Source organism: Lepidochelys kempii, chromosome 20 (genome assembly GCF_965140265.1).
Source record: "Lepidochelys kempii isolate rLepKem1 chromosome 20, rLepKem1.hap2, whole genome shotgun sequence".
Classification (NCBI taxonomy): domain Eukaryota; kingdom Metazoa; phylum Chordata; order Testudines; family Cheloniidae; genus Lepidochelys; species Lepidochelys kempii.
This window is the reverse complement of record NC_133275.1, coordinates 18,564,350-18,693,016: the sequence shown is the minus strand read 5'-3', so window position 1 is coordinate 18,693,016 and position 128,667 is coordinate 18,564,350. Positions and strand designations below refer to the sequence as shown.

The following is a 128,667-nucleotide window of genomic DNA, read 5'->3' as shown; positions in this document are numbered from 1 at the left end:
GGTGGGAGGTGCTGGTGAGCTTCAGGAAATAACATCTGAGGTTCTGACCATCTATGGTCAAGTTCCCAGGCTACTTTCCCACTAGAATCGGGGTGTCTAATCCTTGTGTCCTGGCCAAATTCCAGCTCTAGTCTTTCTTCAGGCTGACTCCCTTGTAATGGCACTTGGACACAGCAATCCCTTCAGTCCCAGGCACCTCCCCCCACCCCGCAGTCCAGAACAATCAGCATCAACAAAGATGTTCATTATTCTTGCTAAGAAGTGCCCATTAGGGAAGGAAGGGCATTCCCAGACTCTGGCCCCTCACAACACTTGGGCTCTGAAAGCCAAGCTGGGTTTTCTCTTCCTCTGACGACATAGTGGATAAGAAAGGATCCACAGTGAGAATGGCGGGGCGAGGGTGATGCTGCTCTGAATCTGTGCATGCTCCTGATGCCAATAGGTGCCAGTCTGTGGAAACCTAGTGAAATACCTCGGTCTAGGGAAGGGTCTCCATAACTGGTGCAGAGAGGCCTTTGCCTAAAACACCCCTGGCAAGAATGGAATACAAAGCAGGGATGCTAGGAATTGCAGGTGCTCTAGCTCAGGTGCTCCAGTTCTACCATAAGCTACTGGGTTCAGTGCAGAACTCCCTGGGCTATGTTCTGTGTCATGAGGCTCCCTCTGTCTCTGGGGTCTTCGCAGCACCTAAATGTTGGGGAAAGGCAACTCAGCCTCTTAACCTGCTTCAAAGAAGCAGCCACTCTGCTATGAACTGAAATGGAATCCATCTGCATGGCCACAGGGACTGTCTGACAGCATAAGCCCAGGGCTATAGCCTTGGGGACACTCAAAGCTTGAATCAAGTTAGCTGTAGAGAGGGTGTATTCAAAATGCCTAGCCAGAGGGCACTGGCATAACTCATTGGCTGTGCTGTGATAGTCCACCCTGGGGCACTGGAATGCTTAAGGTTATGTCTACACTGGCAATTGAATGACAAAACTTTTGTCTTTCAGTGGTGTTAACCCTTTTCCCCCCAACCCACCCCCCAAAAGACAAAAGTTTTGCCACAACAAGTGCCAGTGTGAAGAGATATCAGAGTGGTAGCCGTGTTAGTCTGTATCAGCAGAAAGAACGAGGAGTCCTTGTGGCACCTCAGACACGAACAAATTTATTTGAGCATAAGCTTTTGTGGGCTAAAGCTTCATCCGATGAAGTGAGCTGTAGCTCACGAAAGCTTATGCTCAAATAAATTTGTTCGTCTCTAAGGTGCCACAAGTACTCCTTGTTCTTTCAATGTGAACAGAACGTTGTTGGCAGGGGAGCGCTGTCAAACGCTGCTCGTTGGGGGTAGAAGTTTTTTGTCAGCAGGTGAGCTGACAAACAGGGCTACGATGGGTGACTTTTAGCAGCACAGCGGTGGTGACACAGGCGTGTCGCTAAAAGCTGTGTAGTGCAGTCATAGCCAAAGACTGGGCATCAGGCAGAGTTGGGGATGAACCCTGGCCCCAAACTTGATGCTTTCCAAACACACACACATAAGCAAGCTTTCTGTCTCTGAAGAGCTTGTCTTGATGTGACACAAAGCAGCAAACAGGACAAGATCGGTCCAAAAATCCACAGCGAAGGAGTATCTATGGGAGGCTGTTCCCACTGTGGGAGCTGCAGTGAAGTAGGTAGGAGAGTATCTGGGGTGATGTCAGACAGCAAAAGAAGACCGTGAGACTAGTCTTTCCTGGGCCCTGTGTGGGGAGCTATGCCTGGCTGCTGCCTGCCATCATACAGCTGGAGCTATGGATCTGCTCAGGGATAATCCAGTGCTGTGCTAGTAGGAGGAAAATGAGTCGGGGGAGCTAGCAGAGGAGCTGGGAGAGTCTTGCCTCCCATTTAGCCCCTGTCCAGGCTCGTTTAGGTTATAAATGGGAAGGGCAGCTTCCCAAGGTGTGTTCGCTGGGCAAATCCAGGCTCTGAGTTCAGCAGTCCAAATACTTCCAGGGTGGTTGGCAGCTGCTGAGACAATTCCAGCTGGAACCAGCCTAGCTGCACATTCCTTCGTGGCTGCCTTGTGCAGTCTGCGCTGGTCAGTCTTCAACCAGCAGCGTGGGAGGGAGACAAGTTGGAAGCAAGAGGATTTGCTAGCCCTCAAAGGTAGGGGCCTACCTCCCCAGAACCGAGTCAGTAATTTAGTGAATTAGCTATGCAGTGCCAATCCTGTGCTAGCTGCTAATGACACCTTGTACTTAGAACCCTGCCTGGGAAGCATCTCCCCCTCTCCCTGTGGCAGATAATGTGCTACACTTGCACTGTAGTGGGGAAAGTGAGGCAAAGAGTGGAAGAGACGTGCCCTGAGGTCTCCAAGGGAGGAGAAGCCAGGTCTCCTGCCTTGTGGGCCTGTGTCTCAACCTTCCCCCTGGCAGCAGGCTGGTGCCCTCTATGAGTCTGTGCAGGACGTGGTCTCAGTCGGTACATGAATGCCTCTGTCACACAAGCTGCCCTACTCACTGGCTTCCTCGCTGATGGGATCAGTGTGACTTGAATGAACCACAGGGCCGGTTTGCCCCTCACATAGACCCCCACCCCAGTGCACCCCCAATACAGGCTTGAGGCACGTTGGCTGGGTGCTGAGAAGCCGCCTACTGCCTCAGATGCACCTAGTGGGGATGGGGAACCCAGGCCCCCGCTGTGCTAAGCAGGCATCTTTCATCATCCCTCTGTCTTGTCTTTGCCAGTGGCTGATGCTTTGAAGGCCGCTCTGGGCATGCTATTTAGGTGTCAGTATTGTGTTAATTTGCACCTGGTCAGTGCTGATGTTGGAGGGGAAGGACGGCTGCACTTTGACCTCACTCTGCTTGGAGCACCCGCAGCTCAAAGGGAAATGGCCATTGCAACAAAGCTGTGGCCACCTTGACTTGGCATGGCTCATCATGGTACATGCAACAGCCACTGGAAACTTCGCAGCTAGTGCAGGCAAGGGGCAGTCTGTCTTTCAATTCTGTTTGTACACTGCTTAGCACAGAGGGGTCGTGGTCCAGGATTGGGGGTGCTAAGGCACTATAGTAATACAAATAACTCAGAGGTGGCCTTGACCAGGAACCACTTGTGAACCACTGTTAGTAGTGCAGGGCCTGTGACACACAGGCAAGTACAGGTGATTCCTCTCAAAGGCCGTGGGGCATATGTAAGTCAGGATTTTAGAACTGATCATGCCTGCTGCACTCTGAACCCATTTCTCCTCCCTGCTACTGACTTGTCTTACATCTACCTGCCTGATTTTTATCTAGGTATTTACACAGCCCTCACTGCTGTGGTATCTGATCAATGGGTTTTTCCTCACTACCAATGCTGTGAGGTAGTAAAGAATTAGCTCCATTAAACAGATGGGGAACTGAGGCACAGGGTAGATTAAGTGATTTACCCAAGATCACACCAGGCATAGGGAACAGAAGCCAGGTGTCCTCAGTCCTAGCGCAGTACCCTTTCTGTTGGGCCATCCTCCCTACTCATCCCTGCCTCAACACAGAATCATAGATATTAGGGTTGGAAGAGACCTCAGGAGGTCATCTAGTCTAATCTCCTGCTCAAAGCAGGACCAACACCAACCAATCATCTCAGCCAGGGCTTTGTCAAGCTGGGCCTTAAAAACCTCTATGGATGGAGATTCCACCACCTCCCTAGGTAACCTATTCCAGTGCTTCACCAGCCTCCTAGTGAAAGAGAGTTTCCTAATATCCAACCTAGACCTCCCTCACTGCAACTTGAGACTATTGCTTCTTGTTCTGTCATCTGCCACCACTGAGAACAGTTGAGCTCCATCCTCTTTGGAACCCCCCTTCAGGTAGTTGAAGGCTGCTATCAAATCCCCCCCTCACTCTTCTCTTCTGCAGAGTAAATAACCCCAGTTCCCTCAACCTCTCCTTGTAAGTCATGTGCCCCAGCCCCCTGATCATTTTCGTTGCCCTCCGCTGGACTCTCTCCAATTTGCCTACATCCCTTCTGTAGTGGGGGGGACCATAACTGGACACATACTCCAGATGTGGCCTCACCAGTGCCAAATAGAGGGGAATAACCACTTCCCTTGATCTGCTGGCAATGCTCCTGCTAATACAGCCCAATATGCCATTGGCCTTCTTGGCACCAAGGGCACACTGCTGACTCATATCCAGCTTCTCATCCACTGTAATCCCCAGATCCTTTTCTGCAGAACTGCTGCTTAGCCAGTCAGTCCCCAGCTTGTAATGGTGCATGGGATTCTTCCTTCCTAAGTGCAGGACCCTGCGCTTATCCTTGTTGAACCTCATCAGATTTCTTTTGGCCCAATCCTCCAATTTGTCTAGGTCACTCTGGATGCAATCCCTACCCTACAGCTTTCTACAGCAGGAGTAAACTGAGCTAAGATACCTCTTACACACACCCGGGCTGCAATTAGAGCCGCAGGGAGTACCTCCTGCTGTTGTAAACCCCACAGCTGGTCCTGAAAGCCTGGTGTTGATGTTGCTAGGGAACCAGGCTGCCTGGGTGTTTATGACAGCTTTGCCTGTGTTTTGGAAACCCACCCTCGATACTGAAGCAAGCCAGCCCAGCGGTTGATAAAACCCCAGGCAAGAGGTGTTAAATGACTTAGCAAATGCTAAGTAGTTTGTATCTGTGCTGCATGGACGTCAAGGCTGAGCAAGTACTTCTTTCATCAACAGGGCCCAGAAGGGCCAAGGCCTGGAAAAGAGACAATTAGTGCTGGTAAGTCCCCGGAGGGGAGCCATCAGCTTGGTATAAATATACTCCATGGATTAGAGAGAGGTGTATCACACAGATAAAATACAAGCTGACAGCTGGAGTCTCTTACAGCAGGTGGGGTCAATACATACAAATTGAGATTAAACTTCCATTATCATTCCCTTCCCTGCTCAGGTTACTTTATAACTTTCGGAACCAGATTCCTTTGGGGATAAATTTTTCCAGGCTTTGGCTCAGCCCAGCTGTGATTGTTGGATTTTTTTAAGTTTGAGCAAGATTTGTTCGGCCATTTGGAGTTCTTTCTGCATGTGAAAAAGAGAACAAGGCAGGAAAATCCTCTTTCTCTTGTGTTCTGATCAGAAATGTCCTTGCAAAAGTTCAAAAGGCCTGACTAAATTTTGTTCCACCATGGCTTACTTTGTAGATCTTGGTGAGACCTAAGGAATAAGTCAAGTTTGAAAGTGATCACTGGTGTTGAGAAAGTATTTTTTTTTAACAACAAAAATACATGTAGAATTTGTTGGGAGGTCTTTTAAAGTGCTGTCTGTCTAATGGGGTAACGTTGCCATAGTATCCAATCACCTCACCTTCTTCAATACCCTACTTCCCCCACATACATATCCTGTGAGGTAGGGTAGTGCTATTATTCCCATTTTACAGATGAGGGAGCTGGGGCCCAGAGAGACCAAGTTACTTGTCCAAGGGCCTAGACTCTCTAATCTATAGAGTGGATTTATCATAAGGCTGCAGCAAAGCAGGGAACTGAATGCAGGTCTTCCAAGTCTGAGCCCTGGTCTATACCAGTGGTTCTCATCCAGGGGTTCAGGGCCCCCTGGGGGGCTGCCAGCAGGTTTCAGGGAGTCCTCCAAGCAGGGACAGCGTTAGACTTGCTGGGGCCCAGGGCAGAAAGCCAAAGCCCCAAGGCATGGGGCTGAAGCCCAGGGCCCTGAGCCCTGTCTCCTGGGGCTGAAGCCAAAGCCTGACCAACTTAGCTTCGCAGGGGCCCCTGTGGCCGACCCTGGCTTTTATATGCAGAAAACCAGTTATTATGGCATGGGGGGGCATGGAGTTTTTATATCATGTTGTGGGGGCCTCAGAAAGAAAAAAGTTGAGGACCCCAGTCTACACTACAGAGTTAGGTCAAAGTAAAGCAGCTTACGTTGACCTAATTATGTCAGTGTACTACTCCAGGAGAGGAGTAGGGCTTATGTTGGTCTAGTTAGGGCTATCATCTGTGTCAATTTCATGGCTCCATGCTGGATCCATTTTCCCCCTTCCTGACTCTTGTATTGCTAAGTGGGATTTAAATTTCTCTCAGTGCAGGTCAGAGAAGTGACATTTGGGCTCTGTCACTTTGCAGACCTCCCATTTGCTTGAGGGATCATTTTGTCTTCACAGGCCTTGTAGAAATAAACTCATATGGGGGTTCCATGTTTATTCCCTGTCAGCTCTGTTATCAGTCTCTCCTGAAACATTGATGCCTCTCACAACACTTGGGCTCTGAAAGCCAAGCCAGGTTTTCTCTGCCTCTGACATCACAGTGGATAAGAAAGGGTCCACAGTGAGAATTCACCTGGATGATACTGTTGACCCCCCCCCCGCCCCCGACAAAAGGGAGAAGTGCCAGAGACTTCATAACATCCCCTAGGGAATGGAGCGGGGGGGGGGGGGGGGGAATCCCTCAGGGAATTCTGACATCTCAGAATTTGTTTTCCTTCTAAATCAGAATGAAAAGTCAAAAACATTTCTATTCGGAATCTAAACATTCTGTTTCAATAATGTAAAAAGATTAGAATAAAAAAAGATTAAATAACTATATATTATATATAATATAGATATGTTCAAATTAATATTTTAATGTACAAGTAGAAACAAAATTCATAAAAATATAAAGTTGAAAGAAAACATTTTTACTTTATCAAAATGAAACTTTAACATTATTGAAACTAAATGAGAAAGTTAAAATTGTTTTGACTTTTTCCCCAGTGAAAAATTTCACTGAAATTTACACATTCCTGTAAAGCTTGTCAAATTTGATGAAACTGCATATCCATCTGTTGTCTCTTGACTTAAACTCAAATTTGGAAGCTCTTTGGGGCGGGAACCATCTTGTGTTCTGTGTTTGTACTGCACCTAACACAATGGGGTCCTGGTCCAGGCCAGAGACTCCTAAGCACTATCACTATACAAATAATTTTGTATAACTGAACAACAACTGAAAACTGTTCCATCTACAACATTTTTAACTAGTTCTACTACAGATTTTGCTATCACTAAGGATTTTATGTGGAAAGTGCCCAGATATTGTAGTGATGGGCAGCAGGACACAATCTCCAGATCTGATAGATCCACAAGGCTCCAGTGTGCTGCCCCATAGCTGAGCTGGCTCTGCAGGGCCAAACACTTGGTTTTGTCAGTAAAATGAGTGCTATGGAATTAAAGGCTGTATAAACAAACACTGTAATTTAAGCAGATCTGACACACAGGGAGCCTCCCTGCTGAGTAACAAGGGGCTTTCTTTACACAGCAAACTTCTTTGGCTCTACCCTAAGCCTCCAGGCCATCTCCAGCTGCAATTAGAGAGGAGCTGGGCGAAACTATTGTAGGAAATTCTTAGTATTTTGAAACGTGTTTTTGTCTCCAATCAGGACAAAATGACAAAATATTGGCCTTTTTGCAGAACAGAAAGTTCTGAAAACTTTTGATTTGGAAATGTCAAAGTGGTCGGGGGGGGGTTGGGGGGAGGGGGGAAAGGCAGTCAGTCTGATATTAATCTGTGTCTGTCTCAACTGCCGCAATGCATCCTGGGAGCTGTAGTTCAGGTCCCCCTCTATGGTCTGGGCTCCCTGGCTGGACTACATCTCTCATGATGCACCATGGTTTCCCCTCTGGTTAACCAGCCACAGTACATTATGGGAGTCACATGATCACAGTGCTTCATGGGAGATGTAGTCCAGCCATAAAAATAGTGGCATGAAGCATCCGAACTACAGCACCCAGGAGGTACCAAGGCAGCTCGGGCATACATAGATTATGGTTGAACAGACTCAGAATACAACATTTTGATTTGGTTTGACGAACTGAAATATTTTGATTTGTCTTGACCCAAAATGAAATATTTTGATTAGATTTTCCAGGCAGAATATCAAAACATTTGAGGAAAAACACAATTTTCCCACAGAAAATTTTGATATTTGTTGAAAAAATAGATGGAAAGTTCCTGACCTCCCATAAATTAGAACAAATCCTCCTTAAGCATTTGCTCAGAGGAATGACATGTCCTAAACAGAGTTCCACTCAGATCTCAGTTATCCATTCATTTGTATAACCCTTAAAAATAGCTGCCTGGCACAAAGGAAGGGTCTTGAGTAACTCCATTAATCCGAGTTTATCTGCTCAAAAACTTAAATTAATGTGAGAGGCAAAGATGTTGAGGTTTTTGGCCTGGAGCATGGAGCTCTCGCTAGAGTCATCTGGGTATATCTCACCAAATCAATTCCATACCTTTTCAGGGGTCTAGGACATTGGTACACCTTGCTCCCTCCTATTCTCTGCCTGTCACACACCAGTTCAGTCTGCAGAGGGCTGTAATACAGTCTAATCCAGGTTATTTGGGCTCTACACAGCAGTAACTGGGTGGGGTTTTGATGCCTGTGATGTGCAGCAGTCTAGACTAGGTGATCCGCTGTGGTCCCTTCTGACCTTCGAGGCTGGGATTCTACGACAATAGAAAGAATCTTGTGCATGGTCTTAGGGCTTTGACCTGGAAGATTTGGAGCACTCTAGCTTGATCCAACAAAGACACAGAAGTACCATTGCAGGACACCTCACTAACTACCTGACCTCCGCTCTGTAGTGGTCAATAGTGGCCATGCTCAGACATGTACCAGCCTGTATGAAGCAAGTTCACGATTTTCAGCCTAGTGGACCGGTGGTCACAACACACAAACACCACAACCGCTGACTGCTGTTCTAAGCACCTTGCCAATGGGTTAATCCCCACCGTGAGACAGGTCCGCATTACTGCCCCTACTTTACAGATGGGGAAACTCAGGCACAGAGAGATTGAAATGACTGGCCCACACCTTGTGGCAAATTGACGTCAGAGCCCAGATTAGAACCCAATTCCCTTTCACTGGACCCATCCACGTGTATAGCTTCATATTTAATCCGGAGAGTTCTTGCTCTGATTATTAAAGCAGGTTAGATTCAGGGGAGGCAGTATGATCTAGCACATGGGGCATGTCACTGGCAGTCAGTACACTGGGTTCTAATCTTGGCTCTGCTGTGTGACTCTGGACAAGTCACGTCCCTTCTCTGTGCCTCAGTTTCCCTTCCCACCCTTTATTTCTTTAGACTGTGAACTCTTTGAGATAGGGATTGTCCCTCACTCTGTGCCTGGGCAGTGCCCAGCACATTGGGGCCCCAATAATTAAATAATGGACTCAGATAATTAATTATAATTTATTTGTATTGCAGTAGCACCTGGGAGCCCCAATTATGGATCAGGATGCCATTGCTCTAGGCGCTGTACAAACACAGGACAAAAAGACAGTTCCTGCCCCAAAGACCTTACAATCTAAATGTACCCCTGGCCATAGGAATGGCACCACTTTCCAATAAGATGGGGGCTGTCAGCCAAGAACATGTCCATACTTAACCTTAGGGTGCTCAGATAGCAAGTGTGAAAAATCGGGACACTTTTTTTTGGGGGGGAGGGGTATAAGTTGCGTATATAAGACAAGGCCCTAATATCACCCTAGTTAACCTTAAGCATCCAAAGACAATTTCCCAATCCATCTGTTCCCTCCCTTGTTACTAGAGCCTGGGGAAGGCTGTATTGAGCCCAAAGGGCGTGCTGCTGCTTTCCCTTGGAGCACACAGAAAGCAGGCACATAATTTAAATAGCGGCATGGCTCATTAATTTAATTAATGGAAAGGATAGCAAGTAGCATTTAGCCCACTTACCTATCATTTGCTTAATCTTCCTCAATTTGGAGCCTATTATTCCTGATGACACTTTCTATTGTTAACAAGGCAATTACTGCTTTATAGTCAGTGCAGCTCATACCCAGGGCTCCTGCTCAGGTTAGGTATCCCTTTGCTTCCCCCCCTCTTGTAATTACCTGACACCAAATCCCAGTGCCCTCAGGAAGCTCTGGGCTATGATCAATTGCAGCTTGAAGCAGGGGACTGTGAGAGAAAAGAGGAGCAAATCTTTCACGTTTCCAATGGGTAAACAGGCTGCTTTGGCAAAAGATCTGATGTTTGGGAAGCAAAGAAAGGCCCTTTGTTTTTTCTGGGCTGGACACAGAGCATGTAGAGTTGTTTGGTTTGGCAAGTCCTCCCCACTTTAAAGGACTCCCCTCTTCTCCTGTATCTCTCTGAGGCACTTTTGCTTTGCTTTTTTTTGTTTCGCTTCCCCCTTCTCTCCTTCATTTTAGCATCTGCTTGACCACATCAGGATATGAAATACCCAGTGTTATTTCAAAACCACCCTCCCAGAGGCTTGCAATCATTAAAGAACCCATGGCACTTACGCAAACATCAGGGCATCCTGGATAAATTCCAGGCCAGGTTATTCCATTCTGGCTCCCCCAAGGTATCAGCTGAGTAAATCAGACTGTACCTTCCTGCCCCAAACTGTTGTGCTGAATGGCTGGTGCTAAATCATATGGTAACATTTCCCCTCAGAAATTTTCTTTCTTAGAAAGCTGTAGTGGTAAAAGTTTGGCTGGCATAGTGGTATTAAGCCATGCCTCTGAGGGGGTTTTGGACAATGGAGATTGAACCTGGGCCCTCGCCTGTTTGAGCTAAAAGATCCAGCTCTGAAGGGCCAAGACGGTAGCAGGCTAATCAACCTCTGCATGTGGCTCAGGCACCGCTAAAGGGGGGACAGAGTGGCGCACTGAGTTGCTCTGGATTACAGTGACCCCAGAAAACTATTTCAGTGAAGACCATTTGTATTTGGCTGCTTGTGACAGCATTTTCTGTCCATAGGGCACCAAGCTGTAATGGTGAAAGGCACGGTGCACTGTGGGTAGGCATCCCACTGTCCTCTGTGAGGCCTTCAGACACACCCCTTGTGGAAACTGTCCCTCTGCATTGGAGGATACCCAGGCGCGTCTCAGAGAATTGTGGGGATCCGGTACCAAATGCCCACAATTCCCTCTGCTCCATCCCATAATTAGCCACTCGTGTGTACCATTTTCCAACTCGCAGCTGCAAACATGGATGTGGCAAAGGCACCGCAGTGCTCTTCTGCACTCTAAGGTCAGGGCATACAATTTCTCTTGTGTTTACAAGCACACAGCGCTCAGACAAAGCCAACTGAGGACAATTGGTCAGGGATTGCAGAGGAATTTGTTTAACTCATAAGGGGTTTTATAGTCAGCATGGATTGTTCCTTCCTGCTGGATTCTCTCCTGCCTTTCATCTGAACAAAATATTCCCTCAGTTGTTAGTTTACTCCAGTAACTGCTCAGTTAAGTCAAATCAGTGTAAAACATAGGACTAGTCTGGAAGGGACCTCCTGGATCACAGAGTGCAGTCCCTTGCTATTGCAAGCAACCCCTTCATATCATCCTATTCAGACATTCATCAAGCTCCATCTTAAAACTAGTCAACTGGTTTGCTCCCCCTGCTCCTCCTGGGAAACTGTTCCAGAACATCACTCCTCTGACAGTTACAAACCTTCTATTTTCCAGCCCTGTGAGAGAAACTCTGCACAATTCTCCATTGGCAATTTGCACTGCGGTAGTTACATTGATGCATATTTCTCTAATGCACACAGGGTAAGAAGGGTGCTCTGGTAAAAAAGACACTGGATCTGGGTTAAATTCCCAATTTAGTCACAGATGTCCTGCATGGCCTTAGGCAAGTCATTTAACCACTGTAAGCTTCAGTTTTCCCGGCTGTAGAATGGGAATAATACTTCCTTACCCTGACAGGGCTCCTGTGAGGATCAAAGCCATTAATGGCTGCCCAGATGTTACAGTGAGAGGGCCACACAATTACCTTGATAATCCCTTATTGCTCTATATTTTGTACACTTGTTTACAACAGTGGAAAACATCACCACTCTGATCTGCTAGCATTTTACCCCCATTTTGTATTAAGTCAGGAGAACAGTGAATCAGACCCTAATAGAATATTAACCCACTCTTGGGAGCTAACCATTTATCTCTTTTCTCCTGGTGTGGGTGTGTTCTAGGTGGGACAAAACTGTTAGCTCCACCTCTGATGCTTCCCTGTATAAATGGAGTTTTAAAGTAGACTTGTCTGAGGTTACTTAGGATTCCCAGATTTATTCTGCCCCAAAGACAGGCCTAATTTTCTGGTTCTGCTTAGAACAAGATTTTCCCTTGTCTCAGATAAGCAATTTCTGGTAGCTCCTGACATGCAGTAAGATATCCCATCTACATTCAGGGGTGCCCAACCTACGGCCTGCGGGTCATGCGTGGCCCACCAAAGCATTTCATAAGGCCCACAGCCTGCTTCAACACAATATACTAACAGGCAATTCATTAGTGTTTTGTCATCATGTTTACATCATTTTAGTTTACACAAGTGTGTAAATAGACAATACTGTACATAGAAACAACCTATCTAAATACATACAAAACAAGCTGAACTTAAAATATAAATCAATACAGGTGACTTTAAATCTTATTAAAATATAGAATCTGTTTGGCCCACACAAGGTTGTGCTTAGGTTTATGTGGCCCTCCAATATAATAAAGTTAGGCACCACCTGATTAAACGACTGAGTTTCACAGTATGCAGTGTTGTAGCCGTGTAGGTACCACAATATTAAAGAAGAGCTCAGTGTAAGCTTGAAAGCTTGTCTCTCTCACCAACAGAAGTTGCTCCAATAAAAGATATTACCTCACCCATCTTCTCTGTCTGAGTTTCACTGGTGTGTTTGAGAAATGTGTGGTTTAATTGATCAGTCCAAATTAGGCCTACCTGGGTCAGAATTTAGCTCTTGTCAAGGTAAACTTGTGGTCTTCTCTTTTGTTGTACCTATCTTTAATATTTTTAATTTTAAAAGGCAGTGGAGTGATCCTGGGAATTTCAGTACTAGGTTAAAATTGGCTGAACCAATGATTACAAGTAGAATCATAAAACCTCTAGGACAATGTGATATGTTGGGAATTAGTGTGTGGCTTCTGCAAAGGAAAATCATGGCTCTGTAATCTGTTAGAATTGTTTGAGCATGTCAGTACCGTATTAGATAAAAGGCAACTGGTTGCTCAATCTTTGTTTGGCCTTTGACAAAGTCCCTTGCAAGAGGCTATTTTAAGGAATCTTGAGATGCAAACTACAATCATGGATCAGAAACTGTCTAAGGCTGTGTCTACACTACAGAAGTCTGCCATGCAGATGCTCTATGCCAGTGGGAGAGAGCTCTCCTATTGACATAAAGAAACCACCCCCAACAAGCAGCAGTAGCTATATTGGCAGGAGAGTGTCTTCTGACATAGCACTGTCTACACCGGCACGTATGTCAGTCAGGGGGGTATTTTTTTCACACCCTGACTGACAAAAGTTTTACCAACAAAAGTGCTAGTGTAGACATAGCCTAAGAGACAGAAAACAGAGAAGGAATAAACAGCTTTCAAGGTGGCAAAAAGTTAAAAGCTGGGTGCCACAAGGTTCTGTACTAGCATTGGTCTGTATCTGCCTGTTTGTCTCGTCTTACACTGAGACAGCCAGCTCTTGGGGGTAGAGACTGTCTTCTTGTTTCTGTGTTTGTACAGCACCTAGCACTATGGGGGTCTGAGTCCATGAGTGGGGCTCCCAGGCACTTCTACAATACAAATAATAATATATTAGTTCTTTACAACAAAACCTACACTAAAAGAACCTAGTTAAAGTTGCAACATCAAACATTGAGAAGTTGCCCACACAGCATAATGTTGCTCCCTTGGGTATATGCATTAGGACAGTCTTTCTTTACACGATCACCTATCTTTTTCCACAGGACCCCTGCCATATACACTGCATGGGACAGATTTGTAACTGAGGAATTCAGAAGAAAGTGCATCCTGTGTGCTGGTTATTCCCCAAGTGTCCATCATGGGATTTCTTGCATGTAAATCTTCTAAAGCAGCTTGTACTGGCAACTGATACTGGGGCCATGTCTACACTACGAGGATTACAGTGGCATAGCTACAGAAGTGTAGCTATGTTTCTGTAGTGTAAATGCTTCCTACATTGATGGAAGGGGGTTTTCCATCGATGTAGGTAATACTCTACCTGAGTGGCAGCAGCTAGGTTGACAGAACAATTCTTTCACTGACCTAGCTGGGCCTACGTTGGTGCTTACGTTGGTTTAACTATCAGGTGCTCAGGGGAGTTCATAATCTAATTAGACAAAACAAAGGGTGGGAGGGGAAACAGAGTCATGGAGGGGAAGTTATTTGACCAAAGTCACCCAGCAGGTCAGAGACAGAACCAAGAAAAGAACCCATGTCTCCTGATTCCCAGTCTAATACCTGATCCACTGGATCATGCTGCTTCTCAAGAGGTCCCAGTGCTCAGCTTTCACACTGCAAGTTCCTAAAATGCTGAGATTATTATTTATTTGTATAGCAGTAGTGCCTAGGAGCCCCAGTCAGGGACCAGGATCCCATTGTGCTCGGCACTGTACAAACACAGACCAATAAAACTGTCCCTGGCCCAAAATGCATATCTGCTACATCATTGCCTTTTCCATGTTTTATGGTGGAAGGTGTTAATGGCTGCCATCAAGAGGGTCCTTCATATACAGACAATCACAGACCTGGTCAAAGCCAGTGGGTATGCAAAGCACTCTTCATTCAGTTTAAATGGAAGGAGCAATTAAGTCCCTTTATGTAGTGATATCTATCTAGAAACAATACCAGGCTACTGCCCAAGACACTGGGTCACAGAGTTGAGTTACTGGTTGGTGGGGGGCCCGGAGTTCCCTGGTTACATATCCAGGAGCAACTGGCAAGCTGTGTGCGAGGCAAAAAGCCTTGGGGCACAGGACTGTCTGGAGAGTCAAGCTTGGAAACTGCCTGCTGTTATTTATTGCTACTCTGTTCAGCAAAGAAGGACTTAGTTCAAACCTGTTTAGTTACAAAGAATATACACAGAGAATAGACCTGACTCACTTTATTCATTTGTCCTCCTAATGGGAGCAACCTGGCAAAATCCCAAATGGTGGTAACTACTCAGGGGCAAACATACATTTATGCATCTTGGGTGGCTTAGTTTTCAAATATCTCTTTTGCAAGGAGGGGTTGCTTTGAATAACCAGCAAGTTACATGGTGCTGTATTGTTATTATTGGTATCCAAAGGAATTAGAGTAATTGGCAAAGAACAAATCTTCTCAAAGCAAGCATTGTAACAAACCTAAGACTTCATGGATATCAGGTTTGGTGCTCACCATGGACACTGTAGCAAGGGGAACAGAATCCAGATCTTCATACTCCAAAAACACAAGCCTCTACCACTTCTGCCAAGAGCGAATCAATAGTAGCAGTATAGGGCTGATGACACACAGCTAAACAGGTTGATTTCCAGCTAGTAGAGAGTGGAGGTAGTTCAAAAAAACATGTACGCTAGCTAGCTCTTTATAGTTGGACAAAGGAAACGTAGTCATTATCTCTAAAAGTATCTACAAAGTGGGGTGTGTGAAGGGTGCTGGTGTGAAGACACACACTGTGCATGTACTGGGAGTTTGCTGTCCTCTCTTTGAAATCTGGGGGAGAGAGAGCAGTGGGGTCACCTGCCATCCCGCTGTGGGAGTTGGGGGTCGGTAGGTTGCCTCCATGAGAAGAATGTGGCCTTGGAGGGTTTGAGAACTGGTTGTTCCCCTTTGTGGGAGGCAGGATGATCATCTGCCCTCTATGGGGTATGGAAGGGGGGTGTCAGTGGCTTTTCCCATCCCACAGAGAGGTGCATGCCGCCCACTCACCATGGGGTGGCGGTGAGGGGGGCTATCTCATTGTCCCTTTGTGGGGGGTTGTTGATGGGGGTCTCTTACTGTCCCTCAGTGGTGGGGGGTGACAGCACTGTCATCCTCTGTCAATGTCCCCTCTGGAGGGCAGGTGTCGGGGGGCTCTGTCAATGTCCCCTCAGTGGTGGGGGGTGGTGGGGGTCTCTCTCAAAGTCCCCTCAGTGGTGGGGGGTGGTGGGGGTCTCTGTCAATGTCCCCTCTGGAGGGCAGGTGTCAGGGGGGCTCTGTCAATGTCCCCTCAGTGGTGGGGGGTGGTGGGGGTCTCTGTCAATGTCCCCTCAGTGGTGGGGGGTGGTGGGGGTCTCTCTCAAAGTCCCCTCAGTGGTGGGGGGTGGTGGGGGTCTCTGTCAATGTCCCCTCAGTGGTGGGGGGTGGTGGGGGTCTCTGTCAATGTCCCCTCTGGAAGGCAGGTGTCAGGGGGGCTCTGTCAATGTCCCCTCAGTGGTGGGGGGTGGTGGGGGTCTCTGTCAATGTCCCCTCAGTGGTGGGGGGTGGTGGGGGTCTCTCTCAAAGTCCCCTCAGTGGTGGGGGGTGGTGGGGGTCTCTGTCAATGTCCCCTCAGTGGTGGGGGGTGGTGGGGGTCTCTCTCAAAGTCCCCTCAGTGGTGGGGGGTGGTGGGGGTCTCTGTCAATGTCCCCTCAGTGGTGGGGGGTGGGGGGGTCTCTGTCAATGTCCCCTCTGGAGGGCAGGTGTCAGGGGGGCTCTGTCAATGTCCCCTCAGTGGTGGGGGGTGGTGGGGGTCTCTCTCAAAGTCCCCTCAGTGGTGGGGGGTGGGGGGGTCTCTGTCAATGTCCCCTCTGGAGGGCAGGTGTCAGGGGGGCTCTGTCAATGTCCCCTCAGTGGTGGGGGGTGGTGGGGGTCTCTCTCAAAGTCCCCTCAGTGGTGGGGGGCGGGGGGGTCTCTGTCAATGTCCCCTCTGGAGGGCAGGTGTCAGGGGGGCTCTGTCAATGTCCCCTCAGTGGTGGGGGGTGGTGGGGGTCTCTGTCAATGTCCCCTCAGTGGTGGGGGGTGGGGGGGTCTCTGTCAATGTCCCCTCTGGAGGGCAGGTGTCAGGGGGGCTCTGTCAATGTCCCCTCAGTGGTGGGGGGTGGTGGGGGTCTCTCTCAAAGTCCCCTCAGTGGTGGGGGGTGGGGGGGTCTCTGTCAATGTCCCCTCAGTGGTGGGGGGTGGTGGGGGTCTCTGTCAATGTCCCCTCTGGAGGGCAGGTGTCAGGGGGGCTCTGTCAATGTCCCCTCAGTGGTGGGGGGTGGTGGGGGTCTCTGTCAATGTCCCCTCAGTGGTGGGGGGTGGGGGGGTCTCTGTCAATGTCCCCTCTGGAGGGCAGGTGTCAGGGGGGCTCTGTCAATGTCCCCTCAGTGGTGGGGGGTGGTGGGGGTCTCTGTCAATGTCCCCTCAGTGGTGGGGGGTGGTGGGGGTCTCTCTCAAAGTCCCCTCAGTGGTGGGGGGTGGTGGGGGTCTCTGTCAATGTCCCCTCAGTGGTGGGGGGTGGTGGGGGTCTCTCTCAAAGTCCCCTCAGTGGTGGGGGGTGGTGGGGGTCTCTGTCAATGTCCCCTCAGTGGTGGGGGGTGGTGGGGGTCTCTGTCAATGTCCCCTCTGGAGGGCAGGTGTCAGGGGGGCTCTGTCAATGTCCCCTCAGTGGTGGGGGGTGGTGGGGGTCTCTGTCAATGTCCCCTCAGTGGTGGGGGGTGGTGGGGGTCTCTCTCAAAGTCCCCTCAGTGGTGGGGGGTGGTGGGGGTCTCTGTCAATGTCCCCTCAGTGGTGGGGGGTGGGGGGGTCTCTGTCAATGTCCCCTCTGGAGGGCAGGTGTCAGGGAGGCTCTGTCAATGTCCCCTCAGTGGTGGGGGGTGGTGGGGGTCTCTCTCAAAGTCCCCTCAGTGGTGGGGGGTGGTGGGGGTCTCTGTCAATGTCCCCTCAGTGGTGGGGGGTGGTGGGGGTCTCTGTCAATGTCCCCTCTGGAGGGCAGGTGTCAGGGGGGCTCTGTCAATGTCCCCTCAGTGGTGGGGGGTGGTGGGGGTCTCTGTCAATGTCCCCTCAGTGGTGGGGGGTGGTGGGGGTCTCTCTCAAAGTCCCCTCAGTGGTGGGGGGTGGTGGGGGTCTCTGTCAATGTCCCCTCAGTGGTGGGGGGTGGGGGGGTCTCTGTCAATGTCCCCTCTGGAGGGCAGGTGTCAGGGGGGCTCTGTCAATGTCCCCTCAGTGGTGGGGGGTGGTGGGGGGTCTCTCTCAAAGTCCCCTCAGTGGTGGGGGGTGGGGGGGTCTCTGTCAATGTCCCCTCTGGAGGGCAGGTGTCAGGGGGGCTCTGTCAATGTCCCCTCAGTGGTGGGGGGTGGTGGGGGTCTCTCTCAAAGTCCCCTCAGTGGTGGGGGGCGGGGGGGTCTCTGTCAATGTCCCCTCTGGAGGGCAGGTGTCAGGGGGGCTCTGTCAATGTCCCCTCAGTGGTGGGGGGTGGTGGGGGTCTCTGTCAATGTCCCCTCAGTGGTGGGGGGTGGGGGGGTCTCTGTCAATGTCCCCTCTGGAGGGCAGGTGTCAGGGGGGCTCTGTCAATGTCCCCTCAGTGGTGGGGGGTGGTGGGGGTCTCTCTCAAAGTCCCCTCAGTGGTGGGGGGTGGGGGGGTCTCTGTCAATGTCCCCTCAGTGGTGGGGGGTGGTGGGGGTCTCTGTCAATGTCCCCTCTGGAGGGCAGGTGTCAGGGGGGCTCTGTCAATGTCCCCTCAGTGGTGGGGGGTGGTGGGGGTCTCTGTCAATGTCCCCTCAGTGGTGGGGGGTGGGGGGGTCTCTGTCAATGTCCCCTCTGGAGGGCAGGTGTCAGGGGGGCTCTGTCAATGTCCCCTCAGTGGTGGGGGGTGGTGGGGGTCTCTGTCAATGTCCCCTCAGTGGTGGGGGGTGGTGGGGGTCTCTCTCAAAGTCCCCTCAGTGGTGGGGGGTGGTGGGGGTCTCTGTCAATGTCCCCTCAGTGGTGGTGGGTGGTGGGGGTCTCTCTCAAAGTCCCCTCAGTGGTGGGGGGTGGTGGGGGTCTCTGTCAATGTCCCCTCTGGAGGGCAGGTGTCAGGGGGGCTCTGTCAATGTCCCCTCAGTGGTGGGGGGTGGTGGGGGTCTCTGTCAATGTCCCCTCAGTGGTGGGGGGTGGTGGGGGTCTCTCTCAAAGTCCCCTCAGTGGTGGGGGGTGGTGGGGGTCTCTGTCAATGTCCCCTCAGTGGTGGGGGGTGGTGGGGGTCTCTCTCAAAGTCCCCTCAGTGGTGGGGGGGGGTGGGGGTCTCTGTCAATGTCCCCTCAGTGGTGGGGGGTGGGGGGGTCTCTGTCAATGTCCCCTCTGGAGGGCAGGTGTCAGGGGGTCTCTGTCAATGTCCCCTCAGTGGTGGGGGGTGGTGGGGGTCTCTGTCAATGTCCCCTCAGTGGTGGGGGGTGGGGGTCTCTGTCAATGTCCCCTCTGGAGGGCAGGTGTCAGGGGGGCTCTGTCAATGTCCCCTCAGTGGTGGGGGGTGGGGGGGTCTCTGTCAATGTCCCCTCAGTGGTGGGGGTCTCTGTCAATGTCCCCTCAGTGGTGGGGGGTGGGGGGGTCTCTGTCAATGTCCCCTCTGGAGGGCAGGTGTCAGGGGGGCTCTGTCAATGTCCCCTCAGTGGTGGGGGGTGGTGGGGGTCTCTCTCAAAGTCCCCTCAGTGGTGGGGGGTGGTGGGGGTCTCTGTCAATGTCCCCTCTGGAGGGCAGGTGTCAGGGGGGCTCTGTCAATGTCCCCTCAGTGGTGGGGGGTGGTGGGGGTCTCTGTCAATGTCCCCTCAGTGGTGGGGGGTGGTGGGGGTCTCTGTCAATGTCCCCTCAGTGGTGGGGGGTGGTGGGGGTCTCTCTCAAAGTCCCCTCAGTGGTGGGGGGTGGTGGGGGTCTCTGTCAATGTCCCCTCAGTGGTGGGGGGTGGTGGGGGTCTCTCTCAAAGTCCCCTCAGTGGTGGGGGGGGGTGGGGGTCTCTGTCAATGTCCCCTCAGTGGTGGGGGGTGGGGGGGTCTCTGTCAATGTCCCCTCTGGAGGGCAGGTGTCAGGGGGTCTCTGTCAATGTCCCCTCAGTGGTGGGGGGTGGTGGGGGTCTCTGTCAATGTCCCCTCAGTGGTGGGGGGTGGGGGTCTCTGTCAATGTCCCCTCTGGAGGGCAGGTGTCAGGGGGGCTCTGTCAATGTCCCCTCAGTGGTGGGGGTCTCTGTCAATGTCCCCTCAGTGGTGGGGGGTGGGGGGGTCTCTGTCAATGTCCCCTCTGGAGGGCAGGTGTCAGGGGGGCTCTGTCAATGTCCCCTCAGTGGTGGGGGGTGGTGGGGGTCTCTCTCAAAGTCCCCTCAGTGGTGGGGGGTGGGGGGGTCTCTGTCAATGTCCCCTCAGTGGTGGGGGGTGGGGGGGTCTCTCTCAAAGTCCCCTCTGGAGGGCAGGTGTCGGGGGACTCTGTCACTGTCCCCTCAGTGATGGGAATGGGAGACTGTCGCTGCCTTTTCTGTGGGGGATCCCACCTAGAGGACCCCGACCAGTAACGCCCCCTCATCTGAGGAAGGCAGACAGGGCGTGCACCCTCCACCCACTGCCTCTTGCGGGCAACGCCCACCCCTCCGCTTTGGCCCCCATCCCGGGCTGATGATTGGTTCTCCCTGATCCATGCCCCGCCCTTCTGGACGTCTCGCGAGAATCTCGCGCGTAGGGAGGGAGGGGGCACCCAGCGCGAGACCCAGGGACAGCTCGAGAGGGACGGAGTCAGTGCGAGATTCCGTGGCCAGCGCGAGGCAGAGGTGCGGACCTGAGGCAACCCAAGTGTTCCCCCCGGTCTCGAGGTGAGCGAGGCCCCCCGCTGTCCCACCAGAGTAGGCTATGGGCCCCCCCTCACCTCCCCGAGTTTTCGTGAGAGTACCGGCCCCTTCCGTGAGTGACAAGCCTCGTCGGCCAATCGGTACACCGGGCATCTTGGAGTGATGGGCGCCGCAACCAACAGCGTCCGGGAATGGTGTGGTCACACCCCTTTAGGGATGGGCGGGGCTCAGGGTTGCTGGAGGCTCCGAGGGGCCCGGGCGGTGGCTGGTTGGGGGGGCCCGGCCACGGACAGCTGGTTGGGGGCGTGCAAATGTCTGCTCGTGAGGGGTCCTGGGCTCCTTAGTGGCGGGCTCTGAGTGCTTTGGTTTGGGGGGTTATGAGGGGACCCGTGATGAGAAGGGGTTCTGGGCTGTGCCGTTGGGGGTTCTGGGGGTCCCTATGCAGCAGGGCTGTTCTGGGTCAGCAGGTGGCTATGGGGCGGGTCCTCGTGCAGTAGGGAGATCCTGGCCTGCGTAAGGGCTTGGGGCTCTCTAGTGAAAATGAGTGAGTTAGGGAGATGGCAGGCTTGGGGGTAGAGGGGGCTCATGGGATTGGTAGATTGGGGGTGTCAGAAAAGCAACTTGATGGGGTTCTAGGATAATGCTGAGACTAGATATAGTGGGAATAACCCTTTAGCAGCCCCCCTCTTGGGAAGTGTATTGGAAGGGGTTGACTTCCCCCATCCCCAGGCAAGTTACATCAGTTACTCTAAATATCAGTAGGGTAAAAACTTAATATTTAAATTGCACAATCTTTGTGTGTGTGTGTGTGTATATATAACTACAGTTATTTAAGAAAATATATATATATTGTGCAATTTAAACATTAAGTTTTTACCCTACTGATATTTAGAATAACTGATGTAACTTGCCTGGGGATGGGAGGAGTCAACCCCTTCCAGTACACTTCCCAGGAGGGGGGAGTGTGTGTGTGTGTGTGTATGTATGTATGTATCTATCTCACTGTTAAAGTTTGGGCTTCCAAAGTCTATGAGAACTTGTTGAAGCAATGAGTGTTTAATCCATTACTGCACAATTGCTTCTCTTTCACTTACATACTGTGGTAGACTAGGTGACAGTTTCTAGTAAATTAGAACTATTAAACAAACTGGCTCATTTGTCAAAAGGGTTTCATCTTTATTGCTAAAATTAATTGGGCCCCATTTTCTTTCCTTACCCTAAAAGAAAAAGACCAACAGGTTAGACTTTTCTTACATGAAATATTACATGAAAATAAAAATACTTGTTGATGCATAGAAAATCAGCATAGATTAATCAAATAAACTTGATTTTTTAAGACCAGACTCTGCTGTAATTTACACACTTCCACTGCGATCCTTCATAACCTCTTTCCATTCTCCTATCTGTACCTTTTTCTATGCTGCTTTCTATGCATGGAATGCCATCTCTATCCCGGTTCTGCAGGTAGTTACTGTCTCCATATTCAGGTCCCTTCTAAATACTAAATTTTTCTACGAATGAATTAATAAAATTACATGCATACTTTCTCTTGGCTCTTCAGCATGTCTTGTTTCATCATTGTGTTTTGTGGGGTAGGGACTTTTTTCAGTTTGTCTGGTACAGCATCAAGCACATTGTTAACCATAACCAATAGCACTATGCAAAGGGATTGTATGGTGCTTTACAAACTATATTTTAGTGAACGGGCAATAATTATATTTATATAGTCACTTGTGGTGTGGAATGCAGCAGCTATTCTGAATCACAAATTCTATAAAACAGTTATTTGACACAAATTAAGAATAACTTCACTGGAACAAAGGGGATTTTATGGGGGTAGAATATAATTGCCCAAGTTGGAATCTTGTTATTAGCAGGGTTAACATCCCTTCTTTTAAAAAAAAAAAAAAAAATTGTATTTGGCTGCTTTCATATGAATACATATTAACCGTTTATCATTCTGGCCAACCATAATCAGTTTCATGGCTGTAGTTTAACCATCACTGAAGTAAAAGAAGGTTGAACTGATGGAAGTTACAGGCCATAAATGTAGATGTAAAGTTTGTTGAAGTATGGTTAACTGTACTTGTATCTGCAGTAGCCTCTTTAGAGAGAGGGTTCTTCATTTGGACCAATTATTTCTAATCCCAGAATCTGATTGGGAGTAGAGAGGTGGAAAACCAGTCTTTCTGTTTCAGAACTGTGAACAAACAGGTATTGGATGAAGCTATCTTGTTCACAGAATCCTAGTTTACAAAACCTGAAGGGCCATTGAATTATACAAATTTGTTCCATTTTCACAGTTGTACTCAAGCAAAGACATTTGGGAAATGTCAAATTTTCTCTATATTTCAGGTGATAAATTTAGAGCGAGAAAATGTATGTTGTTTAATCATAGCGTTAGAGCAGGAAAATACCTTTCAGGATATCTGGTCCATCTCACTGGCCAGTGCAGGATTAATCCATTCTATATTTTCTTGAGACAATCCAGTTGTAAATGTCTCAAGCAAGAGGGTTTCTTTGTGGAGACTATTCCTGCATCTAACAGATTTAACTTTTGACAACTTTATTTGTACTTAGCCAAGTTTTGCGTTAAATTTATGCCATTATTCTTGGTTATACTTGTACAATGCTCCTTCTCCCTCACTGGCATTCACTCTTCAAATAATTGTAGACAGTTTGTGTCCATCTTAGTTGTCATTAGCCAAATTACACATGTAGCTACTTTAATGTTTCTTCATAAATCAGTCCCTTAAGTGACTTTATTGCTCCCCCCCCCCAATGTCCTCCAGTTTGTCAGTAGTAAGTGCTGATATTGGGTTGCTTAGAGCTGAATAAAGTTCACATCAGAGGTTTAGAGATGAGGACATAACCTTTTTGCTCTGGGTCACATTTTTTCCCCTTCCTTATCACATTACAAACTCCTGTCTAATTTACTGTCCACTATCACCTCAAGTATCTTCTTCCTTCCACCTATGATCTAGCTTACATTTCCCAGAGTATTAAATGCATTTATTTCAAGTTGAATTTCTTTTTGTGCATGCCCTTATTTCTAATGTTTCTAGATTTCTTACTGTTTCTTAGTTCTCCCTGGTGTTTGCAACACCTCCCAGTTTAGGGGTATCTGAATTTCTCTAATGCTCTGATTTTTCTCTTCTTGCCCCATCATCCACAGTCTACATAGTGTACAAAGATGTCAAATGAAAATGAACTTCATCTTGACTCAGCAGTGCTCTTCCTGGTGCTGCATCCAGCTTGGTAAATTGCAATTATCATTAACCTTTTTAAAATCTGGTTGAAGGACTGCAGTTAGTCTGTGTGACAATGTTCTTATGAAGCTAATTTGGAAGTGCTGTAAAATCCATGTGGCGTGACTCCTACTGTGATGGGGATTGCAAAGGTATGCAGTGCACAAAGTATTGGATAGCAACATATTGAACTGATTTGTATTGTCAATTTAATTATAGTGGTTTACAGTGAACTTAGTTCTTGTGACACATGGTTATAAATTCAAAAATGTAAGCATGATATGGGAGGGAGTGTTTAGCAGTTGGGATTCCTGGGTTCTCTTTACTGGCTTTGTCACTCTAGCCATGTGATACTGGGCAATTCACTTAAGCTCCCTGTGCCTCAGTTTTCCATAGGTAAATTAGTTCTAATACTCATCTTTGTAAAGTGCCTTGTGAGCCTTTTGTCGGGTGAAAGGTGCAATAAGTGCAGATTTGACATTGGAAATGTTGCTTTTAAAAGTTTTTAAATGGAAAAATAAAACAATCTCATTTAAAAATCAAACTTTTTTGATTGGATTTCTTTATTTTCAGATCTCTTCTTAATAAGGGTCATAGTGGTGGTTGGGAAGGCTGAGGAGGATAACCCCAGAATGGGCAAAGTGAGTTGACTAGAGTCTGAGGTTCTCAGACTGATGTATAGGGAAGTTATTAACTCTCCCCCTACTTGTTGCTCAACTTAAGAGATGAAGTGCTAACGGATATCAGGGAACAGTTGTGTGAAGGAAACTAGATCTCTGTTCCCAACCTCCTTTGGGATGTAGAAGGTAGGTTGTGAATCTTACCTGTTGTGGGTGATGGGGGTAGGGGATACGAGCAATCAACAGTAGAGTTCTTATGGAAATATGTAGAAGTGATTGGAGTTTGCTACCATTTGGGACATTTCCTTGTTCACATTCAGTAGTTGGCTCTTCATGGTAAAAAGTTTTAAAATTCCTCAGTAAAACTTCTTAGAGAGTATCATTCTACAGGTCTCCTGGTGTGGCAGGTATGTGCAGCATGTTCATCTGAGGACTGCAGTATTTGGATTCCATATTGGAATGATGTGTAGAATCGTATTTCTATGTGATATTTTGCTTTACGTGCTACTTAGCACTTGAACTTTTCCAGGGCAAGACACTTAAGGCCATATTTTCAGAACTGCTCCTATCCCATTTAGGCACTTAAATGAAATGGACATATTTTCAAGCGTGACTCCCAGTGGGAGCTGCTGGGTGGTGAGTTCTTTTGACAGTCTGGCCTCATGAACCTAATTTTTCAAAGATGTTGCGTCCCTTCTGCTCTCACTGACTTTTTAAACGTAGAGCAATTCCTTTTCTTGTTTTTTTGCTTTGAAGAAACTCCTAATATGGTGAGTCGACTAATTTTTCAACATTTTAAACTTCAATTAATAGTCTCATTTCCTTTTGAATTAATTGCTAACCTCAACTTCCAGCATTTTATGTTTGTTGCTGAAATGTTAGATCATAACATCTGTGTTGAACTTTTGTCTTGCTGACATATTTCCCATGATGTGTCAGTTAAACAATTGCCAGTGAATCAGTGGCCCCTTTGTTCTGCTCTTCCCCATTTCCCTTGATATAGCAAACTAGGTCTGAAATAATTAAGGCTAGTCTATGCACAGAATTGCTCTGGTTTAATAAAGACGTTCTTATTTATTGATTTTATTTTATTTTTTTTAACAGATTTAGTTAAACCAGTACAAAGGCTGTGTGGACAGCATAAATTGCTTCAGAACAGGTTGAACTAAACAGAAATAAGGTTAAGTCCACACTGTGGCAGCACAACTGCTGCTGTGTTGCTGCAGCACCGCAATATAGGTGCTTCTTATATTCATGGAAGAGGTTTTTTTTTTTTTTTTTTTCCCCACTGATGTAGTTAACCCACCTCTCCAAGAGGTATTAGCTAAGTCGACGCAAGAATGATTCCTTTGACCTAGCTGCGCCTACAGTGGGGATTAGGTTGACTGCACATGAGAGACAGGTTTTCACACCCCTAAGCAACGTAGCTAGGTGGATTAAAGTTTTAGGTATAGACCAGGCCTAAATGTCTATGTAGAGGATTGTGCCAGTTTAACAAAAGAGGTGCAAACGTGTGTGGGGCCAACCCCTTAGCAGCAGCATTTTTGCAGAGGGGAAATAATTCACTCTAGAAGACAATGTGTTTTACAGGTGCTAGCTTCACAACTATTAGAGCTTCTGGCATCAAAGTCTCATCTCTAAAGTAGTGGATTAAAGTTCATGCCCTAGGGTGACTCCTCATTTTTAAATGCATGGAGATGGGATGGTTCTTAAATGTTAATAGGTAACAATTTGCTTTTGCTGTAGTTCTTTTGAGAGAGAAATTTAGCTTAATTCTTTCTACAAGTTCATATTTTTCCCTGTTCCGTAACTGTTCATCATGGAGTTTCTTGCATTGTTCTCTGAAGCATGTATTCTGTCTGTCTGCACTGCAGTCCCAAATGGGCTGTCATAAGCTAGAGAAGGAGCAACACGGAATTGAACCCCCAGTATGTAGTGAAGTTCCCTAAAGAAGGCAACGTGGTATGATTACGGATTGCAGATAGCAAGTAGTGCTTCAGCTCATGTTTCATAAAGGGAGATGCAGCTCTGTTAGGAAAGCGCTGCAGTAGTCTGGAATGTAACTCTCTGCTGTCCCACCCTTATGTGAAAGAATAAACTGGTGGCAAAGTACTGCTGCCAGCCATTACAAGCTGATTCATGAGAGTAAACAAAGTCTCTCTACCAGTTACAGGCCACATTAGCCACTGGTATTACCTTCTTATTCATGATAAACTTACAGTGCATCTCTTCCAGATATTTTCTGTGTACTTTTTGTGAGGCAAGAGAGGTATTATAGTATTGAACTGTGCTGAAGAAAAGTTTTTAGGTTCCTTTTATCTGAAATGCCAGTTATGAATGGAGCGTCAAGAAGTGTTGTCGTGAGGCTCCCACTTTCAGTGCATTGTGAGGGTGTGCTCCCACAGAACCAGGATTTGCTATGTCATTGAAAGTTAGTTCCTCGGATTTTGCTAGCCTGCCATGCTCACAAAGAATATTTTTCAGCTCTGTGTTGGCAAGGGTAAGGAGAGGAAATGATTCTGTTCTGAATACCACTGTTACTTTTTTTTTTTAAAAGCTGCTTAAGGCCTAGTCTGCACTTAAAACTTATAATGGCATGGCTATGTTGATCAGGGATGTGAATAAAAACACAACCCCTGGTGACAGAGCTAAGCCGACAAAACCCCCAGTGTAGGCGCAGCTATGCTGACAGAAGAGGACTTCTGTTGGCATAGCTAATATCATTTAGGGTGATGGTGTTCCTACACTGGCAGAAAAACTCCTCCTGTTGGTGTACGCGGCATCTGTACTAGAGAGTATGGTGGAATAGACTCTGTAGTGTAGACATAGTTTAAGGTGGAACATAAGCTTTTTGTCTGATAGCAAAAGCTTTCACTTATGGTGGCAAAAAATAAAAACCTACCACAGTACAACCTTAATTATCTTACTATACTGGGGGATATTGAATAATTTCAGATAACTGAGGCATTGAATATTTGGGAGGATTTCCACTATAGTTGATGAGACATAATTCTGTTTTGGGTATTTGAGGGTCAGATAATCAGGGTTACACTGTAGAAGTACTTAATGGTACTGTTTTGGGGATTCTCTTCAGGGGTAATGTTTCACTGTCACCTTCCCTGCCCTCAAGTTGAAATATAACACATTTGGGCAGGAAAAACTTGAGTAACTAATCTGCTTCTAATAAATTTAAAAGTTTGTCCTTGCTGCATTACTTATTGCACTGGAATCTGAAGGTCAAGTCTACTCAACATCTCCTATTTGGGATGTATAGTCTAGATCAGATATAGAAAGATGGTTGTTTTAAAATTGTCAACATTGTGATAAATTTAATTAGAAGGAGAAGAGAGGCAGGTGAAGTCCAAATATAGTACTAAGTACGTCACTGGTAGTATCTAGGTAGATGTAAGTTTCACTAATTTAAACTGCTTAATTCTTGACTTGTGAAATCTGACTCCTTTATAGGGGGTGCACAGATAGTTTAGGTCCAGGATTTAGTATTTAAATCCAGGCATGGTGAGTGTCACAAACCAAATAAAAATAAAAGTATTTTACACTTCCATAAACTTCAGTGAAGTTTTTTCCATGCACTATTGCAAATCTAAACAGAACTAGATTCACCAGTCTAGTTTTAAACTAAACAATGTTCAAAAAGTAAACAGTGAAGCATAAACTAAAACTTAAATTCCATCAGTTTTAATAATCTGAGGTAGTTCTAATAACCCAATATGCTATTTAGTACAGGTGTGGATATTTTTCATAATAATAGCATGACAGTTGATAACTTTATTCATTCCTCTTCAACCAGAAGTTCACTGCACAATGTACTTTGGTGAAGAAATGCATATAATCTTTGTTTTATTTCTTTGTTTTGAATCTCTGCAATTATAACACAATTGTGGAATATGTAAACTTTGATAATCCATAGGATGCTGTTATCTAACTTACATAGTGCCTTTCATCCGTAAGGATTCCAGATCCCCTCTATAGGTAATCACTTTGCTCCCTGCTAAAAGGTAGCTCCTTCTTAGGTAAACTGCAGCAGTTGTTTAACACATGCAGCAACAAACCTGGTCTCTAGACATTGTCTTGTTTATAAATGGAGCATCTCTTGCACTCCTCTGTGAGCACTATAGCATCACTTTAGCTCCCCATGCATCAAATAATCCACACTGTAGAATTTGAAGCTGAATACATATAAATGCCCACATATGTTATAAATAAAAACAGGCAATGTTTTAGGTGGGTGCGGGGACATATTTTCACTTAATGTTCACACGCATACAACTGCCTTATGGCTTCACTTAACTCCAACTCTCACACTGTGCAGTCAGGTCTAACGTTTAACAGTAGTTTTGTCCACAAGTCACTTAAAACTGGTTCTTATGGTAATATGCTATTTTCAACTTGGGAGAGCCTCTACTATTTAGCAAGACCCTGCCTTTACCCTTCTTAGCAGTTGTCTAAGGCACAGATAGTGATTTCAATCTAAAGGCCAGAGTCCAGGGGTAACATTTTCAAAAGCTTTTAAGGATATGTCTGCACAGCAACTAGATGCCTGTGACTGGCCCATGCCAGCCAACTTGGTCTTGCGTGGCTTGGGATGCGGGGCTGTTTCATTGCTGTGTAGACTTTTAGGCTTGGGCTGGAGCCTGGGCTTTAGGGCCATGTGAAGTGGGAGGGGCCTAGAGCCTGGTTCTCCAGCCCAACCATGGAAGTCTACATAGCAATGAAACAGCCCCTCAGCCTGAACCCTACAAGCCTGAGTCAACTGGCATAGGTTAACTGAGGGTGTCTAGTTACTGTCTAGACATACCTTAAGTGACTTAGGAATCAAAGTCCTGTTTTCAAAGGTTGCTTAGGAGACTCACTCTAAGTCTACACTAGAGAGCTTACAGCGGCACAGCTGGACCAATGCAGCAAGAACTCTCCTGTAGCTGCTCTATGCCAAAGGGAGAGAGCTCTCCCATGGACATAATTAACACCTCCTCCCCCCCCAACGAGCAGCGATCGCTATGTTGGCGGGAGAAGCTCTCCTGCTGACATAGTGCTGTACACACTACCATTTGTGCTGGCGTAACTTATGTCGTGCAGGGATGTGGGTTTGTTTTTTGTTTTTCTTCACACCTCTGAGCGACATAAGTTTTGCTGACATAAGTGGTAGTGTAGACGTGGCCTCAGTCCTGTTGACTTACATTGAGACTTAGGTTCCTAAGTGCCTATAAGTCAACAGGACTGAGGCCACGTCTACACTACCACTTATGTCAGCAAAACTTTTTTGTCGCTCGGGTGTGTGACACAGCCCCTCCCAACAAGTGACTCAAGTTTTGCCTGCATAAGCGCTTGTGTGCACAGCACTATGTCTGCAGGAGATGCTTGCCCACCGATGTAGTTACCGTCACTCATTGAGCTGGTGGTATTCCGTTGATGGGAGAGCTCTCTTCCATCGGCATAACGTGGCTACATGAGCGCTCTTCCAGCGATACTGCTGTATCGGCACAGCTGTAAGCTTGTAAGTGTAGACATGGCCTAAATGACTTGTGAAAGTGGGATGCAGGCTCCTAAGTCGTTCAGGCACTTCTCATAGTTATCTCTGTAATAATCAGTAGGCAGCACTGGGTCTCTTACATTATTTTTCTCCATTGTTCTTGCAGTTGTAATATAACTGCATGTGAATCATTTCTGCCCCAAATATTCTAGATGTCTTTCAATAGATGAACTTTAGTGTACATAAGGACATGCCACAGCTAATGACATAATCTCAGCCTTCCCCTGTATTTGTTCAAGACCAGGGTGTTGCTTAGGTGGTTATGAGTTCATTTTGAAATACCCTTTTTTAAAATGTATTTGTCTAGTCTGCAGGAAGCAGTGCCAAAGTTTCTAACTCTGTGACCTCTATATAGAGCACCTTCTGCAAAGGGTTACAAGGAGTCAGTGGGTCAGCATGCTCAACAGTTGCAGTCTAGTCTTAATACATCAAAATCAGTAATATGAGAAGCAGGTAAGCCACTAACTTTAGATTTTTAGTGAAGCCTTGTGCAGTGTCATTTTGGTTTGATGTTGGATGGCTAGATGCCTTGGATCTCCTTGACTTTTGTCAGCCTGGATTCAGACCTGAGTTCAGCACAGTCTGGTTATAAAAAGATCTGGGGTCCATGCTCATAATGTTAGATCTAATCAGCTTGTTTGATACCATTGATTATGAGGTGGTTTTGACTTGGCTGTGACTTCAATCAGAGTTCATTTGGGCAACTACTTTTCAGACCTGTATCCTTCACCTGTTACTTGAGTTCACTGTAACATAGAGATTGTACTACTGCAAGGCATGCTACATAGTGGTACTCCTTCAATCAATGTGGAAACGAGCTAGTGGGTTGCTTCTTCAATAGAGGTTTCTTCTATGAGTGCTTGACGCCAGTGTTCTGTGAATTGTACTTTCTGGGGAGGGAGGCAGGAATTTTGGAGTTGAGTATTGTCCCCCACTGATAAGTGCACTAGAGGTGGTCTTTCTAATTCTTCTGGTTTGGGAAATTGATGACTTGCTGTTGTGGTTAGGTTAGATTTATTTATTTATTTATTTATTTATTTGGTTTATCAGAAATATAAATAAATGACACTAGGCAATTAATAATCCTTACCTAACCCAAGTTAGGTTTGTAGGCATTTGGAAAGCAGTAATTGTTATAACTTACTGGATTTTTGCAGTTGGGATCCATGCTTTCAACATAAAACCAGGTTGGAATGCCTTTGGCTTTAAAACATTGAACTTATGAGGTACATGTAGGACACCTTGCAAACTGTTTAGCCATGTACCTGCATTGCAGGTGAGTTCCTTATTGACTATATGATTAGCACTTATGTCCCCTGGAGACTGTGGTTGTTCCAGATCATTCTAGCTTGCACATATGCTCAATGGCTTTACAGACACTTGTTCCTTTTGTATCTTTTTGTCAATTTCTTTCATTACTAAATCTTTTTAAAAAGAGAAACTTAGATCTTATGTCTTTCAGTGTCCTTACTCTGTGCTGATTATATACCTGATTCATCATCCCTTATCTTACGCTGATGCCCAGGTGCACCCATAAGGCTTCCACTGATGCTTCAAATGCCTTGCTCTGTCTCTAGCATTGAAGTTTCAACTCATGTCCACATTATAATCTTTTTGTGGTTGGGGTGTAATTTCTTCTTATGACGTTTTTATCTTGGTAAGTCCTAGGATAGAGGCAGCTTTAGTGGCAAAGAAGTGCTTTTGCCAGCATAACTTATTTCATTCAGGGAACTGGTTAGAAGTTCTACAGGCAAAAGCACTCTTGCCTGTTTAAATTGTGTCTATGCTAGGAAGATTTGCTGGTAGAGCTACTGGCAAAGCTTTTCTAGTGTAAACTAGGCCTCGTGTGACTGGTGCATTGGGTCTGGAGGCCATATTATTCCTTTCACTGGAGCTTGTTTTGTTCTTGGCTGAAATATGCTATTGATGCTTCTCTCTCATCATCCTGCCATAAATATGTTAAAAGAAAAAGGAGGACTTGTGGCACCTTAGAGACTAACCAATTTATTTGAGCATGAGCTTTCGTGAGCTACATCGTATCCGATGAAGTGAGCTGTAGCTCACGAAAGCTTGTGCTCAAATAAATTGGTTAGTCTCTAAGGTGCCACAAGTCCTCCTTTCTTTTTTTTTTTTTTTTTTTTTTTTTTTGCAAATACAGACTAACATGGCTGCTACTCTGAAACCTGTCATAAATATGTTGAATGTCTTTGCAGCTCATAGTTAACAAAGGTGTATGTGAGGGTTGATAAACTTTAACATTTCACTTCCCTTCAACCCTCATTAAATAGGACCCAGTTTGTGCTCTGGATATTTAATTTGTTACATTATAAGCTTCCTTTAAGCCACTTTATAACTGTGAATTATTTTGCTGACGTGGAAGGTCTTTCTCCCGATGGCAGTGATTTTAGTATAGCATGAGTGAACACCAGCCCCTCTTCTAAATTTTAGAAGGGCAAGGTTTTCAAGGTCCTCAGGCCCATGCTGGGGAGGAGACGGCATTAGCACTGTACGCCAGAGCTTCTGGGCACCAATTTCTGTGCATGCACACAGAAAGGCATAATTTAATGGGAAGTAGTTGGACTTTGCTTTCACCCTGCATTATAGGGTAACTTGGAATAATTTGTTAAATACCATGTGGCTGTTGGAGATTTACCTCAAGTAAGTTTCTTGCCAATATTCCAGTTTATACAGTTGGGTTTGCTTTATCAAGTTTATAAAGTGTCAGAGTGTTGTGCCTCTAAAGCAGATTTTATAGCATTAGCTTTTGGTTTTCTTTCCCAGATGACAATTTAAAGCTTTCTTGCAGCTTTTCTGTTACAAAGCAAACATTCCCACTCCTTCCCCCACACCCCAAAATAACTTTAAATTCAAAGCATACTGCTAGCAATAGTCTATGCATATTTACCTTAGGTTCTGAAGTAGACTCTTTCCCAGAAAAACTTAAAAACTGTATGAGGATGTCTCTTGGTGTGTAACATTTAATGATGAATGGTCAGACTTCCAAAGATACTTCATGAGATTTTCAAAAGCACCTAAGCAGGTTAGGCACTGTCTCCGATCCAGAGGGTCTGGTCCATGCCCAGCATGTAACCAGTCCTTTGGGTGGGACCCCGTTAGTGTGCTGGGCCATTGTCTTTCATTTGTTGTGTTCTGTTCCAGGCCTGAAGCCTAGTGTCTCTAGTCTCAAATACTTAGCCTGATCTCCCATGTCCTAGGGAGAGAAGAAACTCTGTCTCTCTGTCTCCCCCCGCGCCCCCTCCCCAATCCCCTAATGTGTAGCTATGCCAAGGTGGTAGGTACAGAGTCATAAAAATACTTCAGGAAATTCCTGTGTTTGTCACAGGCACCTAATTCCACAAAGTACCTAATCTGCATGTTTAGGTGCCTAAAATACCTTTTGGTAAATCTGGCCTGAAGAGATCATGGGTGAAATCTTCAAAACTAAGTCTCATTTTAAAAAGTGACTTCAGTACTTAGGAGCCGAAGTCCTATTAACTTTCAGTGAGAGTTAGGCTCCTAAGTGCCAAAATCACTTTTGAAAATGAGACTTAGGTGTCTTTGAAAATTTTACCCTATATCGTGATGAGCTACAGTGCTTTTGAGTATTATTGTAGAATAATACAATATTAACCCACGGCAATGTGGTGATGTAGACAGGGCTGAGAACTGAACTATGGGCAAATCCCGAGGAAGGGTTGGCAGTCACTTATCCTATATTTTGTTTGTGGATCCTTGCATGTTGCCATTCTAATCTCCCAAACTGCCACCAACATATTCAGTGCATTATGCACTGAATGTTCATTTTGGTCAGAAAGCTTCAGGCAGAGATCTGCTAATCAGTATATTTAAATAAACAAAAACAAAAAGTACTTCTGGAACTCTCTCAAAGCAACAGGTTTCCTTCCTTGCGTTGTAGTGGGAAATCTTTTACTATTTTCGACACTTCCCCTAGCTTTCAATCTTACACTTCCTCCTTTTTCGGATAGCGACGTAGAAATGTCTGTTTTATTTTTTTGTCTCACTTATCACAGAGTAATTCCTCCTTAATTATAGTAAGTACTACACTTTCCACATTCTAGCTCCTGTTGGTGATCATGGGTTCTGCATTTGCTACCAGTTTACCTACATTTTTGTATATTCCATTGTAAGATATGTGCCGAAGTAAAGATTCTGTGTAGCCGTCTATAACAATCCAGTTTGTTTGTGGTTTTATCTGTTTTTCACAGTACCAGTGTATTGTCTTTTCTTAGGGATTGGCCTAAGAAAAACATCATTAGCATTTCTATAGGCTTGTTTTTATCATGGGTTTTAATGTTGTTGGCATGACTCCCAGGTCCCAGCAAAATAACTGGGATGGCCTTGCTACTCAGTGTGAGAATCAATCCCATATAACTTTTTATGAGATTTAACTAACTCCTATCTCCATTTTTAGGCTTCTGGCATGCAGTAATACAGTAGTGAGCCATAGGCCCAAAGCACCATATTCTGAGAACATGATTTATCAGAAAGATAAAATAGAAATTTAGACTTATTATAGTATCCATGTTACATCTTATAAAAATCACATGAATGTACCTTGGGTGGGCTGTTTTTTATATAGGTAGGCAGCGTTGTAGCCATGTCAGTCCCAGGATTTTAGAGAGACACGGTGGGGGAAGTTGGGTCAATAAAAAAAAAAAAAAAAAAAATTACCTCACCCACCTTGTCCCTTTTATGTAGGTAGTATTGTAAGAACACTATTTCTAGCTCAGCTTTCCTGACAGTCAAGTTTTGTTGTGCCTCTGCTCTTGCAATAGTTCAAGTCAGGCTCCTATATTTTATAAAAGCGGTTTTTAAGAAAACCCTTAAACCCCTTTATCTGAAAGAGTTGCCTATTTAAAGTGCTTGGGACAACTGCAAACAGGTTCTCTGCTGAACTGCATATCAATGTAAGGATTTTTTTTTTTTTTTACCTGTAACTTTCTCATTTGCTTGCTATGAAGCTCTTTGTTTGATCTAAGCGTACTCCTTTTCTCTGAGCCTGTTCCTGCCTGTCTAAGTCTGATGTCCACAATGGATTTCAGCCTTGACTGCAACTGCTCCGTTCTATAGAGTACTTTTTATTTAACATAATCCTTTGTTCATACTAGTACATGTCCTGCAGTAATTCAGGAAAGAGTAATCCCATTGTACAGTTTGGACTTCCTCAGGCTAAAGTCTCCTCTGTATTTGCTTGCTACTAGCGCTAATCCTCTGGTTGTTCTCCCAGTATGTATCTGTGTGTCTCTTTCTGCCTCCACCTCCCCAGCCATTCCCTAATCCCTGTTTCTTAAAATTTAATTAAATGTTTAATATCTTGTCTGCACATAGTGCCTTTCATTTATGAAGGTTCCCCAGATGCTGTTTATGCACAACACAAGTGATAGATATATACAGCCTCTGTGGGAGGGAGGCCAGTAGCCAGTTGGTTCATAGCACCCCTGGATAAGAGTATGAGGAGGGGAAATTTTGACCAAGGACATCTGGGCAACTCCCTACTTCTAGAAAAAGTGCCTAAGGATCTCTAAAGTCCCTGCTGAGGACACACAACTGGAGTTTCTAGTCTCCTCCTCAAATACAGTTCTTTGGAAGGGTGAAGGGCTAAGCCAGCCCTCCTAAGATATAAAATTGTAGTCTTAGGCCTGGTCTAAATCTAAAAATTAGATCAACCTAGCTATGTCACTCAGGACTGTGAAAAATTTCACACTGTGGTTAGGTCAACCTAACCCGTGGTGTAGATGCAGGTAGGTTGATAGAGGAATTCTTTCATTGACCTAGCTACTGCCCCTTGGAGAGGTGGATTAACTACATTGACAGAAGTGTTTTTTCCATCAATGTAGGCAGTGTCTATAGTACAGTGTTATCGCAGCATAGCTGCAGCACTTGAGCGGTTCCACTGTAGTGCTTGTAATGTAGACATGGCCTGAATGTCCCTCGTTAGGTGTCTCAAAGCCAGTGCTTAAACCTTCTAAACTGTCCTTTCCATAAATACAGTGTTTAAGCAGTTACATTTGTTCTTGACTCCCCTCAGTTCTCCAACTTTCTAGAATTGTATGCTGCAATTAGAATAATAAATTCACATTAAAATACCTGTTTTGCATCATTGATTCACAAAAATGAAACCAACTTTTTATTGAGGAAAAAAAACATTGCTAAAACTGCCTCAAATAAATATGATATACAGGGAATGAAGTTTATAATTGTACCTGTATTAATTCAAAACAAACTCTCAACCCAGTCATACCTGCAGCATGCCCTAATTTGAAGGGCTTAGTTTAATTTATGGCCAGATTTCACTCTTAGCACATTCTTCCTTCCCACATTCACATAGGAAAAAGAAAGTTGTTAGAAGTATATCTTACAGTTCATTCTTCTGTTTCTTTCAGCTTTTCCCCACTGATTAAATCCCACTGGGTCTTGCTCACACATTTAGGGTTAAAGTGATTTCCATACTCGGGATTGGATTTCCTCCAGGTCAGACTGGCATGACCCTTTGGAATTTTTCACCTTCCTCTGGAGCAGGGGTGGCCAACCTGAGCCTGAGAAGGAGCCAGAACTTATCCATGTGCCTTGCCAAAGAGCCACAGTAACACGTCAGCAGCCCCCCATCAGCTCCTAGCGCCTCCCACACACCAGCAGCTCTGCTGATCAACACCTACCCCTCCCTCCCCGCACCTCCTGATCAGCTGCTTCCTGGCGTGTAGGAGGCTCGGGGGCGGGGGAGGAGCGAGGACGTGGCAGGCTCAGGGGAAGGGGTGGAGTGGGGGCAGGGCCTGTGACAGACCCAGGGATTGAGCAGTGAGCACCCCCCAGCACACTGGAAAGTTGGCGCCTATAGCTCCAGCCCTGGAGTCGGTGCCTATACAAGGAGCCGCATATTAACTTCTGGAGAGCCCCATGTGTCTCTGGAGTCACACATTAGCCACCCCTGCTCTAGAGCATGGGGTGCAGATCACATGGTAGGATCACCTGCATATATCTCACCTAATCAGTTCCCTGCCATTGTGCAGGCCTCTGGCATTGGTACAGCTTGGTCTTTCCTGTTCTTTGCCCGTAGCACACAATAGTTGAATCTCCGGAGAGCTGTACTACTTTGGTCTAATTCTGATTGTTGGAGTTGGTGTGGGGGTGGCTGTGTGGCGGTTAGCAGCCTGTGACATACAGGCAGTCAGACTAGATAATCTGTTGATCCCTTCTGGCATTAAACTGGTGATAAAGCTTCCAGCAAGCAGGTCTCTAAGGCCTGGTCTGCAGTTTTATATTGATATAACAATTTCAGTTAAGGGTGTGTGATGATTGCTTTACTGACATAGTTAAATTGGTTCAGCACAGACATGTTTGTACTGGTGTAAAAGGTGCCTTCTGTATCTTCTAAATGTACAGGAATAAGTTATACCAGTGTCTATAACTGTGTCCACACTTGGGAAGGATTGTACTGATGTAGTTAAAACCCAAAAATTTTTGTGTGTAGAAAAGCACTTGTTGAGATCTAGGCTGTTAAGACTAGTGGGCCCCAGGCATTCTTGTAATAACAGTAGTCACTGGCAGTGTACAGTGCAACAATATAGCGATATTTTTAGAGCATTTTTCATGCAAACAGTGTTGCCCAACATTCTACAGCGATAAATCATGACCAGAGCATTTCCATCCTGGTACTGAGGCATGAGAGGGAGAAGGATGTTCTTAGCGAAGATTTGATGAGATGGAGAGATACAAGGAAGCTTTTCTACGTGGCAGGAGCTGTGTAGGTTCTTGTATTGTGCTCATCACCATAGTATCTGAGGGCCTTCCAGTAGTAGATTAAGTAATGTGACTAAAATGTTTGTTCTCTTATCCTTTCTCCAGGCGGGAGAAGTATGTGCAGTTGAGTGTTCTGTTCTGGAAAGTTTTAAACACCCACCCACCCTCCTTAGAGAAGGCAAGGTCAAAGATCTGCCTGGTATTTAGAGTGGAAGGTGGTGAGGTTTGTGATGGTCTTTAGTTCCTGTGAGAATTCATTCCACAGTCTAGAGCTGGCTCCCAAGAAAGCTCTGTCTCCTGCAAATTCAGGCTTTATCTTTAATGTTAAAAGAAAAGGAGTACTTGTGGCACCTTAGAGACTAACCAATTTATTTGAGCATGAGCTTTCGTGAGCTACAGCTCACTTCATCGGATGCATACCGTGGAAACTGCAGCAGACTTTATATACACACAGAGAATATGAAACAATATCTCCTCCCACCCCACTGTCCTGCTGGTAATAGCTTATCTAAAGTGATCATCAAGTTGGGCCATTTCCAGCACAAATCCAGGTTTTCTCACCCTCCACCCCCCCACACAAATTCACTCTCCTGCTGGTGATAGCCCATCCAAAGTGACAACTCTCTACACAATGTGCATGATAATCAAGTTGGGCCATTTCCTGCACAAATCCAGGTTTTCTCACCCTCCACCCCCCCACACAAACTCACTATCCTGCTGGTAATAGCTCATCCAAAGTGACCACTCTCCCTACAATGTGCATGATAATCAAGGTGGGCCATGTCCAGCACAAATTCAGGTTTTCTCACCCCCCCACCCCCATACACACACAAACTCACTCTCCTGCTGGTAATAGCTCATCCAAACTGACCACTCTCCAAGTTTAAATCCAAGTTAAACCAGAACATCTGGGGGGGGGGGTAGGAAAAAACAAGGGGAAATAGGCTACCTTGCATAATGACTTAGCCACTCCCAGTCTCTATTTAAGCCTAAATTAATAGTATCCAATTTGCAAATGAATTCCAATTCAGCAGTTTCTCGCTGGAGTCTGGATTTGAAGTTTTTTTGTTTTAAGATAGTGACCTTCATGTCTGTGATTGCGTGACCAGAGAGATTGAAGTGTTCTCCGACTGGTTTATGAATGTTATAATTCTTGACATCTGATTTGTGTCCATTTATTCTTTTACGTAGAGACTGTCCAGTTTGACCAATGTAAATGGCAGAGGGGCATTGCTGGCACATGATGGCATATATCACATTGGTGGATGTGCAGGTGAACGAGCATCTGATAGTGTGGCTGATGTTATGTGGCCCTGTGATGGTGTCCCCTGAATAGATATGTGGGCACAGTTGGCAACGGGCTTTGTTGCAAGGATAAGTTCCTGGGTTAGTGGTTCTGTTGTGTGGTATGTGGTTGTTGGTGAGTATTTGCTTCAGGTTGTGGGGCTGTCTGTAGGCAAGGACTGGCCTGTCTCCCAAGATTTGTGAGAGTGTTGGGTCATCCTTTAGGATAGGTTGTAGATCCTTAATAATGCGTTGGAGGGGTTTTAGTTGGGGGCTGAAGGTGACGGCTAGTGGCGTTCTGTTATTTTCTTTTAGGCGTGTCCTGTAGTAGGTAACTTCTGTGCCAGAGAACAAAGTTGTTGACTAGTCTTCATTACAGATATAACCAATTAGTTCATTTTATCATCCATTTATCATTGTGTCAACAGACTTAGGCTGTAGTGTAGACATAGCCTATGTCAGCATAATTTATGTCACTTAGATGTGAATAAACCACCCCCCTGAGTGTCGTAAGTTACACCGACATAAGCACTCGTGTGCACAGCTCCTGTGTTGTCAGGAGAGCTTCTCTTGCCGACATAGCTTCTGCCACTCGCAGAGGTGGGTTTTTTTATGCCAACGGGAGAGTTCTCTCCCTTCCGCATACAGCGTCTTCACCAGATGCGGTGCAGCTGTATCTGTACAGCTATAGCACTGTACGTTATAGACATGGCCTTAGTCATTGCATGCATTTTTATGATTTATGTATGCATGGGTAATTGTAACTTATTGCTTTTAATAAAATTTGTAGTACAGATAAGTCATTGTACATGGATAGCGACCCCACACATACTTGGACTTCGTGTGTTCCTAGAGTCTCCAAATTTGAAAAAAGCACCAGAGGTAATGTTCTCTCTGAGCTTGAAACTGTAGCAAGAAGAGCTGAACCCATGGTGGTAGTTAACAAATTACTAAATTCAATTTAAATACAATAAAAAAGCTACATGGAGCTGTCGGCTATCGTTTCGCTACCCTGACCCCAGACCACTGAAAATAAGGACACAGCGTAGACGTTACCTTATTTTGTTGATTTGAGGTGATACTCTGAGAACTTGATTTGATACTCACTGGGAAGCCAGCGGAGGACAGGGTTGATGTGTTTGCAGTATCCCGTGTTGCTGAAAGTGCTTCAGCGTTCTGTACCATTGGAGTTCTGTAGCACTGAAGACTTCATGCCCAGATCTATTGTATAGCTGTAGTCCAGCCAAGAGGTGATGAAGGTGTGACTAAATGAAGCCAGATGGAGTCTTCTAGACAATGAGAGAGAGCAGAAAAGAGACAATATTGTGTCTGCAAACTCTTCAAAAAGTTTTCATCTGCCCACCAGCATTACCTCTGTCTTCCTCAGGTTCAGTTTCAACCAGCTGTTCTTCATCCATGAGCTGATCTTGTTCAAACTCTGGGCTATCTGGTCTCGGTAATGGAGTGGTCATATGTGATGACAGGTAGAGTTCTGTCATCTGCCTATTCTTGGTATGACAGGTAGTCCAAGTCCTCTGACCAGTTCATCTAGTGGCTGCATGTAGATGTTGAATAAGACCAGAGAAAGAATTAATTCTTATGGGACTCCACAAGTGAGGGGTCTAGTAGTGGAACTGCTGTTTCCCATCATCACTTGTTGGGTGCTTCCCTCCAGGAAGAATTCAAACATTTTAGCGTATTATCCTGGACCTCTGCCACACCTCTCATGGTTGACAGTGTTGAGAGCTGCAGAGAGGTCCAGGAGGATGAGAATGACCATCTGCCCTCTGTCCGTTAACAGGAGACCATCTGTTAAGCCACCATTTCCAGGTCCTGGACTGAATCCAGATTTTCTGGTCTAGGATTTTAACTTCAATTAAATGAGCTTGAAGTTGGCCTTTGGGTAGCTTCTCTGAGCTTGCTCAGGAATGGAATTTGATACTGGGCGGTCGTTGGCCAGAATCAATGTATCCAGGATTGGTTTCTTCATTGTTGGTCATGCTATTGTGTGCTTAAAGGAGAAAGGGAAGATTCCTTCCTTGAATGGCGCATTAGGTATTTTGATCATGAGTGGCTCCGGTTGCTCATGATTCTCCTTCACAAGCCAGGAAGGGCATGGGTCAGATGCACAAGCCCTGGGCTGAGAATCCTATAGATTGGGGAGTCAAAGGAGTGCTTCAGGGTTGGGGGTATGTGGCATTTGTACATATGAAAAGAAAGTTGTCTTCTGTACAACTATCCACCAAGAATTAGATCGTAGTCCCCCTCACAACAACTATGATGTTGCCAACAAAAACCACTGACTCGCTCTGTGACTGTGGGCAAATGACTTAAACTCCCTGCCTTGGTTTTCCCATCTGTAAAACCTGGATATATATTGAAAGCACTTTATAGATCCCATATTCGGAGAGGCTCAGTTATTTCACACTTACAAGAAAAATAAAAAAAATACAGAAACCATGATATATGAGAAACTGTTCCCACATAGAACAGCTTCTGAAATGGTTTCCATGAGATGCCAGCATGTTTTTAGGGGGTGAATTTTCCTTGTGGCAGACTGGCCTTTCATTCCTGTTGTCAATAAGTTCTATACATCTAATTTCCTGTGAAGCCCTGTTTAAATTTTTCCCATAAGGGACTGTCTAGAGTAGGATAAAATGTTTTGTTTTTGTGTTTTAATGAGTTAGCGAACGCATTTTGCGACTACTTCAGTCTGTGGTCTGAAATAAAGTGGGAAATTTAGCACTTGGTTGTGCTAATGTCCAAATTCATGACTGATTAGCAGCACTTCCTGTAGACCTAGAATCATACAGTAGTAGGACTGGAATGGAACTCGAGGTCATCTAGTCCAGTCTCCTGCACTCGTGGCAGGACTAAGTATTATCTCTAGACTATCCCTGACAGGTGTTTGTCTAACCTGCTCTTAGAAATCTCCAATGATGGAGATTTCACAACCTCCCTAGGCAATTTATTCCAGTGCTTAACCACTCTGACGGGAAGTTTTTCCTAATCCAACCTGAACTGTCCTTACTGCAATTTAAGCCCATTGCTTCTTGTCCTATCCTCTGAGCTTAAGGAGAATAATTTTTCTCCCTACTCCTTGTAACAGCCTTTTAATGTACTTGAAAACTGTTGTGTCCCCTCTTTTCCAGGCTAAACAAACACATTTTTTTTCAATCTTCCCTCATAGGTCCTGTTTTCTAGATCTTTAATCTTTTTGTTGCTCTTCTCTGGACTTCCTCCAATATGTCAACATCTTTCCTGAAATGTGGCACTTAAAACTGGACACACTACTCCAGTTGAGGCCTATTCATTGCAGCATTAACCTTATTTAAAAATAATTGTTTGAACTTTTGATTATTGAAATAAGCAAAAATGACTCCTCACATCAGTCTCCCAAATAGGATTCTCATCACAAGTAAGTAACGTGATAAGCACTTCAGTTTGCCATATAACTACAGCCATGTCTACACTGACGAGCTTACAGCATCACATCTCTACCACTGTAAGATCGCTTATGTAGCCGCTCTATGCCAACAGGAGAGAGCTCTCCTGTCAAAATAATGAAACCACCTAAATGAGCGGCGATAGCTATGTCTGCCAGATATACTCTCCTGCCGACATAGTGCTTTGCACATGAGCGCTTATGCCGGCAAAACTTATGTCACTCAGGGGTGTTTTGTTTTTGTTCCCCACACCCCGAGCAACATAAGTTTTGCTAACATAATTGAAGGTAGACCTGGCCTAAACTTGTGTAGTAAGGGGAGATGTCATTTTATATCACACCTCTCCCTCCCTGCCACCTTTTCCCTTTCATTTGTTCTGAGAGACATATAAAGCCCTGTCTACAGGGGCAAAAATGCTTATTTTTCAATTAAATTAGCTGAAATTAACCCTCCCCCCATTCCAAACAGCTGTGTAGACCAGTGGCTCTCAACCTTTCCAGACTACTGTACCCCTTTCAGAAGCAAAAAGAAAAAGAGTACTTGTGGCACCTTAGAGACTAACCAATTTATTTGAGCATGAGCTTTCGTGAACTACAGCTCACTTCATCGGATGCATATGAAGTGAGCTATAGCTCACGAAAGCTCATGCTCAAATAAATTGGTTAGTCTCTAAGGTGCCACAAGTACTCCTTTTCTTTTTGCGAATACAGACTAACACGGCTGTTACTCTGAAACCTTTCAGAAGCCTGACTTTTGTCATGCGTATCTCACTTAAATTGCTTGCTTACAAAATCAAAGTGTCACAGCACACTATTACTGAAAAACTGCTTACTGTATCATTTTTACCATATAATTATAAAATAAATCAATTGGAAATATTGTACTTACTTTTTTCAGTATATAATATATATAGAGCAGTATAAACAAGTAATTGTATGAAATTTAACTTTGTACTGACTTCGCTAGTGCTTTTTACGTAGCCTGTTGTAAAACTAGGCAAATATCTAGATGAGTTGATGTACCCCCGGAAGACCTATGTACCCCCAGGGGTACATGAACTACTGGTGTAAACAATGTTCGACAAGATTGTTTTGGTTAATTGTGCTCTAGCTTAAGCAGAGTCTAGCAACAATGTAAATTGATTTATTCAGTTTTAAAGGTGTTAAATTCTGTCTGCACAGGTATTGGAGGAGTGCTTAATCCTTTAAAGCTAACTTAATTGAAAAACACACACCTTTTTTGGCCAATGTAGACAAGGACAAAAGTACTTTTTTCTTTAACTTCACATATGATGGTTTGTATATAGTTAGCTTCACTGTTTCCTAAATTTTTGTGTGAGTGTTTCACAGCAAAATGGTAAAGAATTATTTTTTTAGATTAAAATCATGGTTGTAAAACCACTGAAACAACTACTAAGGGAACTCAGCACCTGGGGTTTTATCTGAAACAGCTTTCAACTACTTGGAAGTGAGTCGGATGTGCAGGGTGGCAGGGGAATTCACTGATCGCATTGTGGGAGGCCAGGGATGTACATGGGACGGGGGCAAGTTATGTGCAGGGGATCCTGTGTGGGGAGACAGGCTGTGGCCTTGAATAGGGAGCACCCAATCCTTATTCCTCTGACTCCCTTGCATCGTGACTCAACCCCATTTCCTCTTCACAGAACCTACCATTTCCCCACTTTCCCATTTCTGTCTGCCTTCATTGTGAGGCATACAGACATTTCTTTTCTTTGGGGCAAAAACAATTAACACAACAACCTCTGAAGCAACGTAGGAAGCAAAGCAGACATCTGAAAAACCTGTGTAGTCTATGTTCTCAGAACTATATAATTTTACTCAACCCCCACCTAAAAATTGTATTGATGTAGCAATCAGTGGCCATGTCTACACTACTGGCTAAATGAGCACTGCTGTAATGTTGATTTAGTGGGTCTGGTGAGGACACACTGAGTCGATGGGAGAGTGCTCTGCTGTTGACTTCTGTACTTCACCTCCTAAAGAGGCAGAAGCTATGTTGATGGAAGAGTGTCTCCCATCAACATAGCGTGTTGTAGCGACCACTGTAAGTCGACCTAAGTTATGTCTACTTCAGTTACGTAATTTATGTAACTGAACTAGCGTAACTTAGATCGACTTACAGTATTAGTGTATACCAGCCCTGAAATATAGACAAGGTGAACAATGAGAAGAGTTGTCTAGAGCCAACCAAGGCTAGCCGCAGCTGTGTTTTAAAAAGACCTACCTCTTCCCTTGTTCATGAGTATTGGGAGATAAAGTGGGGACCTGAGCACGGGACCCGGAGTAGAATTCTAATTCCTTGGGCAAAACTCTTAACCTCTCTGCCTTTCCCCCTCCCCCAATAAAGGCTTGTCTACACTAGGATTCGTCGCAGCCAGGTAACATGTTAACATGCAGCTTGCCCTGTCTACACAAGTTTTCAAACACATTAGTTAAAATGTTTTAGCTAACATTTTTTTACAAATATACCTTTGCATCCTAGTTTAGACATGTTCCTTAAAATGGGAGAACACATTCCTCACGTGGGTGTTGCTAGGATTAACACATTTCTTTAAAGTGCTTTGAAGATACAAAAGTGCTAAGCATGAGAGTTTGTTTAGCTACTGTCAAGCTATATCAAAGCCTTTAGGACTGTTAATGTCACTTATGTGAGGGAATTTCCTCCCTCCAAGGCTGTCTCGCAGGTTCTTGTGCTGCATTTGCTGTGTCTGTCTGTCCTACTGTAGATTTTCAGGGGTGGGATGTCAAATGCTTCAGAAGTGATCCAGTTCCAAAGCAAGTCTGTGTGGTGGTATAGGTATGTCCTATTGTGATTCACGATCTGATACTTCGATTTGGTTTGAATTTTTTGGATGAACCATTCTAGAGAAGGGTGAGGTATTATACTGTTGTCTACACTCCTCTTGTGAAAAGAAAAGGAGTACTTGTGGCACCTTAGAGACTAACCAATTTATTTCATCGGATGCATCCGATGAAGTGAGCTGTAGCTCACGAAAGCTCATGCTCAAATAAATTGGTTAGTCTCTAAGGTGCCACAAGTACTCCTTTTCTTTTTGCGAATACAGACTAACACGGCTGTTACTCTGAAACTCCTTTTGTGAAGATTCATAAATCCTTTTGTGACACTGTAATGGTCTTGCTCTAGAAATGATGATATTTAAGTTGTTGACTGTCAGTGGGGGAATAAGCACCTTTAAGGAACAGGAAAAACTCAGAAACAAAGCCATTGTTTTCATATACTACTTAAGGATCTGAGGGGTGGGAATAGGAAAATATACAGGCTCTGGAAGCAGAAGCTTTTTCTCAGTAGAATGTTGGGGTCCCCCCCAAACTTTCCATGAGGTAGCAGATGCTCTTCAGAAGTGCACTGACAGAATTTTAAAGAATGATTCAATAATCTAATTCTTTGCTTTACGTTGCATTTTCAAACATGCTAAAAATAATCAAAACAGCAAAATATGGTCCTGGGGTTGTGGGAAAAGAAATAAAAATGCTGTTCTCCCAGTATCCAATCATTTGATTGTTCTGCCTTTTTTCTTAAGAATAGAGTTTATTGAAGCAATTTATCCTGACTAAGTGTGATATAAATCTCTGTACATGTATTTACATGCCGGTTATTGTTCTTAGTGAGTGAGCAGTTAATAGTTTTTGAGGGACAAAATGAATCCTCCTAATATCTTGCAAGATCAGTTAACTGCAATTCTCATAGCGCACAAGTCTCAAATTTTTAAACAGAGCTGCTTGTTACACTGTCAGAAGTGTCTGGGGGGGAAACCTGAAATGTTGTTTTTTTGTTTTGTTATTTTTTGGCGCCCCCCCCCCCAGTTTTGATTAGTTTTATCAAGCCCCAAGAGTGTCTGCTGATCCATTTTTTAAAATGTCTTAAACAGCTTTTACGTGAACTGGAAGCATAAATACCAAATGAAGAGAGAACCAAAATCTTAAGTATTGGTGGAAGAAACAAGCTGTTTGTGACAGATGTTTGACATTACATTAATTAAAAGTAAGGATTTTTGCCTTGTAAATTAGAGCAGCCCTTCCTATTATCCTGCAAATATAATAGAATTTATTAGAAAAAATAAAATCACTTCTCCTCCTAGCTAAGTACACCATGCCGCTCCATTTAAAACCCCAAACTGTGTTAAAGTTTTGACTTTATAACCATCTTCACCCTTTCACCAATCAGTAGCTTCACCATTTTTTAAGGAGGATTTTTGCAAAACTTGAAAGATAACTAATGCCACCTTTCATCCATTCCTTGTCTGCCATTCACCTGTTATCACAACATGATTGTTCTTTCTTCAATGGTTTAATAGCTCCAAAACCTGCTGTTTAAAATTGCTGATGAAATTCACCACTGGACTGACAGAGGACTTCATTCCCCGTGGCTGTCTTGACAATGCAATCTCCCCTCGTACACTGCCTCACCAGTGTACCTAACCCCTAGCTCTCTATGTGAGGGGAGCATAGTCTCCATAGGCATACAATCCTTGGTACTGAGATTGACAGCTTGAAGATTTGGCAATCATAGCAGTTTACATCTTCAAAGTGCTGTTTTAAACATTAATTATTAACCACCCTTGCTTCACAGAGTGTATCTCCTTTTACAAATGGAGAAATTGAGGCATGAAGATGGGAATCAACTTGTCAAAGACCACACAAGTCATTGTCTAACCAGGGATTAGAAATCTGGAATACTTGACATGCAGTTTTGGGTTGAGTCTTATAGACCACACTAAAATGGTTACTGACCTAATGTCTGGAGGTACTGAGGGGTCTTAGGACCAACATGCAGTCCAATGTCCTTTCTGTTTGTAAAAACCAGCTGGATATACTGGGACTATGCTTGGTGGATACCATTACATCCTTTTGGGAGAACAGGGTATCCGCTTCCTTTGAATAGACAATTGTTAGGTCTTGTCTTGGTATACTATCTTTTGATACTGATAGTCCTGCCAAATTACCATCCTGTTCCAAACTTTACCCTCTTCTGGGAAAGGTGGTGACAAAGCAATTCTAGCAAGATTTGGAGGGAGTCTTAACTTTTCCTTCACTCCAGTTAGATTTCCAATCTGGTTATGGTACAGAAACAGCATCCGTTGCATTACCCATCTAAAGGAAGAAATCAAAGATAAATTTACAATGTTGGCTCTTTTAGATCCATCTACTTCCTTTGATACAGCTGACTGCAAGGTTCTGGGGTGATGGTTCTGGTCCTTAGCTGGGGCTGATGGAGTTTGTCTGGTCACTTTGCTCCTTTCTTTCTAGATTTCAGAGAATTGTTTTGAGTGAATGAGCATGGGGCAGACATGCATGTTACTGCAGCATCTGACCTTGACATTCCTCCTGTTTGAAGACTTTGTATACACGTTAGTTCTTAAAGAAGCATGGACTTACCCTGCTTTCAATATGCTGTTGATAACACCCATATCTATATCTCTGTTTTGTGGGGTCATCTGATGCATATGAGTGATTTTACCCAATGCCTGAATGAGATTAGGCGTAGAATGAGGGCTAGATGGTTGAAGATCAGTCTGGAGAAGATTGTGGTGATGTTTCTACGCTTTGGTTAGCAACTCAAAGTAGTGGCGGAGATCAGCCCCCTTGATTTGAGGGAGTTCACTTGTCTTTTGGTTTCTCAAGTTAACAATTTGAGGTCTGAGTTGGAAGCTTAGACAGATGTGGCCGAGACTGGTTTGTCGTCTTCTCTTCCCCCCCCCCCCAAAAAAACTGCGCTTGTTGAGGCTTTTGACATATTTTAGATACTCCTCTTGCTGTTATCTACTATGCCTTTGCCATGTCGAGATTAGATCACTGTCAGGAGCTCTCTAGGCCATAATCTTCAGATCCATGAGAAAACTCCTGCTTCGTGCTGTGATGGGGCTCCAGGATCTATATTAATTTACAGGTACAATTTAAGATGTTACTGTTGATTTATAAAGTCCTAAGCGTTTGTGTTCCAGCTGCGTCTCTTGTGGGGGTTTTCTGATCAGTAGATGCCTCTGAGCTGATAGTCCTGTGGTTTCTGAGGGAGGGATTGCTAGCAGGGCATTTTCTGTGAGGGGCCATTGCATTGGAACTGTTCTCCTTCCCCAACCACAAACGAAATCCCAAGCCAGTTTGCTTCTTCTAGGATCTTTGGAGCTTGTTAACCTTCAGTGCACTCTGCAAGGCTCATTTAACTTTCTCTGAGTTTTCTGGGAGGTGTGTGGGGGCTAATATTTGTGGTTAGCCTTATTTAGGTGCAAATTATGAAGCACCCCTGTTGTCAGTCCATTATATTTTTGTTTGGAGGCTATTTACCCATTGTTTTTTCATGTTTATATAGGGCCTAGAGTTCATTTGCTTAATAAATCTAAACATGGTCCAAATTGTGATAGAAGACTTTGTAGATACCCTTTAGAAAGATCAGAATTGCAATCCACTCATTTCACATGGGCTGCTAAACAGCTATTGATGGGAACAGTTTTTAGCCAGGACCAACTTGGGCCAGATTTGATCAAGCACTCTAGGGAGAGAAAAGCACCACATCTCATCAGTCCTTTCAGATATGCTATTACTTTACACCCCTAAGCCATCTTTAGCTCCAATTAAAATGCAAACTTCTCCCCCAACCCACCACATCCCCCCCCCCGTCTTGTTTTGTTGCACCACTAGAGTACTTTCCATATAGTTCCAAAAAATAACTCTCTCCACCCTCTCAGTGCTACTGAGGTGTTTTTACATGGTTAGAAATTTTAAAATCTAAACAAAAAAGTGTGGTTTTTTTTATGAACTAATTTTGGCTGCATCCTGGTTCCATTTCTGTTCTTGGCTCCAGTGATGCATGTCGGCTTTCTACAGCCAAGAGCGTAACTGAGAGAGAGAGGCTAGAAGCAACATGAACAGTCAGGACACGTTCACACAGTAAACCCCCTGAAGAGATAACATTTTCTTTATTATAGCTTTTTAAAATCTAGCTATAAAAATATCAGTGGGTGGATGGAACCATTATTTCTAGAATTTGAGGTGGTGGGGGTTACTTTATTTACTCTTATTTTTTATTAATAAGAATAGCTTTACTTGTAGCGTAATAGGACAGAGTGCTTTGTTATCCTTGGCTATAATCTGTGATAAACTACCCTTGCCATCAGCCATGTAGTTTACCCACTAGGGAGCCAGATTATTGCCTTGTAAAATGGAGGCACCACTCCTATAATCCCTTAATTAATTAAATGACAAATTTTAGTTCTCTCCCATTGAAAATATAACTTGTATGTAGAACAGACTCGATTTATCTGACTGCTTCTGGGTTACACATTTTTCTGTAGAATGTTACTGTGTGTGTGTGTGTGTGTGTGTTGTGCACGTGCGTGCTTTGTATACTGTATTAAAAATCAATGAAGAAAATAAAGAATTTGATTAATACTTTGCTTTCTCTAGTACCTTCCATCTGAGGATACAGGAGTGTTTTGCAAATGTTTATTATTTCTTACAGTCCTACTGTGAGACATGTCGGTACTGTCTCCATTTCCAGGTGGGGGTTTGGGGTGAATACTGAGGGTATGTTTACACTGCAGCTGGGAAAGTTTCTTCCCAGTGCGGGTAGACAAACATGCATTAGCACAGGGAGGCAGCTTGAGATAGCCAGGGGTCCAGGTAGGTTTGTACTCAGGTGGCTAGCCCGAGTGGCAGCCTGTGCTGCCCCTGGCTACTCTGCTACTTTCAGTGTACTTATTTGAGCAGAGCTACCATGTCTGCCTACCCATGCTGGGAAGCATGCTCCCAGCTGCAGGGTAGACATACCCTGAAATGGAGAGAGCAGGAAGTCTCTTGCTGAGGCCAGGCCATGAAAGAACCAGAAATGGAACCCCGGAGTGCTGACTACATGTCCCTTATTCTGACCAGTAGACTAGGCTGTCATGGCTCCTCCTTTAACTATTAGACAAAATTTCCTCTTTGCAAATGCAAAAATTACTGGGTCACATTAATTAAGACTTTAACTGAGACTGGATTAATTCCTTCTTCTGTACATGTAATCTAAGGGGCACAGAAAGCCCCTTCTTCCCCATATCAGCAGTCTTACTTAATTATATTCCTTTAAAGAGCTTCTGCTCCTGATATTTTGAATTTTTTTAGCTTATTTAACAATTTCCATCCCTCTTTCCTTTCTCCTCAGCTTTGCCCAGCTATATAAGATATGGGAGACGACAGGCCGTTTGTGTGCAATGCCCCCGGCTGTGGACAGGTACTTTTACAGTATACTTTATTGTGAATGTGTTGTTGTGAATCAAAGTGTCTGTTTTTATCACTGAGGCAAAGAGTTTAGAGCCAGCATTTTACATGATCACTGAAGGTAATCAGATCGGAGGATTTGCAGTGTGTAAATCCAAGTTATGAGCAAGTGCAGGCACTACAAAGTAATGAAATCTGCCTTGCTTTGTGCCATATTGTTATTCTGCTGGTGTCTTTCATAAGACCCACACAGCCCAGAAACAACACGCTGATCTCCAGTTAACGTTTTCTGATAGCGTTACACACATTCATTCAAGGCTATTTAGCCAAAGGACAGATATTCCTTCTCTGTCAGGATGAGTTAGCTGTGATAGCATATTCCGTAAGGCAGCTGAGAATGTGACAGTTGATGGTTTGCTGCTATGTGAACCCCAAACTGCTAGATTCTATTTTGAGCTTTAAAAAAAAATAAATTTTTTTTTCCTCCATAGGTTACCTGCTAGTGTTAGTTGCAGCCTTGCAAAACTCTTTTTGCTCACTCACCTGGGTTGAGTGTTTGTTCGTTTTTTATGAATGAGTAAAATACCTCTTTTCATGTGATAAAGGTCAGGTGAGTAGACTTTTGTGCCTGGGCTGGTAAATGTCCATGACAAGTCTGTCTCCTCCTCCCCACCCCCCTTAGTGTTTCCTTGAAGTCTGACTTAATACAAAACAAACCTCTAAGAACAGACAGTGTCGTTTTCCCTTCATTAAAACACTAGTGCCTCCTGATCCTTTATAGCGCCCATTGCCCATACCATCTGGGCAACTCTCACTTTTCCTTTAAAAAACAAAACATATGAACTATTGAGCCATTCAAGTGGGGACTTGGTAAAATCCTACATAAATTCCTTACCGTAGTTACTGTTGGCTAATGAATTAAAAGCCTATGTGTTATGGTTCAAAAATTTCAGAAGGGGTGAACAGGCATGCCCCTAAATGGTTTGTGGCTTTTAACCAGATCTTCAGTGATTCATATCCACTTTGTTACATAATGGTCACAGTCAGGGAAATGGGTTGCCAAACTATTATGATTGACACACTTGGGAGCCATAACTAATTCCCTGGATGAACCCCCACAGCATAATTTAGGGTTTTTTTTAAAAAAAAAAATATTTTAATGCCTCTTCGGGTCTTTCATGATGAACATTGAAAGGGATAATTCTGTACCCTTGAGGCATGTGCTTTAAGACATGATAATATTTTGATACAGCTACTTGGTTAGTGGATTAGATTTTTCTGCTACACAAAGTACTTTGCCTTTTCTAAAAACAAATGCAGTTGCTGTGTTTTAGTCTTTTTTTGCTTAAGAACATTTCTAGTATCAGTCTAATCTGATGCATTTTTTATTCTGCCCTTATGTGGACTTGATTTTGTAGCCTGTTTTCTCTCTCATTTGTTCCTGAAATTGTGCAAGTCATCATAAACTGTACTTGCTGTATCTGAGCACTGACATGAAGACTTCAGTTATTTAACTCTAAAATCAGATTCATAAGCAAATGAGGCAACCCAAAACTTATTTAAATAATTTAAAAAAACCTACCCAAATGAGATATAAGGGTGGCTGCTTTTCTCTTTCATTGCTCAAGGAGAATCCTCCTCCTCCTTGTGTGTAATTCTGTCAATTCTTGATTTTTAATGTTGAAATGTTAACTTTACACCAATTATTATTATTTTTTTGTTATGGCAGTGCGTAAGGGCCAATCAAGAATGCAGCCCCATTGTGCTGGCTGCTGTACAAACACAGTAGTAGACAGCCTGTGCCCAACAGAATGATGCATACTCTATAAGGCTAGAAGGGACCACTGTGGTCATGTAGTCTGATCATGTGTATAACACAAGTCATAGGACTTCCCTGAATTTAATTCTGTTTGAAGTAGAGCATATCTTTTAAAAAAACATCCAGTCTTGATTGAAAATTTTCTAGTAATAAAAAATCCACCATAGCCTTTAGTAAATTGTTCCAATAGTTAATTACCCTCATTATTAAAAATGTGCACCTTATGTCTAGTTTAAACTTGTCCACTTCAACTTCTGGCAATTGGATCTTGTTGATCTATTTCTCAGCTAGATTAAAGAGCCCTTTATTATTCTTGCTGTTCCCAATGTAGATACATATAGACTCTGATCAAGTCATCTTTGTGTTCAGCTAAATAGATTGAGTTCATGAATCTTTTGCTGTAAGGCATGTTTTCCGATCCTTTAATCATTTTTCGGTTGTGCACTTCACGCTGAAGGTTTTCAAGCCATAAGCATGGCATTCACCGCTAAAATGCAACCACCTCTGCAGTGAAATGCAGCTGTTGAATAGCACAGAGAAACAGTAGACAACAGTCTGGGACTGGATGTGGAGGTGAATATCCAACTTTGAATGCATTTAGGGAGGCCATAATGTCAGCTGAAGTTCATTTCTCCATAGACAACCTTTTAATCAATGCAAACAAGGAAATACAGGGCCAGCAGTCTTCCACTTCCCCGGCTGTATATAAGATTGGTTGGTAGCTTTTAATAACTTGATTTTTATAGTAGAAATTGAGGGACCATTCTTTTAGGCAGACTGTTTTCAGTGGTCAAATTCTGACGACATGTGCTGCCATTTCTGGCACCAGACCCTGACCTTTGACAAGCTACCTAGATTCCTTCTATCAAAAGGGTTTCCTTCAGGTAAACATATAATCAAATATGGAGGGTCAGTTCAACTGTGGCTTCCATTATGATTGCACTCACTTATTCCATGGGTGAATTTGTCCCCAAGTTGCCTAAGAATCGGGACCACTGTTTCCAAATGTGGTTGGCTAAAGATAGACACCTAAATCTTTGTGTAGACAGCTAGGTAAGTGGCATGACCTTTCAAAGGTCCTGAGCACCTACAACTCCTGATATAATCAGTGGGAGCTGTGGGGGTGGGGGGGAAGCAGCTTTTGAAAATCAGGCTTCTTTTTATTTCGATGCCCAACTTTAAGTTTGAAAACATGGGTCCAAGATTCTATTAATAACATGATTATATTGCTTACAGTGTTGTACTAACTAGTCCTTTTCCAAGGAAATAGAGACAATTCCTGCCCCCAAAGAACTTGCAACTCAAAATATTGAAGCTAATAACTACATTCAATATCCTATATGAAATAAGTCTCAGTCCAGCTCCCAATAGAAAGGTTATAGAAGTCACCATCACAGTATGACAGCGATCCTCCCTTTATTGCCAGTTGCAGCAGAGGCCAACGATTGGATGGATGGATGTGAGGGCGGGCTCTTCTCTCCACTATGGAGGACTGTCCCTTCAGGTCAGGGGTGAGGGACATTGGAAGATGAGGCTTTTCTTGCTGCAGTTCATACTTTCTAAACATCAGGCACCTGTCAGAGACCCTGGTACACTTACCTGCAGTGTGCCAGGTTACAGCCTCTCTTTCTGGCTCCTCCAGAGCCCCCAGCTGCACTTTACCCCCACATCTTTTCTTATGCACACACCCAGTCTGTGATCTCCAAAAGCCATGAGTTTGCCTCATTAGTGCCCTCTGGACAGTGTCCAAAACTGTCCCTCTGTCATACCAGAAGGGGGAAGCTTGACAGGGAGCCTCTGTGACTGTGGGGTCCCTATATGTGACTATCTTGCATAGCTGGTCGTCGTTCCTTTGGATAGCGTCCTCTGACTCCTTTGCAGAGCGGTAGGTGCTGCCTGGAGTTCTCTGTTTACATGCCCCAGTCTTTTCCCTTGTTTTAAATCTTTGAATCATGCTCCCATTCCTGTGGTTTGTTTTTTTGTTTTTGATTTGTCCCATGGAATCAGTTGATCTTTCGTCCTGTGACCCATTTCTCAACTGAGGGGGTGAGTTAGGGTGACAAGATAGCAAGTGTGAAAAATTGGAACATTCCCCCCTTGCCCCTGGAGTGGTGGTATAGTTACATATATGACACAGCCCCTAATATTGGGACATCTGGCCAACCTAGGATGGGCCCTTAGGTGTAGGTGGGCTCTGCCCACCATTCATGAATAGCAAATAGGCTGGCACCTTTCACCACCATTGTATTTATATGTTTGGTCTTTAAAATAGTATGTATATACTATTTTAAAGACCAAACATAAATATAATGGTGGTGAAAGGTGCCAACCTATACTGACCAAACAGGTTAAAACTTTCATTATCCATGCATGTGCACAAATATGACCCTGGGCAGACAGCCACAAGCTATGTCTCGTGTTCTTATTTGCAGTTCAGAACTCATTTATGATCTTCAGTGACCCACCATTTGGAAACACTGCATTAAAGAGCATATGAGCAGGAGAAAGCAGAACAACGCAAATAGCTCTGAAAAGCAGACTTGGAACAACTGTTATGAAGCCAGTCACAAAATTTTTTTTGCTAAAGGGAGAAGTCCATCACTTCCTTATATGAGTTGTCAGTTGGCTCTTCTTTTCCTATGTGGTTGTGACTAGCCTCTCACTTTACTTCCTTTCTTGCTCCTTTTCCCTTCCCCTCCACTGCTTCTGTATAGAAATTCGAAAAATGCTGTGGTAAGGGCAGGTGAAGGGAGTGGATACCTAAAATAGATTAGAAGATCTTACAATACTCACCATATCATCAAAACTTGTGAGCTTGCAGTGGGTATGTAAACATGTTTTGGTTGCTAGGTCTTTAATGGCTGTTATTTTTGGATTCTGTACATGATTACTTCCCAACAGTGAGTTTGATGTGACCCAGCTGAGTGCTAAATGTGCTGCATATACTTTTTAAAAAAAAGATTCTGCTCAAGGTCGTTTATCTGGTTGGTTTGTTTTTTGTTTTTGTTTCTCTTGTTTAAGAGGACAGATGACACTCTCTTCCCCCCCCCCCCCCCCGCACCCCGTTACCCTCTCCCTCATTGCCAGAAAGAGGAGCTCTTGAACAAACAAGAATGTGTCCCTTGGCTGCAACATTCTCTGAAGGAAATGAAGAAAATAAAGCAGCATGTTAGTCTCTGTATTGATTATAGTAGATGCAAAGCTGTGCCTTGAGTAAGGCTTTTGTTGTGTGTAATGTGAAACGGATCCAGAAGGTCCTGTTGGGGAAGGTGTCATGCACTAGCTAATGATTATTAAAATAGTCTTCTAACCCCATTTAAAATACACTCTCTGTGATTAACTACACCCTTTGGAACTAAATGTTAGCAATAAACTTTAATGTTGTCGTTACAGTGGAAAGGTATTGACTAAAAATGTATAATGATACAGCACTGACTCATTAATAAAAAGGAAGATTTTAGCAGGTTTAAGCATCTTAGACATCTAGGGCAAAGGTCTGAGAGGAAGGCATGGATTCTGCTCACAATTCTGCCACTGATTTAGTGTGACCTGAGACAAGTCACTTAATTTCTGTGCCTGTTTTCACCTTCTATAAAAATATGTAAAAATACTTAGCTACCTATTAAAAGCACTTCCAAGATTCAGGATTAAAAGTGGAATTGAATCATTGATGGTGCAAAATGGTATGTGTTGGAATGGTTGGGGGGAGGGTGTGTGTGTGTTTTGATAATGGAATGTACCTCCCTCTACCTTTATAATGGTATCTGTGAAGGTTGCACAGTTTTTGGATTTTTAGGAAGGGTTATAACGGAAAGAAGATCATTATTAATATGCTTCATCCATAACCTAAACTAGAGAGCTGTTTTAGTGGAGGTGTGATAATGTTGAATATATTCCACAAGAAGGAGGACTTTGGTCTGTTACCACCCCGAAAAACGGAATGTTTCATTTTTAAGTGACACACCGCTTACAGAATCTCATCACATCATATTTATACAAGCCATTTCCTCAAACCATCGTTTGGGTCTTAAATTCTTAAATTAAGGGTGGGTTTATTCCCCTCTAAGCCCATGCCATTGGGGTGATGTCCCTGGAAAGTCCAAGAAACTAGAAGCCCAGAACTTTCATGAGGGCAGAAAAATGATTTTTCTTCTTTGTCGCTTGTTGTATCCTCTTATCTTGTCATATAATAGAAATAATGTTTATGGCATTGAAGCCACAGCATCACTTGGCATTTAACCAACCTCAAAAGCAGTTTATTGCTTTGTATACTCTGCCACTATGACCATTATCCCTTAAATCTCTATTGCTTTGTAATATACGAGGCAACAAATGGCTTCTGTGATTGGCTAAATGTGGAACTGAAGCTAAGGTGTGTTTTATCGCCTGTATAATACAAATGAATATAGATTATTCCTGTTATACGAGCTCTGATATTAAAGAGAAAAAAGGTTCTCTTCTCTCTCTGTGTGAGGCTTTCTAGTGGCAGGCTGTCCTCTCCATGCTTCAGCATTTCCAGTGGCATAGAATATGTAGTTTGCTAAAGCCTTGCCTGCACTGGAGATGTGCTGTTTCCAGCCACCATGACAGCCACTGGTGTAAACCATCACTGTAGACAGTGTAAACGACGGTCTGCACCAGCACATTTTATCCCAATTCTGAGTAGGGGGTGAACTGCACCAATGCAAAGAACGGCTTTGCCTGCCTACAGTAGGATTTGTACTGGTGCAGGTACATCAATGGCTGGAAATCTCCAGTGTAGGGAAATCTTAAGACTAACTATACAGAAAAAACTCCATTGTGAAGCAGTTGTACACAACAACGTGGAGGAAGAGAGGGTAAATACTACTACATGGCTTAATTTTTCAGTTCTGTGTTTGTGTGGGTTTGTGTTAGGCATAGTGTGTGTGTGAGTGACAAGCCTGAACAATGAAGTGTTTTGTAGATTAATTTCCTTGGGTTTTTTGAAGTGTTTAACTGGAGAAGGCGGGGGGCAGACCTGTGGTAGTAGAGTACAATAGGAGAATACCTTACCCATCAGCAACTGTGGATAGAATAAAACATGAGACACATGCTCCTCATGGTGAAGGTTGTATGTGCCTGGGCTCATCAATAAGGCCTCTGTGCAACTGGCCCCAATCAACTAATCAGGCATGTGTGCACAGCACATAGCAGCATTCAATTACAGGCTGAACCTCTCTTGTCTGGCACCCTCGGGACCTGACCGGTGCCGAACCTGAGAATTTGCCGAACCACGGGAGGTCAATACAGTATTATAGTGAGCAGGTTTCGTTTTATTTTTATTTTGCTGAGGTGAATAAACAGAACAACGTACCGATGTGCCCTTTTCCAATTTCTGCAACAATTCTACCTTTTGCTGTATCGATATTGACACATGCTTATGCTTAGCAGCATTACCAGCACTTCCACTGCTTACTGGTGTCTTAGAAGACATATTTAGGGGTAAATAGAGCTAAATAACAGCACAGAACACTGAGAGCCAGGACTGACAGCTGTAAACAAACTTTGCCGGACCGCGGGAAACTTGGCCCCACCCAAGATAAGCGGACATTCAGCTAACTAAAATCATGCTGGGCCACGGATGTTGCCAGACCAGAGTGCCGGACTAGAGAGGTTCAATCTGTGTAACTTTAATAACTAAAAATATCCCAGAATCCAGATTTTTTTTAAAAACAGCTTCCCATTATACCGGTTCTCCTCAGGGTCCACCTCTCTACCAGATTTTGTGTAGATTGGCAATTTTAAGAGGTCTCTATCAACAATAAAAATTTATGAAGATAAAGCAAACAGAAATTACAAAGAAAATTCTAAGGACATAAAAACTAACTCTCTGTGACTCTTCACTCCAGTTGTCCACCTACTTTTATTGAAAACAGGAGTTTACTCCCATTTGTAACCCAGCCCTAACTGTGGAGTCATTACCATGCATCTCTATAACAGAGCAGGACTGGAGTTAAAATAAAGATACACTGATCAAGGAGAGTGGCTTATGTGGAGAGGAGACTGAGGCTTTGTCTGCACTACAGAGTTTTGTTGATATAAATTTACCCGACAGTCAAAAACTGGTATAATTACATGTGCATGTTCACACAACGCTCCTTCTGTCAGCAGAGTGCGTCCACAATTAGTGCTCTAGCATTGACAGAGAGCAGTGCACTGTGGGTAGCTATCCCACTGTGCTACTCGCCACCTTCTGCCTCTAGGAGTTGTGGGAAGGCAAAGTGGATCTCAGTGCATCGTGGTTGCAGGCTCAGTGTTCCACGGTGAAGTTCTTTCCATCCCAGCATTCCATGGATTTCTGACTGCATTTTGTGGCATTTTTCAATGGCCACTGTTTTTATTGTGTGCCTGCCATCTCTGTCTGAAAGGATAGATTCCACACTGCTCTCTACTGTTGTGGTCATGTAGTATATCATGAGCACCCAATCTGAACAGGAATCAGAGTTGCTTGACCTGCTATGTGCCATGGAAAGAAACAACACCAGATTACTTTTAGCATTCACGGAGCAGCTGAACACAGTGGACCATCATTTTTGGGCTTGGGAAACAAGCACTGAGTGGTAGGATCACATCATTATGCAGGTCTGGGATGATGAGCAGTGGCTGCAGAACTTTAGGATGTGGAAAGCCATGATCCTGGAACGGTGTGTGGAGCTCTCCCCAGCATTGCAGAGCAGGGACACCAACATGAAAGCTGCCATCTCGGTGGAGAAGCATGTGGCGATCACTGTTTGGAAGCTGGCGACTCCAGACTGCTACCAGTCGGTCGTGAATCAGTTTGGAGTCAGGAAGTCTAGCATGGGGGCTGCGGTAATGCAAATGTGCAGGGCCATTAATTGCATCCTGCTACAAAGGACTGTGACTCTTGGCAATGTGTGTGAAATATTGGATGGCTTTGTAGCAATGGGATTCCCTAACTGGCGATAGATGGCATGCATATTCCAATTTTGGCCTCAGACCATCTTGCGACATAGTACATCAAGAGAAAGGTACTTCTCTCTGGTATTGCAGGCGCTTGTGGATCACCAGGGGCATTTAATTGACATCAATTCAGGGTGGTCCAGGAAGATGCATGATGCACGCCTCCTCAGAAACCATGGCCTATACAGAATGTACCTACCAGGGACTTTCTTACCTGACCAGAAGATTCCAGTGGGGGGGATGTTGAAATGCCCATAGTGATCTTGGGAGACCCAGCATACCACTTGCTCCAGTGGCTCATGGAAGCCTGACACAAGAAATCTGGACAGCAGCAAGGAGCGCTTCAACAATAGGCTGAGCAGGTGCAGAATGACCGTAAAATGTGCCTTTGGCAGATTAAAAGCGCGCTGGTGTTGCTTTTATGGTAGGTTAGCCCTAAAAGAGGAAAATATTTCCGTGGTCATAGCAGCCTGCTGCACACTCCATCATACTTGTGAGGCTTAGGGTGAAAAGTTTCCCCCAGGTGGAGCATGGAGGCGGATCGTCTGGCTGCTGAATTTGACCAGCCAGATACCAGGGCTATTAAAGAGGCACAATGGGGGGCTATTGGAATCAGGGAGGCCTTGAGGCACCATTTTGACAATGAGCCCCAGTAATGTGTTTTTTCTATACAGCAGTGGTTCCCAAACTTGTTCCGCCGCTTGTGCAGGGCCAGTTTGTTTACCTGCTGCATCCGCAGGTTTGGCCGATTGCTGCTCCAGGCCAGTGGGAGCCGCTGGAAGCTGCAGCCAGTACGTCCCTCGGCCCGCACCGCTTCCAGCAGCTCCCATTGGCCTGGAGCAGCGAACCGCAGCCAGTGGGAGCCGCAATCGGCCGAACCTGCGGATGCGGCAGGTAAACAAACTGGCCTGGCCCGCCAGGGGCTTTCCCCGCACAAGCGGCGGAACAAGTTTGGGAACCACTGCTATACAGCACTCTGCCATGCTTTGTTAACTTGCTGCCTTGCATGAAAATTGTGGTGGTTCCTGACCAGGATTTGCAGGGAGCAAATGATCAAATTGACACTGTGTATTACTACCAGCAGCAACAACCACATGTAGGAGACACAAATAAAGATTGCTTATCTTTCAGACAGTTAGTTTGTTTTTATTAAATACCAATTAACAACACACCCTGCACAAGTGATTGCCGATTGGCACGGGAAAATTTCCTAGAATGGGGAAAGGAACAAAGCAGCACTGCCAAGGAATCTTCGGCAGAGGATTGGCAAGTACCTCCAGGAAAGTTTTTCCTAGAGAACTCTCTGGAGGATTCCCATGAAATCTGTGTGCATTAACACTGTTTAGCTGTACAGAGGAATGTGAAGGACATGCAAAAACAGCTAGTCTTGTACATTTCTACCCCTTCACCCTCTTCTAGAATATACAAAGCAAAGGTCAGCTCTACCTCATATAACTGAACAGCATCAGCTCAAAAAAGATCCCTTGTCAGAGCTCTCATCTTCCATATCATGCACACCAGAGGCTGACTGCTTGGACTGGCTAGACCAGGGGTGAGCAATAATTTTTGCAGGGAGGCCACTCTATGAATTTTGGTATGTTGTCACGGGCCGCACATTTCTATTATATTAATGGAGAGGGTGTGGGTCTGGGAGGGAGTTTGGGTGCAGGAGGGGGTTGTGGCGCGGGAGGGGGTGTGAAGTGCAGGTTCTGGCCGGGAGACGATTACCACAGGCGGTTCCCGGCCAGTGGCGCAGCAGGGCTCAGGCAGGCTGCCTGTATGCCATAGCCCCACGCCGCTTCCGGAAGCGGCTGCAGCCAGCACATCTCTGCGTGCCCCTTTGGAGGAGGGGGGCAGTGGGTCTCTGTGCGCTACACACACCTGCAAGCATTGCCCCCGCAGCTCCCATTGGCCAGTTTCCGGCCAATGGAAACTGTGAAGATGGTGCTGGGAGCAGAGGCAGTGTATGGAGCCACCCCCCGCCAGGGGCGCGCAGAGACATGCCGGGTGCGGTGTGGGGCTATGGCAGGCAAGCAGCCTGCCTGAGTGCCCTGCTGTGCCGTGGGACTTTTAGTGGGCCAGGGATCACCAGGGGGCAGCCAAAGAGCCTGGCAGGCCGACACAAATGTTAGATGGGCCGGATCCAGCCCACGGGCCGTATTTTGCGCATCCCTGGGCTAGACCCTTCTCGAGTGGAAAAGAGGTCTCAATTTGCCATGCTACTGGACGACCCTGCTGTGTGCGTTACATCGTCCTCCAACTCGACCTATTTATCCACGACTTGGTCCTCAGGCCTTTAAAAGGGGAGGGATGGATGCCTGTGTATTTGGGTGCAGGGCTGACCAGAGTGCTGGTCGAACTGCTGACCAGAGTGGTCAAGATGGGCGTTGTGGGATGCCTCCTGGAGGCCAATTATAGAGACGTAACCAAGCGCGGCGTCTACACTGACGCTTTGTCAATATTACTTTGCTGCAAAAAGCTCTAAGCCTCTCATGGAGGTGGTTTTATTTCGTCGGCAAAGCAGGAGAGTTTTGTCCGCAGAAGAAGCATTGCAGTGTGCAGACTTCCCCTGTTTTTTCAACAAAAGCTGACTTTTGTTGACAAAACTGTGTGATGTAGACAAGGCCTAAGTGTCAATAAGCCTGTTGGAATGATGTTCGCTAACTAAAATCTTTATTTGGCTGACAGTCCCCTCGTCAGAATTCTGGATATTAATGGTCAAAATTGAATGAAACATATGACAGTTTAGAGGCAAAACTTCATTCCATTTTCAAGCTTTCGTTCTTTTGCATGGGTTTTGTTGCCCAGTGCATGTATAGTATAGTTGATCATGAGCTCTTCTTGTATTGCTGCTGCACCTAAATGACTTAAAGATCTGAACCATAAATTGTAATTTCATTGCTAGCATTTAAAAAAACAAATTCTTCAAGGAAGCATCCGAGGATACCTTGAGAGATTCCTAGCAGGATAAATTCGGTCTTCCTCCCACCTCACTTATCCTTGTTTGAAACTGCCATAGCTGAATAAAACTAAAGAAATACAATTCTACAGAGAAACATCTTGGTTAAAATCCTTCTAGTATCTTACTGGAATGCAGGTTTACAGAAGTATTTTCTTTCAGATTAAGACCCCTACTACTTCCAGTTCACACATACCAAGCACAAAGTGGTCGATGGTACATTTGTATACTGTTAACGCTTGGAGACTTGAGAGCTCGTAGTAAGAGTAGTTCTTTTCTTTTAGTTTTTCAGTATTGCATTGATTTTTTTTTTTTTTTTTTTTTTAGAAGTGGAACTCTTGTATTGTCAATGCAGTGAAATAACATGTCCCACCTCTCACTGAAAATTTATTTTTGGAAGTGGGCAGGTGGAAGCTAAAATTTTGAATAATAAGCTGAAAAAGGCATCTGAAACCAGTAAACTTATTTTTACACACCTATAACTTAACAGCCAAACCAATTTAAACCAAATTGGATAATAAAAAAAAAAAATTGCTTCTAGGCTGAGTCCCTGTATGCCAAGTTCCAACCTAGAATGAATTTTTATGACCACATTATAAACCCCCTAGAAATGAAGGTTTAAAATGGAAATGTTGACAGACCTTTAACTACAAAGCACTATAATAGAACTACTTTTTATAAAATGCCTGTTTTAAAGTATAATTAAAGACTTAAATAATATTTAATAGCAACATTTCCTGTATTTTGTGAAACTTAATCATTCCTATGGTTAGTATTCATTGCAAATTTTAAGAATACTATTCTGGCTTTACATTTAAAGCATGCTTGCTGTACTGGCAGAGATGCTTGTCTGTCAAATGGAAGTGGGTCTGAAAAACTGCCTGAATTCCCCTTTTCTAAATGAGAACATAGATACCAATGTGCTTAATAGGATTCTACCGTGGGCATGTCAAGAAACTTCAATGTCAATCACCGCCTGAAAAAGTCCGCTTTTAATAACAAAAACAAACTATAAAAAATAACCAGGAATAGGATGTTCTTGCTAGGAGAACAAGTCTCTTTCCCTTCTCCTTATTGAGGTTTTAATCAGGGACTGCACTTTAATATGGTGGCTGCCATCTTCTCATCAGGACATGCTTCTAGGAATTTTGGGCAGTAACTGCACTTCAGAATAATTTATTAGATAGCAAGCCTACTAGTATTTAAAAAAAAATTTTTTTTAAATCATGGGTCTCCAGCCTGCTGCTCATAACATGCAGAACTCTCATTGACATTAGTGGGAGTTAAGTGCTCCAGACTGTTTGCAGGATGGTGGTGGTCGGGTTGTATATTGCAAAATCCCTAAAAAGGTCTGTGTGACTTTGACACCCCTAGTATTTGCTATCTCTTCCCCTCTACATTCCTGCCTAAAGTTGGCAAAAGCCAGCTCTGATTGACTGTGTAAAATTACTCCCCCGTTCCGTATACAAAGGATATTGGCTTCCCCAACTTTGCGGTGTTTTCTGTAAGGATTTTTGCACCATTGCAATAATGATGCATTAAAGTAGGTGGAACCCTGAGATTTCTGTAATGTAGTACTGATCTTACTGTACAGTTACAGATGGGAAAGTGAATCTCTGTGTCACCTTCTTACACACCATACTGGATCTACTTTTGAGTCCTTGAGCCCTTATCTGCTGTCCTATTGACAAAAACAAGTTAAGATTGAGCTGGATTCCATTCTGCCTTTGGCATGGTCCACTGCTGCCAAATATGTACTGTGAGAGAAGCTTTTTGTTACTGATGATGATGGAGGTAGAGAGAATGCCGTTTGACCTTTGCCCTACATTTCAGAGTGCATTTGCAGCTCTAGCAGTAAGAGAACTTGTCTGTGAGCTAATTTGCTATGGAAACTTAAATATAACAATATAGTAAAATATATGGAACTCGATGACACTGAAAGGGTCTCTCCGCCCCGCCCCTCCTTCCTACAGAGACCCAGGGCAGGGATCACTTCCTCCTCAACCCACTTATGAAGGGCTGAGTGAAGAGGCCTACTATAGGGGCGGCTGCAGCACCAGTGACCAGAGGCCACTTTTGAAAGTACAGGAATAGGCTGATGGGTGTGCCAAGCACACCACAGTCCAGCAAAACTGGCTTTTTTAACACAGTCAAAAAACATCCTTTTAAAGAAGTTTTATAGTGAAGAAACATTCTAGTCTGTCAACTAAGGCATGATGTACACAAATCCCAGTTGTTCTACTCTTCAGTCATTTGTCACCCATTTTGATGGCTTGTCACATTGGCAGGTTTGAAGGTCGAGAGCTGTGATTTTATAAGAATGGAGTCTTCTTTTCTGAGCATATCTGCGCTGTGTGTGCGCGTAAAGCATGTTGATTTTCCCTGAAAGGTGCTTCAGAAATGTAATTTTATTTATATCTTTAGCTACTGTGTTACTGAAGACATCATGTCTGCCCAGTCTGTGTGGTCACACACATGGCACCATAAATCTTGGTGCCCCAAACAAAGGGGCTCATGGAGACTGCTGCAGACACATCACTGATGTAGCTGTAGAGAGTGTTAACTTTATAACACTATCAGAACAGCTACATTTTGAACTAGAAGTCAGTTCTGTAGCCTCCTCCTCCTGGTGGCATGAAGTAAATATTTATAGACACACAAGGAGTTAAGTAGTTTAAAAGAAATCACATTGCATTCCTGTCTAGCTATTAATTCAAGGAATATTCTTAGAAATGGATAAGTGGGATATATGTGTGCAGTGCTGTTGTATTGGGATGTGATCTTACTACCAAATTTCAATGAGTGAGGAGGTAACTGCAGAGATGAGTGAGGAGGGAACTAAAAGCCTTTCTGATGATGATTCTCTTTATAACATGGCTATCCATTCTGGTAAACTGTTATTCCAAAGTAATCCTTTATCAGGTTTTTCCAGCCATACTAGTTGCTTAAGATGCCTTAGCAATTAAAATCAGTAAAGTATTGACTTTGGCTCCAAACAAACCATTGCTTGGATTTTCTTCACACACACCAGCAATATTGGAAATGTTATGCTGAGGTTGTAGACCACCTCTTGAGGCTTTAAAATCGAGAGATCATCTTTAAATTTAAGTCCTGCCAACAGAACTGATGTAGAAAGATGATGTATATGTTGGGACATTTTCTAAAGCCACATCAGGTATGTGTTCTGCAATCAAACTCCCGGATACCTGGCGTCAAGTACAAGGCCACACCAGGGGTGAAAGTAACTTAAAGGACTTACTAGTACCCCGGAGTCTTGACCGGAAGAGGCGGGCCGGGCCCTTTAAAACACCCCCAGAGCTACCCGCTGCAGAGGCGGCTGGGAGCCCCAGGGCTCAGGGGCGATTTAAAGGGCCCCAGGCTCCGGCCGCTGCTAGTACAGCGGAGCTTCGGGCCCTTTAAATCACTGCTGGAGCCCTGCTGCTGCTACCCCGGGGCTCCGGCAGCAGGGCTCGGGGGGCACTTTAAAAGACCCAGGGGACCCCGCAGCGTTTTCCGTGACAGTATAGTTGGGAGGTATATTTTTGGCTATCTACACCAAGGCAACACCCCACCATTGCGCTTTTTATTGACCTCTTTGTTTTTACAGAGCAGAGAGAGATCTTCAAAAGTTCTTCTTAGAACTTATTCCTTTGTCTGTCCAAAAGAAGTATACAGAATCTAATGCTGCTGGAGTTTGAACCTCCGCTTCCAGGGAAGTGTTCATGTAGACTGTTAAGCCATTCACTTCTCATTGGGCAGCTGTGAAGGTGAAAGTTGTAGGTTTTGTATATACAGTAATGCTTTGGAGTTTGTTTTATCTGTTAACTGCTATAGAGTAGGTTCTCATTAAGAATTGTGCTTTCTCTGCGGTTTCTGATGCCATATCTATCTCAGAGGGGAGTGGGGAATGAAAACCTGCTGCAGTAATGTAATTAGTTTGGATACTGGTCAAGTAGATTGTACCCCTGCTTGGAAACTGGGCTTTCCACAATGCATTGGGATGCAGATTTAGCAGGAGTATTAGTTGATATGTGCTTTACTCAGGGCTTAATATTTAAAAGCGGGTATTAACATTCTTCCCTCTTACGGGGTACTGACTGTGAGCGGTCCCACTGCACGCATTTCACACCTGCAATGCCAGTTGGTTGTGCTGCAAGCAGAGTTTTGCAGGCCAGCACAGCTAATAGAACCAGGTCAGGAATATCTCATGTGGTGCCAGATTTCTAATGATTTTTAAATTTTTTGTTTTTGCTGAGTGTACCAAGATAATCATGAGCGCCTGCCTTGTTCTGATTACTGTTTCTGGTTATTCCTGATCCACAACAGTTGAGCATCCTTTCTCTTCGGAACCAGAATCAGTGCTGTAGGGAAAACATAGTAGTTTCACTTTCTAAGCCTTTGTAATGTTTGTCAGTTCTGATTTGAGTGGGTTGCTGTGAACAAACCCAGTGAAAACCCTACAGAGTTTCCTCTGGTTCTGTATCAGACCTGCAAACTTTATATGCTGTCGTTGTGAAGCCACAAATTGAGCCAAAGTCTGTCTTAACAACTTGACTGAATTGCTCTAAAAACATGCTCTGATTCTTGTTTGTGACAAAACCAGACAGTTTTCACATGATTTCTGGTTTTTGTACACGTTCTCACAGCTCTACTCAAAATACTGCATGTGGCTAACACATCAGTATTGATCACTACTCGCAAGTTCATTAACCTCATGTGATTTCCCCCCCCCCCCCCCCCCCGTTTTTGATCTTTCCTATATGGATCTACCATTGCTATTTTGATCTACTACGACAGGGGTCGGCAACCTTCAGCACACAGCCCATCAGAGTAATCTGCTGGTGGGTCGTGAGACATTTTGTTTATGTTGGCCATCAGCAGGCACAGCCCCCTGCAGCTCAAAGTAGCCGCCAGCAAGTCCCTGCGGCTTCCCGCAGCTCCTGTTGCCTGGGAACAGCGAACCATGGCTACTGGGAGCTGTGGGGGGGCCGTGCCTGCAGACGGTCAGCGTAAACAAAATGTCTCATGGCCTGCCAGTGGATTACCCTGATGGGCCACATGCAGAAGACATCTCAAATACCTGGAGTGGTTCCAGCAACGCTGCCTGAGGAGGATTCTCGGGATCAGCTGGGAGGACCAACGCATTAACATCAGCGTTCTCTCTGCAGCCAACATCAGCAGTATGGAAGTGCAAGTTGTGAAACACCAACTCTGCTGGGCTGCCCACAGTGTATGTATGCCTGACACTGGCCTCCCAAAGCAAGTACTCTTTTCTCTCAGTTAAGTCAGGGAAGAAGGGCTCGCGGAGGGCAGCGGAAGTGCTTCAAAGACATACTGAAAGTACACCTTAAAAAGGGAGGCATCCACCCAACAGAGTGAGAGGACTCAGCACGAAATAGAACACAGCGGCACCACCCCATACACCAAGCCACAGCTCACTTTGAGGAGAACAGACATGCTCATGAGACAGAGAAGCAACAAAGGAGGAAAGAAAGCGTACAACAGTCCAGCCAACAACTGTCTCCTCCAAGATTACACCTGTCACTTCTTTGGGAAAATCTGCAGGGCACGAATTGTGCTCCTCAGCCACTTAAAAACCCACCAATGAACCCCTTTGGCAGACATCATTCTTGCATAGAGGGATAGCCAAAAACTATGAGCCAGTCCTAAAATATGTCACTAGTTCCTGAGGTTTAGAAGGGAGAAGGTTTGTAGTGGGGTCTAATTGCTTTCTATATTGAGATTTTGGCAGTCTGTCAGCCTTTAATTACTGCTAATATACAGTTGAGGAAGCTTGGGCCTTATCTTCACATTAGGAATCTTCCTCACATTAGCTAGTGAAGATAGGGCTGTTCGTAGTTTGCACAGGTTAGGTGAGGAAGTCTCAACCTGCTAACATTGTTTTCACGCAGTTTTACTGGGTTAGCTGACACCTTTTTTCCTAGGGTATGTCTACTTCAAAGCACTGCCACAGGAACGCTCCCACAGTAGCGCTTTGAAGCACGAGTGTGGTCACGCGCGAGCGCTAGGAGAGAGGTCTCCCAGCGCTCTTGGTAATCCACCTCCATGAGGGGATTAGCTCCGAGCACTGGGAGCCTGTCTACACTAGCGCTTTAAAACGCTCAGACTTGCTGCGCTCAGGGGGGGTGAATTTTCACACCCCTGAGCCAGCAAGTTAGAGCTCTATAAAATGTAAGTGTAGACAAGCCCCTAGTGTGGATACACCCTCAGTTTGGTCAGTGCCTTCTCAGCCCATAAAAGGTATCCCTACCTGGGGAGAAAAAGTATATTTTTATGTGATAGCTAGGATGTGTAGACAGGACAAATTGTCATTTTATCTCAGTGTAGCTGATTGAGATGGCCCTAGGCTTCTCCTAACACTGCTTTTTTCTCTACCAAAGAGACCGTACCAAAGAGACCCGCATTACTTCCCCGAAAACTTCCATTCTCTTCTGATTCAGAGTTTTGATCATATCTTTTCTGTTGGTCTCTCCAGTGACTGCATGCTAATTGTCACTGTCTACCAGAAGACTGTTAATGGTTTTTTAACAGTGGTGTTCTGCCCCTGCCTGTATTTTTAGGAGGATGTCTGTCTGCGTGCTTCCCTTTTAAGTTGGCTGCTTAGCCCCATAATACATTGTAAAGGTCAGAGAAGGACCCTTTAGAACTGTTCCTAGCAAACAGAAATGCAGTTTGAATCCATCTCTGTTCCCAAATTGACTCTCTCCCAAGGGGAGGTGGATAATGTGATGAAGTGGGAATATTTTGTAATATTTTTGAGTCCTATTTGTGCCTCAGTTTCCCCTATGTGCTGCATTGTTACCCAGTGACTGGAAGGGGTCTGTTTGCTCTCAAGGCAAGGAAAGAGACAAGTATGGATGTTGCCTAACTCTCTGGGCCTTAGTCTCTATGTCAGTGGAGCATTTGAGAAGACAATAGTGAATCCAGTCACCAGGATATTGGCACCTAGCAACCAACAACACAGAGGGATATGAACGTCTCAGCCTCTACTTAAGGAGGCTGAACAACAACCCACCTGCTCACGATCAAAGAACTGAAGAGAGATGAGGTGGGGGACAGGAGTTGGCCCCCGGAAGGAATCGTGGCTCTCACCTGGAGTCTGACAAAGGGTGTCTGATAGAGACAGAGCTAGAACCAAGGGGTTCGCTACAGCTTGGCTGGGCTCTGAGCTATCAGAATGGACTATGCTTTAACCGTCAGTTCTCTGTGCTAACCTAAAGATTTCCTGTGCTGCGTTCCAGTTAACGAATAAACCCTTCTGTTTTCACAATGCTGTTTGAGTGTCACTGCAAATGCTTGGTGAGGTGCATTAATCCCTGAAGATTGTACAAATTTGTTAGTCTCTAAGGTTCCACAAGTACTCCTTTTCTTTTTGCAAATACAGATTAACAGAGCTGCTACTCTGAAATCTCCATCAGAGTCTGTCTCCGTTGGACTTGCTGAACGGAGCTCACAGTGTGAAGCAGGAGTGCTGAAGGCCCTGAGGCTCAGTCTAAGGAGGTGGTGAAGCTGTGAGATTTACCCCGAAGGAAGACTGAGACCAGTAGCAGGTCTGGCACACTGAAAGGGTTCCTCCTAGACACTGATCCTGGAAATCCCTGACAAGTATTGGGGAAGTATTTAAATTGATCTGTCTGGACTGATGATTTGCAGTGTGCAAGGTTGGAGACTCAAGTTTTGATTCCATGTCTGACTTTCTCTTCAGCCCAGCAATTACTAGGTATCTCTAAAGTAGCATGTTTAACAATTGATTGATCCATGTTTGTAGATGGTTTAGTACTGTCAAATGTGACCTTCCAAGTGAGGAGGAAAAAACAAGTCTTTTGTCCTTTTATGCTTAATTAAAAAAAGCCCTGAAAGACTTTCAGTGTGTTTATGTAAGTATTTTTTCCACCTTTTTTTCCCCATCTTTTTTTTTTTATTTATTAAATAGTATTTCAGGTTCTGGCAAGGCTGGAAGTGTCTAGATGGTGGGAGAGCTCATGTATCTGATAAGATCACAAAACGTAAAAATGAAAGAGCAATTCCGAGAAGGAATTTATAGGGACTGCTTTAAACTTTGGAGTGCTTTTGGTAGCACCTATCTAACCAATGGCTAAAGAAAACCTTTGTAAAAGGTTCAGCAGCTTCATCCCTTCGACTGAAGTGTTAAGAGCTCACAATAAACATCCCTTACTTCCTAGGGGTCTCCTTAAACAGTCCTGAGATTTCTAAGGGATTGTCTACACTTAAAATGCTGCAGCTGCGCTGGGGCAGGTGTGCTGCTGTAGCACTCAGTGAAGATGCTGCTTACGTCCACAGGAGAGTTTCTCCTGTAGGAGTAGGGACTCCACATTCCGAACATGCAACGCAACATGCTATGTTGAAGGGAGAAGCCCTCTGGTTGGCATAGCGCTGTCTACACTGGGGGTTAGGTTGGTATAACTCTGTCGCTTTTCCCCACACCTGAGCGATGTAGTTATACCAACATAAATTGGTAGTGTAGCCCAAACCTAAATGTTTATGTACATCAGGGTGTGTCACACCTGGGCTAGCCCAGCGTTATACCCGTGCAGTACGTCTATGTAGGGGAGTTTGCATTGGTATCTAGCTACAAGGATGCAGAAAGTACTGTTGTAGACACACCCAGGAGTTTAAAAAAACAAAACATTCAGGCCCTCTTCATCATAAAGAAACAGACAAGAGCACAAAGCCAGATTTTAGTATTCTCCAGAAGTCACCTTTGAAAACTCTTTTTCTGCTAGAATTTGGTGGCATACAGGGTGGGATATGAAAATATAGGATAAATGAGGTATTGGAGTTTCAACAGGGATACAAAGGGCCCATGCAGTTGGTTCATTTATGCTGTTCTGAAAAGATTCCCCGAGAACCTCTAGTGAGGGTGAATTTTATGAGGAGCATGGCATTGTCTTTATTTAACACCTGCTTAATGATGCAAGCTGAGAAACTGTACCACCACTTTGCAAGCACTTGTACCAGCTGTTTCTTTTTAGTGTTTGTTTAATGTTTTTACTGTTTTAATCCAGCATATAAAGTCCTAAAATTCCCCCTGAGTAAACATCTAGACAATAAAGAATTTTGTGTATGTGTATAAGGAATGACAGTGGAAGAATCCTGCAGCAGATCAAAACAAGCCGTAAATTAATCTCAGTGGTAAAGCTTGCTAAATTAGAACAGTTCATAAAGTGAAGCTAGTGCAAGATTTAAATAGTCTGTCTTTCAAATGGTTAAAGTTTCTGCCTTTTGAACTTCTTCAAGTTATTTATAAATGGTAAATCTGTCTTGTGTAGTTGTGCTACTTACTCATCTTGGTCATATAAGCAAGGTTTATTTTTGGGAGTAGACAGGTGAAGGTTTTATGGTTGCTAGTATAATTGACTAGGATTCAGAACATCACCTGTTGCCTTTTATCCACTTACTTGCTGAGAGGATTTAGTTCAGACTTTCTGGGCAGTCAAAGAGCATGCTTTTGAGGCAGTACAACAGAGGCAGGACTCTGTATGGAACAAACAGGTTCATAGTAATAAAGGAACAGCAAGGGACAGAGATTTAGCAGTCCAAACTTGATTGTAATCTAAAAACATGGTACCACATATTGCAATAGGGAGGCTAAAGTCTTGGTGTCTTGTTTTTGTTCATTGTGTGTGGCGTTTGCTGAACCTGGGTCTGAGCCCTGGGTTAGTGTGATTTGTGTGTAGACAGAAAGGGGGAGGGAGGTTAGGTTTTAGTCTGCATTTGAATCCTTTGTTTACATTGCAGTGTAGACATACTGTGACTGGATACTCTGAGTCCCAAAGATACAGGTGCAGTCTCTTCATTATGAAATCTCTTCTGTTGACACCTTAACTCTTTGCTTCTGCATTTATTTGTTAGCAATTTTTACATTAGGGGATTAATATGATCTTTCAGTTTGGCAGTCAGGAGAAAACATTTTACTGCATGTTTTGGTATTAGTTAAAAATAAATTGAGTGCTGTGTTATATTGGCTCCATCTTTTAAGAGAGTTGCATTATCTTTATTATAAATCTTAAACATTTGTACAACCTACAATAAAATTGAGGCACTCCCCTTTTACAGCAAGTGCATTTGTATCATAACTTGCATCTGATAAAATAGAAAAACAGCTGTTCAAGGTTTTCTGAGAACACCAGCAAAATAACTGGTGACCTGTATTTTTCTACATCACAAAAACAGTACATAGGTGGCACCTCAGATGTGTAATCTCTACTCAAGTGGGGTTTAGAATTATAAGCGTGGAAGGGAAGGAAAGCTGTAGATCAAAACCAAAGTGCAATTGGCAAAGCTATGTGGAGAAAAGCTTATACAAAGCCTTCTTGCATTGTGCTGGGCTCTATCAATTCTAATTTCTCTAGCACTTACAGTTTATCCACTTAATTTTTATTCAGGGGTTGCAGCTGGAAAGTAAAATGTTAAAAGGCTTTACCATTAGTCAGGAGTAGCTAAGAAGGCAATTAGAACTGCACATTAGTAAAGCACCAGACCCAGTTGAATGGCATCTGGGGATTTTGGAACAACAGAAAGAGGCTTTTTGTGGGATTTCACCGGCCTTCTAAGTACACAGATAATACAGAGGATTGGGAGCTCGCTAATATACTTCCCAAACTTAATCCTTTTGTGCAGGCAGTTGAAATCTCCCAGTTGTGAACTTATGAAAACTGAAAACATTCTAAGGAGTTAAGAAAAGAACACGAGAGGAGCAAAGAAACACTAGTTTACACATGTAAACCTGACTTGACTTGTAGTGAAGAAATTGGCAGCTTTTGAAAGAGCAGATTGCATAACAATTATAGATGACTAATGCAAGGGACAGCCAGACTGGATCAAGATATGGAAAACTGACTCGCACATTCTAATTTTGGGTATTTCACTGAATCCATGTATAAGGTGGAGCGGGTGAGGCTTTGAGGGGGACCAGAGTACGATGCAGAATGATTTGCACAGTCATAAAGCTTAAGATGCAGAATGGAAACTGTTGAGAGATCAGGGATTCTCAGACCTCTTCAGGGTCTGAGAATTTTTCTTTAGTGAACCTTTAATGGAAAGATTGTCCAATGTCCAGTCATTCATGATCTCCAGAACAACTTCCCCTTCCATGTGTGATCACATAATGCCCCTGTAGCAACTATAGTAATTCCTTACATGGGAAAATATTAGGAAAGTATCTAAGATTTGTAGCTGGCCTTCAGTATAATTTAGTAGCTGGAAATTAACTAGCACCATTTTACCAAGTCAGTTCTTTATACACTATCAGTGGTTCACAGATCACTGTTGATCAAGATTAAGAATTCACTTGGAGTCAGTGAATGGAAGTATCTCAAGCTCTACTTGAAATTCTCTTGGATTCATAAACAGGGGACTCTCAAGTAGGAGTAAAGAGGATATTTTTTCTCTGTATTTGGCACTGGTGTGAATACTGTGTCCTAGTGCTGGTGTCCATAATTCAAGAGGAATGTTGATAAATTGGAGAGAGTTAGGAGAAGAGCCACAAGAATGATAAAAGGATTAAAAATCAGGCCTTATAGTGATAGACTCAGGGACATTAATCTATTTAGTTTAACAGTGAGGAAGTTTGAGGGGTGACTTGATTAGTCTATAAGTACCTACATGGGGAAGAAATATGTAATGGTCTCTTCAGTCTAGCAGAGAAAGGTATAACACAATCCAATGGCTGAAAGTTGAAGCTAGACAAATTCAGAGTGTAAATAAGGCATACATTTTTAAGAGTAACTAGCCATTGGAATAACTTATCAAGGGTTGTGTTGGATTCTGCAACACTGACCATTTTTAAATCGAGTAGCTGGTTTTTCTGAAAGGTCTGTTCTAGGAATTCTTTTGGGGAAGTTCTGTGATCTGTGTAATTTAGGAGGTCAGTGTTCCCTTCTGGCCTTGGAATCTATGAAGATGGGAAATGATTAGTGAATGGGACGATGAGACAAAAGGGACAGCATTAGGGCCTCTCATTTATCTTGTATATGTTGCTACTTGAAGAGTAGCACAACCTGCTGGTAACAGAGAAAGAGGGGACAGAAAAGAAAGATCTCCTGAAGAATCCCCACTCTAACACACCTTTAGTAGGAGAGATGGTCACAGCAACCAAGGTGCACCGACCGAGCCAACACCAACGTTTTAGTACAGCCAGATGCAAGTTAATTCATTTAGGAGCATAGGATATAGGCAAAGGGTGGCCAAACTTACTGATCTTCCAAGCCGCATACGACAATCTTCACAAGTTCAAGAGCTGGCTGTACCTGTCAGGGCTCGGGGCTTCAGTCGCATGGGAGGCACTTGCTGGGGTTTGGGGCTTCAGCCCTGCTCCTGTTTAAGCCCTGAGCACTGGCAGGTGCCCCCTGCTGGGCAGAAGCCCTGAGAGACAACTCTCACCCCCACCCCTGCTGGGCAGAAGCCTCTACCCCACCACCGTGCTGCAAGGCAGAGTCCTGAGCTCCATCCCTACCCCAGTCTGGTAGGTGGGGAATGGGAGGGACATGGAAGGCTCCCCGAGCCTCACTTTAACTGTAAAAGAGCCACATGTGGCTCGCAAGCCACAGTTTGGGCATCCCTGATATAGGCTATACTTACAACCCCACAATCCCCAATCTGGTGTCTGTATCCTGGAAATCAGTGACTCTGAAAAGGAATTAAGGACCATTGTGGATAATAAATTGACCCTGAGCTCCCATTGTATCTCAGGATATGTAAACAGGAATATTGAGTAAGAGTAGGGAGGTGTCAGAGTAACAGCCGTGTTAGTCTGTATTCGCAAAAAGAAAAGGAGTACTTGTGGCACCTTTGAGGAGCCCATCCAAAGTGACAACTCTTCAAGTTAAAATCCAAGTTAAACCAGAACATCTGGGGGGGGGGGTAGGAAAAAACAAGAGGAAACAGGCTACCTTGCATAATGACTTAGCCACTCCAAGTCTCTATTTAAGCCTAAATTAATAGTATCCAATTTGCAAATGAATTCCAATTCAGCAGTTTCTCGCTGGAGTCTGGATTTGAAGTTTTTTTGTTTTAAGATAGCGACCTTCATGTCTGTGATCGCGTGACCAGAGAGATTGAAGTGTTCTCCGACTGGTTTATGACTATTAATTTAGGCTTAAATAGAGACTTGGAGTGGCTAAGTCATTATGCAAGGTAGCCTGTTTCCTCTTGTTTTTTCCTACCCCCCCCCCCCCAGATGTTCTGGTTTAACTTGGATTTTAACTTGAAGAGTGGTCAGTTTGGATGAGCTATTACCAGCAGGAGAGTGAGTTTGTGTGTGTATGGGGGTGGGGGGGATGTGAGAAAACCTGGATTTGTGCAGGAAATAGCCCAGCTTGATTGTCATGCACATTGTGTAAAGAGTTGTCACTTTGGATGGGCTATCACCAGCAGGAGAGTGAATTTGTGTGGGGGGGTGGAGGGTGAGAAAACCTGGATTTGTGCTGGAAATGGCCCACCTGATGATCACTTTAGATAAGCTATTACCAGCAGGACAGTGGGGTGGGAATAGGTATTGTTTCATATTCTCTGTGTATATATAAAGCCTGCTGCAGTTTCCACGATATGCATCTGAGGAAGTGAGCTGTAGCTCACGAAAGCTTATGCTCTAATAAATTGGTTAGTCTCTAAGGTGCCACAAGTACTCCTTTTCTTTTTTAGTAGGGAGGTGATAATACTTCTGTATATGGCGTTGGTGAGACCACTGCTGGAATGTTGTCTAGTTCTGCTGTCTCTGTTTTAAAAAGGATGCACAACTTGGAGAGGGTTCAGAGAAGAGCTACAGAAATGATTAAAGGTCTGAAAAACATGCTTACTATGAGACTTGGGAGCTCACTATTTAGTTTATCAGAAAGAATGTAAACAGGTGATTTGATCGTGATCTAAAAGCACCTGCATAGGGAGAAAAAAATCTGACATTTTGAGTGGTGCCTTCAATTTGATAGACATAACAGGATCCAAGCTGGGAAGGTGAAATTAGAAAAGTTTAAATTGGAGTGCAGTTGTAACTCCTTAACCGTGTGAGTAATTAACCATTGGAACTGCTTGCCATGGGATGTGGTAAATTCATCATCACTTTCACTCTTTAAATGACGTTGGATGCCTTTCTAATAGATATGCTCTATTTCAGCCATAATTTATTTGGCTTGTGTTTATAGTAGAAAAGAATTCCTTCCACTGCTGGGATTACAGAGGGAGATTCTTTACCCGTTACTATGTAAGAGGTCAGACTTGCTGATCATATTGGTTTCTTTTGGCCATAGTCTATTAAATCAGTGAAAACCTGAGAACTAGTTTCATCCCTTGGATGGATGGAAAGGGTGGCCAGGTGGGGAATCCAAGGGTGGAAATTGTCCTGTGGTATGAATGGATTAATTATATGGGCTGATAAATCACTTGTGTTGTCTTTGGTCTCTAATTTCATTTTAGACTAGGACAACTGTGGAAATTCAAGAGAGCCTAATAGCTTTTTTCTAAGCCAAAGATCTCTTCCATTTCTTAATTTCTATGATTATTAAGCCATCAAGCCCTTCCTGCTCCCTCCTGGAGCTAGTGCAGGACTGTTCTCTACAATATGTTATGTACTGTTTTGTCCAGTGTAGTTTTAAACGTCCCAAACAATGGGGCATCTATTATCTCTCTTGGTAGAGTGCTACTAACCTAAATTTTCCCTTTATCTCACCCTATAGCTCCAAGTTGTACCCCTGTGTGCCATACTGCCTTTAATAATTGCTCTCCCTCCTTGACATTTAGACCCTTCAATAATTATGCGCTCTCATATTCTGTCCACATATCCCTGGCCCACTACCAGTTATTTCCATAGTTCTGTATTTCCATGCAACTAATTCTCTTCTGCCCTCTAATTGGAGACGTAAAACAACAAACTCTCTTCACTTTAATAATGCCTTATTGGTAACAAGATACTTCATGAAATAGAACAGACCATTAGAAAGGGCAGGTCTACACTATAAATTTATTTTCAGTATAACTTCATCACTCAGGGGTGTGAAAAATCCACACCTTTGAGCAACAAAATAATACTGACCTAACCCCTGGTGTAGACAGCGCAAAATCGATGGGAGGGCTTTTCTCGTCAACATAGCTACTGCCTCTTGTAGAGGTGGATTAGAGTCTTCACTGAAGCGCTACAGCGGCGCAACAAGTGTAGACCTGCTCAGAGCGCCGGGGGGATCATGGCCAGTGCATTAAAAGCATCTATATAATATTTGGCTCTAAGGATAGACTGACAGATACGTAGAATATAGGTACAAGATGTCGTGAATGTATCCAAGAAAAAAGAAAAGGAGGACTTGTGGCACCTTAGAGACTAACAAATTTATTTGAGCATAAGCTTTCGTGAGCTACAGCTCACTTCATCGGATGCAGCCTTCCAGGGCATAACAATTTTGTTTGGAATACTGCATCCACTTCTAATCAAGGGTGTGAAAAGGATACTGCTGAGCAATGTGTGAAGTTGTGACACAAGAAACAAACTGGAAAAATACTCATTTTGCCATTGCCCCATTAGAGTTTTGTCAAGGAGAGTTAACTTCTAAAATTAACTTTGGGGCAAAGTTTTGAAACAGTAGCCCATCCATCTAAACCTTAGTAAAGTGGTGCGTGGTATATTTGGATAGGAAGAAAACTAAAGCCATTCTGGGTGAAGAAAGCCAAGTCATAATTAGCCTGTACACCAGTAATCTGGGAGATATATAAAACTGTTTCAGGTGGTAATTAATGTGACAGAATCCAGGGTATAGTAGCCCTTAACTATTAGCAATGAGAGGAGATGAAGACTTTACACTGCTGTTAGTTGTTTCATCCACTCATCAAGGATCTTATGATTGTCTTTTGCCCAGGCATGCCGAGTGTGTGCAGTTGATATCTCTAGGCACTAAGGAAAAGATCTTAAAGCCCAAGTTCTGGCTCAACTCCCTGAATCAAAACAGTATTTTTGCTTTAGTAACATCTATTTTTTTACTCCACCCTGCTTCAAGAACTCAGTTCATCGCCTTCCTGGCATTGAGGAAGGACTTCTGGCTATTTACTGCAGAGCTCACTTTCTGCTAAGCGTTGCAGCATCTCCACCAGGTGTGGAAGCATGCTTGGTACAAACCCTCCATTGTTACCAGCGATTTAAGGTTTGCATATTGAACAAGTGTGAGCACTTAACTTAAATGTACTGTTTGGCAGGGAATTTGAAAGTCATTCTGACTTGCACCAGTGAGCAGTTGTAACTGCATGTGCTAGCACCTGCTGCCAAAATCCTTTCTTGCCTGTACATTATTGATGGACTGGGCCATATGCCAGAGACTTTTTAAGATCCCAGTACAACCTCCCAAAGCACAAATCCTCAACCCTGTAGACAAATTAATCAGCTCCAGTTCTGATTTAATTACTTTTACACACACACATTCTTGTTTCTTTGGGTATTTTGGGAAGGAGTTTCCTGTTCTTTTCACTCTATAAATTCTCTCTCATAGTGCAGGGCTTGCTGCTGATGCTGTTTGTTTGCTGAGAAAGATTCTTCAGTTCCAGATTATTCATTCAGGAGCTGTCGAGTTCAAAGCAGGAAGTGTGACTCACTTAGTAAACAGCAGAGTCTTGCAGTGGAAGGCAGAAACCCAGTATTAGATTTCTGTGGTAGATCTGCCGTCTGTTTTTGGTTGTACACCACCACCACCACTGGGTCTGATTGATTTTTTTTTTTTTGCCCCTGATTGGATGTGGGCAAGGCCCCATACATAACATGATTGTATGGCTGTGAGATGGCTGCATAATTCACCCCTTTCCTCCTAGATGCCACAACTTCCTAAACTGCACTAGAGAGAAATGCTGCTGTAGAGCAGCTCATAGAAGATCAGCGTTGGACGGGACCTCAGGAGGTCATCTAGTCCAACCCCCTGCTCAAAGTAGGACCAATCCCCAATTTTTGCCGCAGATCCCTAAATAGCCCCCCTCAAAGATTGAACTCTTAGGGAGTCCACTCTGACAGTGTCTCCCTGTTCCCCACCCAAGACATTGATTCTGCCCCATTTATTTAGTCCCCACTCCCTAGCTTTCAAGCGGTGCAGGAACTGCTAAGATCTTAAACTAACTCTCTAAATGGCCCCTTAATGGGGCAAATGTATATTTCCATTTCATTTTTAATTTCTATAGTGTTCCTGACCAGTATCTTAGCACACTGTCATGCCATTGGATTTATCCTCACAGCACCTTAGTGATGCTGGGAGCATTATCTTCATTTTATGTTGTGTATTAGGGATGTAAAGAGTCAATAATTTACCCAAGGTTACACAGGAAGACCTTGGTACTGCTGGGATTAGAATGCAGAATGTAATAATCCTTATTTACTTCCTCACTGTAGTGCATTTTTAGATTTATTTCAATAAAATTGAAGGTTATTGAATAAATTTTTAATTAGCTACCAGTGTCACATAATGTAAAGCTGTTCTATTGCACAAAGAAGCAGCGGCATGGTGCTATGGATGGGACACTAGACTAGGAGTCAGGACACCTGATTCTGTTTTCAGCTGTTCCAATGAATGCTCTTTGACCTGGCCAAGTTACCATAACTTTCCCATGCTTCAGTCTTCCCAACTGTGAAAGGGGGTTAATAATCAGACTCACCTTTTGTAGAGTGCTTTGTATTCTACAGATCAAAAGTATGAAGTATTATTGGCCAAGGTTTATTTTAAATGGTTGCCTAAAGTTAAATACCCACATGCATAATTAGGCATCTGAACAAAAGTAGCCTGACTTAGTGCTCATCACCCACAAATTGGGTTTGAATCCATGAGAGAAACTGATGTTTATCGTTGAAAATCTGGCTGCTTTTATTTAGTAGCCTAAGCGTGGATTTAGGAGCCCAAATTCAGTCAACCATGCTTGAAAACTTTTGCCTATTTTTTGTTTAAGTTGGGCAGCCTTGGTGCCCAAGGTATGTCAGAATACCCATTCCATTCTAGGATGCAAGTCACTGGATGCTTTCCTTCTATGCCATCCATACAGCATCTCAAATTTCATCTTTCTGTCCACCCTCACCTAGCTCCTCAGCACTCCAGGAAATTCCTTTTTAGCTGAAGGGTTGGCTTAGTGACCTAAGCTTCACATATTAATCACTGGTTCAAATCATGACGGAGTGGAACTCCTTCCAGTTAGACAAACTTGAGTTCCGGGCACTTTAAGATACATGGGCTTGTCTACACAGGAAGTTAGTGCAGAATAAGTTCAGGTGTAAATTGAAAGCGCAATAGCTATTCTGCTCTGTCCCTTCTGTGGGATGTGCTTATTCTGCACTAACAGCGCCATTGTGCAGTTTAGCTTAATCCACTTTAAAGCCACTTTTAGGGCAATATATGCTTGTTCCTAGGTAGAGTTAGCGCAGAATAAGCTAATGTGTGAATTTAAATTGCAACAGCTATTCTGTGCTAACTTGATGTATACAAGCCTGTAGAAGCTGCAATCCTCTCTGCTGTGATGGACATTCAAGGTGGTAGGTGCCTTTCAGACAAGGTAGATACCTTCTTACTGTGTAGCACTTTAAATAAGATTTGAGGTTTGTATCTTGTGGCCTTGGACAACAATGTTCTGTCCTCACTACTGTTACGTAGTGTACTTGAGTGGTTCTAACTTATTTGATTGTGCCCCTCCCTTTATTTGTGTCTGTAGTAGTTTATGGCCTGCCCTCTTTCTCCCCCCCCCCCCCCCCCCGTACATATATGGCCACCCAGGTCTGAAGGCAGAGCGGTGCCTGCTCTCTGGTCATGCCCCTCAGTTTGAGAACCTCTGGTGAACTGTGCACGGATGGTTACCACCCACATTTCAGTGGAGTTGCATGTGTACCTGAAGCCCTTTGGGATAAGAAGCTATAGAAATGTAAATTATTTACCCACTCACATTCAAAGGCACTACCCTTCTGGCTAAGGAGGGGCTAGATGCGACTTTCTCCAGAACTTGTTATCTCTGTTGCCTAACAGTCAGGAAAGTCAGCCCTTGAGTAATCTAAGATGCTCTGTCCCCCTGTGGACTAAGTGTGCCACCTCTGCAGTGCTTCCAACCGGTGCCAGCTGGCAGAAGAAGAAACTGCTTCTGGGAACAAACCTGGGTCTACTAAGTGGCAGTAGCCACTACACTGATTATCTCTCCTTTCATGTCTAAGTTTTACTGCGTAGAATCATTTGAGTGCAGATTGTAGCTGCCATGTTGTCTGATGTAAATCTCTGACAGTTTATGGGCATAGTGAGATGCACAGCTGCTTAAGAAAATGGCAGATTTTGTAGGTTGGTCATACCAGGAGTGGCAAACGTCCCAATTTTTTGCATGTTAACCCCAACTAAAGCGATTGAACATCAAAGGAGCCAGTTAGCAGTCTTGGTGTCCTAATAACAGAAATAAAATGTTGCCTGTGAACAGAGCCTGAAGTTTCTGATTATTTTTTTTAAACAAGGAAAGAAATGTGAATTAATCATAGTCCAGGATGTAAGCACATTTTTAAAGTAAAAGACATAGCCACATGGGTCTCTGGAGCTGCCTGAGCCAAAAATAACATTTAAAGACTTAATCTGGATGCAGTCTGAGTGAGTGTGTGTGTGTGTTGTGCCCAGAAATGCATCAGACATGCTGTTTTCAGGTAGTACTATACTAGCCAGGGATTTTCTGATTTTCATGGGACGCTAATAAACAGGGAGGAAAATGCCTTGTGCTGTGTTACTGACTTTAAAATGGGAAAGGCACTTTATGCCTAACCATTTGGTGGTGCGGACACTAAAGACAGAAATGTCCATGCTCAAAGACCAACAAAGAAAATGGCTTAAAACGTATACTCTGACTAGATCAGTTTAGACTGTCAACGTATAATTCTGCTAGAAAAATATCGTAGCATGATCACCACCTAAGTGATACATCATGAGAAAATGTCCTTTCAGCTTCTTACCCTCATTCTCATTATTTACTGATTTAATCCTTTGTCACATAAGTATATTGAAGGGCTTTACAGGCATTAATTATGGCTCTCAGTACTACTGCGCAAGTCATAATTGTCCCCATTACGTAGAAGGGGAAACTAAGTCACGCTGCCCTGGTCTACACCGGGGCGGGGTAGGAGGGGGGAATCGATCTAAGTTACGCAACTTCAGCTACGTGAATAATGTAGCTGAAGTCAACTTACTTAGATTGACTTACTGTGGTGTCTTCACCTCAGTGAGTGGACTGCTGTCACTCCCCCCGTCGACTCCACCTGCGCCTCTCGCAGTGGTGGAGTACAGGAGTCGACGGGAGAATGCTCGGGGGTTGATTTATCACGTCTAGACCCGATCCGGCGGGTAGCATAGACATACCCTCAGTGAAATGAACTTGGCTCCGGGTCACACAGCAGGTCAGTGGAAATGCTGAGAATAGAACCCAAGCACCCAAATTCCCCTTCCCTGCTCTAACACATACTCTGCACACTGGTTTTGTTTTGCTTTTTGGTTAGGATTAGGTCGCTCTCAGCTCTCTTCAGAACAGTCTGTTTATCCCCATGGTAGGAACATTAAGGTGTATGTGTCATGTACTTTAAAGAGGAAAATCTGTCATTAGGAACTCTTCAGTAACTAGCCCAATAACTTGTGAGCATCCATTCTTTCCTTTTTTCACCCTGCTTTCTCTGACTTAATTCACACACTTGGTGTCACCTACTCCATCAGAAGGACCCATACAAGTAGAACCACACTCTCAACACTCACACCAGCCTGGCCAGTTGCTCAAAAGAGCTCTGCTCCTGTTTAGCCACCAAACCAACTTGCCATGTTTTTAAAATAGCGCGGTACATTGGGTGCTTTGAAAATGTGCCCATAAGTGTCACAATGAGAGCGGAGGGCCACTTCTGAAGATCACTCTTCATGTGATAGTCTGTCTGCCTGTGAACCTTTATGTTGTAACAGTGGGAACGAGCCAGCGTGCAGGGGCACGGGCAATCTCTGAGAAGATTCTCCTTGAACTCAACTTTGTGCACCTCCACAAATAAGTGTAAAAATATACAAATCAGCTATACTATTGGTATAATAGAACGCAACAAGTCATTCCAACACCAGCTATGTTTGCCCCAGCACCTGCTCTACAATGAAACAGGTCTGTCTGGGTGCTACTAGAGTCCCCACTAGATAATTGCAATGGTCCAGTCTGGCCTTAGAATATATGAATCACTCTAGCGTCTGAACACCTTACAAACATTAGTGAATTTATTCTCATAACCCGTCAGTCAGACAGAGAATTATTCTAATCATTTTACAGAAAGGAAATAGATGAAGTTACTTGCCCAAGGTCACATAGGGAGTCTATGGCAGATCCGGGAACCCAAATCTCCAGAACCTTAATCACAAGCTCATTCTTCCTTATTATTAGCAACTAAAAGGCCATTCCGTTATAAGAATTAAAGCGAGGGTGGGAGGAGGGGCAGGTGAGCTTCCTGAATAGAGCTTGGCTTTCTTTGAACGTTAACTACTTCTGACTCATTGTATCCACCCTGTGCTGCCTGATGCATGTAGTGTAAGCAGTGCCCGTAAATTTACTACTGCAATAAAGGGCTTGTTTTAATTCACTGCGAACGGTGTCCATCAAGATATTTATACCCCTGCTTTGCCATTAGCATGGTATCTGAGTGCTGCAAAATCATTTGTGACACTGTAGTTAGTTAGGTTGGGTCAACATTTCATTTTCCCACTATTAACAAGGGTTTATTAATTTAGCTGTAAAAACGTATTGTGGGCCGCAGCTTGGTGCAAAAGATCTTGGCTCCCAGTCTTTTTTCATTCCAATGAAAATGTGCTGTCTGCTCACACTTTCACTTAAAATTTCCTTTTACAAGTGTATTCTGTGGCACAGTTTGCAGCCTTGTAATTTAGACCCATTATGTTTTGTTTTGGTTTGTTTTTTTTTTTCCCCCAAGGAGCTAATGCATTTCATAGTTGGAGTTCCTTTCTTCTTAAATTTACTTGAAAAATAGGTCTTTAAGGCCAACAGATTTCTGGATGTGTATGTTAAGCTGTTGGGCTTGACACAACAGATTTAAAGGTGCTTTGAGAACTACTTCCATGCCAAATGCAGTCCGCTACCATTTTCCTCTTCATTACAGAGCTTGTCCCCCAAAAACTATTGGTCCCAGCATGCTCCACCTTGATGTTTGTGCCCTGGCTGCATTATATCCTGGGATTTGCAGGTTGTCCTAACAAGCAGCCAGTGTAGCTCTCCCATTGCCTGTATCAGTTTTTTGTGGGCTTTGTAAGTGCAGGCTAAGGGCAAAGTCCTTGCTTTTCTTTTCTTACTCATTCTTATTGAGTTGACAGGAGTTTTGCCTGTGTAAAGACCTATGGTTTGGCCCAGTGTACTTATTCTCTATCTCCTTATTACATTACTGAAATGTTCAGCCCATCTGGAGTTATTGTAGCTTTTTAAATAAACATTTTAAAATTAGTGCATTTAAAATTACCAAAATGTTTATTCCGTGGGGCTGTCATGGCCTGTTGGATAAAGAATGCAAACTTTCCAACCTAATATGCCCCAAATCTGTCTTCTCTGGAAAACTTTTACTGTCTCTTGGGTAAATAAATGCAGATACTTGTTTACCCAAACTCTAAATAACCATGCACACACTAAATACATTGTACCAGGGGAACTATGGGTCTCTTGTAAGAGCATGTGGGGCCAAATGCAGCCTGGAGACTCCTAAAAATGAGCCTGGAACTGCAGGAGGATGAAGCTTCTCCACTGAAGTTGTGTAATCTAGTGAATTCAACCGCCATCTTTCAAGGAAGAGAGAAATGCAAATACTTATGTCTGAGTGCATTTATTTTTAAAATGTAAATTTATACACCAATCAGGTAGTGGCACTGCAGCTTGGCCTGCAAGGGCCACATTTGAAATAGTGGGGTACCCCTAGTCTCTTGGGTTTTCTGTCATAAGCTGTTTTTTTTTCTCCCCTGCTTGATGCCTATTTAATGTTTATATCGCACTAATAACCCAGAAACTCCTAACAAGGCCTTGATCTTGATGTCGTAGCCTCTGTACAAACACATTTAAACACGTGATCCTTGCCCCAAAGAGCTGCCAATCTACATCGTCTTAATTTGGGGACAGGAGGGAAACAGCCAACTTCAGGCTGAAATAACACGGAGGATGTGACAGATGCTGATGGAAGCAAATTAAATATTAAAGCTGATGCTGTGGCTGTAACTCATTGTTTGTTTTTTGTTATCCTCCACTTACTTTTCCCTCTGTGTTAAATGACATGATTTAGGACTGAAGTGCCAGCTTTCAGCCTCTAGGTTTTGGTGTTTGGAAATATACGTAGAGAGATATATTGTGTCTCTGAGCATTTATGTGTAGAGGAAGAGAGCACTCCAAAGCCTGTAAGACCACATAAAGATGTTACATAGAGCTGTAATGTAGAACAAAAACATGAAAAGTGCCCTAAAAATTCCCAAGATGGAACAAGACACGATAACTGGCAATTAAAATAAATTCTAGAGTACCAAAGCTGCAGAACCCAAATCATAGTTGACTAAAAGGCCTGGCTCTTCCAGAGTGTGGCATAGTTTTTAGGTAGCTACAGAGATCTCATTACTGAAGCACACTGAGCTATAATGTGATGTTACCACACTTTCTTTAAAACTCATTGCCACATAACCATCCTTTATGGAAAATAAATACCCTTGATTCCCACTCCCAATGGCTTCTAGTCTTCTTGCTGCTGCTTGCAGTCTCGTCAGACTTAAAAAAAAAAAAAAATCTTTCCACGTTTTTACCTAGCACCAGATTGTAGTGTCAAAGAAACAGGACTTGGACCTGTGGGGTTTCATTTTTGGTGTAACTGCATTTTTACCATGTAAAGCCACTGCTGAAATAGTGGCAGTCTTGCTTCTAGGTACAGATTTGAAACTCCTTTCCCCCTGCCCACATGTATTCTTTCTTTCTCTCCTTGTCTTAACCTACTTATTTTCCTCATACAACTACTTGTCATTGTCTCTCTGAGGAAGAGCAGGACTGGCAGCTGAGTATGTTAGAAGCATACCAGTAAATGGTCAAAAGCAGCCTGCCAAAAAGACCACCCCTGCTTTATGGCATGATTTAAAAAAATGCTGGAAAAAACCCTTTCCCTCTTGAAAAAACAAACCCCCCTACACAGGCTGAAAATCGTGAACAGTAAAAACCTTTTTCAGTCTTTTAATTTTTCTCCTCCGTCTAGTATTTTCTCAGCATAAATTAATTCGGCAGATGTAGCTTCAATTGAACATTGAAACAGGATCTGCTTGGACATCATTAGGTTTCAGGTGGCTTCTCAAACTTTGAAGAGAGGGTACCCCAGGAAGAGGACAAATATATTTGTTAAACTATTGAGAAATATTACAGGGGGAATGTGGAGAGTAAATAAGGTGGCATTCATACTTAAATCCAGTATTTTACAAACTTCTAGAGGTAGAAACCCTTTTGATAGAACTACTAAAATGCTTTCAGGACCAACAAATATTTTAAAGCTGTGACCATGGACCACCGTTCACAGACACTTTTGAGACACAGTTTGTTTGAGGGATGTTCTACAAAATATCTTCTATTATAATAAAGGAAAAATAAACTTTTTTGTTTTGTGTAAACATTAATACCTATGTTTCTCTTTCCCCCCACTATTATAAACCTCCTCTCAGCAATGCTTATTAAGGAAAGCTGCAGGGTCAACATGTAGCTTTCGGGGACATGCATCTACTTGAAAAAGTATCTAGACCCAAATGAGCATATAGAGATCAAACTACCGGTTTGCGCTTTAGCTAGTTCACAGAAACAGGTGTTCTTTTTCTTTTTTTTTTCCTTTTCCCTTTCCTTATAAAATTCTCTGCGATGCAGCAGCTATGTCTAAAAGCAAGAGAATGTTAGAACAATACTGCACAACTACTGGATGAATAAAAATCCTGCAGTATGGCCCCATGAAATGCTCTGAAGCTAACAGTTTGTCGCAGTCTATTAGGAGAGGCGCAATCCATTCTCTGGTCTTTATTATTATTTAGCTTAACTCTTTCTCTCCTTTTGTACCTTTTATTTCAAAAAGGCAGAAATTGAGACAATGATTTAAAAAACGAGTCTGCACGTAACGCTCCTCCAGGAACAAGAAGGGGGTGAATCCCTTTGTTTGGTTTTAAATGAGACTGCCGTATCCCCAATACTCCCCTTATCCTCTTGAGCTATTGAAGCAAAGCCAAGTTCAGCAGCAGCACCCAAAAGCCCTTGCATGCACTTTTATTCTGTAATTATGCTGCAGGTGGAATTTAGATGGCATCTTTATTGCGCTTGAAATGTGTCCTCCTGGTTCTGTGGGAGCAGCATTTGTGCAACTGTGCTCCTCCATGCCGTTAGAAATAGCCATTGGGCATCGATCTCAGGCAGTCTCGCTCTGTCCTGCTCCATAAAACCTGGGCCCGAATTGCCTTGCGGATGCCAGTTCCATTACACATGATCCAAGAAGTTAACTGATCCCCCTAATAGTGAATAATTTATCTCTCCATTAGGCAGTAATAAAGTGGTACACTTCACAGAGCACTGCGGTGAGAATAATTTGCATTTCCTCTTTTGGTTACAAGCGACTGCATGGCCCCCACCATTTTTTTTTATATTTAAAATTTGATTGTTCAAAATATTGTTCCCTGTTCACCAGAAGCCAACATAATGGCTTTTTCATTTAGAGCGATGTGCTCACATGCCGCTTCTCAAACAATCTGTCCTGTTCTGTTTTTGCTTAATGCTATGTAGCGATTATGTTACAGCCTCTCTCAGGTGGCTTTCTTCCCTCCCTTTCTCCACCCCACCTCCACTGCAGGAAGTACCATAAAATGCATTTATTCACTCTTTTAAATTGTTTCATTTCAGAGGTTTACAAACGAGGACCACCTGGCGGTTCATAAACACAAGCATGAGATGACATTGAAATTTGGTCCTTCTAGAACCGATTCAGTCATCATAGCAGGTATGTGCTGCTCAATCCTGGTCAGCTCTGAAAATGGTGCACATTAATATAGCCTGACTGTAAGATTAATACCAGGGACCAGATGTACTGAAAAACGTCTCTACCGCCCATAAAAAGCTCTTGTGATCTGCATTTAATCAGGGGGAAAGGAAAGCCAGAGGCTGCTTCCAAGTTTCTACTTTTTTCATTTTTTATGGTAGTATCAGGTTTTGTAGGATTATTATTATTTTTTTTTTTATACTCACCCTTTTTATCAAGACTCTGGAAGATTTACAGACAAAAGGTCTTTCACATTTCTTCATGCACTTTGAGGATGATGAACAAAAGCCGACAAACTCAGTTTCCTCTCCTCAGCCCAGGTGTCAATTTTCTTGAGCTTTTAGGCTGGCAGTTAATAAATTAAAACTCCATCTAGTGCATTGGCTACTGCCGAGAGTGCATTTGTGAAGCCCAAATGAGTTGCTCTGGAATTACTCTACGTAGTCCATGCAGCCTTTATAAGATTTGAGAAAAATGTACATGGCTGTCTGGCAGCGGATCATTGCCAGTTATGGATATTCTCCCACCCTGTCAATCCTCCTGCATTTTGGTTTCTTAAAAGGGGGCAGGGATTGTGTCACCCATTGAATGAAACTGCTGTTATATTGAAAATGTGAAGGGAGGAGGAAATCTTTTTTCTTTTCTTTTTTAATTTTATTTCAAAGACTTCATGTGAGAGCCCAGTTTGATTTCTCCTGGGGGCAGAGGGGAGCTCACTAAATGGACAAACACTGTCACTAGATTTGGGGCTGAGGAAAGCAGTTGTAACTCAATCCACTTCTTACGGCCATGCGATTAATCACTACATAGGGTGGATCTTTATTGAGTTTATCTACTTTGGGGAAATTTGTGGTAAAGGCAGAAAATGCTTCCTAGTGGGGGACATATTGTAGTATCCATAGAGAAGTGTTGGAATAGTTGTAAATCAGATTGTATAGAACCCTGGCCAGGAAATGCTGGGATGAATATTGAAGATACTTGGATAGTATTCCTTTCATTCTGTGAAGTTGGAGGCTAAGGGAGACTGCATGGTGCGCAAAGAATGTTCTTTCTCCATTGCCCTACCTTCCCAAAAGGGGTATGGAGGACAGGTTGTAGTTTTCATTTGATAACTCTGAAGTATAAACTGGCCAACCAGTGATTTGGGGGTTGCAAATTAATAATGATCAATTATGTTTTAGATTTTCTCAGCTCTGACTAAGGTCCTATCTACACTATAGAAAGAAAAGTGTAAATACGGGATTCTGTTTCTGTTAGCGGTGTCATGATTTAGCATGTATCTTGTTTCCTGGGTGAGCAGAAAGTCTGTTATAATTATCCATGTTGTACCATAGGTCTTGACTCATTTTTCTAATGCAATAATAATAGGGTTTTCTGTCCATTCAAGAATACAAGAAAAATAGCATTACACAGCTACATCACACCTGACTCTAACTGAGATTCATATTGGCACATGGTTCTTTCTGTCTTGCAGTCTGAAAAGATTAGGCTGTAGAACTGCTTGTCTACACAAGTAAGTCTTCTCTTCACTTCTAAACAGGATGTATCTGTTGGTTTTTTTGTAAACCTCGGAGTAGCTAATGTTTGAGATATCCCAACATAAAACCACAGTGAAGGCAGGGCACTTTCATTTTTACTTTGAGGTAAAATAGGTGAGAAAAGCAGTATACCCATCCTTGGGATTGACCTTGTTTACTTTGCCGTAAAAATGAAGTGCTGGTCTTCACTGTGTTTACCGCAGCCCTGTACTCATTAGTTACCCCAAGGTTTAAAAAAAACACACACACACACTTTTTTTTAAGCCGTGAAAACTGGGCCTAAAACATGCAGAAAAGACTGAGTCATGTCTTAACACTGTGTGGATACCACTGCATTGCAACCAGGTCCAAAAGCCTTTTCTGTTTGATATTCATGTGGTAAGTAAAGGACTGTTGGTAGGGCCCTCCCAAATTCATGGCCCTGAAAAACACATCACAGACCGTGAACTCTAGTCTTTTGTATACTTTTACTCTATACAAAACAGATTACACGGGGTAGACCAGCGTTTCTCAAACTGGGGGTCCTGACCCAAAAGGGGGCTGTGGGGGGGGTCACAAGGTCATTGTAGGGGGGTCGTGGTATTGCCACCCTTACTTCTGCACTGCCTTCAGAGCTGGGTGGCCAAAGAACGGCAACCGCTAGCCAAGGGCCCAGCTCTGAAGGCAGCAGCACAAAAGTAAGGGTGGCAGTATTGTGACCCTCGAACAATAACCTTGCAACCCCCTCACAGCCCCTTTTGGGTCAGGACCCCTACAGTTACAGCACCGTGAAATTTCAGATTTAAATATCTGAAATCATGACATTTACCATTTTAAAAATCCTATGACTGTGAAATTTACCAAAATGGACCATGAATTTGGTAGGGCCCTAACTATTGGAATACCAAAGAGCACATTAGTTATAAGCAGCTGGATCTAGGACAAAGCATAATTTCCTGTGTTCATAAATCCTTCGTAGGACAAACACCATTTACAGAAATGTTGACCCTTCCTTTTCTTATTGATAGCCCCTGTTTTTGTGCTGGGTAGTTGATACAAGGTGGCCTCCACTGAAAGACAGGAGGTACAAATTATTTCTGTTTCAGCAACTCTGAAGTAAAGCAGAAAAGGGCTGTTTTCCTTAAGCTTCCATCATCAACAAGCAAACAACTTTCTGCTTGATAGATTCAAACAGAATAATATGCTAGTGATGGGCTCCTGTTAATAACTGGACTACTGACTAACATCACAAGCAAAAATGAAACTGACTGGGTGATGTGTTCTGGATAATCAGGAAACTTTCTGCTGTGTAGACTGAGCTTCAATTACAAGCTGAATTGTGGCTCCATGGCCAGCTATATTAATATTGTAGCAAACTGGCCATTTCAGTCTTGCAGAGAGATAATTATAGTGAACTAAGGTGCTGGTGGAGGTAATTTGCACTTCTATATGGCCCTCCATTCCAAGGATTTCAGAGTAACTTTGTGCACGCTAATTAATCCTCAGCAATTCCTGTGAGCTGAGTAACATCCCTATTTTAGAGATGGAGACACTAACGCACAGAGAGGGTTAGTGACTTGCCCAAGTTCACACAGCAAGTCAGTGCCAGGGCAGTTACTTTAAAAATCACAGTACCATGAGGAATTTCTGCTTCTTCAGACTATTTTTTTTTTTTTTTTTATATCTATCATCTTGAGGGTCATGCACAAAACATTCTGCTTCCCTGCAGCACCAATTCAGCAACAAGTACCCTGCACTGATGCCAGGGTAAGCCCTGTTTTTAAATAAGGAAGGTGCAACAATACATTGTTTTCAGTTGTAGTGATCTCAGTGCAATTTGAAATACGTTATTTTTGTTAATACCACAATATTTGCTGAAAGGACAAAATTAACAGAAAAGTATTGTCGCTTGCTTTGTGAACACAAACAAAAATCCTAGATGAAAAAATCCAAGCTTCCTAAAATAACACAACTGAATCTAAATGTTAGGTGTATATTCCTGGTCTGTCTTGTCCTGTGAGATGAATAGAATGGTTAAAATTAATCCTGTGACCTCACTTTGATACTTTTGGTTTTTTTTGTTGCAATCTGAACAGATCAGACTCCAACTCCAACCCGTTTTTTGAAGAACTGTGAGGAGGTGGGGCTCTTCAATGAATTGGCCAGTTCCTTTGAGCACGAATTTAAGAAAGCCACAGAGGATGATGAGAAAAAGGCAAGAGGCAGAAACTACCATTCCAGTAAAACTGAAACATTCACAGATTGTAGGGGCTGAAGGGGGAATTATGTTGTTCTGATGAAAGGCATATGTTGTAGGGTAACGAAGTGTTGTTGTCTCATAGATTTAATAAGCTCAATCACATAATTTATTTAGTAACTTGTGTGATTCTGGCTGTGCTACAGTCCGAGTCCCAGTTAGATCTGATTTTAATAACCTTTTGTTACTACAGCTTCCCCCCAACCCCCGCCTTTTTTTTTAAAGCAGTACCCACAATATCTGATCTCACATGTCCTGGCAAAGGAATGCCTGAGAAGTACAAGTACCTTGTTAACCACTTAGGCTCTGATCCAAAGCCCACTGGGCATCTCTTCATTGATTTCAGAATCATTAAAGAGCAGTTCCCAAAGCTATGTCTTAAAGGCATGGTTGTGGAAATAACCTTTTTGACCATGTTCTGCCTTTCCTGTCTCCAAAGGATAGGAAAGAGGCCAAGCTTTTGTTGTGTACTTCTTGAGTTCTGAACAGTTGCATGCTGCATACAAATAGAGTGGAGGTTCCATGACAGAGTAAGAGTTTTTAGATCTAGAAGACAGCAAGATCTCAAGCAACTTAAGAGATTCTTTCCAACCCCTTCCATCACTGAATAGCAGCTGATGCATATTGTACAACTGCATTGGTATTTTTTAGACTGGCTTTTAAGTTTATGAAATTGGTATATGTATGTACATTTGTACGTACACGCGCAATTGGCAGCTGTGTTCAGAAACACGGCTGCATAAATCTGTTCAAATATAGCAAGTTCAGAGTTAAAGTAGAAAATTTTGTCATTCGCTCACTCATTGAGTACCAGGTGTCTTTCAAACATTTGTTGATCTTGCATCCTGCATGTGCTGCAGGCCGAGGCACAGTGCGGTGGCGTGTCATGCTTAACTCTGAGTTCCCTGCCTTTCATTAGCTACAGCCCAGAACTTCAATATTCTTTGAGGGTAGCTAGATTTTGTGGTTTTGTGTATAAATGGTTGAGCAACCCACAGTCTAGCCAGTCATTTTATATGTAAGACCACCCATCTCCTATGCTGCCTAATAGCTATAGTTAGGATTCTGAGACTTCTGGGTGTTTTTGCTTTTTGCCTTTTTTTTTTTTTTTTTTTAAACTGCAGTCAAGATATTTCCAGCAACAGCCAGGAGAATGCAGCAACTCAAAGCTTTGGCTGGCTTCAGGCGTAGGGAAAGAATTATCCCTCCTAGAAGGGCCCTGCGCACACTAGAGCTCAGACCCAGATGGTTTGTCGCTCAGTGAGCCTGGCTAGAGATGCATTTGTGAGATGCTTTGAACACTTTGCTAAGTTGAGCCCAGTTACTGCTGTTTTGTTTTGTCCTGCTGTTCCAAGGGTGGCCTGGACACCAGCATGTGCATGTTAATTAAAAACATTGGCATAGTGGGGGCTCCCGTGGACACGTTTTAAGTGGTTTGAAATGTTCCTGAATTTTAATCCCTTCTCTTCTGTGATTTAACAGTGAAACGTCCCTGCTTAAGAGGGCAAGTAAATGGTTACTTCATGTATTGAAGGCAAGGCTGCTGCATAACTCGGCTATAACAGGGGCCCTCTAGGGCAATGCCATTCAACTAGAGAGATGGCTCATCAGGGAGAAGAGCCATAGATGCCTATTTTGACTCTATTTCAATTCCCCATCCCACAATGATAAAGTGTCCCACCATGTTAGTGTCCCCCCTGTGACTTGGCTTTTTGCCACTCAGACACATCTTCTCTCTCTTCTCCTATTCCTTGATGCCTGCTGCAGAGGCTTGGCTACTTAGCTCTCCCCTGCAGACTCACGTAAGAGCTGCTTCTGATGTCCCTGGCCTTTATGGGATCCATGAACTCCATAAGAGCTAGGGTACTGAAGGAGCCACATCCAACTCTAGAGCCACAGGCTAAGTGTCTCTTGCCTTTAGAACGGGGTGGGCAAACTTTTTGGCCCAAGGGCCACATCTGGGTATGGAAATTGTATGGCGGGCCATGAATGCTCATGAAATTGGGGGTGGGAGGGGGTGAGGGCTCTGCGGTGGGGCTGGGGATGAGGGGGTTGGGGTGCAGGAGGGTGCTCTGGGCTGGGACCGAGGGGTTTCGAGGGCGGAAGGGATTCAGGCTCCAGGCAGCACTTACCTCAAGCAGCTCCCAGAAGCAGTGGCATGTTCCCCCTCTGGCTCCTACGCACTGTCCCGTCCACAGGTGCCGCCCCTGCAGCTCCCATTGGCCATAATTCCTGGCCAATAGGAGCTGCTGGGGTGGCGACAGGGTGTGGAGCCCCCTGGCTGCCCCTTTGCATAGGAGCTGGAGTGGGGACATGCCACTGCTTCTGGGAGCCAAGCAGAGCCACGGCACGCGCGGAGTGGGGCAAGCCCCCAACCCCGCTCCCTGGTTGCAGTGTCGGAGCAGGACAAGCCCGAGACCCTGCTCCCCGGAAGGAGCTCGAGGGCTGGATTAAAACGTCTGAAGGGCTGGATGCGGCCCCGGGGCCATAGTTTGACCACCCCTGATTTAGAAGTCTGCACTGTACACAAAAAGGCCCCTGTCCCTTGACAGGTCTGTTTTTGTTGTTTGCCTGCATGTGCCACCAACTAGGCAGTTCCCTCATGCTGTCATGAGTGCGTTTGCCTCACCCTTCTTCTGGGCAGAGTCTGGGGGAGCTAAGAAGTCATTGCTAACTAGTTAAAATGGGGCATATAGTACCCTTGTAAACTGGTGTGCTGGTGGGTTGCCAAATTCAAGCATATGGTTAGGTTTTATTTTAATGGGGTGCTCATAGGTATTTAATAACTTGCATGGCTCTTTGTTTACTTTTGATGATTGGTCAATAAAATAATTGAGGCTGATTTATACAATGCTTTACAGCTCTTCTGTGAGTGAAAGTGCCTTCTGTAACTTGCAGGCATTTGACTTTGTTACCTGTTCTACTTAGCGGAGCCTTTTTACTAGTAATAAGAATTCCATGTGTATGTGTTACTGAGGAACCACAAAGCACTGGCCTTCTGGCCCAGGGGATGTCTGGTTTTTGTTCTTTGTTTGTACAGCACCTACCACCATGGGGCCCTGGTCCAGGACTATGGTTTCTGGGTGCCATGGTAATGCAAATAATTAAAAAAGCCTTTGATAAGTGCTGCTAGGTGCAGCTAAGCAGTGGCCCTGGAAACTAGTTGTGTGTTTCACTAGCGGTATGAAGTAACTTTCATTTAATGATTTAATCTTTTCCCATTAGAATGCTGGACCTCTGGACATGTCTCTGCCCTCAACCCCAGACATCAAAATAAAAGAGGAGGAGCCAGTTGAGGTGGATTCTTCCCCTCCAGACAGTCCTGTATCCAGTCCTCAATCCCCACAGATCACAGAGAAGGTAGGTTTCCTGGGCCATTCCCACTGGCTGTAATTTACCTCTTTCACCAGGAGAACTGATTCTAACTACGATAGAATAAGCTCTTTCTTCACTTAACTGTCAAGGCTTGAGTTGAAGGTTCTGTTCCCCTCCTTAAGCAGGAGAGTGAAGAACTGATTTTACATTAAGACAGATTGTCGTCCTTAAGTTTCCACATAAATTCCAAAAATGAACTGCTACCTTTTTTTAAAAAAAAAACCTGAGAAGTCACGTTCCTGGGGAGGCTGGCATCGTACTAACGGGGGTAAATCTGAGGGGTTTTTGCAGTCACTGGGGCATGGGTGATCAAGCCTTGTGGTTGGAGCAGGAGCTATCCCTAATGGTCAGAGCTGAGGGTCAAAACCAAAGACCGCATCAGCTACCAAGCCGAAGGTCAGAGCCGGAGACAGTCAGGTGCCAGGCCAAGGGTCTGAGCCGGAGACAGCGTCGGGATAAGGCAGAGGAGCAGGAACTGGGAGCACACGGGTCTGGGATGGGAAGATAGGAACCAGGAGCAGGCAGGGAAGCAGGAACTGGGAGTAGGCAGAAATGCAGGGCTCAGGAGTCAGGTAAGCAGAAGGGGTCCGCAGTGGCAGCTAGCTAAGGATTCCTCTAGTTGCTCGGACAACTTCCTGTTTTTACGTCCTGGTTCATATTGTACTCCTTACCCAATAGGGGAGCTTTGGGGGCAGGCTAGTCCTTCTCTGGATCTTTCGCTAGTTACTCAGGTGAGCTGCTGGGTTGCAGTTGTGGCCTGAATGCTACCTGTGGGCCTAGGTTTGAGGACTGGGATCCCTCACAGGTTTCTTCAGATGAGAAGAATCCCTGAATAAGTTAAGCAATTTTTATAGGGATGGGTCCACTGTGCCCTGGTGATTGTTGTAGTGGCCTAGAACATGCACTTATAGAATAATATAGGTGGCAAAACTGCTGGTTGCATAATTACGCTTTGTACGTATTCCAGCTTGGGCTGGAGCCACTAGTTTTTAGAGGAGGAGGAGTGTCTAACAATTTCTGCAGGACTCTGGGGGTCGGGACTTTGGGGTTCTATTCCTGGCTCTGCCACTGAATCACTGTGACCTTGGGTAAGTCCCTTCCCCACTCTGTGTCCGTTTCCCTATTGGGGTGTTGTGAAAGTTGGTTTAATGTTTCTGAATCACTCAGATTCTCAGAAGAAAGATGTGAGAGAAGGCACATTATTACGATGAGGCTGATAAAGTATCTGTCCTTACTTTTGTTTGTTGATTCTCTTTAGGAGATCACTTCAAAGCCTGTTATAATTTCTACTCCTACTCCAACCATCATGCGTCCAGGGTCACTGCCACTACATTTGGGATATGACCCGCTACAACCCACTCTTCCCTCCCCTACCTCTGTCATCACCCAGGCTCCACCTTCCAACAGACAGCTTGGGTAAGAAAGATGCTAAGACTTGACCAAGATTTTAAAAATTTGGTGTCTAAAGTCAGGCTTTTAATACTGTATTTAAGTGCCGAAATGTGACCTGATTGTCAAAAGCGCTGAGCTATGTGCAACTTCCACTGCAGTTCCATGTATAACTGTAAACGCTGTCATGAGAACTAGTTATAACATAAATTAAACATTTATGGGGCAACCCCAGGGAAAGAAAAACAGTCCAGTCCTGATATCCTTCCACTGGCAATACCTTCACTGCCTGTAATATAGGAGGTTTGCCCAGCTAAGGACTTCAGAACGTACTTTCACAGATTCATTTTGCCAGAGGATCATGAGTTGCCTTTGCTACCTGATTAAAAGGATAAGACTTAGATAAAACTGCAAAGTTGTTGAATCTTTAATAGCTTTGGGGATTTTCCAATACAGCTGTTGCTTCTGAAGTGAAACCTCTACAACCTTTTGGCCTCCTTCAAAGTCGGGTTTTGCTTCTGTAGCTATTTGTTTTCAGATAACCCAATGATCTGCTCTTCTTGCCGCTGGAATAATCTAGACTCGAGGCTCAAGGGCATGCAGTGAAGTGGTTATGAGCGCATTGCATTGTGGGGTAGTTTCAACTTTATATATAAAAGGAAGGCGCCTAAATGATCCAGGAAATACATTACAATGGGCCTTCAGGAGAGGTATATTTAGCCCTTGCTCTGTTCTTTGGTGTCAGGATGCTTCTGTTGTGCCATGGTTGTTACTTCTTTCTAATTACCCTCTTTGAATCTGGGTCTTTGCATTAACAAGGCCATTTTTTTGGCTGCCAATTCATATTTTTGTGTGTTTGTTTTGACCCCTTGGCACCATCAGTCCAGACTTCCTGACGGAAAGTTCTAAATCCTGTCTCCAGGCACCCTAAGGGTTAAATGATTGTCTTTGTGTTTTGAAAGAGTATTGTGTTTGTTTTCCATAAACTAGACTCAAGCTCAGGTGTAATGCTGTCTTCTGGAATTGAAGCACCAGAGCATTGCCCTGCTTGGAGAAATAAAATGAGAACAGTCCATGTATTGAAGCTACAAAGTTAGGCCTGTAGTGCAACTCGCAGGGATGTCAGTGGGACAGAGAATGAGGGCAGGGTATGAACTTTCTGTAGCTAAACTTTTACACTGGGATTTTCAAAGTGGCCTGAAGGATCTGGATTCCCAGATTCTATGAGAATTGAATGTCTAGATTCCCTACATGGCTTTGAAAGTCCCACCCCTAGTCGGTAAAGGTATGAACTTGAATCTGGCCCAATTTACCCCTGTGACTTTCACTCCCATCCCATCTCGCCATTACCTCAGCACAGAACCCACAGTGTAAATGTTCTTAGCTTAGCCAGCAGCGGCCCATCATCCCTCTCATCAGGGCTAGGAAGAAGGGATGGTAGCAGTGGATTTTGTCGCCATTCCCCAGATGCCTGCTTAGCACCAGCCCTGCTCTTCCTCTCCTAGCTGTTCTCTCTGCCTCTATCTTATGCTGTCATGAGCAGGGGAGGAATAGGAGAATCTCCCATAATAAAAAATAGGGGAAAATGCAAGGAGAACAGGTTTTTTTGTCTCCGCTCTGTCCTGACCATGTCAGTTCAGAAGCCACTCTTTCTTCCCTCTCCCACACTCTTTGAACAGGGACTTTTCAAATGGTGGGCCCAGGCATGGTGGAGTCAGAGGGAGAGGGGACATTACTGCAAGTCATCATTTTAAATAGTAGGTTTCAGAGTAGCAGCCATGTTAGTCTGTATCCGCAAAAAGAAAAGAAGGACTTGTGGCACCTTAGAGACTAACACATTTATTTGAGCATAAGCTTTCGTGAGCTACAGCTCACTTCATTGCCCGATGAAGTGAGCTGTAGCTCACAAAAGCTTATGCTCAAATAAATTCTTTAGTCTCTAAGGTGCCACGAGTGCCGCAAGTACTCCTTTTCTTTTTTCTTAAATAGTAGTGCACTCTACGATTGAGGCAGGCTGCCCCCATCCCTTATTTGTCACTGCATTCAGAAGCTGGATGAGCACATTAGCCGGGTGTTTCTGCAAAATGATCAGCAGGGGGAAAGGTTGTTGGCATTTTTACCTGTCGTTCTTAGGCTACAGCGTAAACACCCCTTGGCAGTGAATGGAGCTCTTCATGTTTCTCAGACCTACTATCTCAGGCGTTCTGCAAACAGAGCTGTCTGTTTAGGATGTTTTCTCTGAGGGTTAGCAGTGTTTTTAAATGAAAGTTAAATTAGTGCACAACCTCATTCTGCCATGAGGGCTGTATTAATGCATCTGTCTAGCCAGAAATTTATCAGTATGTAGGAACAGTTGATCTAGTACCCCAGCCTGCCTCGTGCTTCTGTGGATATGCCAGTAGAGGGCACCAGAGCAGCAGCAGGACTCCACTGAATAGCCCAGCAGCTACAGCAGAGCATCAAGGGCACTTTTACGTGTCCTGGTGAGTAAGCCCATGTGCCGGCACGGAGTGTTACATCGCTCCCCTGAAACCTGTGACTGAAACCCAGCATTGGTTCTGTTTGCTTTGCTGTGTGTTTTGGAGCAGAGCTTCTGTTTGCACTGGCACAGGGAGAACTCACGGTGGACTAATTCCTCCTCCTCCTAAAACAGAGAGCTCAATGTGTAATATTTGGTTATCCTCGCCCTCTGTTCAAATGTGTCCAGCTTATTAAAGTCCAACATCCCTTCTTAGGGGCATCTGGTCTTTGTGCTTTAACAGCCTTATGCTTTTTGGCAAGCAGGCCCGCAAGCTTACATAGAGGAGTTAAATAAGGAGAGTCGTAATTCTTCCATCAGCATGTCCTGCCAGCGCCAAGCAACAAATGGTTATCAGACAACTTTGCCTGGATACCCAAAATGTGATGTTAGCACACGTCAGTTAATACATGTTAAGAATCTCAGGTAGACAAGGCAACGTATACTTGAACACGTGCTAAACTAGGCTTTAATTTGATCAATTTAGCACATGCTAAAGGCGCTGCACTTTGTCTATGCTAGACTTTTAAAACATGTAAGTTAGCCTGTGTTAGCTAACATAATGCCTTAAATCCTAGTCTAGACAAGGCTAGAAATCGCCTGTATCTTGGTGGGGTTGGGTGGGGGCTATTTAGTCTTGTCTGTACAGTATAAACTTGAATTGACATATGTGAGCTTGAATTGTGTTTCTCCAGGTCTCCTACAGGCTCCCTCCCACTTGTCATGCACCTTGCGAATGGACAGACCATGCCTGTCCTCCCTGGCCCTCCTGTACAGATGCCTTCTGTTATATCGGTAAGAGAAACTTCTAGCACATTCTCTGTGGTAAAGGAGGGGGCAGTTTTTCTCCTGCCCAACATATGCAGATGCTTTCATTTGCAAAATTAAAATACATCTACCCCTCTGTGTGAGATAAGCCTGAAGTGGAAGTGGGCAAGGGCTGATGCTAGCAAGGTAATAACAACATGCCAGTCACACTAGAGGCCAATAAGGCTGAAAAATAAAGCCTGGTCTGGGCAGATGGCTCACACCATTGATCCAGGACTGGGAACTGCAGGATTCCTGATTAGTTGGTTGCATTTGGAACGGAATGCCTCAGTTGAAACCATTCGAGCTTACAGAGAACATGTTAATCTTTGCAGGCCAGGAAAGCCGCCCCAGCCTGGGCAGTCCGCGAAACGGTAATTTATATTTAACACTGCAGGTTTTACTTCAGCCTAAGGAGAATTTTTCAGGGTATGAAATTCACAAATAAATATACCTTCTGGTGGGCTTGTGTGTGTTGAGTGAGTCAGCCTGTGCAAATCCCGTGTCTCCTGCTTGGCGGGTATTTTGTGTACTGAGTGGGTAATTCCAATATACTAGTTCCTCAGGTAGTAGGACTGCTGAAGTTGCAATCCACCAGTGGGGATAGGGGAATGCACGTCTGAATGGCCAGTGTGCTAAGAATTTGGCATGTAGGACATCTCCGTATTTTCTTGAAGTATAACTCATGCTCCTAGCACCTTTCATCAAAGTATTTCAGTGTGTCTTCTAAAACAGAACTAAAGCTCCATTTCCCCTGTTTAGGTAAGCCAGGCAAATATGCCTGCTTTACAGATGGGGAAGCTAAAACTTAACCAGGGTGGTGCTGCAAGTCCATGTTAGAACTGGGCATAGAACCCAGATGCCCCAGTTTTCCCATTCCTCTAATGGCCACCTGGCAGCATTGCACCCTTTGGGATACAGGTTTTCTGGGTGTGAGGGAAATGAGAGACCTTTCACGATATTTTGCCACCAAGTATATTTCGCTTTCTGTCCTCAGCTATTGGTTGCCATTGCTGTGTTCTCTTAAATAGCAGCTGTGGCCACCACAGAGGTGACTGCCCACCTTTGAGTGACTGACGAAACAATCCCCGTGGCCATAGTTTATAAAGTTTGTCAAACGTTCTAGGCTCTCTGCATTAAAGATGCTTTGTCAAGTGATTATTATGATGCCATTTCATGCGGGACGCTTCCAGTAGCAATGACATAACTTCTCAAAATGTGTGTGCTCTTCTCTCTACATGTAGCTGGCTAGGCCAGTGTCCATGGTGCCCAACATTCCTGGTATTCCTGGTCCACCCATCAACAGCAGTGGTTCCATTTCACCATCAGGCCTTCCAGTGCACTCTGAGGCTAAAATGGTGAGTTCCAGAACATAGAGAGAAGCCTATTGACCTGTGCCGGGGAGATTGCTTTGGGGGATATATTCATAGAATTGTCGTAAAATCCTTCACTTATCTCCATTAGACCCTCCAGAAAAGAGTGTATTTAGAATCTCTATACTCATGACCCGCTCATCCTTCTAAAGAGACACCAAAAGCTCTTGAATAGATAAGCCCAAATTAGTGAGCTTAGACTGCTCCCCACTGAAATCCTTTGCAGCAGTAAGAGTATCTTAAACCATTGTAGGAACACTGAGAGCAGGTGTTATAAATATATAAGAGTATTAAGTTGTTCTTCATTAAATCACCCAGCACCGCCTGTCTGCCATATGGACCTTACATATTATTGTCAAGGCAAAGATTCCTGATCCCATCTTAAATATGGGACATGTTGTAAAGCAGTGGATTCCTGTTCCAGTATGACAGATGGGGGCAGGGGGGAGAGAGCCAAGAGGGGAGCGGCTGTGGTGTAGTGATCTGGCAGAGTACTCTAGTAATGGTTTTCAGTGGGATGCTCTTCCAACTGTAGATTTATGAAGGAATTTCTTTCTCCGCCTCCCCGGCTCTTAGAGCACAAGTGCTCGGTGCACACAGGAGGAAGAAGGAAAGTAGGGATGAGGCGGAGGGAAAAGTAAGTTTGGATACAAAGATGGTGAAACCACGTTTGTCTTGCTGAAATAATATTAGAGTGGACTTGTTTGCAGTGAGGGCTTCCACGTTATTATGTGCTCCATTGCTGCAGTGACCTTGGTGCTTCCAGGAACGGCTACTACAATTCCACACTAGCTAGGCATTTGCAAAGATTCATTCTGCATTCGTGTACTGAGCTGAAACTAGAACCATTGTGGGGGATAGGAGGGTAAAAATTCTTAAACTCTGTTATGTGTGTGTAAATATATGCCCATGCTTCAGTCTCCTTTCATCTGGGTCAGTGATTGTGTTAGTGAAGACCTCCCTTCTGTGTCCCTCCCCATGTGTGAGACCCACCTCTTAGCATCTGAAGGCTGTTCAGTCTCCACAGTCCATTTGGTCCATTGTCCTTCTGCAGAGACTGCCAGCTGGGGAGCTGATGAGTGCCAATTGCTGTAGTGATTTTGTGATGCAGACACCTGTCTGTTCTGAACTGGATTGAGAACCACCATCTATCTTCACGTGGGCCACCCAACACCTGCCACATGATAACAGCTTTTGGCTGGATTTGAATCCTCCTTTGAAAAGTGTGAAGAATAAGTTATGTTAGGGCCTGTGTCTCTGAGGCGAATGGAGAAGGCTGGTTAAAAGCACTGAATCCCATTGATAGTTTTGTTCTCTCATTTTACAGAGACTGAAGGCCAGCCTGACGCACCAGGTTTCTTCCTCACTGAATGGCAGCAGCATGGTTGTGGGGTCAGCAAGCACGATGGTGACCTCACGTCCAGAGCAGGGTCAGATACTTCTCCAGCACCCAGATGCACCTTCTCCCGCTCAGCCACAGGTCTGCTCCTTCTTAATCTTTGAAGATATGATGGCTTAAGATGATGATGGAGGAAGCAAAGATACTGGGAGTTCTAGTCTGCTAGGAAAGGAGTGGGGAATAACCTCATGAATCTGTCACTCTCTGCTCAGACCTATATGCTATCCAGAGCTGTGGGGTTTGGGGGTGGGGTGGTTGGGGGTTGGGGTTTAATGTGTGTGAAACACTCCTTTTTGTAGTTTCTGTTACCATCACTGTCAAACAGTGCAAGTTAGATTTAGGCAACAGGCACAGTTACTTGATGTGTTCTAGAGTTTAGAAAGAGTGTTTTGCTGTCTTTTCCTTTTTAATTACTAGGGTTAAACACTCCCCTCTTAGGCAATCAACCCCACTTGCTCCTGCCAGCTAACCAAATGCCAGCCTTCCATCAGAACTGCCACCTGCTCCATCAGTTAGAAAGGCTTCCAAAAGTTTAATATCCATATGCTGTCTGACAGTGAGTAGTGAAGTGTAACTGTGCTCTCACATTGTGGCTGTGTAATTATAGAGCCTATGCAGTAGTGCTGGGAGGACTGAGTCTGGGGTGATTTGTCCTTGTTGGTTTTTCCTTTGTTCCCTCAGAATACAGCAGGAGATTGCAGTGTTACAGAATCCACTCTTAAGTGCCTGTCAGACTTTGTACAATGATGTTAGAGCACAGCTGAAGATTGGCTGTGTTACACAAAAGCCCATATTCCCTTGCAATAGTGTCATGTATATCTGTAAAGATGGCTCTGTTGAGTTGTTTCCCTCTCACATTGTAACCTGTGGTAAGTTCCAACAATATGAAGCTGAATAGTCCTTATTTTTTTCTTTTTTTTAACTTTTTTTTTTGGCTGAGGCAGATGCTAGGGGCTGAATTCTAGTGCTGGTGGAAATAAGGATTAAACCAGACGTGTTCTGCAGGCTTCTCCCTCACAACTCCTCCCTGGCCACGGTTCCAACCAGCAGCATTGCCTCCTGCCCATCCATGATACTAACTCCGCTCCTCACCCTCCCAGCTTCCCTGCTGTTCTAGTCTTGAGGCATTTGTCCTTGTAAATTGGGGTGGTGGCTTTGTGATATGGACAAATATCTACTGAAGATCAGTCTGAGGCAAATCAACTTCTTTTCACTTAATGAGCTGAGGTGGGATTTAAACTGTAGTCTCGCTAGAAAAGTGAGCATATTTAATCCACTACAAGAAATACTATCTGGTTCCTCTCCTAAACCCATAATAATCTAATATCCACCACTTGTCTAGAGATCTCCACTGTATGTTAAAAATATTCAAATCATCCTGACACCGAGATAGTCGCCCAGAACTGAAACTTCATTGTGCATCTAGGACATATTGCCCATCCATCAACATGTGTCACAAGATTCGGTGTTTGGGAGGAAGGATGGGCTTTTGGATAAGGTGCAGGACTGAGAATCAGGGAACCTGGGTCTCCATCAGAGACTCCCAGCGTGACCCTAAGGGAGTCACTTAATCTCTCTCCCTCACTTTCCCTGTCTGTAGAATAAGTCTCAACAAATCTGTTTGGACCTAATTCATTAATGTCGGTAAAGTACCTTGAGAACACTGGAAGCTGCTGTGGAAAAATGGAGTGTTTTTTAGTTTCAGAATCAGCATCTGACGGATCCTACATCCTGACTCTCCAAGCCAATTGGAATTTGCTCTGGACTCAGTACAATCAGCGTGGATAACTGTCTGGTTTAATCAAGTGTATGTTTGTTTCAGTAATTCTCTTCCTTCTGTCCTAACTCCAGGTTTCCCCTGCTCAGCCCACGCCCAGCACCGGTGGCCGGCGGAGACGCACGATGGATGAAGACCCGGATGAGCGCAGGCAACGTTTCCTGGAGCGGAACCGCGCTGCAGCCTCTCGTTGCCGTCAGAAACGCAAGCTGTGGGTATCTTCCCTGGAAAAGAAAGCAGAGGAGCTCACGACACAGAACATCCAGCTGAGTGTGAGTATGTAACCATGGAGTCAGAGTCCATCTGCTTGGCTGCATTGCGTCCTCCACTCCAAGGAGGACGTTTTTACCGTGGTGCCAGAGGCACTGTGTGCTCTGGTGGTGGTCTTTAGTTTGTGAGAAACCAGAATCCCTAGGGACAAGTGGCTAGAAATGTTGCAGGGTTTTTTTGTAAGATGTTTACATTTTTTGTGCTTGATTCGCAAAAGCTTGTGTATGTGCCTCTGGCAATGGAAACCAGTATTTATAAAGGATCATCAAGTCCTGGATAAGCCAAAGGTGAAAGAAAAGGAGCAAGTGGAATTTTGTATCAGCATTTCCAACCCCCTCCGCTGCACACAATAAATAAGAGCTGCGCACCCAGTCTTGCCCTGAGAAGGATGAAGCGGGTAAGGGAGAATTTAGCATTGTGCCCTGCCACTCATCCTCTCAAGACTGCACCCTGGAACATTCAGCTGCTCCAGCAACGTAAGATAGGTGCTGGAACAGTGCAAAGGCACCAGGAAGCTGGTGTATCCTAAATGAAGACTCCCCTAACTTGGGAAGAGCTGTCAACTGGCACAAAGTCAGTGTAACTGGTTTCTGCTCTATTTTCCACTGCTTGGGACTGGAACCACAGGCCAGCAAAGAGGGAACTGCAGCTGAAGCCCAGGGCAGTTCAGATTCTCCTTGAAAATTGGGGAGCTATAACTAGCTCCCTGGCAGCCTCTCTCCTGCTGTGCCAAGCAGAACGATGCGTAATTCCCTTCCCATTGCAATTAGTCCCTTCTCAGCAGACAGACCAAGGACAGAAAGGATTCTGAAGACTGAACTCACGTCCAGTGTGGGCTGTTTCCCCCACTGGCTTTCAGTGACTCATGCAGTGTGCTTCAATAGCACTAATTACGATATTTTCATCCTCTTTGTCACACTGTCTGGAGTGGCTCACAACTGTGAATGCCTGCCACAAAGCAGACTGTCAGAAACAGGGCAGATCCCCCAAGCTGGTGCTATGTTCTATGATTAGATTTCACCAACCCAGTAACAAACGTGAACTCCTGGATCACTGTACCAGTCTTACCATGGAGTCACAGACCAACTTAGACTCTCCAGACTATTTGGCCACCCACCCAAACAGAACTTTGTGATAATGGTCACTTGAACCAAAAATCACACCACATCAGGTTGCTCCCAGTCCCAAGAGACCAGCCACTTACCCCAGATCAACTGGTACTCTGAATCTTACACCAAAGACAACCCTGGCACTGGCAACCAATAGTAAATTAACTAAAGGTTTATTAGCTAAGAAAAAAGAATGAGAGTTATTGAGAGATTAAAGCAGCTAAAATATCTGTCCAGGTGAATCACAGTTTGTAACTCCGAATGGTGGCAGCAACATAGTAAACTGCCAGTTTCCCAAAAGTCTTTCCAGGGTACCTAGATTGTCTCTGGGGATTTCTGCTTTATATCTGGTACACTTCCCTGTCAGAGTCCAAAGATGCAGGATCTTTTTTTCAATCCCTTCTTATAGCTTCTTCTCACAGAAAGCAAGCTGTCAGTCTCTCTACCCACCTGGGCTTTTCCTTTGACAGTGAGTGAGGAATGCACTTTGAGTCTCAGACCTCCAGTCATCAGACACAATGGCTATTTGCTTTGTAATTAGCACTTTTTCTGATAAAGTCCTTCATTAGCATTCCACAAGGCTTCTTTGATGTCTGATGAGTTATTTAGTTACAGCGGTATTTACAATGTAAATGTTTGATGTCGCATCATAACAGGATACAGATGAGAGAAAATAATGCACTTAACATCCCATTAGTTTTATGAAGTTTAAACACCCAAAGCACATATACATTTAACAATTGCTTTGATCTATACTAATACACAAGTGAATTGGCCTGAATACACTCTGACATGACCTGGTCTGCCAGCGTCATACTTGTCACAAGATAATTGTAGAAATTGTTTTCCTAGCCAATTTCAAAGTGCAGTTGACTGGGTTTTCCAGATACAGGGGGGACAGATGTTAAGCACATCTCAAATTTCAATTACAAACATGCTCTCTGAAATTCTCAGGGGGAAAATTTTCCACTAATAGCTGAGAGTTAACCTAAAGTTTTTGAAAGCATGAACATTTTTTGGTTTGGTGTTGAAAGGAATGAGAAAGGTATGGAATTGGCTTCAGAATGGACCGCTGCTTGCAACCTTATTTGTGGGGAGGTGACAGAAAGAAAGGATGGCCTATTGGTTACTGTGCAAACCTGGGACCTGGATTCAATTTCCTCCTCTGCTACAGACTTTCTGTTAAAAGAAAAGGAGTACTTGTGGCACCTTAGAGACTAACAAATTTGTGACCTTGGGCATGTCAATTTGTGACCTTGGGCATGTCACTTAGGCTCTCTGTGTCTCAGTTCACCACCTATTAAATGGGAGCCATAGTAAGTACTTTAGATGGATAGATGTAGGTCTGAGCAGCCTCCACTCAAGTATATAACAGGCTGACACCTACAGACTCCTTCTCCATATTAAAGGTAAGAGTGGCTGTCATGTTCTGAACAACCTGAGGTGGGACTTGAGGTCCTATTTTGTTGCGGGTGTGGCCCTTGATATATCAAAGAACAGATGTCCCTGATACGGTTTTACTCTGTATAGCTGTTCATGGTCAGTCCTCATTAATGGTCCTCTTAGAAAGCCTTTTTGGCCTTCAGAGAGATGCCACTTGAATTTTTAGCTTTCCATCAAGTTCAACAAAATATTGCATTGACTCTTATTGTTAGCATTTCTTCCATTGGTGGTGGTGGCAAGTGCATACAGACTAATTTTACATCTGGAACGTGGGATTTCCTGGTAAGGTACGGGTCTGTAAGAGGACAACCTTGCAAAGCTTGTTTTGAATACACACTCACTCACAAACACAACTTTTTTATTAAGGGTTAATTTGTGATGACCAGAGTCTGTAGACCTCAAATGACGCAAGAGTTTGGAGGTAAACTTTGAAGAGTCTACATGTTAGTATTCTGCCACAGCTAAGGGATATTATTCTGAACACTCATGATCCCTGTACATGTTGTTTTCTTTACCTCAGAATGAAGTTACACTACTGAGGAATGAAGTTGCTCAACTTAAACAGCTACTGTTGGCTCACAAGGACTGCCCAGTCACTGCACTACAGAAAAAAACACAGGGGTATCTTGGTGAGTTGTGACTTGCCCTTGCCAGCACTGTACCTTAGGGTACATCTGAGTAGAATTAAACCCGAATACAAGACTTACGTGAACTTAGTGTTCCTGAAGGATGCTAGATTGACAGCCCGGTGGGCTGGTGTCCTCTCTCCACAGGACCAGGTAAAGCACAAGCAGTGGCAGCGCAGGCTTCTCGCATGCTGTACCTGGCCAATGTGCCTTATCCCTGCACTGGAGCAAGCCACCTCAAGGTGGTGACAGGGGAGTTCTGCCCTGGGTTTCTCTGATGCTCCCAACAAGAGCTCCAATTAGTGTCAGTTGTTGTGGCGGTTCTTGTGATGTGGTCCCCTGTCCATTAGAAACTGAACTTGGAACAGACAACTCACTTTGTGTAGGAACAATAACAGTGGTAACATTCTGTCACTACCAATTTTGCTCCAAGACCTTGTATAGCAGGCGATCAGATATCATGGTGATGACTACAGTGTAAAAGCTTTGATAATATAATGTATTTGTCCTTTTGTCAGTATGTTTCCCTGAAGCATGAAATATTCTACATGCATCCATCACTCAAACTCCCATTTCTCCCACGAATCTGGTCCAGAGTTGCCCCGAACACTAGGTGTCCTTCTCCACTGTATTATACTGCTCAGTGTTGGAAACTAATGCTGCTGTTTAAGTGCAGTTGCAGTCGAAAAGTCCAGACTCTATAAATGATATCATGGGGTTCCATATTCATGTTCTCTGCAATTCACATCAAACTGGTTCAGTTTACAAGTGAGAAGACATCTTTATTTTAAACTGCTTGCCAGTAGAGAGACATGATGGGTGAGGTAGCATCTTGTCTTGGACCAGCTTCTGTTGATGTGAAAGACAAGCTTTCAAGCTTACTCAGAGCTCTTCTTCACATCTGAAAAACATACTCAGTGTCACAGCTAAATACAAGATGGAACAGATAGTTTAGCATAAGGAGTTAATACACGTTTCAAGGGGACCATTCAAGGCGAAGTGGCCCATTACCACCTCTCCAGTCATAGGGAGTCTTAATTCTCGCTATTACTGGAAGGGTGTTAGTGGACCACTTCACCTTGAATGGACCATCTGTTCCATTTTGAGGGCTTGTCTACACTACAAAATTAAATTGACCAAAATTACGTTGACGTACAGCCACCACAGTAATTAAATCGCTTTTGCATGTCCACACTATGCTCCTTGTGTTGGGGTGTGTGTGTCCTCACTAGCAGCGCTTGCATCGATGCTGAGAGCAGTGTACCATGGGTCGCTATCCCACTGTGCAACTCACCACCATGTGGTGCAGGGTGTTTTGGAAAGGATTTGCAAAGCCTCATGGGGCAATCGACTTGCGCAGGGATGACTGGTAACATGGTTTCACCATCCCATGATATCTGCATCCTGTGATACTGGTAACATGATATTCTCCGTCCCATGATATCTGCATCCCCCAATGTTTCACGCCTCTTTTCAAAAGCCTCACAAACCTGCACATCTGCCATCTCTGTGAGAGGCATGGATCCTTCACTGCTTTTCAGTATTGTGCTGACCATTATAAACACAATGCGCCTGGTCCTTCAGTATTTTCAGAGCCACCAAAGGAGCTGCGAGGGATATGACAGTCCCTTGCAGGCTGCCTTGCTGATGGACAAAGAAAGAAACAATTCAAGGTTGTTGGCATTCACCGAGCAGTTGCCAGATGGTGAAGCACTGGTTCTGGGCCCAAGAAACAAGCACTGATTTGGGATGACAAGCAGTGACTGCAAAGCTTTCAGATGCTCAAGGCCACATTCATGGAATTGTGTCCCCAGCCCTCCAGCACAGCACCACTAAAATAAGAGCCACGCTCTTGGAGAAGAAGAAAGTGGCTATCGCTGTATGGAAGCTGGCCACACCAGATTGCTACCGATCAGTCGGGAATCATTTGGAGTTGGGAAATTTTAGCTGTCTCATTCCTGAGCGTAACGGAGGCAGTCAGGGAAGAGGTCCTGCATGCGTCTGCTGCTAGCCTGTGTGCTGCAATGGTGCCTGCTGAAGTATTTGCTTACTGGTGTGGGAAAGCGTCCTGCCGGGGTAGAAGAAATAAGGCAGCCCTCCCCAGAAGCCTTCGGCTGAGGATTGCAGACTCCCTCCAGGAAAGTTTCCTCGAGTTCTCTGTGGAGGATTCACAGGACATCCCAGTGCATGTAAACAAACTGTTCCACAGGGCCCCCTCTGCCTAGCTGTACAGGGGAATGAGAAGCAGATAGGAACTCTGCCTCTATTGGTTGGTTCACTACCTCTTCTAGCCTGACTGAAAAATAGTAAACGAATAGATGTGTCTCCGCAATATCAAAGCAAACGGCATACTTACCAGAGGTTCTTTCCCTGCATCAGGCTCTCCAGGGCTGGACAGTAGAGACCCGCTCGACTGCTCTGGGGTCAGAAAGAGGTCCTGGCTCGCCGCGCCACTGGATCCCCAGTCGTCTGTCCCCCATGTTCCTCCTCCTTGTCCAAAACCTCACTGTGCACTGCAGGGGCCTTTGATTCCAGTTTCCCCAAAGTATCCACTGGGCTCTTGGCAGTTGTGGTGGGGTCTCCCCCAAGGATGGCACGCAGCTCCTTGTAGAAGCCTTGTGTCTGCAGCTCAACTCCAGAGCGACTGTTAGCCTCCCTTGCCTTCTGGTACGCCTGCTGCAGCTCCTTGATTTTCACGCAGCGTTGCTGCATGTCCCTGTTGTAGCCCTTCTCCCCCATGCCCTGAGTGACCTGCTCGTAGATATCAGTGTTTCTATGGCTGGATTGGCACTGTGTTTCCACAGACTCAGGAGTTCCATCACTTCCTCTGTACTCCAGGCAGGAGTGCATTTACTGCATGGAGCTGGCATGGTCAGCTGGCAGTTACTAGGTGAGCTCTCCATGCTGAGAAAATGGAATTTAAAATTTGTGAGGTTTTAAAAGAGGAGGAGCGTGTACCTACGTACCTGGCCGTCTCACAGTGGAGTTCAAAATAGTGACCAAAGCGGTCACAATGGGGCATTGTGGGACACCTCCTGGATGCCACTAAAGTTAAGGTAAGTAACGCAGCGTCTAAGCTTTCACTGCATCAACCTAAGTACTACGCCTCTCACGGAGATGCAGTTATTAGGTCAACGTAGTGGACAAGTTACGTCGTCGGGAGCAACATTTTAGTGTAGACGCTTACAGGTTGATATAAGCTTCCCTCAGCCAGCATGAAAAGCAGCTCCATCCCACCCCTTCCGCTTTCCAAGGGCCTAGCTGCCAGGGAGAGGGGCCGAGCAAGCTGACGGGGAAGCACAGGAGGAGAAGAACAACGCACCCTCCTCCAGGTAACTCTGGTGAGGATAGTGCAGCGTCCCCAGGCCGGGTGCAGGTGGGGGGCGATGGGAAAGGCACTAGGAGTAGGCTCCCTCTGCTCAACCTGAGTTAGGATAATTTCCCGCATCCCATGTCTCCCCTGCTGATGTGTCCATGAGGGCATGGGAGTTCTGGGGAGACCCTGTGGTGCTGTTACTCTCCCTAGGCCAGGGCCTGCCCAGCCCAGAGGCATGTGCTCCTCGCTTCTGTGGCCCCAACCCCTCAGGAGCCAGCAGATTGGCTGCTGTGGCCCACGGAGATGGGGCTGGAAGATTTCTCCCAGAGGCAACACGTGGGGCGGCTGTCCCACCTTCCCAGTGTGCCCCCCCCCCCCCCCCCAGCATCAGCTAGTCCCAGTTGTCTCTGGGAGTAGACCAGGCCTGAGTAAGTTTCCCAGACTTGAAGAAGAGCTCTGCGTAAGCTTGAAAGCTGCTCTCTCTCTCACCAACAGAAGTTGATCCAATAAAAAATATTACTTTACCCATCTTGTCTCTCTAATATTCTGGGACCGACATGGCTACAACAACACGGCTTGCTTCACAGTAATCAGCCTGGGATCTAAAAAGCTAACTGGATTTTCTGCCTATTACATTTTCTCCACTAACAAAGATTTTGTACTCTTGGAATTTGTCTGAAGGCTTATTGATGATGCTGAAGACAGAAGGGCTCTGGCTGGCTATCCCTTACTACATCTGCTTGTGTCAGCCTTATGAGAGTTGGAAACTTGTTTGGGTCAGTAAAATAAGATGGAGGGTGCACAGAGAAAATAGGAGAAGTAAGAAGGTGCCATGCCTCCATAGTCTCACTTCTGACTCCCACCCCATTCTGAATCTCCAAAGCATTCCCCTCTGATGAAATGGAACACGTATATTTGCCTTGCAGGTCCCTGGCATCGCCAGTTTATTTTCAGTCATTACAGTGACTCACAGCTTGAGTAATGTGGTCGTGAAATTCATCCCTATCCCCCAGCCTTTGCAGACAGGTGTTCTTTGTGTATAATGCAACATGATTTTTCCTGTTAACTTCCAGAGTTTACAGTTCCTATTTTTATTCCTCAGTCTGTCTACTCCAATAATAGGAATTCATCACACATCTGAATAATAAAAATGAAATTCACACCTCTCCCTTCCCTATTGCACTTCTCCCTGGCTGCCTTTTTTATTATAAAGATTTATGACTAAGCATGTCCTTAAACAAAAATGCCAGATTCCCTTGATGGAATTACAGCTGCCTTATGTACAGTTGGGTTGTTTTATTTGTAATACCTTGTAAATCTCCTTTTTGGGATGCCAAACTCTTCTGTTTCTCTGCTCGACCCTCCCTCCTCATCCCCAAACCAAATTTTTGAAATCTACTGTGCTAGCTGTATCTTTCGATATGTTAGCTGTGTCCTAGCCAGCACCTCACTTACGAGGGTGAGATGAAACCAGTTTGGGGAAGGGATACAGAGCAATGTGAAAGGACCTAGTGGCAATCTGAATCTTAAAACACACCCAGCTGTGCACAATGAGGCTGTAATTTCTTCTCTGGTTTCTGGTGACATGGGATTTACACTTTTGGTATGTAAGAGGAATCCCGTGTATCCAACCAGAGGTCAATACTGGCTGCTTCAGAGGATGATAACCATATCCTCTCCATAATTCATCTAACCAGCTGTGCAGGAGGGAATTTCCTCTTGATTTAGGCAGATAATGAATGAGCTTATACCCTCCCAAAGCATGAAGTTTGATCACCCTCACTGTAGCATGAGATCAGTCACAAATCATCCTTTTTGTCTAGCACCCCTGCCCAAACACAGTGGGAGAGAATCCAAAGTTTGGAAAACCAATCTGTGTTGGTCATTATATGACTGCAGAAGAAGCTTGCTGGCTTTGTTTGTCTTGTCCTTGCTTCATTGTCCACAGCTTCAAGTTACAGAAAAGTTTAGTGAGCAAGTGGTTTGTCATGAGGTCTAACTGATTTTAATGTTCTAGAGAACAATAAAGAGTAAACAAGATAATTTATATAAAATTCAGAAACACTGCTGTAACGGGATGCTATCAGCTTGTGGAAGAGTTTCTGTTACATACCTCTCTGTGTGTTCACCCAACAGATGGTAAGGACTCCGAAGGAACTGTTCAGTCTCTGGGCTAAATGGCCTCGAACCAAGTACTATACCAGGAAACAACATGTAGGAAAGTACATTTATTATAATGAGGACATAGCTGTATTATAGAAAAGTTAAGCTAGATCTATGGTCCGTGCTTTGATGTTAGCACCTTTTTGCTAAAGATCTCTTTCTAACTCGAGGTTCTTTAAAAATTCCCCCCACTGCTTTTTGTATTTAAATGGGGTGGTCTAGCCAGATCCTAGTTTCGTTCATTGTTTTCTGAATCCTTAGATTGTCCCTGCTCTTTTCACGTGGCTCTTATTCTTTTTTACTTCCTGTCCTAGGTAGTTGTTATAGAATTAGTGCATGCTGTTAACAGCTGCTGCACCCCCTCTTAGAGGTGGATGCATATCAATGTTGGGTTAAATGGTTCCTGCATATGGATCCGTGCATCCATTCTCAAAAGTGCTTTGGGATCAGGCAGGTTGAAAGGCCTCCATGTAAAAGTAAAGCATAGTATCTGATTAACTCTCTCATCATCCGGGGATGCTTGGTAGAGTTAGTCTCGCTTTCCACAGCCCAGTCTTAATGTCAGTAACATCATGATGGGTTCCGTTCCAATTATTATTTTTTCTTTTTTTCTTTTTGAAAACAGAAAGCCCAAAGGAGAGCTCTGAGCCCACCGGTTCCCCTGCTCCTGTCATCCAGCACAGCTCCGTGACAGCATCCCCCAACGAGCTCAACGTGCGCTCTGCAGCTGAAGCTGTTGCCACTTCGGTCCTCACTCAGATGGCAAGCCAAAGGACAGAACTGAGCATGCCCGTACAGTGGCACGTCATTATGGCTCCACAGTCTCAGTCTGCTGGCAGATGATGTCACAAACCACGTGACAGAGAACTAACCCATAAGAACTTGCAGACCGAGAGACTGATCATAACTAAGTCCCTGCTTAATGGGGGCAGATACAGATTTTTTTTTTTTTAAAGTGAGTTAAGGGCAGCTATGGAAGCTTCTTTATACTGCATATCCTATACAGAGCCTGGCCCAAAACCTTTGTCACATGATCACCTGTCCGTACAGGATGGCTTCCGATTGAGGGATTTCTGGTCAGTCAACTTACAGAATCATCAGATCACAAAGAGCCTCATTTTGAATGCATCTTGAAAGGTTCATTTTCAGGTATCAGTTACGTTAACACTAAACCTCCCCTGGCTTGTGGTTTCTCTTGGCATTATCGCTATTTTAAGTTTCACCTGTTAGCAAAGGAAAGTAGCTGTTGGGAGGCTGTGACATTTACTGGTGCTGTCACTTTATTTTTAACAGCATGCTGCTTCCAATCATCTGTTTCCCCACCACTGCTCTAGCTGACCTGCAACGTTGCACCTTGGCACAAGAATATTGTCCGAGTTTTCCACTTGGGCTATTGAGGTTAAAAAGGCTTAGGATAATGGGCTTCCTAACTCCATGGGTTTAACTTCCCTGATACCAAAGCTTTTTGGTTCCGAAGCAAGCCTGGCACCTCTGATTCACCTGCAATTAACCATCATTAACTGCTGTAACTTGTGGGGTTTTTAAGTATGTGTTCGCAGTCACTGGTGCAGCCGTAGGAACTGTGGACGTTTCATGTGCTTCTCTCTTAATTGACACCATAGCTGCTAATGATGCAGGTACCTTCTTCAGAAAAGGGCCTGCTTGTAAATCTTCCGTACAACAGTAAAGCAGAACCAAGCTGCTGTCTGCCAGGACTGCGTGCAAAGCTGTTCTTTGTGATGCATGAAAGGATGAGCTGGGGCAGATTGGATATAATGCAAGTCCTAGAATTAACCGGCTATGAAATCCACTACCCATCTCAATAAGTCATGAATTTAAACAAACAAACCCCACACATGTCAAAGGATTGTTTCCCATACATTTAACCTGATGATCTTATAAAGTGGTGGCCTTGAACAAAGGGAGGTGGAAGCATATCCCACTCGCCTGGCCTTTTACCTCCTTTAATGGTTTTCTTCTGCTTCTAGTAGTGGTATATCTATTGCTTTTCCTCAAGAGTAAATGTAGTACTTTTAGAGCTTCCAGGTTCATGGGGTAGATTTAAAACCAGCCTTGACATTTTAAAGGCACTTGGAATTGTCTGCTTATTGCCAAAGTGAGTGTGTGTGCGCGTGTGCGCGCGTGTGTACTTTCTTTAGGTTGTCATTGACCTTTTGCTTGCTGGGTAATAGTTGTGGTTTTGAATTTGTATTTTGGGAGCTGGAAAGGGATGCTGTGTGAATTTGTGCTACAGCAAACCCACCAGTCTGTGAAACTCTCAGCACTTCATCTTTCTTTCCTTCTTTAAAGACACTTTTCCTTCCGTTGAGCTCTTTGACATCTTCACCCTGAGCTGCCAGACCACCTCAAATTGCACTTGCCACTTTTGACCCAAGTTAGTTTGGCTGAGTCAGTAGTTTGGTTTATCTAGACTTGGAATATTTGCCAGGGACAGCAATACCCAAAGCAAAATCTGAGCATGTAGAATTTGACCCCCCCCCAGATACAGGGAAGTTCCATTTATTGCTTTTCTAATTAGGGGGTCTCTTCTCCCCCTTTTCTCCCTCATGTTTCTTCAGGCCTCCCTGCCATATTCTCTAATGTATTTCATGGTCCTAGCTGTCTCTTAATACACTGCTATTGTATGTTTGTCTCACACTGTCTCACACATGCTCACACACAATTATTCCTGAGATTTTGTGTCCCTTTGCCCTCTGTTTCTTTGCCCTCTTAATATTCAAAGACACTGGAGCTAGTAGCTCTTGCATCTCTGTTCAGAACCTGTGTGTAGTTACTGCAAGAGGCATTCCAGATCAGGCACTTCGTTTTTTTTTTGTTTGTTTGTTTTTTCTTAAAGCTGTTTCTATAGAGAATTTGCATATAGGAAAGTGCTTTGAGTATAACTATCCCAACAGGGTGTCTGTTTCCTTGATGACAAAGAGCTATACCATCAGCAGGGTTTTCAGGATCGTGTGAGGATAATGCAACAACCGATTTCCGCGATTTCCGATTTCCATTATAAAGTCTAATGGCCTGATTGGACAAGACACAGGGCCTTTATTTGGCTTAGAATCCAAGACAGAAAGGGATCGTGGCCATGTTGTCAGAGGTCTAATACGACAGCAGGGAATCTGTAAGTATAACTAGTTTAGTCTCTTGCAGACACCGCACTGTCTTGTAAAGGAATAGCTTGCATAGCTCTGACGGATTCATTAGAGTAGCTGGATTCATATGTGTGGCTCAAGAGGCCCAAACAGCTTCTACATGATAACTGATCATACTCCACTTCCAGCCTGCAGGCTAACATTAGTGTCTGAAAGCTAGTGGATGTTTAGCAAGAGGTAGGGGAAGCCCATTTTAACACCAGTCCCAGTGCATGTTGAGACAGCACCGCTGGGTAAATACTGCCTATTGATAGCCTTAACACATGCATAAAGCAGCCTTCAAATACCTTCCATTGTTAAGAGACTGGCAGCTCAAGGATACAGCTGCACAATAGACTGTACAGAAGGGGATGGGGTGGTAAATACAGTGCAAGTTGGACAAGTGTGAAAAGGCTTTAACCGAAAGTAAATTTGCTTTGGTGCTCGCAAACCTTATTAATTTCCATGGATACTTGTACAAGGGACCATTTTTTTGGTCCGAGGAAAGCAACACGCATGTGCACGTATGTGTTTGCACAGCTATCTTGGACTCGTTTATTTCCTTCTTCCTGCTCCTTGAACTCTTAGTCAGGATTGAAACAATACCATGTGACTTAGGTGACCAATCACATTTCAGATAGGGAATAATCAAAGGCATAGTAGAATAGAATAGCTTCCCAGCACCGTACAAACTGGAGTTAGGGTGACCAGATGTCCTGATTTTTATAGGGACAGTCCTGATTTTGGGGTCTTTTTCTTATATAGGCTCCTATTACCCCCCATCCCCTGTCCTGATTTTTCACACTTGCTGTCTGGTCACCGTAACTGGAGTGGATTTGTGTAATGAGTTTGAAAGCTTCAGATTGCAAACAGACTTGTAAAAATCAGTCCATTGAGCAAAAATGGACAATGTTTTTTTTTAAACAGATTCTGTTCTAAATAGCTCACTCTGCTACAGTCACAACTAAGGGTCTGCCTGACCAGTAGAAGTTGCACATGGGCTAGCTGAATCCAACTACTCAAGACAGCACTTTGCGGGGTTCAGTGCTGGCTAGCAAGCCAGTTATGTACCCAGGGTCCATACTGGGCTTGCGCTCCCCTGAGCTGCAGCTTGTACCATGCTGTGTTCACCGCTGCAGTTACCTGTGCTAGCTGGCTTAAAGCTAGCTCAGGTAGACTAGCCCATGCACGGCTTTTGCTGTGTAGACAGACCCTAAATCACTGATCCTTTTCTTCCCAGCACCTGTCTTTGTAATGGGAGGGGCTTACGAGGTTCAGAAAGCAGGGAGACACTTGAAGTGGAAAAACTCACCAAGTGTCAGTGTAATGGACTCTGGTCCCTGCTCACTACTGGCCTCTTGTGGTCAGTGGTGGTGGTGTAAGATCCTCCATCTTAATCCCTCCTTCCTAGGGCTTCCTGTATGTTCAAAACAGGCTTTGTATGGCAAAACAGCCCTTTTTTCAATAGAAAATCCCCCAAATAAGGAAAAACCCGTCAGGCCCCTGGTCCCATTCTTGCTCCTTCTTAAAACGGCCAGTCATCCAGACACAGAACAACCCAATCAAGGGTGTTTCTCACACTCCTCGGTCTCTGACAGTCTGAACTGTGGGGTTGTTTCTCCCTGGGGTCTGGAGGCAGACCAAGGGATTTGGCCACATTCAAGGAGCTATGGTAATGGGTGATTTTGCTGTACATCCTGACTCAAGGGGTTTGAATGAGCAGGAGAAAGCAGAAGGATTATAGGTACTATAGTCTTTAGTCACTACAGCTGTAAGTACAGCAACCATCATATTCGTTACCAAAATGATGTGGAACTGATTGAGAGGTGTGTGAACTTGCTCCCTGGGACAGTACAGCATTATTGTAAAATCTGTCTGCCTTTTGCTCTCCTTACTTAACCACTGGAGATCAAAAACTACACAAGTCTGTGATCTGGGAGTTGCTACCAGGTCCTGCCAGAAAACTACGGCTGGTCAGACAGAGCAATGACTGTTGGGGGCTGAGACCTCATGCCCTGCTGGGGGCTAGAAACATACAGTGCATCCATGGCATATTTCCTGCCCTGACAAATCACCAGAAAACAGACCTTAAAATCTTGTCCTTCTGATTACCATCTTGTGGCCCACCCACTTCAGTTCTGACCTGGTTTGTGTGTATGCTCTCCTGAACTTACAGAGCTATAAAGTAATGTTTTCTACTATCTGGAAGCAGCAGGCAATTCCATCTTTCAGATGGCGTGTAAAGCATTAATCTTTATGGGGGTTCATGAGCAGCTACTAAACATCCAGCCAGAATTGAAGTTTAGAGGAGGGGAAAGCAAGATGATAATTTGTATGTCATGATTTTAAATGTACGCTGTCAAGTTAAATCACACTTCAGTCTGACAGTTTTTACCTCCTCTTGTTATAGGTGATGCCTAAGATTGCTAGCACTTGGAGATAAATAATTATTCTTAAACTTTTTTTCCCCTGTTTATTTACTCTGCATATTGAGCAATATCTTAGTCAGGTTTCAATATTTCTTCTCTGTCACTTAGTCAGTTCCCGTGTACGTTTGAGTTGTCAGTGTGTTAAAGGGAGAAATGTCTTGGAAAAATAGGAAAATGTGCCTGTAAAACTGCAAAAGTTGGCAGGAGTGCTCAGGAGACATGTAGACTAGAAACTGCTTTTAATGGTAATTAACTAGATTTCAAGCTGTTTCCCCTTGAAGTGTGTTTCACTGAACATACTAAAACCATGTTCAGTGTTTAAAATATTTTTATGTATTTAAAAAGAAAACTCAGTAGTTTCACAGAAGAGGTGGAAGTGAGTTTAATCTCCAGCTGGTTTTCTGTCTCCCAGCAGAGTCTGAGCATGTCTGAGTCCCAGGCTGCTGAAGACAAACTGTTTCTCTTTCTGTGTTTAAAATAGACAACTTCCTTCATGGGGCCTAGGGAGGTCCTTGGTAATGAGCTTAGCACTCAGATGTCCTCTCTGACTTCCTGGGAGAAGGAACTGCAGCAAGGAGACAAAATTCTAAATGTGTCACCTTTTGAGATGTTCTGCAGAACCAACTCAGGATAGCAAACGTATTGCAAATAACTTCAGTGCTTTGGTGATACCTGTATTTCTAGGTCCAATATCTTATAACCTGCTACTTCTGGAAATATGGGCAGGAGCAGAACAAATGCTGTCAGGACCAGAAACTCCACCCCCTGTCTCCCTCAGCATGGTTCCTGGATCAGAATAAAACATACTCTGTTCCTACTCAGTGTCCATTTCAACTAACGTTTGCCACTGAATGAAAGTATCACAGAGCAGCTCCAGATTTGGTGGCTCCCCACAACTACGTAGCTAGCTTAATAGCATACAAGACAGCTTAGCTTTCACTGACAAGCTGATCTTTGCCTGGCCTTATTAAAAAGGACAAATCTAGAAGTAAACAGGAGTTTCAGACGTGTAAATGTTGGAGGTCCCCTTCATTATGGGGGACACACCTGCCTGGTGCTACCTTGTGAAAAGCAATCATGACTGTGCAAAATGTTTTAAACAGGTTAAAGATTTTTTTGAAAGTATTTCATTTTATGTCCCCAATCCTGATTTCAATATCAGCCCTTCTCTTCCTTCCCAAGTCCCTTGCTGGTAGCTAGCTTGAAATGTAAATAGGCTGCGAGCTGCTTCCCATCCATTTTGAAGCAGATACATCTATATAGAATGTTCTCATCCTGAATCTATCTATGAATCTATTCCACTTCACCTAGAAGGCCTGATCCTTGGAGATGCCAAGAGCACTCCTCTCCCATCGAAACCAGGAAGAGCTAAGGTTGCTAAATATCTTGTAGGAAGCATCACTGGATTGAGGCCCATAAGGGAGAGATGCTACCAAAGAGCCCTGCTAGCTCCAATAACCTGTGGCAAAATCCTTTGCTGTTTTCTTACCAAGATGAAGTGCTGCAGTGCATTGCATGCAGATAGCACTTCCTGATCCGCTCTTACCGCATAGGAAGGATGTCCATCTGTGAGTTGTCTGTCAAGCAAAGGATTAATTGTGCTCTTAACTAGATAACTCCCATACAGGTGACTAATCAGGGCAGTAACCTAGGGAGAGGATGGGCTCTGGAGAGTTGCAACAGATGCCAGAAAAAAAACAAAAAAAAAACCAGATGACATTATGGGATTTCAGATTTGTTGGTTTCAATGGACAACTACTTCGGTGCTAAGATTTTAATTTTAGGGGCTCAGTTTTTCCATTAGGATCTCATTTATTCACAACTGCATGGATTTGCTCATGCAAATGGCTGTGCTTGAGCAAATAAATACTGCCGACATCATTAGAGGAGGCCTGCTGAAAAGATGTGGCCCATGTGAAGTTCTGTCCTTTAGCCAAGCAGCGTTTACAGCCCCTGAGGAGCCTTTATATCATGAGGAGTATAAGTCACTGACTGTTGAGTGTGTGTTTAGAACAATTATGCAACCAGTTGCTAGGTTATTCCTTTAAATCACCAGCTTCTCCATAATTGCATCTTTTCCTAGAGATGATTTCCTATTAATCTGTGTGTAAAATTACTGATCAGTGTCAAGGAAATCCCACCTTCTTGTTTCAGAGTAGCAGCCGTGTTAGTCTGTATCTGCAAAAAAAAACAGGAGTACTTGTGGCACCTTAGAGACTAACAAATTTATTAGAGCATAAGCTTTCGTGGGCTACAGCTCGCTTCATCGGATGCATTGAATGGAACATATAGTAAGAAGATTATATATAATACACACATACAGAGAAGGTGGAATTTTCCATACAAACTGTAAGAGGCTAATTAATTAAGATGAGCTATTATCAGCAGGAGAAAAAAACTTTTGTAGTGATAATCAAGATGGCCCATTTAGACAGTTGACAAGAAAGTGCGAGGATACTTAACATGTGGAAATAGATTCAATATGTGTAATGACCCAGCCACTCCCAGTCTCTATTCAAACCCAAGTTAATGGTATCTAGTTTGCATATTAATTCAAGCTCAGCAGTTTCTTGTTGGAGTCTGTTTTTGAAGCTTTTCTGTTGCAGAATTGTTACCCTTAAGTCTTTTACTGAGTAGCCAGAGAGGTTGAAGTGTTCTCTTACCAGTTTTTGAATGTTATGATTCCTGATGTCAGATTTGTGTCCATTTATTCTTTTGCGTAGAGACTGTCTAGTTTGGCCAATATACATGGCAGAGGGGCATTGCTGGCACATGGTGGCTTATGGCTTTCTGTGATCATCCTTGCTGCTAATGAGGGTTGTACATGTTGGGAATTTCCTTCTGGATCTATAGATGGGGATGCCCTTTTTTATCCCATTTTCCTGTGCTGGCTCAGCTACCCACATCAGTGCTGCGCAATCTCATGGACTTGTTCAGTGACCGCTGCTTTTTCAACCTAAAGTGAAGAACTTTTTTTAGAAAGCAAAACCTTAGATTCCTGAATAGATGGAAATATCCACAGACGGCTCAAACTCCACGTAGTCCGCAGACTTGCTGCACATAGGAGTTATTTTGTCCTCCTAGTCCCAGGGCTTTTCAGACAGCCTTCCCAATATCATCTTAGGGCTTGGAGTTAGCTAAAGCAAGTTTCACTGGCCATCCCTGTGGCTTTAGAAGAGCGTCAGCAATTAGTTGTCTTAGGCCAAAGGGGGCCCTGACTAATTTCAATTTTTAATTAATTGACTGCCCACACCTACTCTTCATGAAAATTTCTCCTCCTGGGAACGACACAGAATGTTTTGGATTGCATGTGATCTTTGGCCCTTATGTGTGGCCTGCTTCACAGTGGGAAAATGATCCTCTTCTGGCTTATTTCACGAGGCCAGGAAAAATATTGCAGTGTTTAAAAGGTACGTGTAAGTTCTTATTGAACAAGGGCTAAGCACTAGCTGTAGGATCATACTCTTTCAGAGCAGTATTTTTTAATCAGTTAGTGTTTACCTTCATTATAATAAAAACAAATAATTAAATAATAAATTAGAGGCAATTAGGATAGACTTGCATTTCTTTCCCTACAACATCAGAATATCGAACCCCATGACATTCTCAGCAAGAATCTAGCCTGGCCCTCAGGGGCTCATAGCAGAGAGAAACTAATTTTCTCCTTTTGTTCTCCCAAGCCCATCCAATTAAGACTAAAAAGATCAGATTCCTCTGTATATTCTTAAATTCTACTGTTGCTTTTTGATACAATTAGGTGTGGGGTAGGACCTCAACCAAAGAATTAGTGTTGCCTCTTCCTTGTCACTGTGGCTTGAGAACATCCTGATTGTTACAAAAATGTAAAAAATTAAAAATCAAAAGTGAACAACAAAACAGGGCTCCTGATAAGGAGCTCTTTGATGTGAGAGCAGCTGTCACTAATTTCTTGCCCTCACTGTAGCTTTTCTCTCATCTTTGTCATGGCCTGCTATATTTTTACACTACACATACCAGGGGTCGTAGTCTTGTACTCAAAAGCTCTTGTTACTATTAGGGTTGAGTATTAATGGTCATGAAATGACTAGCACTTTTAAGAGATCATCTGACAGAATTGTGGTGCCTTTGCTTTAAGATTTCTTTTGGTTGCCGGCCAAAACAGATGCAAGTTTGTTGGGAGGAGGGGTGGGTTGGAGGACCAGGCAGGGCTGGGTTATGAAATTTAGTAAATCCCATGCTCTGTGGGTCTGCAGCCAAGTACAAACAAAAATCCCCACTTTTCAGCTCAGTTCCTTTTGCTCCTGTATTAGCAAATTCAGGGCAATAACTGGGAGGTCTCGAGTTATCAACAGTAAGCTAGTGAAAGAGCTAATTTCCTAGTACTTTTGATTTAAATATATCATCCAGATTGTGCTACAGTTCCCTGGGAGCAGGAGCACTTTGCTGGTCTCATTCCAAGAGGCAATTTAGTGTAGATCCTCGGACTAGAGAACTGCATGGCGAGAGAGCTGTGGGTTTTGTGGGTTAATCTCTGTGATTGTGGAACTCCGTCCGCATGGAGGAGCCTATTTTGTAACTGATTTTTCTCAAAGATTCGCCGTCTCCTTGGGAGAGGAGGGGAGAATGGAGTTCGCTTTTGTGTTATAAAACCAGGTGGGCCTTTTACCCAGTTTAATAGACGGGGTAGATAAAGTACACAGGAGTCCTGTGACTTGGTTAGAGGACACAGTGAGCCCAGGATGCTCCCGAATCCTCTAGTCCCATGCTGTAACCACTAGTCAGTGTGACTTTCCACTTTGCTGGGGGTACTGTTAACCACCCCGTTAAGCAGGTGCTTGATTCCTGCTCTGAGCTAATTACTGTCATCCACCCCCAATCCAGAGTTCTTAAATCACCCTGCCACCCCCACTCCATGACCTGAACGACGACATACTTTTTTTCTTTTAAGCTTTTCTCCAGCAGGAGACCTAGGATTAACGTTTCTGCACTAAACATACATTTTCTACTTACGAGAAGCGGCACTAGGAGACCTCAGGATAGGAGAGTCCTGAGGCAGCATGGGTAGTTATGTGAAGCGTTTCCTTTTTCCACCCATAATCCATTGTTTACCCAAATGAAATGTAAGGAACTCTCTAAGCCAACCCACCCCACCCCACATGTGTGTTTCTTACACATTAGACACAAGGCTCAGACTCCTTCTGACAGTCTGGCCTAGCTTCAGATAAGAAACATTAACGAGAGCCACCTGGAACTTCAACATCAAACGTTCTGGGCTCTGTTCTGAATCTAGAATTCTGTGGCTTTAGAGCAGGTTCTGCATTTGTCAGAACAAGTTCTCCTTTGCTCCGCTCAAACCACTGTCCATTCATACAGCCCGTGAATCTATATCCCCTCAATTCCCAGGCATCTGGATAAAAGGATAGCCTGAGAGGTGGGGGTGGGGGTGGGGGTGTTCCTTTTACAGCCCATATTGACAAAGCAGGAGTGAGGTAATATTTTTTTTTATTGGACCAGTATCTGTTGGTGAGAAAGACAAGCTTTCAGGTGACACAGAACTCTTCTTCAGGTCTGGGGTATCTCTCACCAACAGAAGTTGGTCCAATAAAAGACATTACCTCACCCACCTTACTTCTCTAATGTCCTAGGACCGACCCAGCTACAACAACACTGTGTACAAAGGTTTGATTAAGCAGGCCTGGCATTGGACTTACCTGAGAGATTTGCTTACTGGGCTGCAGGCTGGACAACAATCCCCTTGAAACTTAATCCTATAGCATTACCTAGTGCACCTTGGTTGCAGCCGCAGTTATGTGGGACACAAATGAAGAGGTCCTTGATTTTGCATTGTGTCTGATTGGTTAATTTCTAGACCCAGCTGTAGAGGTATACGGTGCTTCTGTTTCAGAGACAGACTGAATACACAATTCAGCGGTGTCAGTCTGAAGTTTCACTGAGGTTTGGAGCTCTGGTGGCTCTAAATCCACATTTCCAGTTGGGACCTTGATGCCCTGGTGGTAGCTGCCAGACTGTTTCTGGCTGCTGCTTTGGTGCCCTCTACTGGAAGCTGTCACACGGTACAGGCTGAGGCCTTGGAAAGCTGACCCCTTATAGTTTCAAGTGACAGCTGGTTACATGAATTTCACTTTGATTCTAGTCTCCTTAGTCAAGGCTATGCCCTGGGCACTTCTGGTTTGGAGCAGAGCTTAGGCACCTTCGTTCAGGTGTCTTGATTTCCAGTTTTGGTGCTATTTCTGAAACATAGGAGGGCTTTGCATACCAGAAACCTTGATTTCTCTCCCCCCACCCCCTTGCCTCAAGCACCCAGGTGGGATGTTGTAGAGCAACAAGGAGAGAGAGGTCGTTGCCCTATTTGAATGAAATCCGCTCTTCCTCCTAAAGCCAGTCTCCATCTGGGCATTTTATACCATGCTCATCACCCTTTTTTTATCTGATCTTTGAGATACTTCTCCACTGATTTTTAAAGGTGCTAATGACTTGGAAGGGTCCAGAGATGCTGTTGTCTGTGCCCCATGGAATCTAGCACAAACACAACCATGGTGCTGTAATGAGAAGCTGCCTTTGTTCAGCTGGGTTTGTCCCCCGTTAGCCCTTTTCTCTTATTTAGCATTGTGTGCTGTATACTGAAGGACTGAATCATTATCATCGTGTTAAAAAGTCCCATACCGGGAGTGCTGTAGAGTTCTGTAACACCATACATTCTGCATTTGTTGTGCTGTATTGCTTTTATTTGGGGAGGGAGTAGGGGACATGGGAGAAGGCGCTGTGGATGCTTTCGGCATGGGGCAGTTTCCCAGCACACCCTGGATCCATTAGCGGCCGCAGCTGCACAAAGCCAGCACCTTCTGTCTTGAGGGAGACTATTACAATAGCAGAAAGGAGTTAAGGGAAGGGTATGTTGTAGGTAGCCATAGGTTGTCTTAGCCATTTTCCACCTAAGGCATGGGGAGGGGAATTTATCTCACACCTGGCATGGTCTATTACAAGTGGTACCTGACCAAGATAAGGGCTGGATGCTTGTTAGCTTTTCTCTGGAACTCCAGGCTGATGCCAATAGTGGATCTGGTTTTCGTTGCACTGAGGTTTCTTATGCAGCCAGGCAGGGAGCCGCACTCTGACCCCAAACTCAGCCCTGGTCTACACTACAGAGTTCGGCTGATGTAAGGCAGCTTACATCGACCTGATGACGACTTAATAACTCCACTTCTGTGAGCAGCGTAGCGCTTAGATCGATGCAGAGTCAGTGTAGACATTGTGTTGCTTCCATCGGCTGTTGCTGCCTTGCACAAGCCCTCCCACGACGCCCCACGCTGACTGTTAAATCGGTGCAAGCGCTCCTGGTGAGGATGCACACTGCTGACACAAGCAGCGTAGTGTGGATGTGCAAAAGCAGTTTAATTACTGCGGTTGCTGTGAGTTGAAGTACCTTAGGATGACTTAATTTTGTAGTGTAGACTTGCCCTTGGCAACTTTCAATCCTAATGGATTGGGGAAGGAATCACTTAATGAGTAATGGGAAGTAAAGGTCCACCTGTCCCTCAAGCTCCCGGACCTGTTAATCTCTCCCTTCCTGTGGGACATTACGAGACCACCACTTGCTGCTTTTGCCATTTGCCACAGTACTGAGCTGCTGAAGCAACTCCATGATACTTGGCAGTCACAAGAAGCCTTTGCTGTTTGGTTGGTTGGTTTTTAAGGGGCTAAGTCAGTTGACAGAGGTTGGCCGGAGTGGAGAAAATCCACTTGTGGGTTAAAATGGGGTGTTAATTTTTAACTTGTTGAGAGATGGGGGCCCAGCCGCAAGGTTTTATGGATATGGAAACCTGGAGGGGAGTGGGTTTGGCCCACTGGAGATCAAGGTAACCCAGATCCCTCCGCGTTCTAGACTGCCCAGAGCCAGAGTTTTCATTGGAGCTTAACGACCTGAGGGACCTACAGCCTCTGAAATAACACGGTAGCGATTTCACCTTTAAATCTGCTCCACTAGCTTTGCGCTAAAATTCTGTCGGTCTTAAAAAGTCTCGCATAAATGAGGCCACCCTGACCTCTGCTCCCCTCTCTCTTCTAATGCAGATGGAAGGAGTGTTTTAGCCCAGGCCAAAGCTGCTCCCTTGCCTTGGAAGAGAGAACAGATTATTCTTGGCTCCTCCAAAGCAAGGGCAGCCCATCCAGTAGCCTTGATTCTCATTAGCAACCCCTGGGGATTCAGGAGGACGGGTGTCGCATGCAGGGCCTGCAAGACAGGTGACCTCTCCCTTCCGTCACTGGGCTAGAGGCATAATGAAAGGAGTGACCTTTGTCCACGGGCTCCTGCCAGTTGTCCCTGGTGCTCTCTGGGAGCAGGACGGCGGCTCTTTGACACACGGCTCTCCAGGTCGAACAAGGTCTTGCTCTCTGTCCCACACCTCACAGCAGCAGCCCAAGGAACCAGGTCCCGGGATTTGCCTTCCCACAGCAAAAAACAAAACAAAACCCCAACAGTCTTCGTTTGCATGGGACTGCAGTAGTGCAAGAATCCACCTGACACCTTTCCTTCAACCAATAGCTGGCTGTTTTATATGGAGAGCTTTTACGATCAATAATGGAAGAAAATAAAAAAACCACAAAAATAAATCCCTGAAAAGCTTAACCACAAGAGTGTAGTATCTCTATAAAAGAAAATACCTATGTATGAATATATATAGAAATATATCGACATATATCAACTTTCCTGAATGGATGCACAATTCCTTATGCAATGAAATTGTTTTTAGATGTATCCAAACCTGGACTCCCTGACCCTCCCTCCCTGCTACAGGTTTGTTGTACAATTCTTGACTTGCTCTGCCTTTCGCAACAAAACGAGAGGAGGTGCAGGCAGGTCACACTAGCAAATAAAAAATGTTCTTCACCTAAGTGCTCCTGTGAGCAGGTCCTCACAATTTCGCATTAGCCTGTGCCATGGATTCCTGTTGACCTTTGTGTCCGCAGGGGCGGAGGAGAGTCGTGGCACAGCCCTGTGTTGTATTTTGCTGTTTAAAAACAAAATCCTGGCACTTATCAATTTGTTCCTTCAGCCACTGTTCTTACCAAACATATAATGTGCCTTTTATTTATGCTGCAAATATAACATTAAAATATTAACAAGGATAAACTCTCTGCTGTGTGATTCCATTACAAGAAGACCCCAACAGGCATACGCCGCGGGGATCTTCACTGTACAGACATTTCTCTCTCTCCTAGTTTTCTATCCGTTGCTTTTTTTCCGTGTGTTGTCATCACAGGCCTGATGTTTGTGAACAGGCAGAAGGTTGCATAGATGACCCCTTTCCACACCAGAGGCAGCTGCTCCCAGAATAGCAGGCCACCTGGTGTAGGGTCACAGCATCTATTCCAC

At 44.2% G+C, this 128,667-nt stretch overlaps 1 protein-coding gene across 6 annotated transcripts; it reads left to right on the top strand.

Annotated features, from left to right (window-relative positions):
- The first annotated feature begins 20,347 nt into the window (after positions 1-20,347).
- Positions 20,348-128,424, top strand: ATF7 (activating transcription factor 7). Of its 6 annotated transcripts, XM_073319012.1 has the most exons (13): positions 20,348-20,499; positions 48,162-48,307; positions 50,558-50,626; positions 88,248-88,344; positions 91,997-92,115; positions 95,383-95,517; positions 96,791-96,948; positions 100,135-100,234; positions 101,491-101,604; positions 102,947-103,099; positions 104,870-105,067; positions 108,138-108,246; positions 114,348-128,424. In XM_073319012.1, the coding sequence occupies exons 3-13, from the start codon at positions 50,579-50,581 to the stop codon at positions 114,563-114,565; spliced, it is 1,449 nt and encodes a 482-aa protein (XP_073175113.1). In that variant the 5' UTR covers positions 20,348-20,499; positions 48,162-48,307; positions 50,558-50,578; the 3' UTR covers positions 114,566-128,424. The 6 variants fall into 6 exon arrangements, with proteins under 6 accessions (XP_073175113.1, XP_073175114.1, XP_073175112.1 ...); XM_073319013.1 differs by lacking the exon at positions 48,162-48,307 and having other exon boundaries at positions 20,348-20,457; XM_073319011.1 differs by lacking the exon at positions 48,162-48,307.
- Positions 128,425-128,667: the final 243 nt, after the last annotated feature.

Bases quoted from the DNA above. Each gene is read 5' to 3' on its own strand.
- ATF7 (XM_073319013.1), top strand. From the start codon at position 50,579: ATGGGAGACGACAGGCCGTTTGTGTGCAATGCCCCCGGCTGTGGACAG. The intron at 96,949-100,134 runs GTAAGAAAGATG...GTGTTTCTCCAG, and splicing joins CCTTCCAACAGACAGCTTGG to GTCTCCTACAGGCTCCCTCC. The intron at 105,068-108,137 runs GTGAGTATGTAA...TCTTTACCTCAG, and splicing joins CACAGAACATCCAGCTGAGT to AATGAAGTTACACTACTGAG.